At 38.1% G+C, this 144,179-nt stretch overlaps 2 protein-coding genes across 3 annotated transcripts; one reads left to right on the top strand and one right to left on the bottom strand.

Annotated features, from left to right (window-relative positions):
• The first annotated feature begins 52,932 nt into the window (after window positions 1-52,932).
• On the top strand, window positions 52,933-99,999 carry Zdhhc13 (zDHHC palmitoyltransferase 13). Of its 2 annotated transcripts, XM_078046357.1 has the most exons (17): window positions 52,968-53,127; window positions 66,526-66,671; window positions 67,620-67,742; window positions 69,193-69,270; window positions 70,371-70,515; window positions 71,918-71,982; window positions 73,963-74,125; window positions 74,353-74,478; window positions 80,361-80,494; window positions 82,528-82,632; window positions 87,216-87,336; window positions 88,206-88,268; window positions 88,937-89,030; window positions 90,629-90,712; window positions 94,785-94,942; window positions 97,047-97,144; window positions 99,411-99,999. In XM_078046357.1, exons 1-17 carry the CDS (start codon window positions 53,101-53,103, stop codon window positions 99,547-99,549), a joined length of 1,869 nt encoding a protein of 622 aa, XP_077902483.1. In that variant the 5' UTR covers window positions 52,968-53,100; the 3' UTR covers window positions 99,550-99,999. The 2 variants fall into 2 exon arrangements, 1 of the variants encoding a protein (XP_077902483.1); XR_013437713.1 differs by lacking the exon at window positions 94,785-94,942 and having other exon boundaries at window positions 52,933-53,127; window positions 99,411-99,551.
• Window positions 100,000-103,724: 3,725 nt separating this feature from the next.
• Window positions 103,725-122,339, bottom strand: Csrp3 (cysteine and glycine rich protein 3). The gene is made up of 6 exons (XM_005335945.5): window positions 122,248-122,339; window positions 113,155-113,294; window positions 108,936-109,104; window positions 106,951-107,083; window positions 105,456-105,549; window positions 103,725-104,061 (listed from the first exon to the last, which is right to left on the bottom strand). The coding sequence occupies exons 2-6, from the start codon at window positions 113,264-113,266 to the stop codon at window positions 103,985-103,987; spliced, it is 585 nt and encodes a 194-aa protein (XP_005336002.1). The 5' UTR covers window positions 113,267-113,294; window positions 122,248-122,339; the 3' UTR covers window positions 103,725-103,984.
• Between the last annotated feature and the right edge of the window lie 21,840 nt (window positions 122,340-144,179).

The following is a 144,179-nucleotide window of genomic DNA, read 5'->3' as shown; positions in this document are numbered from 1 at the left end:
TGTTCAAACCATTACATAGTTCTTGACATATCATATTTCACACTTTGATTCAAGTGGGTTATGAACTCCCATTTTTACCCCGTATACAGATTGCAGAATCACATCAGTTACACTTCCATTGATTTACACATTGCCATTCTAGTGTCTGTTGTAGTCTGCTGCCTTTCCTATCCTCTACTATCCCCCCTCCCCTCCCCTCCCCTCTTCTCTCTCTACCCCCTCTACCGTAATTCATTTCTCCCACTTGTATTATTTTTCCCTTTCCCCTCACTTCCTCTTGTATGTAATTTTGTATAACCCAAGGGTCTCCTTCCATTTCCATGCAATTTCCCTTCTCTCTCCCTTTCCCTCCCACCTCTCATCCCTGTTTAATGTTAATCTTCTTCCCATGCTCTTCGTCCCTACTCTGTCCTTAGTTCCTCCCCTTATATCAAAGAAGACATTTGGCATTTGTTTTTTAGGGATTGGCTAGCTTCACTTAGCATAATCTGCTCTAATGCCATCCATTTTCCTCCAAATTCTATGATTTTGTCATTTTTTAATGCAGAGTAATACTCCATTGTGTATAAATGCCACATTTTTTTTATCCATTCGTCTATTGAAGGGCATCTGGGTTGGTTCCACAGTCTTGCTATCGTGAATTGTGCTGCTATGAACATCGATGTAGCAGTGTCCCTGTAGCATGCTCAAAAAAGACAATTTTAAAAACTTAAAATATCAAGTAAATCTCAGTGAAATAATTTTTTAAAAAGCACCAGGTGGAAAAATATTCTACAAAACCTTTAGTTGGACAATAAAATTTTCTCCAAAGACAACGAAACAAAGAAGAAAATAAATAGTTTGCAGGCTCTATTTGAAATATAATATAATTCAGTCTAGGAGACTGAAAGTTTATGATAAGTTCATGCATCCATCTATCCACACACCCAGCTATCCAGCCACTTAATATGCATTTGTAAGCACCTATTTATTATGTACAAGCCGTGTGCTGGGAATATGTACCTGTATGAGACACAATTTTCGCTCTTGATTACATGAACTCTGCCACAGATGGGAAAGGAGCTCCAAGAGTGACCTGTATGAAGAAGAGGACACAGAAAAGGCAGGCAGCCTTTTTTGGCTGCAGATCCAAGAACCAATTGCATCGCTGTTCACTGAAGCTTCCTGGTGTGTCCCTATTTCATGACTCCAGGACCCAGCAGTGCAGCCTAGGAACTCAGACTCAGAGGAAGGGCAGATTCAATCTGAGCAGTTGGAGGGGAGGCTTTTTTCTGTTTGGTACATACAGAGAAATGTCACTTAGAAGCTGCTATTTGGGAGAGCAAAGGGAAAGTCAACAGAGCTATGGGTGTCCTGGGTCTGGTGAAGAGGTTGTCCACCCCTGGCCTGGTAGGTTAACAGGCATCCCTGAATAGGTAGAGCGGCTTTTAGGTCTGAGGGGAAATGCCAACAGCCAGTCTGGCTCTGGAGACAGTGAGGAACAGAGAGCTCAAGGTCAAAAACATCTGCTTGGAGTCAGAAAGGAATGAGTCAGGATACTACCAACAGTACCTATTACAATGAAATACTTAACTCCCACTATCATTCATTGGTTGATACTTTTTTCTATTGTACAGGTGAGGAAACTGAGTCTTCTGAAGGTGTGTTATCTGCATTTCCTTCCACACAGCTCTGCTTCCATTATTAGCTGACATATATTCTCTCTCTCTCTCTCTCTCTCTCTCTCTCTCTCTCTCTCTCTCTCTCTCTCTCATGTTCATGCACACACATACACACACACACACACACACACACACACACACACACACACACTGCCTAGGGACTAGGTTCAAGGGTATAAATCCTCTAGCTCTTTTAACCATCACTTCATCTCCAGTATTCCTACATGTGGTTGAACCACAATGGCTCTCTGTGGGACCTGGCTTAATACACCATCCTCTCTTGGCTTTCTTCTCCAAATCCCAGCCTTCTACTCTCCTGCTCATTTTCGTAGAGGAAAAAAACTGTTTTAAAAGTTGCTTTCAAAACTTTCCATAACCTAGTTCCAGTTTCTGGGGAATGTGTGTGTGTATTTTAGTTACTAAGGATCGAACCCAGAGCACTCTACCTCTGAGCTATCCCAATACTCCCTCTCCTTTTTAAATTCTGGTTCAGTAATTTTCCCAGGCCAGAAAAATTAGAACCCTTCTGCTTCAGCCTCCCAATTCACTGGGATTACAGGTAAGTGCTACTGCTACTATGCCTGGTAATCTTTTTATTTTTATTTTTTAATTTTAGCACATATGAAATTGGAATGCATCTTAATAATACAATGTCTTAAAACTTAATTTAAAGTATTGTTTTCTGGGCTGGGATTGTGACTCAGTGGTAGAGCACTCGCTTAGCATTGCCAGGACCCAGGTTCAATCCTCAGTACCACATAAAAATACAAGCATTGTGTTGTGTCCATCTACACCTAAAAAACAAATATTAAAAAAGTATTGTTTTCTTAGAGTACATCAAATAATGGTGTGTCCAGTGGTGAGCTGGAAATGTTTAAGGACTAGCTCTCCAAAACATATTTTGGTACATGTGCTGATTTTTATGATATAAATAATTGCATCGATTGTTAGCTATCATGATGATGTCAGTTGGCTTGCAAAGTTCTTGAAAATACAAAAATTGGTTCTTAGGAGCTGGTATACCCTAGCCCCAGTACACCACTGAGAATGCCTTTGATTATTTGTATTTTAGATATGACAAAATGCAGCAAATTACAGCATGTATGTGCAACATCTAGCGTAGTGCTTGTAAATGATTAACTGTCAATAAATGATAGTTAATGCTATAATGATAATGTTAATAAAGCCATCAAATTACTTACTCATGCAGCAAATATTTATTCAGCACCTATATACTGTTATCTATTTCTACATGACAAATTAAGACAATTTTAATGGTTTAAGATACATTAGAGATAATACATACACTTATTATCTCATGGTTTCTGTAGGTTAGGAATCTGCAAGTGGCTTCTTAAGCTGAGTCCAAGGACTCAGGGTTTCTAGTAAGGCTTCAATGATGGTGTTTGCTGGGACAGGTATTTCATCTTAAACTTCAACTCATATGACAAATTCATTTTCAAACTAGTTTACATGGATTCAATTCCATTTGTGCTGTTTGTTAGTCTAGGGGTCTCAGTTACTATTGGCTGTGGACTATAGTAGCTGTCAGTTCCTTGAGAAATGAATCTCCCCAAAACAGTGACTGAAATTGCAATCTCTTGTAAGCAAACTTGGAAGTTGCATCTTTTCAACATACATGTATAATATTGGTTAGGAGCAAGTTATTCAAAGGGAGAGAATCATACAAGGTGAATATGAAGAGGTAGAAATCACTAAAGGTCATTTTAGAAAATTATCGTCACTTAAAAGTGGCCTACAGGAGACTCAAAGACAAAAAATTTTCCTTTCATAATAACATATGTCTTAGAGGCTGATTACCAAAAATAGCTTCCAACTAAGTAGCAGGTTTTCAGAGACATTTGGGGAGGAAACATTAGGAAGAAACTGTGCATAATAGAGGTGATACCCATCAGTAGGTGTGTGACCCAGGCCATGCAGGAAGAACATGAGAGGGATTGGGTAGAATAAACATGGTGGGCTGTGTCTTGCATTGTGAGTTCTCCTGCTTCAGCCTAATAGGAAAAGTTGATGATATATAAGACGTCATGAGCAGTAGGGGTCACGGAGTTAAATAAATCTAGGTTTATAATGTTTCTGATTATTATTAGCCAAAATGTTTAGGCAATCTTTCTCATTTCAGTGAGGCTCTTTTCTTCTGGCTACAATATATGATGATCCCTAACTCTCAGTGCTTTGGAGGCTATAAGATAGTAGGTAGTGAATACCTACTCAGTAAATAGTCATCATTAATTTAAGGAATGAGTGAGTGATTCACCCCATATGCTCTCTAGATGAATATTTGTAGAGCAGATACAAACATGGATTAAAGCTTTTGTATAAAACAAAATCAAGAGAATTGTAGCTGAAAGGCATTGTGTTTTCAGTTGCAGGAGACAAAGTTATAAAAATAATTCCATGTTTTAAGTTCTTATTAAATACCCTAAATGTACTCTCCATAGTTCCATTGATAATCCAACAAAAGCATGTTATTACTTTGCCCACCTTACCAATGAGGGAAGCAAAGCTCAAGAAGACTCAGTCACTTGCTTTAGGCCACACAGGCATAGGCGGCCTGTGGCAGAGATCATTCTTGCAGCCCATATCATAATGAAAACCAATAGCCTGGCAGCTGCTGAAGGTAACAGAGCAGTTTTGTTAAAGCCTTATTCCCAGAAAGTCCTCCTAGTTTGACCTGTCTCATGGTTTCCTGAAATAGTTCACTTGCACAGCTATTTGTATTTAACCCAATGTGGAGATAATTTAGTGCAAAAAATCTTTTCCACAGGGAAGGGAAGGTTTTTAAAAAGGAATTCAAGATGATAAGTAGTTGATTAATATCTGGGCTTTCTGAGGCAGTGGATTATAGTTTGGACAATCTGCAAAATTAGTAAAGGAAAATCTAGGGAATAAGATGTCCACTGGGGCTTTTATAAATTATAGCATCTTCTTAAGAATCTTCTACCTGCAAGCATAAGGTTGTGTATACTCTGGACATATCTGAGAAGACCCTTAGCTGTCAATTCTGGCTTATCTTCAGGCTCTGCACAAGTGAGAGTGACTTCACCTTAGGAGTCATTAACCTTTTTTATTGGTTATTTAAAACATTACAAAATTCTTGACATATCATATTTCATACATTCGATTCAAGTGGGTTATGAACTCCCATTTTTACCCCAAATACAAATTGTAGAATCACATCAATTAACCTTCTGGCTGAGTATCAAGGTGTTCCCCAACCTACACAGAACCCCTCAGCAATGACTTGGAGGCTCGTGCATTTCAGGCTTTAGAGATCTCAGTCCAATCATTAACTAATCACTAAGTTAAATGAACAGAAACTTCTGAAACCACACACAACAAAAAATACAGAATTTATTGAATTAGTTCAGGAAATTAGATAAACAAAACTAATAACAAACACCATCAAAACAAAACCTGAGGAAGGGGATCTGATTGCCACACTGTACTACTAAAAATGTCATGTTTTCAACCTAAAATATTATTAACAATAAAAGAGAATAAAATCATGGCATTTTCAGGTTAAATGGATGAAGTTGGAGAATATAATGCTAAGTGAAGTTAGTCAATTCCAAAAAAACAATGGCAAATGTTTTCTCTTATATAAGGTGACTGACTCATAGTTGGGTAGGGATAGGGAACATTAGAGGAATAGAAGAACTCTAGATAGGGCAGAGGGGTGGGTGGGGAAGGGAGAGGGCAGGGGGTTAGCAATGATGGTGGAATGTGATAGACATCATTATCTAAAGTACATATATGAAGACATGAATTGGTGTGAACATACTTTACATACAGAGATATGAAAAATTGTGTTCTATATGTGTAATAGGAATTGGAGATGCATTCAGCTGTCATGTATTGAAAAAAATAAAAGCAATTTTTAAAAAGAGAAGAATGAGACAGAATCCCAAATCCTAGAAGCCTACAGGACACCGAATGTGCAAAATCATAAGAGATCCACACCTAGACACATTATAATGAAGATGTCCAACATACAGAATAAGGAGAGAATTTTAAAAGCTACAAGAGAAAGGAAGCAGATTACATTTAGGGGTAAATCAATCAGGATAACAGCTGATCTTTCAACGCAGACTCTGAAAGCTAGAAGATCCTGGAATAACATATTTCAAACACTGAAAGAAAATGGGTTCCAACCAAGAATCGTGTATCCAGCGAAATGAAGCTTCAGGATGAAAGATGAAATTGAAACCTTCCATGATAAACAAAAGTTAAAAGAATTTGCAGCTAGAAAACCATCTCTTCAAAACATCCTCGGCAAAACATTACAGGAAGAGGAAATGGAAAATAACAATGAAAACCAACAGTGGGAGGTAGGACAGTAAAGGGGGGAAAATAATCAAAGAGGAAAACAAACCATGTTTAGTAACATAAATAAACAAATGTGGCTGGAAGAACAAACCAGATCTCAATAATAGCACTAAATGTTAATGGCTTAAACTCACCAATTAAGAGACACAGGCTAGTAGAATGGATCACAAAACAAGACCCAACAATATGCTGCCTACAGGAGACACATTTGATAGGAAAAGATACATAGACTGAAGGTGAAAGGTTGGGAAAAATCATATCACTCATATAGACTTCTGAAACAAGCAAGAGTGTCCATACTCATATCAAATAAAATAGATTTCAAGCCAAAGTTAATCAAAAGGGATAAAGAGGGACACTACATACTGCTCAAGGGAACCATACACCAACAAGACATAACAATCACAAATATATATGCCCCAAACAATGGTGCAGCTATGTTCATCAGGCAAACTCTTCTCAAGTTCAAAAGTCTAATAGACCACCATACAATAATCATGGGAGACTTCAACACACCTCTCTCACCACTGGACAGAACTTCCAAACAAAAGTTGAATAAGGAAACTATAGAAATCAATAATACAATTAATAACCTAGACTTAATTGACATATATAGAATATACCACCCAACATCAAGCAGTTACACTTTTTTCTCAGCAGCACATGGATACTTCTCAAAAATAGACCATATATTATCTCACAGGGCAACTCTTAGACAATATAAAGGAGTAGAGATAATACCATGCATCTTATCTGATCATAATGGAATGAAACTGAAAATCAACGATAAAAGAAAGAAGGAAAAATCATGCATCACTTGGAGAATGAACAATAGGTTACTGAATGATCAATGGGTTATAGAAGACATCAAGGAGGAAATTAAAAAATTCTTAGAGATAAATGAAAACACAGACACAACATATCAAAATCTATGGGACACATTGAAAGCAGTTCTAAGAGGAAAATTCATTGCTTGGAGTTCATTCCTTAAAAAAAGAAAAAACCAACAAATAAATGATCTCATACTTCATCTCAAAATCCTAGAAAAAGAAGAGCAAAACAACAGCAAAAGAAGTAGAAGGCAAGAAATAATTAAAATCAGAGCTGAAATTAATGAAATCGAAACAAAAGAAACAATTGACAAAACTAAAAGTTTGAGATTTTGTAAAACTCCGCTGTATACCCATCCGGTCCTGGGCTTTTCTTAGTTGGTAGTCTTTTGATGGTTTCTTCTATTTCCTCAATTGATATTGGTCTGTTTAGGTTGTCTATATCCTCCTGACTCAATCTGGGCAGATCATATGACTTCTGGGAACCATACACTAACAAGACATAACAAAAAATAAATAAAATCGACTTTGAAAAAATAAATAAAATCAACAGACCCTTAGCCATGGTTCTTTGAAAAAATAAATAAAATCGACAGACCCTTAGCCATGCTAACGAAGAGAAGAAGAGAGAGAACTCAAATTACTAGCATACAGGATGAAAAACGCAACATCACAACAGACACTTCAGAAATACAGAAGATAATCAGAAATTACTTTGAATCCTTATACTCCAATAAAATAGAAGATAGTGAAGGCATCAAGAAATTTCTTAAGTCATATGATCTGCCCAGATTGAGTCAGGAGGATATAGACAACCTAAACAGACCAATATCAATTGAGGAAATAGAAGAAACCATCAAAAGACTACCAACTAAGAAAAGCCCAGGACCGGATGGGTATACAGTGGAGTTTTACAAAATCTTTAAAGAGGGACTAATACCAATACTTTTCAAGCTATTTCAGGAAATAGAAAAAGAGGGAGAACTTCCAGATTCATTCTATGAGACCAACATCACCCTGATTCCTAAACCAGACAAAGACACTTCAAAGAAACAAAACTACAGACCAATATCTCTAATGAACCTAGATGCAAAAATCCTCAATAAAATTCTGGCGAATCGGATTCAAAAACATATCAAAAAAATTGTGCACCATGATCAAGTAGGATTCATCCCTGGGATGCAAGGCTGGTTCAATATACGGAAATCAATAAATGTTATTCACCACATCAATAGACTTAAAAATAAGAACCATATGATCATCTCGATAGATGCAGAAAAAGCATTTGACAGAGTACAGCATCCCTTTATGTTCAAAACTCTAGAAAAACTAGGGATAACAGGAACATACCTCAACATTGTAAAAGCAATCTATGCTAAGCCTCACGCTAGCATCATTCTGAATGGAGAAAAATTGAAGGCATTCCCTCTAAAATCTGGAACAAGACAGGGATGCCCTCTCTCACCACTTCTGTTCAACATAGTTCTCAAAACACTGGCCAGAGCAATTAGACAGACAAAAGAAATTAAAGGCATAAAAATAGGAAAAGAAGAACTTAAATTATCACTATTTGCAGATGACATGATTCTATACCTAGCAGACACAAAAGGGTCTACAAAGAAACTATTAGAGCTAATAAATGAATTCAGCAAAGTGGCAGGATATAAAATCAACACACATAAATCAAAGACATTTCTGTATATCAGCGACAAATCCTCTGAAATGGAAATGAGGACAACCACTCCATTCACAATATCCTCAAAAGTTCTCTATAGGTTTGATGCAATGCCAATCAAAATCCCAACGGCATTTCTTGTAGAAATAGAGAAAGCAATCATGAAATTCATATGGAAAAATAAAAGACCCAGAATAGCAAAAACAATGCTAAGCAGGAAGTGTGAATCAGGCGGTATAGCGATACCAGACTTCAAACTATACTACAGAGCAATAGTAACAAAAACAGCATGGTACTGGTACCAAAACAGGCGGGTGGACCAATGGTACAGAATAGAGGACACAGAAACCAATCCACAAAACTACAACTTTCTTATATTTGATAAAGGGGCTAAAAGCATACAATGGAGGAAGGATAGCATCTTCAACAAATGGTGCTGGGAAAACTGGAAATCCATATGCATCAAAATGAAACTGAATCCCTTTCTCTCGCCATGCACAAAAGTTAACTCAAAATGGATCAAGGAGCTTGATATCAAATCAGAGACACGGCATCTGATAGAACAAAAAGTTGGCTATGATCTACATACTGTGGGGTCGGGCTCCAAATTCCTTAATAGGACACCCATAGCACAAGAGTTAATAACTAGAATCAACAAATGGGACTTACTCAAACTAAAAAGTTTTTTCTCAGCAAAAGAAACAATAAGAGAGGTAAATAGGGAGCCTATATCATGGGAACAAATCTTTACTCCTCACACTTCAGATAGAGCCCTAATATCCAGAGTATACAAAGAACTCAAAAAATTAGACAATAAGATAACAAATAACCCAATCAACAAATGGGCCAAGGACCTGAACAGACACTTCTCAGAGGAGGACATACAATCAATCAACAAGTACATGAAAAAATGCTCACCATCTCTAGCAGTCAGAGAAATGCAAATCAAAACCACCCTAAGATACCATCTCACTCCAGTAAGATTGGCAGCCATTATGAAGTCAAACAACAACAAGTGCTGGCGAGGATGTGGGGAAAAGGGTACACTTGTTCATTGTTGGTGGGACTGCAAATTGGTGCAGCCAATTTGGAAAGCAGTATGGAGATTTCTTGGAAAGCTGGGAATGGAACCACCATTTTACCCAGCTATTCCCCTTCTAGGTCTATTCCCTAAAGACCTAAAAAGAGCATGCTACAGGGACACTGCTACATCGATGTTCATAGCAGCACAATTCACGATAGCAAGACTGTGGAACCAACCTAGATGCCCTTCAATAGATGAATGGATAAAAAAAAATGTGGCATTTATACACAATGGAGTATTACTCTGCATTAAAAAATGACAAAATCATAGAATTTGGAGGGAAATGGATGGCATTAGAGCAGATTATGCTAAGTGAAGCCAGCCAATCCCTAAAAAACAAATGCCAAATGTCTTCTTTGATATAAGGAGAGTAACTAAGAACAGAGTAGGGACGATGAGCATGAGAAGAAGATTAACATTAAACAGGGATGAGAGGTGGGAGGGAAAGGGAGAGAGAAGGGAAATTGCATGGAAATGGAAGGAGACCCTCAGGATTATACAAAATTACATACAAGAGGAAGTGAGGGGTAAGGGAAAAATAATACAAGGGGGAGAAATGAATTACAGTAGAGGGGGTAGAGAGAGAAGAGGGGAGGGGAGGGGAGGGGAGGGGGGATAGTAGAGGATAGGAAAGGCAGCAGAATACAACAGACACCACCATGGCAATATGTAAATCAATGGAAGTGTAACTGATGTGATGCTGCAATCTGTATACAGGGTAAAAATGGGAGTTCATAACCCACTTGAATCAAAGTGTGAAATATGATATGTCAAGAACTATGTAATGTTTTGAACAACCAACAATTAAAAAAATAAATAAATAAATAAAAAGAGAAGAATTAAAAAGACATGTAGAAAACAAATAGCAAATTGGAAGACCTAAATCCTACCTTATCAATAATTACATTAAAAGTAAATGGGTTAAACACTACACTTATAAAGCAAACATCAGAAGAATAAACTTTTTAAAAACCCACAATACATAACTATATGCTATCTACTAGAGGCATCATTTAGATTTAAAGACACAGAGAACCTGAAAGTAAAAACATGAAAGAAGATACACCAGAGAACTAGTAAACCAGAAGAGAGTTAAAATAGCTGTACTATTATCAAAGTATATTTCAAGCAAAATTATTACTAGGGACAAAGAAGGATATTTTAAATGGTAAAACAGCCAATTTATCAAGAAGCTATAATAATTAAAAATCTATACACACCTGGCAACAGAGCACCAAAATACATAAAGCAAAAACTGAAAGAATTCAAGATGGAAATTGACAATTTAACAGAAATTGTTGGAGACTTCAATATTCCCTCTCAACAATTTATAGCATAGTTAGAAAGAAAATAAAATACTTAAGCAACACTATAAACTGACTACACAAAAAAGACATCTATTAGAACATTCTACCCCAAAACAGCATAATAAACATTCCTTTCAAGTGCACAAGAAGCATTCTCTAGTATAGACCATATATGTTCATATATTAGACCCAAAAATATGTCTCAACAAATTTAAAAGGATTGAAATTATACAAAATGTAAACTCTGGAATTTATTTAACACATTCCTAAATATCCAATGGAACAATAAAAAATCATATGAAATTAGAAAATACTTTCAGATGAATGAAAACAAAAACAATAGATCAAAACTTATGGACTATAATAAAGTCATTACTTAGAGGAATAATTTATAGCTGTAGATGCCTGTACTAAAAAAATCTCAAATCAATAACCTAATCTTTCACTATAAGAAGAACTAACTAATCCAACATAATGGGAAGGAAGGTAATACTAAATATTAGAGTGGAAATAAATGAAATAGAAATTGGAAAATATTGAGAAAAATCAACAAAACAAAAATCCATTCTTTTAAAAGATCAACAAACTGACAAGGCTTCACTAGACTGACCAAGAGAAGACTCAAGTGATTAATATCAGGAATATAAAAGAGGACATTATTGCCAATTTATAGAAATAAAAAAGACTATAAAGGAAAACCATTAATACTTGTATTTCAACAGATTAGATTACTCAGATGAGGTGAACAAATTCCTAGAAATATACAAACTACCAAGGATAACTCAAAAAATAAACAGAAAATTGTAACACACATATATTAAGTGAAGAGAATGAATTAGATTTTTTATTTGAAAAGTAGAAAACAACAAGAAAATAATCTTTCCAGAGAAGCCCACAAGCCTAAGTGACTTAATTCTACCAAACATTTTAAAAAAATAATTAATATCAATTCTTCCCAGACTCTTCCAAAACATATGAGGAGAACATTTTCCAGCACATTCTATGAAGCTTGACATCAAAACATCAAAAGAAAAGTTCAAACCAATACTTTATATAAGCCTAGACACAAAAGTTCTTAGCAAAATAATAGCCCACTGAATCCAGTGACATATGAAAAGAATCATACATCATGCCTATTTATCCCAGGAATGTCAGTTTGGTTCAACATACAAAAATCAACCAATTTAATACACATAATGATAAAATGAAGAATGAAAGCCACATTATTTCAATGGGCACAAATAAAACATTAACAAAATGCAATACATTTTCATAAAATAAAGTACTTTTTAAAACACTCAACAAACTATAATTATAAGGAAACTTTTTACCCAAAGGTAATATCATAATTACTAGTGAAAGATTCTGTGCCCTTCTCCCTAAGATCAGGAACAAGCCAAGGGTGCCTAATTTTGTTATTTATATTCAACATTGTACTGGAACTTTTGGTAAGATCAATTAAGAAAAATAAAAGGAAGACATTAAGATTAGAAAGAGAGTACAGCCATCTCTATTTATAGCAGACTGATCCTATGTATAGAAAACCCTAAGGAACCCACATAAACACCATCACCCCCTCCCAAAAAAAACAGAGCTAATAAACAAAGATATAGTTTACAATATGGGGAAAATCAATATACAAAAACCAGTTTACTATCTGTACAATAACAACGAGGAATTTAAAAATAAAATTAATAAAATAATTTATTTTGGTGTTATTATGACTGTACCACTTGGTGTTCAATGTTGATTTTTTTTTCACAGCTACTTATATACCACAAAATTCACCATCCCAAAGTGTATAATTCAGTAGCCTCTAGTATAGCCTCTAGTATAGTTGTCATACAACTATACTGTCTATCCAGGATATTTTCATCACCCCAGAAAGCATCCAGAAAGAAAGAGGAGCTGTTTACTTCCAGGGAAAAAATATGTATATATGTAAATATATATATATATATATATATATATATATATATATATACACACACACACATACATACTAAAAATTAAAATGTAAAATGGTTAAAGCTAGTCAAATATAGGAAAAAATATAAATATATGTATATATGTACACATATATATATAAATACTAAAAATTAAAATGTAAAATGGTTAGTCAAATATAGGAAAAACTCAATAAAATAAAATTAAATGTCATCTATAAGGCAGTTCAAAAAATAAAATAAAAGTGCTCATCAAAAAACTTCATAGAGATAGAAAAGATGGTGGAATGAGATAGACATCACCATTACCCTAAGTCACGAATGGTGTGACTATACATTGTGTGCAACCAGAGATGTGAAAAATTGTGTTCTATATGTGTACTATGAATTATAATGCATTCTGCTGTCGTATATAACAAATTAGAATAATAAATAAAACAATATATTTTGAGTTAAATATAAAACTATATATGGTTATGGTATATTAATTTAAATAAATTTTTTTTTTAAAGAGAGAGAGAGAGAAAGAATTTTAATACTTATTTTTTTAGTTTTCGGCGGACACAACATCTTTGTTTGTATGTGGTGCTGAGGATCGAACCCGGGCCACAGGCGAGCACGCTACTGCTTGAGCCACATCCCCAGCCCTGGTATATTAATTTAAAACAGAAAGATACAGAAAGATTAAAAGTAAAGAAACAAAAAAATTAACGAGGTAAATAATTCTTTTTAGTAAAATATTTCCAGCTTTAAGAAAAATACAATGAAACCTCAGTCTTGTGTTAAAACATCTTGCCACACTCTGGATAACAGATATGTTTTTAAATTTTAATTTTTGTGTTTTAGTCATTATTCAAGCACAAACTTACTTTACGATAAAAAGTATGTTTCCCTAATTTTATTATTAATACATAGGCAATAATTCATACATAGTAGTTAATAAATATCACTTGAAAATTCTGGTATATGTTAAACTATAAGACCTTTTTCTTTTTTATTTGTATATTTATTTATTTTGTTATATATGACAGCAGAATGCCTTACAATTCATGTTACACATATAGAGCACAGTTTTTCATATCTCTGGATATATACAAAGTAGAGTCACACCATTCGTATCTTCAAGTACTTAGGGTAATGATGTCCATCTCATTCCACAGTCTTTTCTACCTCTGTCCCCACCTTCCTCTCCCTCCCCTTTGCCCTATCTAGAGTTCTTCTATTCCTCCCATGCCCCCCTCCCAACCATATTATGAATCAGCATCCTTATATCAGTGAAAACATTCGGCATTTGGTTTTTTGGGATTGGCTAACTTTGCTTAGCATTATATTCTCCAACTGCACTCATTTACTTGAAAGATGCCATGATTTTATTCTCTTTTAATGCTGAATAATATTTCATTGTATATATATAACACATTTTCTTTATCCATTCATCTACTGAAGAGCATCTAGGTTGGTTCCACAGTTTAGCTATTGTGAATTGTGCTGCTATAAACATTGATGTGGCCATGTCCCTGTAGTATGCTGTTTTTAAGTCCTTTGGGTATAAACCGAGGAGTGGGATAGCCGGGTCAAATGGTGGTTCCATTCCAAGTTTTCCAAGAAATCTCCTTACTGCTTTCCATATGGACTTCACCAATTTGCAGTCCCACCAGCAATGTATAAGTGTGCCTTTTTCCCTACATCCTCACCAACACTTATTGTTGTTTGTATTCTTAATAGCTGCCATTTTGATAGGAGTGAGATGAAATATTAGAGTAGTTTTGATTTACATTTCTCTAATTGCTAGAGACATTGAACATTTTTTATATATTTGTTGATTGATCGTATATTTTCTTCTGAGAAGTGTCCAGTTCCTTGTCCCATTTATTAATTGGGTTATTTGTTTGGTGTTAAGATTTTTAAGTTCTTTATATATCTTAGAGATGAGTGCTCTATCTGATGTGTGTGCGATAAAAATTTGTTCCCAAATTGTAGGCTCATTCACCTGATTGTTTTTTTTTTAGTTTGAATTAATCCCATTTATTGATTCTTTTTTTATATTTATTTTTTAGTTGTAATTGAACACAATATCTTTTATTTATTTATGTTTATGTGGTGCTGAGGTTCAAACCCAGGGCCTCGCATGTGCAAGGCAAGGGCTATACCGCTGAGCCACAACCCCAACCCCCATTTATTAATTCTTGACTTTAATTCTTGTGCTATTAAGAAAGTCAGGAGCTAATCCAACATGATGGAGATTTGGACCTACTTTTTCTTCTATTAGACACAAGGTTTAATTCCTAGGCACTTGATCCACTTTGAGTTGAGTTTTGTGCATGGTGAGAGATAGGAGTGTAATTTTATTTTGTGCATATAGATTTCCAATTTTCCCAGCACCATTCATAGAAGATAACCAGCTAAATATTAACCAAAATAAATATAATGTAGTTTTATTCATATTACATGATTATAAGATGAATATAGAGTTATTTGTTATTTTTATTATAAAATGTTAATTATGTTTTCTGTATTAGAAAAATGTCAAAAACAATATTTAAAAAGAGGCACCACTTATAAAACCAAAAATGTACTTAGGAATAAATCTAAGAAGAAAAAAAACATGTATAACATCTTATGTATAAAAATGACCAAAAAATGGTGGCATTAAGGAATATCTAAATGAAGAAATAGCACATATTTATGGATAGAAAAGTTCAACATTGTGGGGCTGGAGATGTGGCTCAAGCGGTAGCACGCTCGCCTGGCATGCGTGCGGCCCGGGTTCGATCCTCAGCACCACATACCAACAAAGATGTTGTGTCCGCCGAGAACTAGAAAAATAAATATTAAAAAATTCTCTCTCTCTCTCTCTCCCCTCTCTCACTCTCTCTTTAAAAAAAAAAAGTTCAACATTGTAAAGATTTTAATTCTAATTTTCCCTTTATATATTTAATGTAGCTCCAGTAAAGTCTTAGCATGATTTATTTGCAACTTGGGCTAGTTGGTTTTAAATTTTAAAAGAAGCATCAAGGAAAGATAATAAGATTCTGAAAGATAAGCATGTGGAGAAAAACATGCACTTTTACCCTGAAACGATGGTATTAAGACTATCCATACCAACCTAGGAATATTCACATTGATCAGTAGATGAGAAAAGTTTCCAGAATTACCTAAACACCAAACTTTGACATGTGACAGAGTTAGCATGAAAGATAGGTGGATAAAGCTGGGGTTTTTATTAAACAAAAGCAACATAAAAGTGTCAATGTGGCAAAAGTGTTTAGCTATCCACAAACACCAAATAATAAAATAACTTAATCAAGGTCACACTTTCAGTAAATGATGCTCAGAATTCAAATACAAATTCTTGACTTGTTTGTAATACTCATTGTGTGAACTTTAAGAAGTTGCTTAACTTTCCTGGGTCTCTTTCCTTCATTCCTAAAATAAGACTAACTTGTATTTAGTTCACCAAGCATGTAGTAAGAATCATTGATACATTATACATGTTTCAAATTAAGAAATTGGTGAGCCATGAGTCTCTTGCATACTGTTTGACACTAAGTAAGTCATTTAGCTTCTGAGAGCCCCAGTTTTGAAATCTATTAAATATGTGTAACACATTCCTCATAGAGTTCTTGAATTAAAATGTAAAGCACCTGGTAACAATGGCTGACTAATAAATGCTCATAAGTTGTAGCTATTATTGTCTCAAATTTCACTGTTAACCTTCAAGCTAAATTTAGAGCCAATGCTGAAAATTTCACTAACATTTTGCTACTGTTATATACCTGAATGATGGACTTCTTATCATTTGGGTTTTTTAATTAACACATAAAAATAGTACATATTTCTGAGATACCATGTGATATTTGAAGACTGTGTCATCTTCAAAATAGTGCAAGTATGTCTATTTCCCCAATTATCATCTCTTTGTGGTAAAAACATTCAAGATATCTTATTCTAGCTTTTTTGAAATGCACAGTATACAACCAATATCTGTAGTCACCCTACTATGCAATAAATAACACACCAGAACTCACCTTTATCTGACTGTAACTTAGAACTCACTGGCCAGCATTTCACCAATCCCACCCTCCCTGCTACTATCCTGGACCCCTCCTAACCAACATTCTACTCTCAACTTCTGGGACATCAAACATTTTTAGATTCTACAGATGAGTGATATTGTGAAGTATTTATGTTCCTGTGCCTGACTTGTTTGAATGATGAATTTTTTGAGGGATACTGAAGCCAGGTGAAGCAAAGAGCATGCTTTTAACATGCTTTGAACTAGAGCACACTTCTAATTCTTGAAGTATCTGACTAAAGTACAGAAAAGAGATGTGACATGAACACATTATGCCACTAGGTGGCAGTCAATGACCCTTGCAAGAATTGTGTAACCCTTCACTGGCCAGCAGGGGGCCCATGTGTCACTGGAAAAAAATGTCACTGGAAATAAATCTGGTTTTCAAGTAGTGTGTGTGTGTGTGTGTGTGTGTGTGTGTGTGTGTGTGTAAGAAGATGAATCAAAGTAAGAAGAACGTATGTAAAGTCAAGGAAAAGAAACCCACTGCCCACCTACCCACTTAAATTTGAAGTAGAAGAGTGAAGGAGACCCCTATTATTTCTGCATGCATGGATTGCAGTGAGTACACCAGCTCCTTCCAGTGTAGGGCAGTGTCTCTGAAATTAACTATTGAAATTCTAGTCTCAAATCCTGGATCTACTAAATCTACAAGTCCTATTTTGAATTACTAACTTATTCTTACAGTTGAGCTACTTAACCTTAACCTTGCCTATTTCACAAGCTTCCCCACTTGAGAAATATTGTAAGGAAGTAGAGCAGCACAGGGGAGGGTTTAGTACATGCAAAAGCCACGTGATGTTAAGACCACTCTGCCCTTTTCCTCTTCATCATTTTAATTCTTGCATCCTTTTCCCAGGCAAGGCATCTGGAGCTGGAATAGAAATCTCCATGGCCAGCAAGGCTGAAGCCACTCAGCACAGGTCTGCCACCAATAGGATGGGAGGCACAGCAGCACACTGGCACCAGTAAATAAGATAAGGGCCATGGCTCTTCCACCTGCCTCTGAGTGGCTGGGGGAAGCCCGGGTTCCACCCCTGCTTCTATTCTCTCTAAGTGCAAACACCTCATATAGATGTGGACTGGAGGCAGCAAGGGCCTACAGAGTTGAAAAGGATAATTACAGCTGGTTTAATTTTCTCAACTCTTCTGGGACATTTGTTAGGGAGCAGAAAATGGAGACTTTCTGCCCCTTAAATCTCAGCAGACAGCAGCTCTCTTCTCCCTGTCTTCTGAATTTCAGGGAGTCCAAGTATCCCTCTGTGTTACCCTCTTTTCCCCATTTCCTGCAGATCTGGCTGCAACTAGGTGAGGCCTGCCAATATGGTTTTCCCCAGCTGCCCTTTGCCTCTGCCAGTGTTTGGCCAGGGTGGGACAGGGATAAGTGTCAAGGACTAGCTGCCAGGGAGTGGGTCTGAACTCCATGGCAGAGGGTGGGGCAACTAATCAGGAGAACAAAGGTACAGATGTAGACCTGGGCTCCACTTAGGCCTGTCATTCAGGAAGCTACGGACCTACTCCCTGAGGGCTGAGTGGATCCAGGATCTGCTTGTTGGGTAGAAAAGCCTATGGAGCCTCTGTGGCAAGCCAGCTCCTTGTGTCCTGCCCAACTTAGCAAACTAATATTGGGAAGCAAGACCATCCACTTACAGATAACTGTTCAGTTTGAAGTTATGCTTTGGAACAATGGAGGGCAAGGACTTACTGAGCAGACTATGGCCAGAACAGAAGGATCTCTACCATCTGGGCAATCTTCTCACACCCCTTTTAGATGCCAACCTGCCTTGCCTCTCCACCCCTGCTCAGAATGCCTCTGTCTTCCGTGTCCTTCCCTCTTCTTTTCCTCCTGGAATCCTCTTGCTCTTAGGCCCAATCTATGAGGAGATACCAGCCCTCTCCTCAGCTTCTGAGGCAGGAGGTACTGCTCTTCATTGATGTCTATGGGGCTGTCGACCTCCTCCTTTGACTGCCCTGGGAGCAGGGACAGTGCTCTTGCATTGGCTCACTAATCCATCTGTTCAACAAATCTCTATTGAAGACCCATTACAGGCGGCCTGTTTTGGTTGCTGGCTTTGACACAGAGAGCCAGACCTGAATCTAGCTCCCAGCTCTTACTCAGTGCTCTTTCCAACAGAACCCCCTGCCCTCCCACTTTACCCAGACCCCCACTGCATGTCAGGGGAGCAATGTACAGGGCCCTGCTCTGAGCTGTGACAGGTGACCACCTGCAGCATTTGGGGTGGGTACAGGGAGCTGGGAGGCACCTCTCTGCTGTCTGTCTCTTCCCACTGGACAGTAACAATCAGATAATGACCAGGGACATCATCTCCCCTTTCCCACCTCTGTAGTCTCCCAGGGTGGTTACAGGGACCAGGACCACCCTCACTGGGCCAGGTTGAAGCCCTGAATCATCCACCAACACAAATTTAGATAACTCCTGTAACTGCTCTAAGGCTTGACTTCTGCCTCTCTAAAGGGAGTTAGCAAGAGTATCTTCGTCCTGAGGTGTTGGGAGAATTCTAAGATTCTGTTCCATCAATGAGCAGTAGTTCCTGTCTTCCCTGCCCCAGCTGTTTTCCACAGATCTGAGGATGAACATGGACTCCCATCCAAAGCAAGTCAGGCTCTCACATAACAGTCTCTGATCTAGGAATCCTGGTCTCCCTCCTCTAGCACTCAGGCCTAGATAGAGTAAGAAGAATAATAACCACTCCTATAGTGATCATCATCAACACTATTGATCTTTTTTATATCATTGCTTTGTGCTGGGCACTGTTAGAGGTACTTTACATTTATTAACTCATATAATATTCAATACAATCACATGAAATGGGTGTCATTATCTTCCTCTTTTCAAGACAATGAAACTGAAACAGAAAGGTTAAGCAATTTGCCAAAGATCACACAGCTGAGTAGCCATCAGAAAGCAAGATATTCTATGCAGCTGTCAGGCTTCACTTATGCATAGCTGGTTGCTCCAGCAGTGGCCAAAGTGAAAAAGTGAACTGGAGCATGAAAGATGTCAACACACCTAAGAATCTTCCCAGAATGCTAGATGTGGGACCCCTGCTGACTCACCCTCCTCTGGTGCCCACTGGCTTCTTGTGTCAGGAGTGGCTGCAGCAATATGCTAGAGAAGGAAAGGGTCACATGGGAAGGGCTGGCTTGTCACTCACTGGACTTTGAAGTAAAAAAATAAAATTTAAAAATAGAGTTTATGCACACCCAGGAGTGAATCATCTGGTTCCCAAATACATTTTCTTGTGAAATTTTTCCCTAGTTCCCTACATTGTTCATGATGATGTAAATGCCATTCTCCATTCTACCTCTGTTCTATGGGTCAGAACAGGGCTGGGCTGAAGAATTCATGATAGATCAGTCACCTGGGAGTGCAGCTGGATTTCTAGCTGAAATGACAGCAACTCTGTGAAGTGAGCCCAGGTCCTGCTTGTGAGGCTGGCCACACTCCAGGGGTACAGTAGTGCTGGTCACGCAGTCGGTGGTGGTAGAATGGGGCACGATTGTAACTGCTACTAGCAAGGTAGCGTGAGACCAGTGTCCCCTGAAATGTGGAAGTGAAAGGGGAGCTGAGGAGTGTCTGAATGGATCACCCAAAGAAGGAAGAGAGCCCGAAGCCAGTGAGGGAGCTGGGAATCCAGGATCTGGGAGAAGTAGCACAAGAGAGGTTAGGTCAGGCAGAGGAGTGATTCTGGAAGAATATTTGTAATGACTATTTCCTGTTGTGCGAACAGTGCAGGCAGAGGCAGGTTGATTTTAATGGCCAGGAGTAAATCGAGCATTTTCTGAATTTCCTAATAGAAAGTATATCAGATTGAATAGAAAGCTAAAAAAATTATTCACCATTCATAGGTGCTTTGATTATTTTTCAAATCATCCTGGTCTTTTTTTTTTAAGAAAGAGAGAGAATTTTTTTTAATATTTATTTTTAGTTTTCGGCAGACACAACATCTTTGTTTGTATGTGGTGCTGAGGATAGAACCCAGGCCACACGCATGCCAGGCGAGCGCGCTACCGCTTGAGCCACATCCCCAGCCCTTCCTGGTCTTTTTTATAGTCTTTTGCTCTTTACTCATTCTTAATTCTCCATTTTATTTCTTTAAACATAATTGTTTTACAGTCGGTATATATCTCAGTATCTGAGTCTTTGCTGGCCTGGTTCTGTGGTTTGCTGTTTCTGTTGCCGCTTTACTCATGGCGGTCTGTTTCCTTATATGTATTGTGGGTTTTCATTATGAGCATATAGTTTAGGGGATCTACATGGTCTGGCTTAAAGGTATGTTCCTTCAGGGTGGGTTTGTGATTGCTCCTGTCAGGTATCAGGACATACTGATGAAAGACCAAAGACCTCTGTAATTTTTTTTTCAGAGACCACTGCAAATTCAATGGATCATTTTGGGATCTTTAGGCCATGCTTTAACAGAAGTTATGACATACTCTCTTATCATGAATGGTCATTCAGTAGCTCTGAAATCTCAGGAGACTAATTATTTCCTCGTCTACCCCAAATCAGGGATGTCACATATACTTTTCCTTGTTGCTTACCAGTGTTGTGCAGGGGTTTTCCTATGATCCCCTTTGTTATGAGGATATAACTCCTCCTGGGTCCTGGCTTTATTCAGAGGATTCTAATTTGACTCTCTACTCTGCCTCAATATGAGGATCAGTTCAGAGTATCTGGCCTCAATTCCCAGTTAGGTCCTAGGTCATGAGATGGTGTAGAATCCCAGAGTGGATCTTCACATTGTTTTTGCTTGGGTCTACCTTCATTCCTGCTCTTAATTTCCCTTTCCTTGAAGTCTCCCATGGATTGAAAAATGTGCTTTAAAAGGGTTTGTTGTTGTTGTTTTGTTTTGTTTTTATGTTTCTTATGTTCTGTAGGCAGAGAGTTTCAGGACAGCCTCAGCATCACCTGGAGCTTATTAAAAATGTAGAACCTTGGGCTCCACCCCCACCCCCAAGACCCACTGAATCAGAATCTGCATTTTTATAAGCAGATTCTTGTAAGTCAACTGGGCGACTTAGTTAGGTTGGTAAGCGCACATGATCTGAAGCAGGACAGGCATTTTACATGGGTATTCTGGTCTCAGAAAGAATTGTCTTAGAGTTGGCACCAATGGTTCTGCATGGCTCTGTGACTCCAGAGAACAGACCTCTGGGCAGTGGATAAGAATTACATGGAGATAGATGGTGGCTGGACTCACACAGCAACTTCCAGAAAGTGTCTGATGATGTGAGGGGGAGTCCACCATCACTGGAAATGTTAGATATTGATCTCTCCAGAAGGCCCAAAGAAATCCCTGCCTGGGATGAATGGTGAATGACCTCTTAGTCAACTTTGCTCTGACAGTCTTGAGCACTGTCATTCTCTTGGGCAGCCCTGGCTGTCTCTTAAAGGGTGACTCAACCACCCATTCTGAGCAAGTGATTCAGAAGCACACTCCCCTGGTTATTCCAGTTTCTAGGAGGTATTTGGGAAAGCCTTGGTTGAGGAGGAAATTGTAAGGGATTGATAAACAACTCTCGATCAGTTTCTTCCTCCTTTTCCAGCCTCACCCAGTGGCCTTTCCCAAGGGCCTGGTACCTTCCACTCACAGAGAAGTAGAGAATGTGACATGGCAGGTTCTGGCCTTTGGTTTCAGCTGGGGTAAAAAAAAAAACAAAACCTGAAACAAATGGAGTCCATTCCTGTTTTCAAATGAATTGCAAAGGGCTGGTCTCCTAAAATTACCTCTTCCAATTAAACCATCTGAGCTCAGAGCTATGACTGCTCTGGACTGTGCTTTGAAAAGAAATAATGTGTTTTGTCTCTGACCTGCTAAGCGTGTTGAGCAAGTTTCCCTAAAGTCCACCTGCCTAGGGCTTCCAGCCACCACCCTTTTCATATTGGAAACCTCAACTCCAAATGGTGACAGTAATGATTTACACTTATACAGAGTTGCAATTGACAGAATATCTCCAGCATCACTCCCTTTGAGCCTAGGAAAACCCTAGGTGAGGAATATATTTGGGAAAAGCATCCATCTTCTGCATTATGCACATGAGACAGAGGTCAAAGCACATGGTTTCTAAGAAACAGAACCAAGACCTGAAAATCCAGCCAGATTCTTGATTCCAAATTCAGTTATACATAGTGACCATCCTTCTGGGAGGAGGTCATTTAACTTCCTCCATCAGTGCAGCCATATAGAATAAGAGTTTCTCAGCAACTGAACAAGACCCTGTCTCAAAAAAATAAAAAGAACTGAGGATATGACTCAGTGGTAAAGCGCCCCTGGGTTCAATCTCCAGTACATATAATACGTGCTTAACAAATAGACTGACCACAGCTATACAAAGCAAGGACTGGAGAGCAAACTCTAGATCTGCCAAGACTCTTCATTCAAGCAGCATAGGCTGAACACATGATCCATGCCAATGCTTCTGTGTACATTACCCACTGATTCCTCACAACAACCAAGTGAGCAAATATTATTATGTCCATTTTCTACGGGAGGCAACTGAACTTTACTTGCCAATTACTGTCTTTCATACATGTCAGAGCTGGGAATTGAATTTAATAGAGTGCTCTCATACCAGCACTCTATTCTGTGGTTAAAGGTCACCAGTGTGCAGAGACTAGATAGCATGCATTATTGGTTAGGAAGGGTGGCCAGGGACCACAGCTTCAAAACTGTGGCTCTGCCACACTTACTGTGCAGCTTTGAGCTGTATAGCACATCACCTCTCTGGGCCTCAGTAGCTTCATCTGCCATCCACACAGTTTGGACAGATCATCTCAAAGGTCCTTTCCAGCTCTAACTTGCTGCAATGTTCTTCAATTTTCAGAAGAAAAACTCAGGAACAGGGAGATAGCTCAGGGTAGGACACCTACCTAGTATGCACAAGGCCATGAATCCCATCCTCAGCGTGGCAAAAAAAGAGCAGACCCATGACAGTGGAACGGAGGAAGCATAACAGTGACACCAAAATCTAAAATCCATTTTGCTTTTTGAACCCATGCATTTCTGCATGAATTCAGAATCTGACAGAAGAAAACTCTCTAATTATCCTACAAGGACTAGCCTGGCTAGTAATTACCCCTATTATTTTTAATTGTATTTTATAAGGTGCCTTTCATCCAAGATCTCAAAGGATTCTCAAACATTCATTAACTGAGCCCCACCCCCTCCCTGTGTGGATATGAAAGGCAGAGACGATTTTAATGCCAGAAAGAAGAGGTGGAAGGAGGGGATAGAGAAAGGAGTTGAGATCCTGGGAGTAATTTCACTTCTGAGTTCAATGGAGAGAAGAGCAGAAATATGCCAGGGGAATGTTCACCTTTGGAGGGAGTTCATGGGATGCTGAGGTTTTCAGATGAATCAGAAAATATTCCTACTTTTTAGAAAATCAACTGCTTTCTGTGCCTAGGAGAAAGACATTCAGTTTATCTCAGCTCAATTCCTTTAGCTTTACTTCACTGTAGACTTAATCATCAGCTGTCCTTTGAGGTAATCTCCATTGTAGGTGATGTAGGTAATGTTTTGGTTATAAGTGAAGCAAAGATTTTGGAGCATACCATTGCAGATGTGGGCACATTCATGTAGGCAGAAAGGAGATCCCTGATTGGCTGCCTTAAACACTAGCTGAAGCCAAGGCTAAGATGCTCCAGCAAGTGACCAGTGGTAGTAGGTGTAGGGAGAGTGTGTCTGATGCATACTCTTAAGTACAGGGAACTAACTGACAAATGGCATAGACCATTTTGAGCAGCTTATTATTAAGACCATCTTTCTCTTTCCCTCTTGACTTTTCTCCCAAAAGCACCTAGGTTACTGATACTAAGTAACCCTATCATCCCTTGTTTCAATGGATGGAGAGAGGGAATCACAGTGGAGCCTGAGAAGTTTCACTCCCTCAGGATTGGGGCCAACAGTCTTTCCTGCTGGTGTGTGAACTCCTAGAAGTGACCTGCCTAGTGACCATTCTTTCCCCAGCATATTTGCTGGACATAGGCTGTTGGATGCTCAGACCATATTTGTAGACTAACAAAGCAAATCACACCCTATTTCTAGACTTGTAAGATGATCTGAAGCAGACTCTTCCACATCCTGGAGACAGCTAGATCCAAAGGATGCCAGGACCATGCAGCACTGATAACAATAGCCAAAAACAGAAGTCTTTGCTAAGTTGTGACTGAGGGTACCAATGATGGGGTGACTAAGGGTCCCGGAGTGGGGTAGCATGGAAAAGCAAGACAGGTGCTGTAAGCTAGCAAAGAAAATGACTCCATCCTGACTTCAAGGTCTTTTAGCAAGGTGGGACCTATGGAGTAGGGCTTCCACCAATTTTACTAATAGGGGTTCCCAGAGCCCTGGTTCTCTTGATCAGTGTTTGCAGGATGAAACAGCCTGGAGATATATGGGTGACATGAAAGAAGGATGAGACATGGCCTTGCTGTTGAGGAGTCTGTAGTTTTGTTTTAGAGATTACACTTACTCTGAGAGCAATTAGAGAATAATGTAAGAAATATATTTGTCACTAATTGTGAGTTCCTTGTATAGAGAGAGAACGTCTTGTTTACTGCAATATTTCTTGTTGGTTCTGACAAAGTCTGGGCACTTGATGACTAGCTGTTAGGTTGGATGGTATTAAAGGCTAAGTAGCTTAGGTCAAAAAAAGGGAAGAACCTGGAGGCCAGATGATGGGGAGGAGACATGGTAGGTACTGAGTGAAGGATAAGTGAAAAGAAAAAAATAAAAGCTCTATCAAAGAGTTTTCACATCAGAAGAAGGCTAAGCATGATGGCATTCAGGGGAGGAATCAAGAGATTCCAATGGCAAAGGGACTGCCTTCTGGACAGTAAATGAGAGGACATCTGATGTTTTCTTCCCAGCATCTCCTTTCTCTTCTGGGAATGACACCCTGCTTCACTGAAGATGACATCACCTCTGGATTTTGTGGGCCGGGCCCAGCACCTAGCCGGTAAGTGCCCAGCATCCTCCTGGCCATGGGATTTGTTTAGGGATGAGCATGAGGCCCAAGCTGCATGATGAGAACTCTCTTAAGGACTTTTCTCTAGAACTCCTTAGGGAAAGGACATTGTCCTTCAGGGTTGCAAAACTAGAAGGACATAAGACTTGAGCTGCTGGTAGTGAACTTGGCCATTGGGTGGAGAAAGTCTGTCTAAGGATGAAGCTAACATGGAAGAAACTAGAGCGGTAGGAAAGGGAGTCTTTTGCAAACTTTCCATAATTTTTCCACTCTATTATTCAAGATGATTATTTTTCCCTCATAAGTCACTTTAAGTTTCTGCCACTCATTATTGAAAAAAGTCTGATGAGTGATGTGGTGGAACAGATCCTGAATCTCCTGATATCGTCAGGCTTCCTCCTTGATTTTCCTTGTCTGTCATCTCTCTATCCATCCATCATCCATCCACTCATGCATTTATCTACTCACCTACCCAACATATACCTTTAATGAATGTAAAAGTTGCTCCATGCACATTTTTGATAAATGAATAAATGGCTAATTTGTCATAATACATTCAATGACAAAGATACAGTCACCTTCCATTAATCCTATATGGAGGTTGTTTGACAAAGGGAAAACCAAGTTATGAATTCAGAACTTGGAACTCAGTCAGGAATTCAGTCCCTCAAGGCAATACTAAGTTTCATCAATGTCATCAGAACAAATTCGCACTTAAGCCTTACCTTGTGAAACGTGATTCAGACATAGTAATGCCACAGCCCAAGTGGGAGGGTCCAGAATGTCACTGGAAAGCATGTGAGATTTCCTGTTGGACCTGATACTAGTACTGTGAGCTCTCCAGTGACATGAATGAAGTCCTCCCAGGAAGACTTCCTTGCTTAACCTTTATGAGACCTATATTGCCCCTTGTACCTCAGTGACCACATTAATACAGAGCTGTCCCAAACCGGAAATGAATGCTGACTCTTTCAGATGACTCTGTAATGTTCAAGAATGAGAACATGTAGAAGAAACCAGTAACTGATTTCAAACTCTTCTTTGTCCAAGAAAAACTGTAACTCATAGAGAAGAAAAGATATGTCCACAGGCACAATAAGAATTATAACGAAAAAGATCTGAACTCCTGTCTCCCAAGCTGGTGCTTTTCCTGCAAGGTCTCTTTCCCACCTTGGGCCATATTTCAAAATAGGTGTAATTTTTTTCTCAAAAGGCCTATTTCCTCGTTTATCAACTTTAAGTGTTAATAAGATATGCTGAAGGCTCTAGACTGTTTAAAAGATATTCTTCAGGGCTGGGGTTGTAGCTCAGTGGTAGAATACTTGCCTAGCATGTATGAGGCACCACTGGGTTCAATTCTCAGCACCACATATAAATAAATAAAATAAATAAAGATCCATTGACAATTAAAAAAAAAAAGATGTTCTTCACATTTTCTGCCACCATCATCTGCTGGTGAACCATGTGACACAATAAGAATTCACAGACATGCTGGAGTGGTGGGAAAGAACCTGAAAAGTCAACTTTTCCCAACCAATCTTCTCTAATGTATATTTCCTCTACATGTTCTGCAATATACTTGTCATATTTGCAGTTGGCAGGACTTGGGGTGGGGGGAAGCTCTGTTCTTGACCCCCTTTCTCTCTTTACTCCTTCAGAACATTAATTCATCAATTGCTTCCTCTATCTGCCTACAAAATCTTCAGCCTTTTCACACTTTTTCTCCCTCTCTCTTTCCTCTTGGTTAACAAATGACTCTTTTTGTCATGTGACTAGAGACCTCCAATTTTCTGGAACCAACTTCAGTGGAACCAAGTTTCTTGAAAACTCATTTATGCCTACTGTCCACACGACTCCATGATGCACCCAAATTCTCAGCAGTCACTAGTCAATTAATTAGAAAGTCTGCTTTGTCTTTGGTCTTACATTTTCTGTTGCTTTTGCTTTGTTTGAGATGTTGGTCATCTGGTACTCGATCTCCCTTGGTGCATCTGATTATGTCTGTTTTTATTTCTTTGGCCTACTTTTTAAAAGTTTCTCCCCCAATACCTCATCCATGCGTTAATAACTCTGATCATTGAACTCTTAATTGATGAGAGTTACTGTGCTAGGAACTGGAGATTCAGAGATGGATCACACTTCATTCTTGACCTTAGAGGGCTTGACAGACACCACCAGGTTCGTTCTAGCACCATGTGATACTAAGTGCCTGACAAGTTATTTCATAGTTTCAAAAAAATGCAGAATAGAGAGCTGAAAAAACCTTACAGATTTACTGGTCCAATACTCACATTTTACAGAAGAGGAAACTGAAACACAGAGAAAGGAAGTCAGTTGCCTAGGGCCTACAGAGAGTTGACAGAATAGCTAATAGACCTGAAGTCTCTTCAACCCCCATTCTTCTTGGAAGAATGGCCAAAGATGACTTTTCTAGTGAAACAAGAAGGTGTTGTGATGCAAAAAGTATGAGGGGGATTGCTCTGAGATGCAAATGTATCTCCTTCTCAGACAAAAAGTCATCAGGGGGAATCCAAGTCTTCCTTCAGATATTCCAACAAGAAACCATGCTGTAGAGATCCTAGAACTGGCCTTCTTTATGGAAAGGGAGGGAAAAAAATCTTCTAAACACTTAATATGAACCAGAAAGCTAAGACCAAAAGTTAAATGATTTATATAACTTTTGAAGTAATTCCAGGATTAAAATTCAGAGTCCCTGTCCCTCGTCTATTGTTCTTTTCAGGATCTCTACACTAACTATATGAGCTGGAATTCTGAGTTTCCACCTGCCCAAGTCAGAGAGAGAGAAATGACTGGCTATAAGTCTTCAGGGTATGAGAGCCTCCTTCAGCTCCATTGCATATATTTGGTTAAGAACCTGTCCTCATCTTTACTCCCAGATGGCAATCATCAGAAGCATGCAACCAGTCCTATTGCATGGGCCCTATACTTGAAGGCTACTGTGCTTGGCTTAATGTTGCCATCTTGAAATTTTTAATAATTTGTGAATAAGAGGCCCTGAAAATTATGTAGTCAGTTTGCTTCCAGATTTCAGGTCTTATTATTGCTTCTCAAAACTCCTTTCAGGTTACTTATTTGAAAGACTTGCTCTTCTCTCTGTCAATGTACCCTAAGAGTGGCTGGCTACTGAGAGTGAGCTAAGGCTATACCCCACAGATGCCTCTCTGCATTCCCTGAACCACTTCCTAGAAGGGTTTTATCCTCCCTGGAAATTACAAAGCTCTGTTCTCCTGGGACCATCAGAGTATAGGATTGATTTCTCCAGGTTCACCAGACTCAGATACCACACCATCCACCATTATAATCATCTCCTTCTCAGGTTTGTGAGCACTTGGTGGCTCTCCAATCCTGTAGGAGAGTTCAGCCTCTATAATTGCTGCCTTTATAAGGTTCCAGTCTATCTTTGCAGCATTCTTCTTTAATATTCACCTACATAGAGTCTCTGCTGTGACCACAGTGTCTTCTTTTCCTTTCCTAGGTCTTCCTTAGATGCTCTGATCTCTTCATCTTCATTTTCCCATCCTTGTGCTCTGTTTTTATTTTTCTCATAAGCTGATGATTCCTCTGTTCTTCAAGGTCAAGTTGTGGCCCTATCTTCTATATAAAGGGCCTTCTCTGAATACCCCTTCTGTATCCTCTCTACCAATTAGGATGCATGCTTCTAGAAGACATCCAGTGTTCCCACTTTGTGCTCTGCTCCCCACCTCCACCCCAAGTCACATACCCAACAGTGGTCAATGAATAATTAATGATGCCTTGATTCTAACTGGAAGGGAAAATTCTGGAAATCCACTTCCTAGTGAGGCTGGGCCACATATTTCCAGATCCATCTTCCCTGCTATTGGGGACTGAGTCAGTGAGAGCTTCGTCAAACCTATTTCTTCAGCTGAGATTCTGGGCTCAGGCTGGTCTCCTGTGCTCAATGTGGCCACTGATCTCACTGGGGGGATGATGGCTGGCCCAAATATCCACAGAATGGAAGTAGTTTCCCTGTCGAGGGAAGAAATGTGTGTGGATGCTAGAAAGAGAATTCCAGGCTCCATATGGAGGGTCTTTCTGTTGTCTGACTAATCAGACATTATCCAAAGTTTGGGTACCACATGATTAAATTAAAAGTGATACGTGGAAAGGCTACTGGGAAGAACCAGGATCAGGAAGCATGCCAAAAGGAAAGTGGCTGTAGGAACTGAGGGTGAGTTAAGCTGGAGAAAAGGAAGCAAGAGAGAATGTGCCCCATGTCTTCAAGACTGTGGAAGGGACACTATGGACTAGCAGAGGTGTTCCCGTTCTGTGTGGTCTCTTCAGAACAAAATTGGACCAAAGTAGTAAAGTTACAGAGGCAGAGTTTCTCAACAGGAATGTCCAAGCAAGCATTCCAACCTCAACTGCTCCTCCTACACAGTCCTTCAGTTCCTCTATATGATTCTCCCCCTACCCCAGTTTCTCAAAACAATCTTGAAATCCTCACCCTCCCTCTTTAAACCTCAGGTGCAGCCCCAGTAAATGCATCAACTGTTCTCCATCCCATGGCCCATCTGATTTCATCATCTCTGGCAACTCTCAGCCTGATGTCTGGATCCCCACCATTCTGCCTCTGTGTTGCCAAAGTAGGATTTCTAAAATACAAATCTGGATCTGCTAGATTCCTACTCAAAGTTTTCCAGTGGATTCTTGGTGTCCTCATGAATGGAGGTCCTTCATGGCCTGACCCACCGGATCTCACCCCTCGTCCCTTACACACCAGCAATACCAGATGTTTAGGTTTCCATGTTCTATCCTGCTTGCTCTCACCCCTGGGCCTTTTCATATGTTGTTTTCCCCTAGAACTCCCACCCAGCCTTCTCCTCTACTTAGCTCTCTGTTGTTTATCTATGAGGTTTCCTGTTCAGTGTCACTTCTTCTAGGAAGATTTCTTGTATTTCCTAAGCCTGAGCTAGGCATCCCTATCATGTATTCCCTCCACATCCTATTACAGGCTTATGGGCAGATAGTACTGCATGTGTTTATGTAATGACTTGTACTCCACCTCCCTCTCCCACTGTTCTATTCACTTTCATCTATGTAGCCTAATTCCTGATGTGAAGAAACTATTCAGCATGTATTAGTTGAATCAAAGATTGTCCTTTGCAGAGAGACTATTGGTTGCTTTCTACCTCAAGGGCCATAATTATATAAGCATGCTCTTTCCTACCCTTAAATGATATGTTATCATGTATACAGGAATTTCCAATGTTCCATTTCTGCTTCAAACAGAAATCCCCTCAAGCTGTGATGCAAGGAGCAGCAGGAGTTTCCTTAGAACCCAGTACACACAGTATCTGGTTGCCACAATATGATTCCAGAAGAAAGACTCACTGGTCTGTTTGGTTTCTATAGCATCAAGGTGTACATGTAAGGACAATTAATTCCCTACAAGGGACTGTACAGACATCCTAGCTCCTGTGACTCCTGTAAAACTGATGCTATTCTCTCTCTTGCAGAAACAAAAGGATCAAATCAATGGAATGAATATTAACCTGCTCCTCGCATCTTGCACATGGACTCCAAATAGATCATATATCTAAATGTAAAAGGTAAACTTTAAAATACTTAGATGAAAACATAGGACACAATGTTTGTGATCTAAATTTAAGAGAAGAGTTTTTAGATATGGCAGCAAGACACAATCCAAAAAAAAAATTAATTAATTGGACTTCATTAAAATTAGAACTTTTGTTTATTCTGTGAAAGATACTAAATTAAGAAGATGAAATGAAAACTGCCAACAGAGAGAAAATATTTGCAAATGACATACCTGACAAAGGACTTGTTTTCAGAATTAAAAACTCCCTAGCCTCAACAAACACTGCAATTTAAAAAGGAGCAAAAGATTTATACACTTGACCAGAGAAAATATGTGCATAGCAAATAAACATGTGAAAATTTTCAACAATGCTAATTATTAGGGAAATGCAAATTAAAAAGGCACCACCACACACCTATTAAATGCCAATTTAAAATTACCAACAAAGCAAAGATGCAGAGAAACTGGATCTTATATACACTCTTGGTGGGCATGTAATATGGTAGAATCACTATGGAAATCTATCTGGCAATTTCTTTAAAAACTTTAAGGTAACTGGGCATAGTGGTGCTAGCTTGTAATCCTAGTCAGTGCCTTGGGAAGCTTGAGGCAGAAGGATCTCAGTGCAGGAAGGAGGTTCCTAAGTTCAAAGCCTTAGCAACTTAGGCAGGTCCTAAGCAACTTAGCAAGACTGTTTCAAAATAAAATATTGAGGCTAGGGTTGTGGCTCAGTGGGTAGAGTGCCCACCTAGCATGCAAGGGGCACTAGGTTCGATCCTCAGCACCACATAAATGTAAAACAAAGAGATTTTGTCCACCTAAAGCTAAAAAATAAACACTTGAAAGAAAGAAAGAAAGAAACAAACAAACAAACAAACATGGGCTTGGGATGTGGTTTCATGGTTGAACACCCCTGGGTCAAATCCCTGGTATCAAGGATATATTTACCATATGACCTATCAATCACAATCCTAGGCATTAACCTCAGAGAAAAGAAAACTGATGTTCACACAAGAACCTGTACCCAGGTGTTCATAGCCACTTTCTTTGAAATAGCCAAACATTGAAACAACCTGTATGTCCCTTGATGAGTACAGTTAAAACAAACTGTGGTACATGCACACCATAGAATACCACCCTCACCCAGCAATAAAAAGGAATCAATTTTTGGTACATGAAACAACTTGGATGCGTTTTAAGAGTTTTGTGATGAGTATTAAAAAAGAGAATGTCAAAAAGCTAAATACTGAGTGAATTCAATTATGAAACATTCTTGAAATGACAAGTTATAAATGTAGAAAAGAAATAAGTGGTTATCAGGGGTAAGGGAAGGGGGTGGATGTAAATATAAAGGGGCAACACTAGAGATCTCTTTTGTGGTGGTGTCTTGATTGTGGAGTGTGAGACCAACTTATACATATGTAAAGACATACACATGCAGAAGCTGATGAAACTATATTGCACCGATCAGTTGGTGATGCACTACAGATACATAGGATATCAGCATTGCAGATAGCTGGGTGATGGGTACAAAATTGATAAATTTTGAATTTTCCATACTATTTTTGTAATTTCTTGTGAGTATATACTTATTTCAAAATAAAATTTTAAAAAGGAGATTTTGGGGGGAAAAAAGACTAGTGTAGTGAACCTCATACTTATTAAACATCTATTTTGTACTAAGTGCCTTAAGTTCATTCCTTTATTCAATGCATTTATTGAATGTCTTCTGAATACCAAATACTCTGCCTAAGGAAACAAATGGTTACTGCCTTTTTAATATTAAAATCCTAGTTCAGAAAGTTTAAGTAAAATGCCCAAGATCACACACTAGTAAGTAACAAAATTGGATTCAAACCTGTGGTCCCTACCCTCACAAAGCTAATGCTGCCTCAAGGATATTTTAAGCATCATGTGGTCCCACAGCTCTCTTCCCCTTTGAGCTGCTGCTAACTCCAACTCCTGAGAATGACCTCAAACAATTAGTAATACTATTTCTAAGAGCAAGATTTCAACCCTCTCAGTAGTTTTGTTTTGATTTGTTTTTCTGCAAGATTGTCCCAAACTTCCCAGAGCTGAAGCAGAGGGTACCATAGAAAGGGACTGGAATAAGAACTGATTTTTGTTGCCATTTGTTTTTTTGTTTTATTTTATTTTTTGTAGTTGTTGATTGACCTTTATTTTATTCATTTATTTATTTGTGGTGCTAAGAATACAACCCAGTGCCTCACATATGTAAGGCAAGTGTTCTACCATTAAGCCACAACCCCAGCCTACCATTCATTTTTTATGCAAAACTTTCAATAATTTTATCAAAATTTTAGATTTACTGATTATAGTTAAAACTTGGTTGTCAACAGATATTTCAATTATTAAGTCAAAAATTAATGATTATTTTAAATTTTTATGGAAAGAAAATTATATTTATGAAAAATAAAGACCTCTCCAATCCACACACAATGACAGTAATTTGATGTATTCAGAATTGTTCCCCGAAGTTGTCCATCCTGATTGTGACTTATCCCTTAACTTGCATTGTCACCCCAGAATGTCCATCTCTCTTCCCTGGAGTCTTAACCTGCTGGAGTCCCTGCACTCTCTTCCCTTAGAAATTAAGTGTATTGAAATGTCTGCACACTAGCATCACCTGACCTCAGGATGAGGCAGAACCAAGGAGCCAAACTATCACTATTCAATTGTTAAAAAAAAAAAAAAAATGGCACCCTGATGGGGGAAGACAGACAGGTCTCCCAGAGCACTCTGAAAGTGTCAGCGTGTCATTCCCCTAATCATGAAGTTTCTCTTTCTGTTTTCCCTTCCCTTAATGGTGATGGTGTTGTGTGATATTTTCTTACTATTAAAGTAATAGACAACCTTATTTTAAAAAAAAGAAAAAAGATGTGGCTGTGTCCCTGTAGTGTGCTCTTTTTAGGTCTTTTGGGTATAGTTCGAGAAGGGAAATAGCTGGGTCAAGTGGTGGTTCCATTCCCAGCTTTCCAAGGAATCTCCATACTGCTTTCCAAATTGGCTCCACCAATTAGCAGTGTCACCAGCAATGTATGAGTGCACCTTTTCCCCCACATCCTCGACAGCACTTGTTATTGTTTGACTTCATAATGGCTGCCATTCTCACTGGAGTGAGATGGTATCTTAGGGTGGTTTTAATTTGCATTTCTCAGATTGCTAGAGATGGTGAGCATTTTTTCGTGTATTTGTAGATTTATTGTATGTCCTCCTCTGAGAAGTGTCTGTTCAGATCCTTGGCCCATTTGTTGATTGGGTTATTTTTTGTTTTGTTGTTTAACTTTTTGAGTTCTTTGTATACTCTAGAGATTAGAGCTCTATCTGAAGTGTGAGAGATAAAAATTTGTTCCCAGGATGCATGCTCCCTATTTACCTCACTTATTATTTCTCTTGCTGAGAAGAAACTTTTTAGTTTGAACATGTCTCATTTGTTGATTCTTGATTTTAACTCTTGTCCTATAGGTGTCCTATTAAGGAATCTGGAGCCTGACCCCACGAGATGGAGATTAGGGCCAACTTTTTCTTCTATTAGACGCAGAGTCTCTGGTTTCCAATGTTCATAGCAGCACAATTCACAATAGCTAGACTGTGGAACCAACCAAGATGCTCTTCAATAGATGAATGGATAAAAAAACATGTGGCATTTATACACAATGAAATATTACTCAGCACTAAAAAATAACAAAATAATGGCATTTGCAGGGAAATGGATGTCATTAAGCAAATTATGCTAAGTTAGCCAATCCCTAAAAAACAAATGCCAAATGTCTTCTCTGATATAAGGGGGGGTGACTCAAAATAGAGTAGGGAGGAAGAGCATGAGAAGAAGATTTCCACTAAACAGGGAAGAGAGGTGGAAGGGAATGAGAGGGAGAAGGGGAATTGCACGGAAGATGGAAGGAGACCCTCATCGTTATTCAAAATACATATATGATGGTGTGAGGGGGAAGGAAAAAAGAGAGAGAGAAATGTGTCACAGTAGATTGGGTAGAGAGAGGTGATGGGAGGGGATGGGAGGGGAGGCGGGGATAGGAAGGGCAGCAGAATACAATAGACACTAGTATTGCTGTATGTATATACGTGGCCATATAACCAATGTGATCCTGCAATCTGTACATGTGGAAAAATGAGAATTCATACCCCATTTGAATCAAATGTATGATATGTCAAGATCATTGTATTGTCATGAGCAACTAATTTAAAAAAAAAGAAAGGTATAAAAAAGAATAAAAATCAACCATAATTTTATTATATTCTCCTAGATAATCACTCTATCATTCCTTTTTCTAGACCTACATAATATCCTTTTTCTAGAACTATGTAATATTATTGAAACCAGTATTTAGAGGGTTAAGCAAAAAATTGACTGAAATATGAAATAATAATATATGTATATATGTATGTGTGTGCATATTTTAAGTCTTTTAACTTAATTTATATCAATGGTTTAATGTAGCCATTTTTGTGGTTGTCAGTCAGAGAATTCACCTTTGTCTTTCTTTATAAAGGCATAATATTTTGCTTTCAAAATTCAGCTTTTTTTCAGCTTCTTTGGAGAAAAAAAGAGAGAGTTTAAAAATATTTTGAAGAATTCTGAGAAGTTAATCTTGAATTTTAATGACTCCCCCCAACCCCCTTTAGAGCTGTCTTACCTACCTACCTGTAATAAAATATCTGTTGAGTTCTTTAAATCATTCAATTTCATTTTCTTTGTTTTTTTTTTGTTTTCAGTATTTTTCAATTTGTGCAATATCTAGCTATGAAATTACAATAAAAATAAATTGATATAAAGAGAAGTACACAGACAACTACAATAGTGATTATAGCTAAGTCTAATGGAGTGAGAATAGATGGGTCCGAAACTTAGCCCTTCCATCCAGAGCCTTTAGTAGCCTAAGCATCAGTCCTAAAGGCTTTCCAGACGGAAGGGGAAGGATTGACTCACTTGGTGAGTCAACTAAGTGGTTGGTAGTTGATTAGGAAATTTCACACTGTATACAAATACACACACACCCAAATATAATTCACTTACAAAAGACAGGATCATACTATTTTTTTGGTTTATCATATAACTTACTTATATATAATAAATACAGGTCCAGAAGGGGCTAAACCTGTGTCTATAACCCAGGACCTGTTGAGCTTCTAAGAACAAGTGCTTACTTGCTTTCATAGTTGGGGTCTCCACTTTATACTTAACAATCACATTGTCCATACTACCAATCAGGGTGGACCCAGAAACAGAGCTGGAGACCAGGATAAAGTGAGGGAAGAGTGGGGAGAAAATTCTTCCCTGAATGTGAAAGCACAATGACATCACTTTGAATGATTGCTTAATATTTCATATTGTAAGAATACACCATCTTTACCTAGTCCCTTATTAACATCTCTCAAATCTTTTTGTTTTTTGTACTTGTTCGAATATTTATAATGCTTGTTTGATTATTTCCTCCAAATAAATTCTAGTAGTGTAATTGCTGCATTAAAGCATATCCATGTTTTTAAGACTTTTTATATACATTGCTAGCAACTCTCCAGAAAATATGTCCCAATTTACATATTTCCTATTTGCCCCATATCTTCTTCCCTCCTAGCCCTGCCTTTGTGTGAGCAATAAAGACTCTTAAGAGGAAAAAGTTTGAAGGTAAGGTAAGGCTCCCCAGTAGAGATTGCAAATGAGATGAACAGTGGTACCAAAGTGGTTAATCCATTATAGACAGAATGCTGGTGGCCAGGGGGAGGGGTTGGAGTGAGACTACTTCCTTTTCTGGGATATCAGTGCAGCATGATGTGGTAGATACTACTTGGACGAGGCTCCAAAAGACCTGAACACAATGGATAGCTGTCACTTACAGGTTGTACAGCCTACAGGCAAGTTATTTAGCCTCTCTGAGCCTCAGTTTCTTCAGCTATATAATAGCATTATCCTCTATTAGAGCATTCTGTTTTGTATCACAGCTAGACATGTTCTAGCATGACTTACAGCTGATTCCCAGGGAATCACTACCTCAGTGTCCAGAAGGAGCTAAACCTGTGTCTATAACCCAGGACCTATTGAGCTTCTAGGAACAAGTGCTGGCTTGCTTTCATAGTTGGAGTCTCCACTTTATACTTGATAATCACATTGTCCATACTACCAATCACATTGTCCATACTAACAGAAATAGAGCTGGAGACCAGGATAAAGTGAGGCAAGAGTGGGGAGAAAATTCTTCCTTGAATGTGAAGGCATAATGTTGATGTGAGGGTGGTAAACACCATGATGGAAAGACATCCAAGGAAACCAGATAAAAACAGGAGCACTTTAAAATTGCATCTTCCTCTAAGAATTAAACTTCATTGACTATGCAGATTCAATTTGCATGCCCTTCTAGGTGCTAGATAGTTCTTCCCTGTATCAAGTGCTGGTACTCAATTATTTCACAAATCCCAATCTTATCTGTCCTTCTTGGTGTGTATCCATGAGTGGGAACCATTTTCCCTATCTCTCATAAAATTTGAGGGAGTGGTCCCTGACCCTTTTCGAGGACTTTCCCAGATCTCCCTAACATCCTTTTTCCAAATCTGATAACACTGGGGCAGACAAACAAGACTGGAACAAAGCAAGTGTTCACTAAGGGAATGGGATGCCATCAAATATTTCTATTGGTTCATTTGAGGTGGAACAGATATTATCCATTATCTGCCTAATAGCCTTTCCATTCCCTGTCTTCAATTCACATAAGTAGTGGCTAGTGACCATTATCTGGAAGGTGGACACTTACTCCAAGGGAATGAATCTTGGGGATGAATCTTGATTGGTCAAAGTCAGTTACAGTACTCTCATGCCTCTTGGCCACTGATTGGTCTATGAGCAAGAAGTGGCCCAATACTGGCCAATGAAACAAAAGAAGCAGAAGAGATAACCTCTCTTTTCAAGCCCTGCAATCTCTAGAGGTCATCTTGTCCTCATTCTCAGGGCTCCTATTTTCCATGTGTGGGGGTGGTGATGGCAGGATAGGGGATGATGCCAGTTCTGTTGCCTAGACCCTTTCAATCAACTCTGGAATGGAAGTGGGAAGTGGTTGACTTTGAACTTAGAATATGGGACAGCTGGAGTTTTTTACTCTCAATAAGGGTTTACTAGCTAATTACCAATAGCTGGCACAGCTTCACTTTTTGTTTCATCTCTTGATGAAAGATGACCAAACCATCATACTTTCAGCATGCTTATCATCTGCCATTCTGTGGAACATTCCTATCCCCAAGGTTATACCAGTGGCGCTCTTGCTTTTCCATCAGGGACAGGAAGTAACAAGTGATGGACACCTGTTCTCGGCCAGTACAGTGCTAGGAACCTTATACATGCATTTTTACCTCATAGGTAAGAGCAAGGACAATGAGAGCAGACAGACTTGGGTTCAAAGCCCTGATATCTTCTGTTACCTGGTTCAAGTCACTTGACTTCTTTGAGCCTCTTTTTTCTCACCTATAAATGAATATAATACTACTTAACCAATAAGGTTACTGAGGGGTTAAATAAGTTTGTATATGAAAATGCTAGAACAGTTCCATCATGTATGTCCATTATAATAATTATGATTATTCTAACACAGCCTGCCTGATCTTGAGCTTCAGACTGCAAAATCTCTGTTTCCTGGGACAACTGTCCAGACTTTACACATGCCTGCTCCTTGGCTCCCCACTTGGTGCAAGTTATTTCCTTAATGACCTAAAGGTGACATGACGATGGAATAGAGAGAGATGCATCCATAAGATGAGGAATGCTGATAGCCACCATAAGTTTGAAGAGCAAGGAATGAATTATCCCCTAGATTCTTTGGAGGACCTGCAGCCCAGCTGATGCCTTGATTTTGTCCCAACAATGACTGATTCCAGACATTTGCCCTCCAATAATATAAAAAATAAATTTCTGTTGTTTTGTGGTAATAAATTGGTTATAGCAGTCACAGGAAACTAATATACTCATTACTTTTACCTCTTTTCACAATATCTCAGAGCTCTGTAAACACACACACACAATATAACAATATGTACTTCATATTATATACACACATATATATGTGTGTGTGTGTATATACACACACACACACACACACACACACACACACACACACATACATACATATATATATATATATTCCATTGCCAACAGGAAAGATTTCTATTAGGAACAGATATGCTTTAAGAAGAATCTAAAGTTTATTAAAGCTGTGCTTTGATGCTTACTACATAAAGATATTTATTCTAAATGGATACTAATTGAGAATTAACCAGTCTCCTGCATTTCCTATCTGTAAGTTATTTGTCTGATATTTCCTTCAGCCCATTTCAACAGCCCCGAAATAGGATAATAGCATTTTGAGCAAACGTGAGCTTTTCTTTTTAACAGAAAGGTTTTTTGTTGTTTTTTGTTTTGAAGGTGTTAGGGCTGCAAATTTCTCCTCTGGAAGAAGCTGGTAAAGAAGCAGAAGTTTGGAGTGCCATAAAATTAGCACACAGGAAGAACAATTCAAGGCCAGAAAACTAAAAGCAATAAATCATGTAATCTCAGCTCTTGCCCTTGGAGCCTAAGTTAGAAAAGAAAATCCATTATAAGAAATGAAATTCTTAATAATGAAATCATCTCCATGGATGGATGTGTGTTAGGGAGGCTATGAAATATGACTCAGAGAGGTTTGGAATGTTAATATCTGAGGATTCAGAAGATGGCTGTCATAGATATTTACAATTCAGATATTAAACCGTGAGTTGATGTGCCACAATGTTTTTATTAATATTCCACACATGCCATGCTTCCTGCAACACCTGCTGCAAGTTGACACAGAGAACATGGAGCCTTCTAAAAAAACCATGTCAAAACAGCCTCAGTGAAGATTTCCAGCAGGCTAGACATTCTGGATGGCTGGTTGTTCTTACTGCAGCATTTGGTATGGAAGAGATTCCAGAAGGTATTTAACCCAATGCCTCCTCATCCCATTCACAGACTACAAGCTCCGACTTAAGTTTGGTGGTCTATAGTGAATTAATGTGTGATAGAAACCCTACTCCTAGGCCTGTGCCTATCCCATTCACACCCCACCCACATACACACACACACAGATGCACTAGGTTCCTTATCAGAGCCAGCATGGGCCTCATCTCCAGCCAACTACTGCACTGCTGAATTAAGTTCATCTATTACAGGTATTAACTGGGTGGAACTGAGAACTTGGCACTTTCCATTTGGCTAGGAAAATAAAAGTACTATTCAGGGTGGATTTATCTGGTTTATTAGGCCTTGTTGCTTACCCTTGGGAAACAAGGTTCGAGTTAGAGCACCAGAATGCTGAAGAATAAGCAGGACTTCCACAGTCCTTTAGTTGAGCCATACCCTTTCCAGCATAACATAACTTCAAATAACTATTGTCTTTATGTAAAGGACCCCTAGGGAACCTTACTTGAGCATCACACAACTTCATTACCATCCCAACGAGATCAAACTTTTCCATCCCAAGCAAATAAAATATTTTATTGAACAAACTAGTGAGCATTCTGTTTTTGAGACTGGATGAATTTCTGAAAACATCAACAACTACTTTGTCAATGTGGTTATGGCGAATTCTGGGGAAGGGCAGCTAATGAAGTCCAAGTCGGGTAGGTGCAAAGCAATTGCTTAGGAAGGTTCTCAGGTTGGCAACTGAGGGGGATCTTAGCACATAAACTCAATGCTGATGCTGTCGTCCATTGTCCTCTCTGGCCAGGCCTGATGATGATGGTGATAGTGGACACCCTCTACTCTGCGAACAGCTCCAGCCTCCACAATGAATGATCAAATGATAAAGAATGAGCAGCACTAACAATATTGATTCATTCATTCATTCACTCAGTCATTTCTGGAAGTTCTCCTTTCCCCTGACTTTGGGTTTTCTTATAGAAAGAAGTTGAAGTAACACTTTTCTCTCCTATCTACTTTTCCCTCCTCCGTTTACTACCCTTATTTCAGAGAAAGAGTGAATAGAGAATTCGAGAGACATGCTTTGAGCACTCAGCAGCCTCTTGCTCTCCGGGAACTGCCTGCCCACAGGGAGCACTGCTTTTGCTCCATTCCATATGTTCAGATACTCAGATTCCCACAGTCATCCAGAACTACTGAGAATTATGATTGGGCAAGCACCTAATTAAGGGAGTGGAGCTTTAGGACCACTTGCTAAAAGACCTAAGCCCCTTATTCAACAACAGTCTTCATCACTAGTAAAGTCAGCACTTTTCTCTCTGTGCATCTGGATTTTCTGTGTGTCCATCCTAATGCGTTCTGAAAAAAAAAAAAGAGGATATTATCTCTTGACCTCCACAATACTAAAAACATTGGAGCGTCTACTTTGTATAAGAACTGCTCATCAACAATTATCTTGCTGAGTAGGATGAAATCCCATATCTCCAAAGATCCATGGTTAGTAAAAGACAAAGAGAAGTAGGGTGACCAACTGTCTCAGTTTTTTCACTGAGAATACAGTGTCCCAGGAAGCCTCCTCAGTCCAAGAAAAACTGGGGTGTTTTTCCTAAAAGTGAAGAGTTTTTATTGGATTACTTAATAAAAAAGGGTCACTAAGAACTCTAAAGGAGCATATAGAAGGAAGTGTATCACTTCCCAGAGATCAGGGAAGCTTCCAGAGGAAGCACCACTTACCTGATCGTGAAGGTCAGGGATATGGGGGTGTTAGTGGGAGAACTGGTTTGAAAGGAACTAGCTACTGCCCTGGCTAGCCCTCTGATATACCCAGGAAGTCAAGTTCAAAGAAGGTAAGCACTTTTTTAAAGGTCACATGGTGAGTTAGCCAAGCTGGGTCCTAAAACCAGATCTCCTATATCCTTAAGCCAAGCTCCATATCCCTTGAGGCCTATAGCTAGTTTTCTAACTAAAGAAATACTTCCTAATTTGTCAATGGATGTTGAAGGTATTATACACTATTCCTATTATTCCTCCCTGGAGTATATGTGACCTTCTGGAATTAAAATATAATGGCCTTAAAACACACAAAGAAAAATATGTCAATCATGATAGTAAGTGTGTACACCCATAACCTTCTCTGGAGGATTGCCTGGGGACTAACTGATACACATCTATAAAGCCCAGTTCAAAGGTGAGTTTATACCCAGAGTTGCCAGAGGCATAAGGCTGAGATTAGACCTTGACTGAAATCACATCCTCCTTCACCTGCCTGTATTAATCAAGGTTCTCCAGAGAAACAGCCAGAAGAAAAGAGGGAGGAGGGGGGGGAGGGGGGGGGAGAGAGGGGGAGAGGGAAAGGGAGAGATAGAAAGAGAGAGACAGAAAGAGAAAGGCAGAGGGAGAGGGAGAAGGAGGAGACAGAGAGAGAGAGAGAGAGAGAGAGAGAGAGAGAGAGATTGATTTTTAAGAAACTGACTCATGCAACTGTTGGGGCTAGCAAGTTTGAAAGCTAGAAAACAAGTCAGTGAACCGGGGACTAGAGATCTGAGTAAGAAGTGATGTTGCAGTCTTGAATCAGAAGGTTGTAATTTCTGTGTGCTATCTGGAAACAGAATCTGTTAGATACTTCAGTCTTTTTCTTAAGGCCTTCAACTAATTGGGTGAGGCCTATCCATACCATTTAGGGTAAAATGCTAATCACATCTTTAAAAATACCTTCTAAAAACATCTACACCATGTTTGGCCAAGCAACTGGTTACCATAGTTTAACCAAGGTGATATAAAATTAACCCTTGTTTCCCTCACTTCCTAACATGTGTTTCTGAGATCACTCTCTTAAATCACTTATTAATCTGTAATTCATATTCAGCCTCCAGAAAATTGAGACCAAATGATAATTTGTGTCCTGCTGCATTACCTTCTTTTTTCATACACTTGCTTTTTTATTGTCTATCCTCCCCCCTTCCCCCAGAAATAAGTTGCCAGAGAGTGGATTTGTTTTTTTTAGAGAGAGTGAGAGAGAGAGAGAGAGAGAGAGAGAGAGAGAGAGAATTTTTAATATTTATTTTATTTTTTTTAGTTCTTGGCAGACACAACATCTTTGTTGGTATGTGGGGCTGAGGATCGAACCCTGGCCGCACGCATGCCAGGCGATTGCGCTATCGCTTGAGCCACATCCCCAGCCCCAAGAGAGTGGAAATTTTTTATTTGTCTGCTTATTGCTAGATGTAGAACAAAACCTAGCACATTGCACATTGGACCTCTTGATTGCTCTCCAATTTCAGGGAGGCTTGGACCCTGGAACTACATTCCCCAGACTTTCTTGTTAACTGGTTTTAAGAGAGGCTTTGCCAGAAAAGGTACTAATGGGAACATATAAAAGAACCAGGGATGTTTAATCAGGAGGACAACACACTTAGAGGTGTCATCATTCACTCAAGTACACAATGGACTATGATATGGAAAAGAGAATTCAATGGAATTACTGCAGCCCTGTGAGGCAGAAACAGGATCAATTATAAGGTAGAATTCTGTTCAATATGATGGAAATGATAGAAAGTACTGAGTATCCCATCACTTAGGGTATTCAAGGAGATAATGATAATAGCTGTTAAGGGATATGGGAGAGTGAAGGAACCCTGACATAAGAAACAGGTTGGATGGAGGATTTTTAAAGATCCATGACTATGAAATGACTACTTTCTCTTTCTTCCCACCCACTTCCTGAAGTTACAATCCTTGTATGTCTTGCCCACAGTTCTGGGTCAACTAACTCAAAATGGCAAATTGACTGAAGAAGGAGGGGGTGGGGAGGAGGAGGAGGAGAAATGATACATTATTTCAAAACAAAAAAGAACAAGCAACCATGTATTGACAATGTGGATATGCCTTAAGGATGTTTTGCAGACTTTTATGCACCTTTAAGTGTTTTAATCTAACATAGACATTCAAGTTCTTAGTTTCATATTTATCATCTAAATACTCCATTTCTATTTAGTTAAGATGACTCCTTCTTGTTTGAAAATATTTTCACTTATTATTATATTCTGCCTTAGAATTTAAGTGAATTACCTGAAAGAAAGGACCCAAGGGGGCATGAAGGCAGAATGTCACAGCTCTAAGAACATAACTCACAGATGCTTCCATCTGTGTCTCTCTGCCCTACTTACTGGTCCATTACTCAAGGCTCTGCTCTAATGAAACAATGTGGAACTGCTTCTTCCTTCCAGAGACAGCAGTCCAGTTTGTCCTATACTACGAAAACAATCTCCTATAGGTCTCCATAGATGTTTAGGACTGAGCAGACCAACTTGGTTTTGGAACTGAGGATTCCCTTCTGTCTCATCTGCAGCACATCACATGAAGAACTATACAGATGGTTTTTCTGTGGCACCACAGTGTCCAAAGTGCTACTCAGGTGTGCTATGTTTCAAGTTCCATTTTGCAGGTGAGGAAACTAAGACCCAGAGAGATGTACTGTTTGCCAGAGGCTATGAAGCTGTTAATAGGCTGTGTAAGGTTTTGAAGGCTCCTGAAGCACCAGCCCAGCACCCTTTTCACTCTTTCCACAGCTCCCTAGACCAGGCAACAGCTGCTGTATCCAGCTAATGGAGGAGGAAGCTGATCCAGGATTGTTGCCTCAGGCCCTCTGTGGGTCTGCTTCTAATCACATTTGGAAGCTTGGCCTCTGGTGTCTTATATTCAGGTCACCCAGCAATACCATGTTTTTTTTTAATATTTTACTTTTTTTAGTTGTAGTTGAACACAATAACCTTATCTCACTTATTTATTTTTATGTGGTGCTGAGAATCAAACCCAGGTCTTGCATGTGCAAGGAGATCACTCTATCGCTGAGCCACAACCACAGCCAGCAATACCATGTTTTGGTTCTTCTTTCTAATCAGCCCCACCCTGGGGACATGCCAGCTCTGTGAGATCTTTGTGGTTAGGTTATATGTACACTCCACAGCCTCAAGATGTTTGAGTTCCTGATATGGCTGGCGTTGGGCTCCACCTTGTTCCCCTCGTTCCCTAAAGCAAAGCGACTGGTGGGTTATTCTTCCCTTGACCCAAACTGGAGACAGGCAGGACACATGTGAAATTTGAAAATGAGTCATGAGTAGTTGGGAGCTAGTAGGCCTGGGTTAATCACCATATTTCTTCCCTGTTCTTTAACCATGTCTTTAGAATAGGATTCCTGATCATTTTACCCCCTCACCCAACAAACATTTCTTGCTTGCCTATTATGTGTAGGTTCTGTATTCTGATAATGCAGTAGTGAACAGAAAGGACTCTTGACTCACAAGTCACAGATTAGAGGAAGAGACATAAAAAAGAACAGGAAGTACAATGGAGTGAGACAAGCACTATGCCAGAGTGCTATAGGGTGCAGAGGACAGAAGTTACCTCAGCCCCAAGTATTGACAGATGACATCCAAATACTCCTCCTCCTCTTCTTCTCTTCTTCCTTCTTTCTTTCTCTCTCTCCCTCCTTCCCTCTCTCTATCTCTTGCCTCTCTCCCTCACCTGCTCTGAGTATTTATTATCTACCAAACACTGTCTTAGGTGATATGAGGTGTTTGCTCTGGATTCCTGTGACTCCACTCATTGAATTCTTGACAAGCTTCAAAATAAGTAAAATCTGTCTTCTCCCATTTCCTGATGTTTTTGTTTCCCAATCCAGGAATCCAGTACCCTTCACTTCTCCTGGTTATTCAAAATTCCTCATTGTTATACCATACTCTGTCCTTTCCCTCTAGAAAGTGCCTCTAGTCTCAGAATGACTTCTAGCCCCTGTCTCCCTACTCCCAAATCAAAACTGATATTTTCTTCATACCTCCTGGAGAGATACACTGGAATTAAGTGAATTCTCCTTTCTTCTAACCTTTACCCTCTAATGTGGGTTGAATCCTGTCCTCCAAAAATATATGTTGAAATCCTAACCCCTGGAACCTTACTTGGAAATAAGGTTTTGCAGAAATATCAAGTTAAAATTATTTCAGGCTGGATTAATACAGAACTTCATTCAATTACTTCTATCCAAACAAGAAGAGGGAAATGTGGGTATGGAGACAGACAAGAAGAATCTCATGAAAGGGGCAGAGACTGAATAATATGCCTAAAAAGCCCAGCATACAAGGATTGCCAATAGTCACCAGAAACTAAGAGGCAAGGAAGCATTCTCTCCTACAGTCTCAGAGTGATTGTGCCCTGTGACACTTTGATTTAGGATCCTTAGTCTCTATAACTATGGGGACATAAATTAATGTTGTTTCAAGCCATTAATTTTTCCATTTTACTTGGGCAGCCCTAGGAAACTAACACACCTTCCTGAATATGTCTACTGTAAAATCAAATGAATCTCTAATCCATGGAATTTCAGACAGTGTAGGCTCCCTTCTCCTAAAACTGTCCACCTACAAAACCTCACTAAAACTTTGGAGAGTGTGACAAAACCAAGATATTCCATCACAGCTGAGTGAACGAGTGGGGATCATCTAAATCATTGAATAAGGAACTACTAAATGGACTTTCTCTTTTAACAATATGAACAAAGATATAGTTCAGTGGTATAATGTTTGCCTAGGTAGGCCCAGGTTCCATCCCAGCACCACACTACAAAAAAAAAAAAAAAAAAGGAAGAATCCAAATGAAAGTACACAGCAATAGTAACAAGCAAGTAGTGGTCCTGGGGCTGCAAACTCCTATAGAGTCAGAGCTACTGCTAGCATCATATACAAGCAGAAGTTGTAGAAAAGCAAGAGCCATGAGGCCATGGGCCCCTCTCTACAGAAAGAACAGATGTTCAGAGGCAACAGAGGTTGAGAGATAGGGGAAGACAAAGAATGAGAAGAAGAACCAGTGAGTGTGGCTGCCTGGTTCCTGATGGTGTCTCAGTCCCACAAAGGAGTCGAGACTATGACAGGCAACAGGAAGTCACAGAAGATTTGGGGGAATGGCATGATTTCACTCTATTATTTTACTTAGTGTTCTGCCTGTCCTACCATCCCATCTATTTCCCTTGCTCACAACCCATGTATCCAGAAGTCAGATTCATCTGGGAGTCAGTGACCTTGGGAATGACTTTAATGCCTTCAATTTAGGAAATCCAGATTTTGTCATGTTCCACCATCTGTCCAATATAGAAGTATTGTATATAGAAACTGAAGTGGTAGTTAACCAACTGGGACTCAGATGATGCTGACTTCTATATTCCTGAACAACTCATACCATAGGCAGCCCTGTGGCAATTACTATGGACACAACTCTATATTTGGAGCAGCAGGTAACAAGACATTTAGCCAGTGCCTTGTCCTCCAGTAAAGACAGAGCTGAGAGGAATGCAGCTTTTCTCAGCCTCAAAATCATGCAATGTGTAGGTAGGGTGGTGATGGAAAAAGAAGAACAATTATTGTTATCAGAGGTCACCTGTAAAATTTAGGAATCTATCTGATTGTGTTTCTGCAGAAAATTCTAAAATCTGGCAATAGTGATGTCATGTTACAAGCTTTAAGGACAAATTGTAATAACACTGAGGAAGACTAGGAACCTAGTCTTTTAGCCAATAAAACCTTGGTCATTGTATTTCCTGTGAAGTGATGAATATTCTAGAGCTCAGTTCATGATCACTGTTAAGTTCAAGTTTTCCCTAAAATTTTAGTTTTTCTTGGCTGACTTTGTACCTAGCAACAGCCAAATTTATACAGAACTTACTGTATGCACATTAGATACATTCTTTCATTTAATCCTCATTTTACAGATGAGAGGATGGAGGCTCAAAGTGATGTCTTCCTAGGAGGATGAAGAAAGTGAGCTCTACAACACATATCCCACCTTGATTCCCCAAAAAGGTGTGAGATTGAAAATAGCTTTGAAAAAGCACCATTATGAAGGTTTTGTTTTTTTGAGTTTTGTTGGTTTGGTTTGGTTTTCTCTTTCATATATTTACATAAGTTCAAGTTTTAAAGACCCTGAACCTACAGCTAGTTCCTGGGCTCTGAACTTAGTTCTTGCCAGTGACTGTATTGACAAGGTCACAACAAGGAGGCAGCACTGACTTTATTATTGGATGTTCGTGGCCTCTGCTTTTTAACATTCACTGGCCTGATATACTCAAACAACTGCTTATGCTCCCTAAGCCACAATGAAGTGTGACACTCATCCCTGCTCTACCTAGATCACCAAGCAGTTATGAGTCTCAACAGTTATGAATCTCAAAGTGGAAGCTAAAGTGTTTTGCAAACTATGCAGAGCCATAAATGGGATCCTTTAATGTATTTGTGGATAGGCCATATTAGGAAATGTGCTAATGTTAGGAATATAAATAAAAATGAGTGACAATTGTTAATTCACTCAGCAACTGAATACTGAGGGGTCTCCCATGGGCCCCGTACTGTGATATGCATTGGGAATACATTTAGGTCTGAGAGAGGCACAGGTTCTGTGCTCACAGAACAGCTTATGGAATATGAAGAAAATAGATGCTCTAGGGGCTGGGGTTGTGGCTCAGCAGTAGAACGCTCATCTCGCATGTATGAGACCCTGGGTTTGATCCTAGCACCACATAAAAATAAATAAACAAAATAAAGATATTGTGTCCATGTGTAACTAAAAAAAATTTTTTAAATAGATGCTCTAAATGTGAATGTAAAAATGTTCCATAGGACCTGTAATAGAATTAGAGGGTGCTAAGGAATCAATTAACAGGGCATCCTAATCTGGTCCTACTAATACAACCCATATTAATGGTAGTTCTTAGAGTATCTCATGACTAGATCTTGATATTTTGTACAGGATTTTTAACATTTCTCAGTGTTTCTTTTTTATGAGTAGAAGACAAGAGATTGCACAAGACTTAAGAATTCCTGCTCTGTCTCCTAATTCAGCAGTTCTTTTCATCTATTTCTCTGCCTCCATCTTCTTCAAATTGAACTCCCAAAGAGCAGGGGCTGTGTTGTCCTCCACTTTACTCCCATGTCTTAATTGTAGCTAATACATATCAGGAGCTCAACAAACATTTTTTGCCTATAGGACAGCAAACACATATCCCATCCAGCCCTCCAGCTTGGTGCCACAGAATAGGGTGATTTCCTAAGTGGTGTTTCTGAGTAGCTCTATGTAGACAGATTTTTTTTAACTTGTTATGTATTTACTTATTTATTTGACATTCAAAAGGATCATTTTGGTGCACTATCAAAATAATTATATCCACAAACTTCAGTTCAAATAAATGCCACTGTCCTTTCCAGGCATGTGGAAGAAATGAGACCAGAATTAGAAGTTTAGTCAAAACAAATCAGTGGTCACACATATTATGACAGCTGGGATTATCAGACGCTAATATGGAATTTTTTAAATCAAATAATTGTTAGACATTGTAGAATCACTTCTTAGAATAATTTGTGGAATTGGGCCACCTTTAACATCACCTTACGGGCCATTTTTTTCATTTGTAATCATTTTATTTGGACATTTCTTTCTAAACTTCACCATGTGTCAGACATTGTGCATGATGGAGATAAAAGACCAATGTACACTAGTTGTCCATGGCCAAGAAGAAGAAAGAGAATCTACCCAAGAACTACAAAGCTGGCTATGAGAGGAAGGTACACAGGAGACCATTTGATTAAAAAGTCTAAGCCCCAGAAAGCCAGTTTCTCTGTGTTGCTCAAGATCCCAATACTGAACAGTGCCTGGTACATATCAGGAATATAATATATTTCTTGTAGAATGAGGATAGTGTTGCTTATAGGAAATCAAAAAGTACTGGGGGTACCAGAGAAGCAGAGCTTAGTCTCAGCTGGGAAAATTCCATGATCAAAGCCAAAAGGGACCATAGAGATTAGTGCTTCCAGCCTAATAATAATAAGAAAATGTTCACAGAGAGGGGAAGTGATTTGCCCAGGGTCACACAGTTATGGGCTGAATTCTCCCCCATGCCCCTGAAATTCATACATTGAAAGCCCAAACCCCCACTACTTCAGAATGTGACTATGTTTGGAGTTAGGGTCCTTAAAAAAAAAAAACACTTTAAAAATGAAATCATTGGATGGACTTTAATCTAATTTAAGTGGTGTCCTTATAAGAAGAGAAAGTTAGGATTCATATGTGCAAAAGGTGAGACCATGTGAAGAAACAGCGGGAAGACAACCCAAGACAAGCCAAGGAGGGAGGCCTCAGAAGAAACCAACCTTGCCAACATTTTGATCTCAGATTTTCTGGCTTCAGAACTACAAAACAATAACTTTCTGTTGTTTAGGCCACTTAGTCTGTGGTACTTTGGCAGGTTGCCCTAGGAAACTTATATACACAGAAAACGATAGCAAAGTTGGTCTAGAAGCCAGGTCTGCTGAATCCTTGGCCCTTCCCATGACAGCACTCAGCTAGGAGATTTAGTTCTCTCCTCCATACCCATTCCCGAGGAAGGCAATGACAATGAAAAGGAAAATAGTTAACCCATATACAGAGCCTAGAATGAACCAGGTTGTCCTCTACTCTTCATTTATTAGCTCACTTAATTCTCAAGATAGCACTGTTAAGTAAGTTCCATTATTGTCCCATTCTTACAGATGATGAAATTGAAGACCAAAGATATTTAGCAACTCTCCTAAGCACACAGAGCTACTAAGGCCTGGAGCTGGGATTCCAGGCATGGCAGGCAGCTTCAGGAATGCGCTCCTACAATCACACTATTTTACTGGGGTGGGTCTGTAAGGCAGATGAGAGTTAATGGGGACACGTAAAGGCATCACTGTGTTTATTTTCATATAACATTAGAAAAGGGTGTCCTTATTCTAATCTAAAATAGCTCATTGGAGGCATAAAAACAAAGGCAGAAAGGAATAAGCAATCTGAATAGGAAGTGGAATATTAGAATTTATTTGCACTAGAATCTTCCAATATGTTAGAATATCAATATAGAAGCATTGAAGTAGCAGCTTTCAAGCCTCCCTAAGTTCAATAATACCTTCAACATAAATCCTTGAAAATGAAAGAACTAAACTACTTTGACTAAGGCACAGTAAGAGAACTGGGTTGAATCCTCTCTCTCTCCTCCACCTATCTGCTGAGTGACTTTGGGTTTATGGAATCAGTCTAAATCTCTTTCCTCTTCTGAGAGAAGAGAAAAATAACATCCATCTCCTGGATTAGACATAATTCATGGAAAACTCCAGCACACATACTAAGTGATCAATAAACAGCTTTGATTAGGTAAAGGAAATGACCACACCCAAAGCTTCTGTTTTCTGTGAAACCTTGCCCAATGCTTGATCCTACTCAGTTCTAATTACTTGCTCTTTCTTCTGGCTCTTAAAGGAAGGTGTTGAACTTCTATTTGTCACTCAATTTGTCCTTCCTTGTATTATTAAAAGTTGATGACACATCTGTACATCCACCCATCCACTCAATACAATTGTGCTGAGTAGTTTTCAATGCCATGAGGGAACTGGGAGTTCATAGATGAAAAAATATGGTTCCCATTTTCAGTAAACTTGGGCTTTGAGGGTAACCCAGGCTTGTGTAACCAGTAGGCAGGTGCACTAAAATAATCATAAGAGTTTTATAATTTAATTGTATCATAGGAGTATTTTTCATGGGAAAATTCCGTACTTTGTTGGATTTCTAGACACTTATTTTAAGGTTTAACCTTATTTTTATAGAATAAGAGAGTCAAAATATTTTCAGTTCATCAGATTTTCAGTTCTTTAGCTTCTAAATGTCTTAATCCGGTTTGGTTTGGCACCAGACACATTAAGGAATAATTCAAAAAACTGTGCTAAGCGGATAAAAAGCCCCAACCTATTCTGGGTGCCCATGTAGAAGAGCTTCACGCCCCCATTGGTGCTCCCCGAAGACAGGAACGAAGACTTATTCTTACTTCGTCGTGGACCATTAAGCAGGAGAGGGCTTAAATGCCAGCTCCCCCCAGACTATGAAAGGGAATAGGGATGGGGACATTAATCAGGACAGAGTTTAAATGTCAGCTCTTGCAGTCCAATTCCCGTCTAGCAGTTGCGGAGGAACTCAAGGATATTTTCTGTTTTCTATGAGGAAACAAGAGTCCTCACAGAATGCGAAAGAAATGACTTGCCCAAGAACACACAAACGGACAGTGACAAATATGTTCGCAGCCAACACCTATTCCACCCATAATCACCTTATAAACTTTGGCTGGGAGCTTTACATGCTTTTTCTCATTTAATTCTCCAGACAATTGCCTGAAGTAGGTACTCTCGTCTTCCCCATTTTACAGACATGGAGACTTTCACAAGGACATCTGGAGTTAAGCAGCCCAGTCCAGGTTTGCTCTCCACAGACGGTAGTTGACGTTGGAGTAACTCACCGACTCTTGGGGCAGGTGGCGCAGTCCGGAGCGAGCGAAAGGAGCCGGGAAGAGAGCGGAGGGGCGGGCCGGGGGCGGGGCCTTCGACTGGCGGTTCAGGGCTAGACTCCCGGGCTCCAGCCGGGTGAGGGCTGGGATTGGCTCTCCGAGGCTGATTGATAGCGCCAGGCAGGAGCCTGGACCGCGGTGGCGGAGGCGGGGGCGCGAGCAGGAAGTGGGAGTAGAGGCGGCCTGGGGCGCGCTGGCCGGCGGGCTACGGCTGCCACTTTGCCGGGAAGTCACCGCGCTGCGGGTCCCTGAAGAGATGGAGGGGCCGGGGCTGGGCTCGCAGGTGAGTGTGGCCCTACTTGGCGGTCCGGTGGCGGTCCGGCTGCGGCTGAGAGAGGGAGGCGTGGATGTGAGGCAGCTTGGTGAGGGGCCTCCCGGGGGTGGCCGGGCCTGGGCTGGGGAGGCGGGAGCTTGGAAACGCCGAGAATGAGAATGATGCTGGGACTTCTCTCAGAGACGACAGGGAAAAGGTGGGGGCCCTAGCCGGCCCTCCCCACCTCCATCCCCGGGCCGTGGCGCCCCCCGGGACCGGTTCCCCTTGCCTGGCAGACCGCTGTGAGGCCTGGGACGGGGGTGGGGGTGGGGGTGGTGGGTGTCGTCTCGGGAGAGGTGTCAGGTGACAACTCCTGAGTTGGATCTACCTGTCTTGACCTTGGCCCGGAGTCTGAAGGTAGTTTCTGTTCTTCAGCCCTGGCGCCCCGGCACCCGCCTTCGCCCCACCCACTTCTGTTTAGCTCCGTTCCCGTGTGGTTGCTTACTCCTTGAAAGCAGTAAGACTGTTTAGGCTGGAGGAAGGGAGATATGTGATGGCTATCTGCAGAATTCCAGAGGACTCCCTTCTTTGCATGAGGTTCATATTACCAAAAGCCAGATGTAGTTCCAGAAAACGGAAGGGCCAGTAGAGGAAGTTACAGGAGGTAGTTAGCTCCAGGAGAACTAGAATTTCGACTTGCTTGCTTTGAGCCTTCCCCACCCATTAGATTACTGACTGACATATCGTAGATGCTTACTTAATGTTTGTTGAATAAACGAAGATTCCCAGATTCTGCCAGACAGTACTTATATAACAGATATTTTATATGCATTTTTCATTCCAGAATGGAAATATCCTTAGGAAGTTATCCCATTTACAGATGGAAAAAACAAACCTGCCCCTAATGAGAGTTAGGTGGTAGATTTTTCAAGCAGTTTGAAATTATTGGATTAGTTGGTTGGTAAAAAACCTCGTCCAATCCTGAGAGTGTTCTTCATGCTCTCCTTTCTTTTAACAGTCTGGTGTATGTTTAAGTGAAGAACATGTGTAGAAAAAATGTTAAGGTTCTTGCATTTTGAAAGAAGAAAAAAATGCTTTTCAATCCATCTAGATTTTCCAAAAGCATGTAGAATCTGCACATGGAAACTGTCTCATTCTTTTTCTCATACAGCCTCAAAGAAAAGTTGGTAAGGAGTAACTATTAGGTCTTAAATACTGCCACTTATTTATAAAAGTCTTCAAGTGCTTAAAGTTCACTCCTTTCTCCTGAAGGGAAGATCACCCTACCTCATTTCTGGGACATGGAGGGAAAGAATGATTTGGAGGTGGGAATTAGGAAAGATAGTGACTTTGGTTGGTTGTTAATAATAATTGCTGTTGTCATTTTTTTCAATTATAATGTAAAGACCTTACCCATAAATGGTGCTTTACAGTTTGCAAACTACTTCCCCATTTTTAAACCTCACTACCATTCTGTGAAGTGGGAAGGGATGATTATCCTAATTTTAGAGTTAAGAACAGAGGCTCAAAAAATTGAAGTCACTTGCTACAAGTCAAAAAGCAGCTAAGTGAGAGTTAAGACTTTGTTCATTCATTCATTCTATAAATGTGTCTTGAATTTCTGCTAAGAGTTAAGCACCATTCTAGGTGAACAAGACAAATAAAATCATTCCTACTGTGATTGAATTTGGTTCTCTTGAATCCAAGTTCATTGCTGCTGGGATTTTGCCAAAATTTGTGTATATAGTCTGGTCACCAGTTTCCTTTCTGACCCCTTCTTTTCCTATTTTCTTGCTCAATTAATGAACCCCAGCCACACTGCCTTAGGGCCTTTGTACTTACTATTTGCTCTGCCCTGATATGCTCTTTCCTTGTGTATCCACAAGGGTTATTGCTCCACTTCTTTCAGGTCTTGATACAAATGTCACCTCAATGTGACTTTTAATCATCACGTTTAAAATCCCAAGCCCTTCCCATCTTCACAACTACAAGCAGCACTCCCTGGCCTCCTTCATTGCTTTATATTTCTCCTTGGCATATAATATTTGGCATATTAATTGGTCCTTTCCAGTGGTCTATTTGCCCTCCACTAGATATAAATGCTACAAGGGCAGTGATTTATATGCTCCCTGCATCTAGAACAGGATCTAGTACCAGTATTTAATGAATGATCTTGTGCACTTGGAAACTTAATTCTGGTACTTTTGTTAAGAAATGTCATGAGAAATTTTAATGAATATCTGTCAGATCTCAATATCTTGCCTCCTCTGTTTTATTTGATAACCAGGCAGGATAGTGACCCTCATCCGAGTTTTGAGTGTGGTTTACACATGAGAAAGTATCCTTTTTTCTCTCTTGCTGTTCCATTCTCACTCTCACTCTCGCTCTTAGCCTAGATCTTGGTTTTCTCTTAATGTCAACTATTAACTCCAGCAGTACTTATTTACTCTTTAAAAACATAATTTGATTATGATTTTTTGTGCAGAAGATATTACATGATACCTTATAGCTTAAAGATGCAGTTACCCATTGTATAATCAACCACTTCAAAACAGTGGTGTAAAACAGCCATTGTCATGGTCATGAACTCTGTGCTTCAGGGATTCAGACAAGCTGGTACAGGGTTGGTATGTTTCTGTTCCACTGTGTCAAAAGCCTCACCTGGAAACACTCTTAAACTGAAGGTGGGGCTGGTATCTTCTAGGGGTGTCTACACTCACAGGTCTAGCAATTGATGCTGACTTTTAGCAGGGACAGCTACATGTGGCCTGAGCCTCAGCACAGCATGGTAGCTGGTTCTAAAAAAAAGCATCTCAAGAGACAGGAAGAGGAAGCTGCCAGTTTCCAAGACTTGCTAATTGGCATAGCATCACTTCTGCAATATTTCATTACTGAAGTAGTCACAGAGCTTAGACTCAAGATAAAGGAACCTAGACCCCTACCTCTTGAAGGAGAGTTTGAAGGAATTTGGGGATTGTGTTGTAAAAATCACCATGAAAGCTGCACACGGTGGTGCACTCCTGTGATTCCCAACAACTAGGGAGGCTGAGGCAGGAGGATTGTAAGTTCAAAGCCAGCCTCAGTAAAGTGAGGCACTAAGCAACCCAGTGAGACTCTGTCTCTAAATAAAATACAAAATAGGACTGGGGATGTGGCTCAGTGGTTAAATGCCACTGGGTTCAATTCCTGATACCATATTAAAAAAAAAATCACCATGGATATAGCCAAATGTCTCTTACATAATTTTCATATTCTCTTGTTTTATTCCCATCCCGTCTCGTAGAAGAGGCCTCTTTTTCGCTTGTTCTCACTCTCTTACTTTTTGTCTATATATTTTAATTAAAGCAACCGGAGGAACAAAACAAAACAAAATACTTGTATTATTTTGTATCTTGAGGCATTTATGAACTGAAATCCTGAGTGGACCAAAGGAGGTAAAAGGAAACAGAGTCATAGAATACTTGGAACTAGATGGCTTTTCAGTATATTAGGTAGTTCAGAGGTTCTTAAATATGTTTAGGAGAAGTTTTAGGGTGTCAGTGGATATCTTGAAGTTATAACCAGCCACCATGCTGTACTGAGGCTCAGGCCATGTGTAGCTGTCCCTAAATTATATTAGTTTGTGTAGTTCTGAATATTTCTCTGATTAGAGAGACCTTAGTTATAATAACCTTTTCAAAAGGACTATGACATTAGGAAGATTTAGGAACTATTGACCTAGTCCTATCCTTGTAACTTTTCTGTAAAGTTGAGACTCAAAAATATTAGTTTATTTCTCAAAGATCCACAGCAGAATAGTAGCAGAATCTAGATATCAGGACTTCTGATTCAGTACTTTTTTTCATCACTATTCAGGTGATCCAGTCATGATAGTGATCTTGTTTGATTGGTTGCTGTCACCTGGAGTCCAGCCATTCTTCAATCCAAGAGCTGAAAGTAGTCTTATTTGACTGTGTTCTGAGGTTAGGGAAGAGAATATGGGCTCCTTGAAACAGGGTTCTCGTCATTTGTGATCATTGCCTGTGCCTAGAATAGTGCCTAACAAATAGTAGGCATTCAGCAATTATCCAGTGAATGAAGGAAGTGTGGCAGAAATTATGTCTTACTCATCTTGTGCAATTGGCACTCAATGTTTTTATATTTCCCTGAATGAAGATTAATGAAAACTCTTGTGAACCTTCTTGCCATCATGAGCATTTGCTTAGACTCCTGTGTTACCTTAACATTGTAGGTGTCCATGTAGCAGTTAAGCTTCCGTATCCATAAGGGCAGTTTGCATGCAGCAAATTCTTCATCAGTGCACAAGTCAGTAGTGACAATTATAACAGCTTCTCTTATACTTTATAGGTATATTGATTTGCCCCTTCCATTTTGCAAATGTAGAAACTGGAACCAAAAATACCATAGAGGAAAAATACCATATCCACTACTATAGCCAACATGAGAGTATTAGGAGGCTTTAGTTAGTTGATACCTGTCTCATCAGCACAGTGAGGACAGATGAGGCTGAGAGAATACTGTAGAAGCAGGGATTCAGTCTCATCCCTGCCTTTTGAGACTATGGATTTTCTCTTTCTCTGCATGGCCTTATCCTCCTTTTTCCTAACTTGCCTTCAACTTCACAGAAAACAAAAATTTCTACTCCCCTCCTTTTGAACATGCAAACAGAAGCCAGTTGCCAAAATCATATTGTCCTGGGTCGTGTTACAATCTTACAAAGGCAGTCCAAATAAGATTTTACTTCGATCTGAATTGAACTTACAATAAGATTGGACAATATATTTCTAAATTATGTTCATTAATTTTAATTAAATAACTTATTAATAAGTTATATGCTTATCATATGCTCACTGATACTTTGAATTAAAGTTAATAAATATAAATCTGCTTCAAATTAGCCTTTTTTGATAATTTTAGATTGTTTTGGAAGGGTACTTATTTGTTAGGTTGGATTAGATAATCTAGACACATGAAATTCTCATTATAGATACTACTTGTGATATGCTGAATGTCTCACTGTCAGCCCCTTTAACTTTACTCTGTCCTAGGTTACCTTATAAACAGAATATAATGAGCGACCTGCTTGACACAGGTCAGTGAGACTTCCAGCCAGTGTTAAAAACTAATAAAGCTTAGAAAACTCAAATTGTTTTTATTGTTTTCCCTTTTGTTTTTAAGATAAACGTCATTTTTAACACTTTTTTTTTCTTTTTTTGGTAGTGTTGGTGATTAAATCCAGAGCTTTGTGCATGCTAGGCAAGCACTCTACCAACTAAGCTACATTCCCAGCCCAAAATAAAGGTCATTATGACAGAAATTTTAGCATTTTCACCCTTTACCTAATCCATCACTGCATATATTACCTTGAATACACTTGTCTACTTTGGAGACCATTGACTTCAAATAGAACAGGCTTTGATTTTATATAGTCATTTCTAGGTTTTACTTTGATCTTAATTGAATTTAGAAAATACACCGTGATCTCTGATATAAGGGAGGGATGACTCAAAGTGGGATAGGGAGGGAGAGCATGGGAGAAAGATTATTTCTAGATCGGGAAGAGGGGTGGGTGGGAAAGGGAGGGGGGAGGGGATTAGCAAGGATGGTGGAAAGTGATGGTCATCATTATACAAAATACATGTATGAAGATTTGAATTTGGGGTCAACATATCTTATATATAAACAGAGATATGAAAAATTGTATATATATGTATGAAGAATTGTAATGCAAAGAAAAGAAAATGTATAATGGCATAATTTGGCGTGAAGATACTTTATATATAGTTACGAAAAATCGTGCTGTATATGGGTAATAATGAGTGTAATGCATTTCACAATTGTTATGTATTTAAAAATAAATAAAATTTAAAAAAAGAAGATGTATAAAATATTCATGTTAAAATTCAAAAAAGAAAAAAAAGAAAGAAAATATACTATGAACAGAAAATATAGACTGTTCCATACTTTCTTTGGGGGGGATGTATTGGGGATTGAACTCAGGGGCGCTCGACCACTGGGCCATATCCCCACCCCTATTTTGTATTTTATTTAGAGACAGGGTCTCAGTGAGTTGCTTAGTTCCTTGCTTTTGCTTGAAGTTGGCTTTGAAATCACAGTCCTCCTACCCAAGACTCCCTAGCTGCTGGGATTACAGGCATGCTCCACAGGGCCCAGACTGCTCCATACTTTCTTATCACCCATTTTTGGCATTTAAATTATAGATTGCCTTCTATGTTTTAACTTTATATTTTCCCCATTGGACCTGAGCTCCTAAAGGATGAACATTGTCTTCTGTGCTCCTAGCACAATGCTTTGAACATCATTAACACACAATAATTAATTGCTCTTAATTATAAATTATCTATACATTGAAACATGTAGTCCTCTTCAACTTTATGCATGAGAAATGAAACTGATATCTTTAACACCTCAAGGGATTATAGAATCAACATATTTGTACCTATGAAAGGAGTCAGTTTTCTATGATTTCAATCCATACATAAAAAAAGGATTTATCTTCCTGACTACAAATAGAAACAGATATTCACGATCTACTAGGAAAACAAGTAAACTATGAAAAGACAGTCCAAATATGAAGAGCCATATACATAACAACAAAACAAAGCACTCAAATAGCAACTAGAAGTGTGCACATGAAAAACAGGATGCCATTTTTTAGCCATCAGATTGACAAGATTGTAAAATGATTGATGATTGGGAAGGTTTGTAGGGAAAAGACCATTTAACATGTCTTACTATTAGTGGTATAGATTGGGGAGGGCATTTGGTCAATATCTAGTTTAAGTGCATTTTTTTTTTAACTTAGTAGTCAGTCCTGCAGAAGTAGAATATGCTGGGTGTAAATTGTAGGATTATTTGTGGAACTGAAATCAAATTGCATCTCTTACTAGGAAAATGGTTGAATAAATTATGCTAGATATGTACAATGTAATAATTTAACTATTACCCACCAGCAAGGCTGTACATGATGTACTGTAAGTGAGAACAGTAAGTTGAAGAATAATGTGTATCCTATCCTTTTCAAAATAATTATAAAAAGGAAATTATTTAAAAATGTGCAAATGCAATGTAATGTCAGGTGTGCATGTGTGTGGGAGTTATATCTACATACAGTCCACAATTCATCTGTGAAAGAGCAAATATAAAGATATAAAGAAAATGAGGAAGTATACATCAGATTTAATAATGCTTATCTCTGGTGGCATAGCATCAGAAGGGAAAGAGTTCAGGTTATTGACCCTTTATTCACTTTTATATTATTAGAGTCTAAAATTAATATATATCATTTCATAATTTTAGAATTCCAGTAAAACAATTAAGTTTAATATAAAAAAATTGATTTTTCTATCCTTGGCTATTTTTGTTCCTTTCTTACTACACTAGAAATGCTGACTATAATTCAACCTTAAACCCTTTCCTTCTTCCATTTGAATATGATTATAATAATTGTGATATGAAAAGAACCCCAAAGAAATGTTCTTAATTACCTTTAAATTAGCTACATGTTTATTTTTAGCTGTGTGTTTGATTATTTATCAGATAAATCAGAATTTACCTATTCAAGAGAGCATTGTAGTTCTGCTTCTGGGTAAGATGGAGTAAGCACACTCCACCCTCTCTCACTTACTGAAAGCTGCTATGAAGCCTGGACAGAATGCACAGAGATGCTCTTTAAGGATTCTGAAAAGTAAATAGTAGCATTTAGATTGAAGAGGAAGATCAGAATTCAAAAACCACAGAACTAATTCACCTTTTTCTCTTGTTTGCCCCTAGTAGTGTGGACTTGAGCCCTTGAAGTGAGCATCAGTGCAGACAGAACTCCATGAAAAGTCATCTAACTCTGCTTAAGGAGCAGAAAAATGTCCAGGCAGTACAGGCACTGGAAACTCTGGGGGAGAACTTTCCTGGCTGAATAGAGGAATTGAGATCCCAAGGAAAGTAGTTCTTAGAAGTGACACCAGAAGCACAATTGAACAAATTGGTACATTGAATTTCATCAACATTTAAAACTTCTCTGTGAAAGACTTTTTTTTTAACAAACTTTTTTTAAAACTTTATTCTGTTTATTTATTTTTATGTGGTGCTGAGGATCGAACCTAGTGCATCACACATGCTATGCAAGCACTCTACCACTGAGCCACAACCCCAGCCCAAAGAGACTTTTTTTAAAAAAAGGAAAAACTATAGACTAGGGGGAAGTATTTGCAGGTTACATATCTTGCAAAAGACTTATATCTAGAATGTAAAACATAAGGAACTCAGAACCTAATTGTAAGAAATCAAACAACTTTGTTTGAAAATGGGCAAAGACAGGCTGGGGTTGTGGCTCAGTAGTTGGCCACATTTGTAAATAGTACTCTTAGTTTTATATCCTATGTGGTTTTCTGTTTACTCATACTTTTAGTTTCTGAGAAAAGGTTGAAATCCCCAAATATGATTGTCAATCTTTCTGTTTATCTTTTTAGTTCCATCAGTGTTTGCTTCATGAATTTTAAAGTTCCTTTGAGTGTACATACATTTAATGTTATGTCTTCTTAATGAATCAAGTGCTTTAATATTACGAAATGTCCTTTAACTCAGGCAATATTTCTTATTGTGATACGGACTTTCTTCATATAGCTACTGTGTTCTTTATGCTTAGTATTTTTGCAGGGCTTAGGTTAGTATGTTTCCATAGCCTATGTTTTTCTATTCTTACCAATCATGTATATTTTTATATTTAAATTGAGTTTCTCTAGACAGCATATAACTGGAGTTTTAAGACTATTTGCATTTCACATATTTGTCTGTGTGGTTAATATTGAGATCATCACTTTGTAATTTTTGCTGGTTTTCTTGTCTGTACTTTGTTCATTGGTTTTTACTTTTTAAATTAATCAAATATTTTATCTTTACAATCTGCTTATTATACTTCTTTATTTGAAAGTTGCTTTAATTTATCTATCTTCAAATACTATTATAGCATCTTTAACAACAATGTGCCTCCATATTCCTATCAGGCATTTTAAAAATGAGAAAATATCAGTTTACATTCAAAATATATCTTCACATAGTTCTGGAATACTATTCCTTTGTTTCAATCCTGATTTCCATCTGGTATTTTCCTTTAATCAAAAGAACTTCCTTCATCATTTCTTGTGGAATAGTATCTGCTGACATTTTTCTCACCTTTGTTCGTCTGAAAAAGTTATTTTACCTTCATCTTAAAAGGTTTTGTTTTTTTTTGTTTTGTTTTTTTGGTTTGTTTGTTTGTTTGTTTGTTTGTGTTGATTTTCAGTACCTGGCCTTTCACATGTCAGGTAGTGCTCTACCACTGAGCTACATCCCAGCCCTTTTATTTTGAGACAGGGTCTCTTTAAGTTGCACATACCAGCCTTGAATTTTTGATCCTCTTGCCTCAGCTTGCTAAGTAACTGAGATACAAGTGTGTGTCACCATGCCTCGCTTCAAAGAATAGTTTGGTTAAATTTTCTAGGTTTACATTTTTCCCCCCAGCTCTTTAGTTGTGCCATTTTCTTTTGGCTTCGTCGTTTCTAATGAGAAATCTGAGTTCATTTTTTTATTTCTTTCAATATAATATAACTTTTTTCTTCAGATCACTTTTAAGATTATCCCTTATCATTGGTTTTTAGTGATTTGGTTTTAATATGCTTTGGTATAGGATTTTTGGGCTACCCTGTTTTTTTCTTTCTATGCTTCATTTTGGATATTTTTTTTCACAATGTTTCCAAATTTTAGTCATCTTCTGTACAATCTGCTAATATTATCTGGTGTAATTTTCATTTCAGAAGTTATTTTATATCTTAGATGTTCCCACCAGATCTTTTCTTATATCTTAATTTTCTCTCTTCATTTGCTATTCTCCCTTAAATATTTGTGCATAGTTATAATAGCTGTTTAATGTTCTTCTTTTTTTTCTTCACTAATTCTATCATGGTTATAATTTCAAGGTCTGATTCTTCTGGTTATGAATCCCTATTTGTTTCCCGACATGTTTAATGAGTTTTGACTGGATGATGGACATTGTGAATATATGTTGTTGAATCTTGGGCTTTGTTACCTTTCTTTAAAGAGCATTATATTACTGCTGCTCCTGCTCCTCAGTTTGAGTTCTTTGAAGCTTAATCTTAAGTCTTACTAGAATACTCCTAGGATAACCTTACTTCAAGTACAGTTCAAACCTACTAGTAAGGTGTAGTCCTCTGAGGCCTCCATAGAATAACCCAGATCATTAAAGGCTTTCCATTTTGGCTGGTCAGAGTTGTACCATCTTCCTGCCATGTATACATTCTGGTAGTTCTTTTAATTTACAAATCCCCAATTTTTTGCCTCACTTTGTAGATTTTTTACTCTGTATATTACTGTCATATTTTAATACATTTTTTAGTTGTAGATGACTCAATACCTTTATTTATTTTATGTGGTGCTGAGGCAAGGCACTCCACCACTGAGCCACAACCTCAGCCCTACTGTCATATTTTTGAAGCCCATTTTTTTCCACTTAGCTCATTTCCCTTGAAATCACTTCTATACTTTCGAATTTCTAAATTCTGTCTCAATTTAATGAGGCTGCTGAGCTCTAAAAGCGTTTTCCTTGGAGTGCCCACAGGTCTGAAATTGCTAGGACAATCAATGGTAAAGCTCACCTTGTTTTTTTTTTTTTTTTTTCTTTTTTCTTAGGGGATCAAAGTCCTACTTTTCCTATTATCCAAAGTCTGAACAGTTTATTTTATATATTTTGCTAAGTTTTCTAGGTTGTTTTTTTTTTTTGTTTTTTTTTTTTTTTTTTTCTCCCCAGCAAGCAGCAGAAGGTTCATTTTGCTATTCTGGCTATACAGATTAGAACTAGTACAGTGTGTCTGTATTTATCAGATTGGCAAAAATTACCACATTTGATGACACCAAGTATTGGTAAGGATTAGAGTCACAAAAATTCCCATATCCTGGACTCTTTGAGAATTGTATATGGTGTGTGTGTGTGTATGTGTGTGTGTGTGTGTGTGTGTGTGTGTGTGTGTGTGTGTGTGTGTGTGTATACACTCATATATTGTATTTATACACACATATGTATTAATATATAACTTATATGTGTGTTTTTATATATTTAAATTATATATGTATATATTTGTGTGTGTGTGTCCAGAGATACATACAAGATGGCTCATAGCAGTATTGTTTATAATAACAAAAAATTGAGAATAATCCAGTTATCTAGCTATTTTATCTATTAAAATACAAATTAATTGATTATGGTATGCTAACATTTTTGGAACATTATACAGTGATGAAAATGAACTAATTGTAGCTTTTCACAACAACATGGATGAAGTTTGTAAGTCTAATATTAAGTAAAATATTATAAAGAATACATATATGATACCATTATATAAAAATTAAAACCATACTTTCTAGGGTTGCATATTTAAAGGATAAAACTATAAGGAAAAACAAAACCAAAAGTAGTTCCTTTAGTGTAAGAATTTGAGCATAGCACATTTTGGGGGCAGTCTTCCAGGTGCTAGCACCATTTTTCTTGAACCTTAGTGATAATTTCATAGGGTCCATTTTATATTTATTCTTTATGCTGTAGGAAAGAAGAAATCCATTTGTATACATATATGTTTCATGTACTCTTTTATATTGATATATCAATATTTTAAGTTTAAAAACATAGTGAGGTTTGGTTTTTTTTTTCCTCTGAGGACAGTTTCCTTAAGGAAAGTCTGAAAACATATCTAGGCAGTGTCATTGGAATAGCTAATAATTTCTCAAGGAAACTGTTTGGAAGATATCAATTTTGTTGTTTTATTTTGTTTTGTTCTTTTAATTAGCTTTTAATATTTTAGACCAGGTACCTGTTAATTTGCTTAATAATAATTCAAGAAAGTTGTGCCGTACCTCAAATTGTCATTTATTTAGAAAAAGCAATATATTTATTGACATTGAATAACTTAAATCTGTTCCTTTTGGGAATTTCCATATTTTGTTAAATTAATTAGATTGATTGCAATCAATAAATGGCATGAAGTACCATGATGGAGTCACACTTTATAGTCTGAATTGTAAATGATAAGTACGTTTGATATATTTGTACTTTTAGAAAACCTTAAATATCTCTTCATCTGGAAGTATCCCACTCTCAAGTAAAACTAGGTCTGTTTCAGGGGGTGAAAATGATTCAGTGAGCCTCATTTGTGATAATAATTGTCACCTCTCCTGTCTGCTTGTCCCCCCCAAATAGTTTAACAGAATTGTGGACTAATGTCAAAATTGCTGATCTAAATTGATTGTTTGCCCTAGAGGTAATAATGAACTCTAAAGGCAATGGTAATAAAAAGGAAAAACAAGACATTAACAATCTACAGAATAATTGTTCTTAAATTAGGATTTTGTGGGCTTTTTAAAGTAATATTAGAGCTGTTTTGGGTTTCTGCTAAGATCTAAGCTCAGTTTTTGATACGCTCAAGCTTTTTGATAAATAAGGTTGCTGTTTGCTCCTGTTTCTGTTATCTGAATGTAACATTTGCTGATTTAATTGATGGGGCTATCTTTTAACAATGACCCTTTTTACCCTCACAGAACTCTAGTCACTTCTATGTTAGATATCTATTGAAGCGTAATAAATTACTACATTTTAGTGATTTAAGACAACATCTATTTATTATCTTTTAGTTTCTATTTGTCAGAATATTTGGGTCCTGTGCTCATGGTCTCACAAAGCCACAGTCAAGGCTGTGTCCCATTTTGGAGTTCAGGATCCTCATCCAAGGTCATGTGGGTTATTGGCAGAATTCAACTCTTTATAGATGTATGATCAAGGTCTCTTATTTTCTTGCTGGGTGTCAGCTAGGAATACCTTTGTTCCTATAGGCTACCTGTAGTTCCTTGCCATGCAATCCTCTCAGGTTCCCTCATATCACAGCAGTGTACTTTTCTGAAACCAACAGAAGGATTTTCTAAGATAGTCTTAGATAACACTGTGGGATTAATTGTCCCATCACCTTTGCCATATTTCATTGGCTAGAAACAAGTCACACATTGTACACGGGAAGGGATAATGCAGGAGCTTGATTATTTGGCGAGTATCGTTATGAGTTTGTCTACTGCAACCTCCCAAAGTAGGGGCCTGCCAACATTCTTATGATGACATTAGCCATGATCCTTTACTCACAAGTAACAGGCCCATTTGTTCATTTTCATATGACTTTTGTTTTATGAGAAAATATGTCATTTAGATTTTTCTATTATAAATATCTTTTTTAGTGAATGAAATTAAGATAAAGAAAATATTCCCTAGGATATATCTATGATTCCAAGAATTTCCAATTTATTAGTATAGATATTGTTGATAGCAAATCCTTCATTATGTAATTGAATATGCTTTGTCACATTGTTCTTACTCTTCAGTGCAGGAATCACAGTCATGGCCCCCACCCTCCAGGATTTGGTCGACATGGAATCTCTGCTTATGAAAACAAAGACCTTGCCAAAGCAAGAGATGTTCTTCCTCTTATAGAGGACTCTAGTAACTGTGACATTGTCAAAGCTACTCAGTAAGTCTTCCAAATCCTTTCTTTTATTCTTATATTGTGTTGAATTATAATAATGTATGTGCATTTTATGGGTTTACCTTCTTCACTTCCTACTGGGTAGGTCACTAGTACCAGCTCGAAGATAAATGTTTGTCATACCAGCTTCAGAACCCATAGTACCTTAGCTGTTTATGTACCAGACTGTCCCCTTAGGTCACTAGCAGAATATATCTTGTCTTTGTAGCCCCAGGGCTTTTGCATGGTTCTGTCTCCTGTTACATGACTAATAAATGTTTGTTGAATGAATGATTTAGAATGACACTAAAACTGAAGTGAATATAAATTTAAAAGGTACTATAGCCTAAATATAGATGGGATGGAAAATATCAGCTCACATATATATTTTTAACTTTTTAATATTTATATTTTTCCCTTTCCCTCTCACTCCTCCACCCCATCTAGAATTCATCTATTCCTCCCATGCCCCACTCCCTATCCCACTATGAGTCAGCCTCCTTATATCAGAGAAAACATTTGGCATTTGTTTTTCTGGGATTACCTAACATCACTTAGCATTATCTTCTCCAACGCCTATATTTATGTATTTTTAATCTTCATTGAATATAGATGGGATGGAAAATACCTCACACATATATGGTGTTTATTTTTTCAATAAACACCTATTTATGTAGCATTTATAATAAATCTAGAGATGAAAAAACATGGCAGGATATGCATACTTACATATAAAAACTATTATTTTATATAAAGGACTTAAACATCAATGGATTTTGGTCTGAAAGGGATCCTGGAATCAATCCTCCGTGGATCCAGAGAGCAACTGTATTGTATTTCTGTGTTGTCATAAAAATGGTTTTAATAAAAAGAAGACATGGTAAAAGAAAGAAATTTTGATATTTGTTGATAATTTAATTATAATTAATTATGCCTTTCTTTTTCTTATTTGAGATACGGGATTTTTGAACGCTGTAAAGAGTTGGTAGAAGCAGGATATGATGTCAGGCAACCAGACAAAGAAAATGTATCACTTCTTCATTGGGCTGCTATTAACAACAGGCTGGATCTTGTAAAGTAAGATGCGTGATATGTGTGGTTTTTGTGTACTTGTAATTCTAGACCTTTTCTTCATTTGTCTTTTTTTTTTAAACCCAAGTATGAGTGTTGAGCCATCTGTAATCTTCAATTATAAATAAACACCTGAAACTTTGTGCCACACATTTCACTTCATTATAGGGTTGAAGTGGAACTTAGAGATCATCCAATCCAGTACCCTCATGGGTCCAGAAAGGAAAGTAGAGAAAGCTAAAGAGGCTCATCAAAAAGCTAAAGGTTCCAGTGGCTGGGGAGGTTGAATCAGAAGTTTAAAGCCAGCCTCAGCAAAAGCAAGGCACTAAGCAACTCAACGAGACCCTGTCTCTAAATAAAATAACAAAACAGGGCTGGGGATGTTGCTCAGTGGTGGAGTGCTCTGGAATTCAATCCCTGGTACCAAAAGTTAAAAGTAAAAAAAAAAAAAGAGAGAGAGAGAGAAAGCTTAGGAAGTAAAAGCGAACATTTTTGAAAACGGAAAAGTATAACATAAGGATAAAAGAAAGTTTCATCTAGTTTAGAAGACACATTGACTTATTTTATATTGTAATGTCAGGAGGAATAGATAGATAGGAAATTAAACCTTTTTAAAATTTAAATATGGGATAATTTTAGGTGAGCATGTATCAGATTGTATAAAATTTATCCCCTTCATAAAGCCCTACTACCTACCCTTTGTTTTTTGTTGTTTCAACTTTACAGTTTTCTTAACACATACTCACAGGCATACTCCTGGTATATTGTTTAGATAACATGAAGAGAGCAATTGTACTATATTTCTGTGTTGTCAGAAAGATGGTTTGAAAAAAGAAAAGACATGGTAAAAGTATAAAGCACAACTTTGAAGTAATGACTTAATTGTTTTAAACCATAGAAGAAAATCACTCATTGCATTAGAGGTTTGTTTGCTTTATACAGTGCATCATATCTACGTTCCCCAAATAGAGTGCAAAACATATAAAATGTCTAATTTTTCTGAAAGGATTTTAAATTAATTTTTTTTTACTACGTTTAGAATATTTCCACCTGGTAATTCTAATTTTGAACTGTTAAAATTGACCTAATTTTACCTTTCTCTGAGTTAAATAGAGTATATACTGTTCCCAAAACTTTTAAATGTGAACTGAAGAGTACTGTGGTAGTTTTAATCTGCAAAGAATAGTTATCATGTGTTTGGTATGTGAGTTATAAAAGAATACTAGTTACAACAGCAATGATTACTGACGTGAAGCTAAGAATATTTCACCATGGATTTGTAAGATGCTGTCTTTTAAATTTTTGAGACTTCTGTAGATTTGAGTTCTTTAGAGAGGGTTGTTATTATAATTTCTGTTTACTAATACATTTTCGCTAAGGAAAAAAATTATGTTTTCTGTCCCAATATGAATTTTAAGTTTCAAAACATATTCTCATTTGTGTCTGTTTTTAACAGGTTTTATATTTCAAAAGGTGCTGTTGTAGATCAGTTGGGTGGAGATTTAAATTCAACTCCTCTTCACTGGGCCATTCGGTGAGTTTTTTTTTTTTTTTTTTTTTTTAATCCTGAAACTAAATAGTCATCTGTGACTGGTAGCCACCATACTGTAAATCACAGATACAGGCAATTCAAAGGATTTTCTTTTTCCCCTTTGCTTAAAAAGAAATTACAAGAAGTTTCCAGAAAGGATAATTTTGGTGTTTAATTCAGGGCTCGATTATGATTATCAAACACAAATATGAGTGTTATACTTTATTTTTTAAAAATAGAACAAACATCTTTTATATTTTAGTCACCCTGAATAAAAGCAATAGTTCAGTGAACTGCAAACACAGTCATTTCAGTATTCAGTTTTATAACAGATGTCCATTTGGTAACTTATAGTTGTAATTTTATTTTAAAAAGATAAATTCCCTCTCAATATACAGAGAGGGAATTCTCTCTTTTAGTATCAAATGTGTCAATTCAGGACAAGAAATTTTGAGTGGGTCAACTTATTAGAACATTTCTATTGACCTGTCAAAATTCCTTTTTTCTCTGGTATATATTGGCCTTCTGAAACTGAAGGAATAAATCTGAATACTTGACAGCTTCCACTTTTATTTTATTTCTTCTCTGCTGGGAAGTTGACAAGAACCTGAAACTAAAGTGAGTAATTGTTTTTGTAAGGCAAGGAGTTGAGTCTTTTCTCCATAGACTGAGTACTGAAGAACCTGATGGTAATATTATCACAGTGTATCCACAGTCTCTGAATATTATACTTCCATATATCTGGCACATGATTTTTTTGCTTTTAAAACAGCAACAGTGACGTGTAAGGGCTTTTAAGGTTTTCTTTATTAGTATTAGTCATGTAAAATTATTTACACATGATTGTAACTTAAGGCTTAAGTTAGATTGGGAGGCTGTCAGGTTTATCACTTGCCCTTAGGAAGGAATATCCTTATAGTTTTAAGTTTGGGGCATCCAAATAAAAGACATTTGTACAATCTAGAGTGTTTTAAAAATCTCTTAGGAAATGTTCTTTATATATAACCATTATGTCTAGGTGATATTAGTTTCTTCCTGAATTTTTGTTGTGACTGAATTCTTTTTCAACAGAAAAACATAATTTTTTTATCTTATATTTATAGACAAGGGCATTTACCCATGGTCATATTATTACTCCAGCATGGTGCAGATCCTAGTCTCATTGATGGAGAGGGATTCAGCAGCATTCACTTAGCAGTATTATTTCAGCACATGCCTATTATAGCATATCTCATCTCAAAGGGACAGGTATGTTTTGAAATGGATCTCATACTACAGCTATTATAATCTGAAGAGATTATTAGTCATAGTCTGTTCTCATTTTTAAAGCAGAAGTTATTAGATATACTGATATTTAAAGATTAGCCTTGGTAAGTCTAACTATCAAGTACTGAGTTTTCAGCTTCATTGGAGGGTAAAGATCATATAATAGATAATTCTGAAACTTGTAAACCTGTAATAGTTTTTCTTATGAGCCCAGTAATTTGCAGAGTTTTTCAACATGGCTTTAAAGCCTATATTTTGTTTCTGGTTGAATGTGGAAATGGATCACTAAATTAACCCATCATTTGCTTTCATTATTTGATCCCAAATGGTAGCCAATTTGATTGTATGCCTCTTATTGTTCTCTAAAGTAATTCCATGAAAAATGATTCGACTTAAGAGACAGAGGTTAAATTATAGGTTATTGGCAGTGGAGAGTTTCATTATCAGCTGTACTTGCCTAGAATGTGCCTTTCTGGAAGCAAAGTAGTTTATGTATTAGCATTCTTGCCTGAAATAGGCAGGAAAACATGTTTGCACAAATGCTGTTGGAGCAATTGTGTTCCCTTTAAATAAGTACTTTCTTTCAGACTTAGCCAACTGAAGTAGAATAATTATAACCGTCTGATAAGCGTCTGAGTTTCATTTTGAAAAGACATATGAGGAGGAGTCTTTACTGCTTCTCTTCCAGCTCCTTCCAAGTTTTCGGGAACAGTCCCGAAAACCTCTAAGAAACTTCAGTAACTCAAATTCTTTTTTTGGTTTAGTTGGAACCATTATTGTACACCTCATACATGCACCTGTTTTACAAAAAGAAATTATTCTCATGGGGATATGATTTCTTTCTTCTCTCTTTAAAATAATAAAAAGAATTTTTCCTGTTACACTGTTTGAAACTTAAAATAAGTCAAATAATACAAGTGGCCTTAGAAGATAGGTTGAGCACTATTTCTGGGAGCATTTAAATAGAGACTGGATAACTTTGCTTAAGAAATGATAGCATGTATTCATATGTCAATTAAGATCTAAATTGGTTGACTTCCAGGGCATGTACATTTATTATATTTGATGATGGTTATCAACATTTTGCTTTTTTACCTAGCTATCGTATAATGCTCTACATCACATATTTAAATTTTACTTTTATTCATATCATATAATGCTCTATATCACATAATATTTAGATTTTACTTTTAAAAATATTTTGTAGAAATCCATGGATTTTACCCTATGGAAGTGAAGAAGAACATTTTTTATTTGATAAGACTTGAACTCTAAAGAAACAATGGTAGTTTCTGAATGTATAAAGGAAGTATTTCTATCAAGAGAGAAAAGAGGCTTTTGACTATGTTTACAGTTTTGTTAATAGTTTCTTCTTTTTGAATAGAGTGTGAATTTGACAGATGTAAATGGGCAAACACCTCTCATGTTATCAGCTCACAAAGTAATTGGGTGAGTTTAATTGAATTGCCTCAGTCTGATTCTTGGTTCCTACATTTTCTTTTCTGTGAAACTATGAGATGATAGTACAAGCTGATAAAGATACTTGCCTATCCAGGGGTTATGATATGGATTTTTGAGGTATTTATAGTTAGAAATGCACCACTGAAGTACATTTTCTCTTTTCTGAAAGCTTTGGTGAAAAATTTGAAAACTACTAAGAAAAAAGTTTCCTTATACAATAATAGAGATTCCTTAGCATATGCTTGTTGACATGACTGCTATTCTACAAGTTTAAATGTTTACACGTTTAAATGTTCTCATAATTTGAAATCTAAATGATCAATTTGCTTTCCAGAGAACAATAATTTGAAGTTCTCTGACATTATTGTTGAGTCTCTGAAAATAATAATTATAACTGACCTATGAAAAGAGTCTATTTACATTTCACATTAGACACATTTAACTTTTTCTGTATAATTTATAAACATACATAATTAATGACTAGATTGTAGTCCAGCTTCTGGTATTTATCTGTGCAAATGCATACTATAGTTTTCACTTTTTCAGTTTGTTTATGTCCTTGAAATGAATTGCCAGTTCTGCTTTTCCTTAGGATTTCTCTTGTAGGATCTGAGTTTCTTTTAATTATGTTTCCTTTTTTTCATGGAATGATGGGATTGAGGGTGAAATTTTGTTAGAAAGCATTTTCTCTCTGTGGTGGCACACACTTTTAATCCCAACTACTCTGGAAACTGAGGTAGGATTGCAAGTTTGAGGCTACTCTGGGCAATTTAGAAAGATCCCGTCTCACACTAAAAGTAAAAAAAGGCTCGGGAAGTAGCTCAGAGGTAGATTGCTGTTGGGTCAATCCTCAGTGTCAAAAAAAAAAATAGAAAGCATTTTCTCTTTACTGAGCTCTGAAGTCAGGTATAATATCTAAAGATCTTCATTGAATAATCATAGTAGAATATTATTTTTCTTGGGAAAAAAGTATATTCTTCATACTCTAACATATTTCATATACTTCTTTATACTCTTGAGTACAAAGGAAAGAAAGGCATTGATGTTTAACATGAAAATATTTTATTGAATTTAATCTTTCTAGTTTATACCTTCCTAACCTGTACAGATATTTTAGGGCACTTCAGTTTTGCATCCCTAATGTAAAAATCTGCAATATGGTGCAAAAATCTGAAAATTTTTTTTGAGCCTAAACATGTTGCCACAAGTGGAAAATTCCATATCATGAAACTTGGTTTCATGTACAAAATTATTAAAAATAGAACTTCAGGCTATGTGTATAAGGTATATATGAAATATCAATGAATTTCTTGTTTAGATGTGGGTCCCATCCTGAAAATCTCTATTATATATGTGTAAACAGTCCAAAATTAAAAAAAAAAAATTAGAAACATCCCAAGCATTTTGGATAAGGGGTACCCAACCTATATTTATACATGCTTTATTTAATAATTGATTAAAGGAAGAGTATAAAGTAACTTTTGGTTTATCTGCTCAGATAAAACATTTTACAGGACTAGCGTTGTAGCTCAGTGGTAGAGCACTTGCCTAGCACATGTGAGGCAATGGGTTTGATCCTCAGCACCACATAAAGTAAAATAAATAAAATAAAGGTATTGTGACCTTTTCCAACTAAAAAAAAATTGTTTTTAATTTTACATTTAGTTCTTAAATTGGATAAATAACATAACACTTAATATTGGCTAAAATTAAATCCACAATTTTAAAAAGTGTTAACCAGTAGAGCAGCAGTATGAAAGTAAAGTTTTTCTTATTCTACTATATTGATGTTTAAAATATGTGTATAGCAGATTATTATTTAAAATGTCTTTTTTTTTTTTAATCTCTCCTGTTAGTGTAAGAATAGAACTCTGAACAAAGCAGTTCCTCACTTGTTCAGAATACTTAATGATTCCTCAAATCATCATCCCTATTAATGCCTCTTGGTATTTTATTATTTTGAGACAGGCCAGAACCAACTGGATTTCTTTTAAAGTTTAATCCTTCTCTCAATGTTGTTGATAAAATACACCAAAACACTCCACTTCACTGGGCAGTTACAGCAGGAAATATTAATGCAGTCGATAAACTTTTGGAAGCTGGTTCTAGTCTGGATGTCCGAAATGTTAAGGTATGATCAGGTACTTATCTCCTTTCATTTATTATATTTTCAGTTTGAGGATTAGTCATTTTAGAAAAAGATAAGCTATATGTTTATTTTCAGTTACTGTGAAGATAAATATAAATAATAATAGCTAATTGCCCTTAGAGTTAATATGTTAAGTCTATGATTTTGATGAAAAAATCTTTAACACCCATAATATGTCAAAAATATAATAGATTTTATTTTTTTTTAAGGGACAAACTCCTCTTGATATGGCTCTTCAAAACAAAAACCAGCTCATTATTCATATGCTAAAAACAGAAGCCAAAATGAGAACTAACCAAAAGTTCCGACTTTGGAGATGGCTACAGAAAAGCGAGGTATTTTCATATGGCTCTGTTCTCTGGGATATAAGAATTTTTTTTGTTAATTTGTTTTTGATTTTTAGGGCAATAAGGAAAACCAGAGAGTTGGCTATCTTATGGATATTCTGTGGTATTCCACATTTACTTAATGAGTGAATTAAGATGAAAATGAAGCAAAATAAGAACAACAAATTGTAAAGAATTTTATAGAAACTTTTTTAATGAGATTGTTTCTTATTAATTTTTTTAAAGGAAAATAATAACATTCAATTCAAATTTTCAAAATGGGATATTGGATGATTCCATAGTTTGTTGTTTTCAAATATGATAACATTGTCAGATAAAAATTAGTAATTATACTTTCAGAGTGACTGAGAATTAACAAATACCAGATTTCTATGTAGAGGATCATTATGAATGCTACACCTATTTTGCATTTAGGTATGTGAAAGAGGACAGAAAGGCTACTACTCATTCTCCTTTGCTACTTTTTTCCCCTCACTTTTTATTGGTAGGATGCTCCAAGATCTTGTCCTTGAACCTCTTTTTTATCTATTCATTCTCTACGAGGCATCTGTATGTTGACAACTGCCAGGTTCATCTCTCTAATCTAGAACTTTCCAGATTTATAAGTCCAGTTATATACTTATTCAGTTTAGTGTCTAATAGACATCTCACAATAACATATCAAAAACTGAGCTCCCAAGATTACAACAAAAGTAGTTCAAAAAGGGAAATTTATTGCTATGGGTGCTTACATTAAAAATCAGATCTCAGGTAAATAATGTTAAGGTGTGTCTCAAGGTCTTAGAGAAACAAAACAAACACAAAATCAATAGAAGTAAAGAAATAATAAAGATCAGAGCTGAAAGTAATGAACTAGAGGCTACAAGAATAATACAAAGATTAATGAAAAGATAAAGAGAATTGATAAACCCTTAGCCAAATTAACTAAAAGAAAGAGAAGATTCAAATTAATAAATTAGAAAGTAAAAGATTATTATATCAGATACCCCTGAAATCTAGATAATCATTAAGGACTATTTTGAAGGCTTTTATTCCAATAAACTAGAAAATCTATATAAAATGAATATTTTTTGGCCTTCTAAAACTGAACAAGAGGATTAAAAAAAACCTAAACAGATGGATAAGAAACAGTGAAATTGAAACATTAATAAAAAATCCTGAAACAAGGAAAAGCGTCGGATCTGATGAATTTACCTCTGAATTTTACCAAATCTTTAAACAGGAACTAACATCAGTTGCTCAAACTATTCCATGAGACAGAAAGGGAAGGGATATTTCCAAACCAATTCTACCAAGCTAGTAATCCTGATACCAAAACAGATAAGGTTACAACAAAAAAATATCCTTGATGAACATAGACTCAAAAAATCCTCAGTAGAAGCTTGCAAACCAAATTCAACAGCACACTAAAAGATCACATACCATGATCGACCATGTTAGTTTTATTCCAGGGATGCAAGGATGGTTCAGCATATGTAAATCGGTAAATGTGATCTGTCACATAAATAGAATCATTTCACTAGATGGAGAAAATCTTCAACAGAATTCAAAATCCCTTCATGATAAAAAGCTCTAAAGGAACTAGGTATAGAAGAATCTTAGCCTCGATATAAAATAAAGACTGTATACAAAAAGCTTGTGGCCAACACTATACAAATGGGGAGAACATGGAAGCATCTCCTCTGAAATCAGAAATGAGACAAGGATATCTACTTTCACCTTCCTTTTTAATGTAACACTTGTTATTTTAGCCAGAGCAGTTAGGCAACAGAAAAAAATAAATGGGATATAAATGGAAAAGGACGAAATCAAATTGTCTCTATTTGTAGGTAATACAAAGCTAAAATTAGAAGACCCCGAAGACTCCACCAGAAGACTTTTAGATCTGATAAACAAATTCAGCAAAGTAGCAGAATACAAAATCAACATAAAAAAATCAATAGATTTTCTATATACAAATAATAAATCTGCTGAAAAAAAATCAGGAAAATAGTTTTACCAACCAAAACCAACATAAAAACTAAGAATAAACTGAACCAAAGGGATGAAGACATCTACAATGAAAATTGCAGAACACTGAAGAGAGAAATTGAAGAAGACAATTCCATATTCCATATTCATAGATTGGCAGAATTAATATTGTTAAAATGGCCATAGTACAAAAAGTGCAGCCACCGCAGTCCCCATCAAAGTACCAATGACATAATTCACAGAACTGAAAAAAAAATCCTAAAATTCATATGAAAGCTCAGAAGACATCGAATAACAACAACAAAAAAAATCCTGAGCAAAAGGAGTGATGCTGGAGGCATCACAATACCCAGTTTGAATTATACTATAAAGTTGCATAAACAAAGACGGCATATTACTGGTATAAAAACAGATACACAGACCAATGGAATAGAATAGAGGACACAGATAAACCCATGCAGCTACAGCCATCTGATCCTTGTCAAGGGTGCCGAAAATGTACATCGAAGAAAAGACACCTTTAACAGATGTTTCTGGGAAAACTGGATATCCATATATAGATTAAAACTAGATCCCTATCTGTCTTTTTGCATAAAAATCAACTCAAAATAGATAAAATGTGACCCTGGAACTTTAAAAAAAATACTGTTAGAAAAAAACATAGAGGAAACACTTCAAGTTATAGGCAACAACTTCCTGAAAAGGATTCCAAAAGCTCAGGAAATAATAGTCCAAGCCAGGTACGGTGATGCATGCATGTAATCCTAGTGACTGGAGTCTGCTTTAGCAATTTAGCAAGGCCCTAAGCAACTTAGCAAGATCCTGACTAAAAAATAAAATAAAGAAAGGGCTGAGAATCTGGCTCAGTGGTTAAGTGCCCCTGGGTTCAATCCCTGGTACCAAAAATTTAAAAATAAATGTTTTTAAAAGGAAATAATGGTAAGAAACAACTACAGAATGGGAGAAAAGCTTTGTCAGCTACTCTTCCAACAGTGGGTTAATATATAAAGAACTCAAAAAAACTTAACAGCAGAAAAAAAAAAATAAAAACAGAACCCAGAACACAATCAGTAAATGGGCAAATGAACTGTACAAATACTTCTAAAAAGAAGTACAAATTATATGAAAAAATCGTTCAACAGCTTTAGCCAACAGAGAAATGTAAATCCAAACTACACTGAGATTCTATCTCACCCCAATCAGAATGGCTACCATCAAGAATACAGAAAACACACGGAACTGGGATTGTGGCTCAGTGGTAGAGTGCTTGCTTACCATGCATGAGGCACTGGATTCAATCCTCAGCACCACATAAATGTGAAATAAAGATATTGTGTCCACCTAAAAATAATAAATATTTTTTAAAAAAGAATATAGCAAACAGTGCTGGCAAGAATGCAGAGGAAAAATGAACCTTATACATTATTGGTGGGAATGTAAATCACTATAACCACTATGGAAACCAGTAAGTTCCTAAAAAAACTAAAAATAGAACTACCATATGATCCAGCTATATCACTCCGTAGTATATACCTGAAGTAATTGAAGTCAGCATACCATAGAGCTAACCTGTGTACCCACTTTTACCTTGGTCACATTTACAGTAGGCAAGTTATAGAATCATCCTAGATGCCCATCAATGGATAAATAGTTAAGAAGAAGTGACGTATACAGACAGACACACACATACACACACAATACAGTATTATTCAGCCATAAATAATGAAATCATGTCATTTGTAAGAAAATGGATACAGAGATTATTATGTTAAAGTAAAATAAGTAAAGTAAAATAAGCCAGACTCAAAAAGACGTACATCTTGTTTTCTCCCATACATGGAATCTAGACACAGACAAATAAAAGTGAAAAAATATGACCTGAAAGCAGGAGAGAGAGAGACTATTAGAAAAGAAGAAGTGGGCCAGGGGAGGGGGAGGAGAGGATAAGGAAGGGTTTAGTAAGGGAGAATATGACCAAACTATGTCATATGCACAATGAAGCCCATTATTCTTTTTAATGAAAATGCACTAATTTAAACTGAATTCCAATCTGGGTGCTGTGATACATGCCTGTAACTCCAGCAACTTGGGTGGCTTAGGCAGAAGGATTACCAAGTTCAAGGCCAGCTGTAGCAACTTAGTGAACTTGGCAAGACCCTATCTCCAAATAAAAACTAAAAAAGGCTATGGATGTGGCTCAGTGGTAGAGTGTCTCCAGGTTCAATCCTCAATTTCAAACAAACAAACTGAACTCCTGATCTCTTCCTGATTCATGACTAAGCCTTCTGCATCTCAGTCGCAACTCTATAGTTTTCCAATCATGTCTTAGTTTGTGCTCTCATACCACATACCCACTCCATTAGAAAGATGTGTCTAATTCTTCCTTCAGTCTATATCCAGAATCTGATTCCTTCTTACCACTTCAGTAATGCCATGTTAGTATAACAGATGACTGTTGTAAAGTTTAAGATCTTATCATTCATCTACTCATATAACTATGATGTCTTCCCGTTTCACCCAGAGTAAAAAGAAAGTCATTTAATGGCTTCCAAGACTTGGGGATATAGCTTTTTATGTACTATAAAGTTAATAGATTTGTCTTCCCAGCTAGAGTTGAAGCTTTATAAGAGGAAAAACCTTAAATCCTTTTGGTTGTCTCAAATGCCTCAAACAGACCCTTACATTCAAATATTTATTAAATCAATGAATTATGTGACTCTTGAGCATTATATCTGAGATTTAGAATTGTAAAATCTTTACTTCTTATTTCTGTTCTGCTTGTAAATTCTGAATTTAACTGTTTTAAAAAATCTAAACTTGCTTACTTTATGTCACCAAACAAATTGGGATTGTTTTAAAGATTTGATGTCATTTGAAATTACCGATCCCTGGGTATGGCTTAGAGAAGTCAGAATAAAGAAGATAAGACAAAATACACTTTTCCTCTTTGCTGTTGCAAAAGCCATGCTTGCTTTCAAGATCTTCGTTAAGGGACTGCTTTGCACAAATGTGGAGCCTAACCTCAGTGCAGACAGTCAAACTGTTGTATAATGGAAGTTTCATTCTTTTGACTTTATCAAAATTAGCCTTAATCATTAGCATCCTAAAGATATATTTCAGTCTTTGATCTCCATATGCCCTTTGGCACTAAGAATCACTCCCTTGAAATTTTCTTTGCTATCTTTCAGCAAAGAAAAAAAATTTTTTTTCATTGGAAAAAAAAAAGGAAAAAAAATTTCTTTTCAGACTGTCTTTCTGGTCAGACTTTCTTGGTAACCTTTAGGATCTTAGCTTTGTTCCTTGCCTTCACTGTTTGTGTTGACCAAGATACTGCCCCTTTCTACCTTTCTTTGGTATGTTGTGCATTCATGGCTTTACAATCCATATACTTGCTTTTTTAACTGTCTCCTGGATATATCCAGGTATTTTTAAATTTCACATGTCCAAAACTGAGCTCAACTTTTTTGCAGACTTGTTTCTTCTAACCTTCTTGATTAGGGGATGGCACCACCTGGTGCCCAATTTGAAGCTCTTCTGTTCCCCTTATTTAGTCTTTATGCTTCCTAATAAAGAATGTGATTTGGAAGAAGTTATTTTTTAAAATATCAGCTTGTTACTACTTATGTAAAAAAACACAATTTATTGGAGGAAAGGGCAACACGTTAAAGCTACATTGAATGAAATGTAAGGCTTTTTAAAAGAATATTTCCAGCATATATATATAAACTGCTCAAATTTCAAGTTTATCAGTTAGCCAATTTTTAAGAAAAACTGTTAGTTCTGCTGTTGTATTGATTGTTATTATACACTTAGGATATAGCTCTTATACTGAACTAATTAAAATGACATTACAGGAGACAAAAATGCATAATGCTCTAAAATTCTTAATCTCTTAATAGATTTTCTTGCTGCTGATGCTTTCTGTGAGTACCATGTGGGCTGTTGGATACATATTGGATTTCAATTCAGATTCTTGGCTTTTAAAAGGATGTCTTCTGGTAACACTATTCTTTCTGACATCTTTGTTTCCAAGGTGTGTATATTAGTCTTTGCAAGGCTGGTTATTGCCTTTGCAATGTAATTGCTTATTTCTGTTGTGGATTAGCTGGAATCCCAGATTTATACTGAGCTATAACTATTACATATCTACATAACAACATTCTTGGGGTGGTGGGAGGAAAAGACTTTGGTGACATATTTTCTGGCTGAAAGCAAATGGCTCAACACAGTAATTTGTTTGTATTGACAATCATTGTAAAATAAATATCCTGGGGAATTGCTTGAGTTGTTAGTTTTAGTAAAAAATGGAGAGATTTTGGTAACTATTTTTTATCTAGAAGTATTTTTGCCCATTTTTCAGAATTTTTAGGGGATGGTGGTTTTCCTTTTTAAAATCTAAATTCATTGTAAGCTTCAAAACATCACCTTCTTATCAAGGCCATCCCTGATTAATTCTGCTGGATTACCTGTTTTACTTTCTTCGTATTTAATCACTTTCCTATAATATAAGGTCCATAAAAGCAAAAAGCTTGTCTTCACTATTGAACATTTTCATTCAGTGAATAAAAGAAAGATGTAATCACGATGATCCATAGAAAATAATCTAAAAGGAAATAAGCGGTGTTAGCTCTCTTCAGGGCATGATTATAAGTATTCCTGAATTCTTTTGCTTGCTAGCATATTCTGGAATAAGCATGCACTGCTTTTGTCTTAAAAGAAAACAGAATATTAGAGGAATCTTATTACTTGGTCACCCAAGAACAAGATAGTTGGCTGGAAATGAATTTAAATTTAAATGTGACATGAAAGCTCAAATGCTTAGTCTGCTGTTCAGAAAACTTGTAACTTCCTTTTCCACTAATTGATTTGACTTGATCTCTAAGTTAATTTTAGGCCAAATCATCAAGGTTCACAGTCTTTTTTTTTTTTTTTCAAAGAGAATTTAAGGGCCGGGAATATCTACTCACCCAGAATTGGAGCCTTTGTGATCTTGGTGGCTATTTGTTTTAGCTGAAATCTCACGAATAAAAAATTTTATGTGAAAACTTGTTTTGGGTGACTGCGAGTTAAGGGCTTTCATGTGCTATTCTTGGTATATGTATGTAATTCAAATTTAAGTCATATTTATATAGCAATTTTATCTTTACTGCCTTATTTTTCTCATCCTCATCAGTAGAGTTCCAATTTTATGGAAATAAGTAGCTGCAAACTTTTATTATTATTGGATTCCAGGAGCAGTGGCCTATTCATCCATGTTGCTATGTGATACATGTCAGAAATAGACAGGTAGAAGTAGCAGCCTTTTACAAATTAGGTAATTTACTACCTAATTAAATCAAATGTGATGTTTGCCACACATAGGCCATATCATGGAGTTTGTGTGGATTCCATTTGTCTTCTTCTGGCAGAATATTGGGTGCCTGAAGTTGGGCTCTTTAGGTCTTCTCAAATATAATTTTATCCTAATTAAGGTTATGGACCTGATGACTTTTTTAACCCTTTATATCCACCAACAACTACTGTTTATTTCTAGTAAAATTTTAATATATATCCAGTTAAACTCTATTCATGCATAAAAAGACTATATTGAGTATTTGGTGAAAGACAGATTTTTTCTTTTGAAACTGCAATGTTAAACATTTTGAGTTGATTATATGTGGACTTCAAGTTGCTTGTTGCCTGAAATTTTTAATGTTATGATTGTTAGTATCATTTTTAACCTTTGTATCTTCTCATATAGTGACTGTTTCTTGAGGTGGTTACAGAATGAAAATGCTTAAGGTTGTGAATGAAAGGATGTATAAATTAGAAGAACTAGAATATATACTTTTTCAGGATCATTATATTTCAGTTTTCTCACAATGAAATGGGGTGATGGTAGTGTATAACTCTGTGAGCACATGGAAAGTGCCAGATGACACTAGTAAACACTCAGAAAGTAAAGGGTATTGCTGTTGCTGCTGTTATTACTACTATCATTATTTGAAGGGTTTAGGACTAAAATTGACATGAATAATACTAATACTTGATTTCACTAATACCTTATCTTTGTCCTTTTTCTTTTAGGTTCTTGGTTGGGTATAAGAACCTTGTATACGTACCAGCAGTTTTTCTGCTAAGTTCCATTTTCTGGACATTTATGACTTGGTTCGTCTTATTCTTTCCTGATATCCTTCAAGCTTAAATTTAAATACATATTTAATTTTACCTTTCAAAAAGAATGCCTATTGTTATAAACTTAGATATTGGGAAATATTTAGGGAATGTAGCTAACATTTGCATTCATTTATTGATTCTGCTTGAATGTTTAATATTAAGAATGTCCTTGATTCTGAAAGTTATCTCAACATACTATGAAAATAATAGGTTTCCCATATTAATTACATATAGGAGGGGAGCAGTAGAGTGAATTATTGTTTTACTTGATCCTATAATAGTAAATTGGATTGTTTTTAGAGTTCTTCAAGGTCACATGGTTCTTTGAATTTAGTCAGCAGTAACAGTTGATGATTTAATCTTCAGGGTACCAAGATGACCTATATGAGAGGGATATTTAGGAAAATGTGGCTTTTAATGGTAAGCATCAGTTCTAGCTATTGTCTAAGGCATTGATTCTTAGTTCACAGAAAAAATGATATTTTTGCCTCCAAAATTAATGTAAAATGAACTTTGAAAAAAAATGCCTAATGTGTAATTCACCTTGTTTTACTTTATCCTGTGTTGTTATTGTTGTTGTTTAATTCTGGTCATAGCCCACTTAATTCTTTCATGACCTACTGATAAATGGATAGCCTGCAGTTTTAAAAGGGGAAAAAGAAATACTCAATGTGGGTTTATAACTTGAGAATCAGGGCCCGGGTCTAAGTCCAGCTTAAGGGTAAGTAGTCCTTTTAGATTGGTCAGGTCCAGTCATGTAGCAGTGCAGAGAGTGGCTACTTCTTGGTGTTAGAGCTGTTTATAATACCAATTAGATAAGGCACATTTTTCATCTTCCCACCTCTTTCTAGACTTCTTTTTCCTCTCCTAAGGACACTGCTTGAGAATCCATTATAACCTTGTTCTTCTTATAGGATAAGGAAAAAAGGAATGTAGTGGCTAGAGATAATACCTTTTAGCATATTCCTTTAATTTATATTTTTCCCAGGTATAAATATGAAATGAGATAGGCATATGAGTTTTCAGAGTGCATGCATCTACCTCTATTGCAGCATGTTTTTGCTTTAATGCTACTTTTATTTCTGAGCACTATCTAATGTTTTTCATTTCTTTAATCTAAATGAATGGCACAGCATACCATGGAAATGATTAGGCTTTTTTCAAAAGATTTAATTACGCCTACCCTTTGTCTCATAATTATTGATTTGGTAGCACCTTTGTAAGCACTGACCTTTTTGCCAGCACTTAATGAAAGCTTGGAAGATACAAGATTAAAAATTACTTAATAAGCAACTAGGAGTACATTTATAAACAACATGTACATTTAATAACAGCACAGTTTAAACCAACAGCACTCGCAGAAGACCCAAAGCTCATAAATCCTTGGGTAATGGACCTGATACTGAGAAGGGATGACTGATATTTTGTTTACCAATCAGTGTAGCAATGTAATAAGCCATTTTTAAAATTATGGCATTTTTTGATGAATTTTAATAATTTGAGCAACTTAGAATATTTCAAAATTTTCACAGATTATTTTTAATTCAATTTTACTGAATCAGACATTAAAAATGTAACAACTATAGTTCAAAACCTTAGTTACAGAAGTTAATATTTAGTTGAATGTAACTAGAAACTTATTTGTGAAGGAGCTATTATTACCTTAGAAGAACTGATTACCATAGTTGGAAGAATGTTAAGATGTTGGAATTGACAGGATGGAATGTTTTACTTACTTGTACAACATAAAACTATTTGATCCAGGTACTACTTGAAGTTGCTAGTGTTGAGAGCATGAGAATACTTCACTATGAGAACAGTGTTTTTCAAGCTAAATGTTAAAAGTGATTGGAACTGCCCTGTGGATGAAATGAGGTGTTGTCCTATATAGACCTATCCTAAGTATTTTGACTAATCTTGGCTCAGGTTGCCACAACAACTGAATGGGGGCTTCTGCTCCCATAGCCTCTGGTCTGCATTGGGAAGACAGTCTGGGACACTGAGGAAAACATAAAGTCTTTGAAATCAAACAGAATGATTCTAGATTTAACTTGTTTTTCTCACTAGTTATATACATCTGACTAGTTCATTTTACCCCATTTTTTTTTTTTCTGTAAATTGGGGACAGTGGTACCAAGCTTATGGGGTGGCTTCAAGGATCACTATGCTAAAAGATTCCCATTTAGTAATTGGCATTGTATAAATATACTTAATATTTTATTATTAATTACTGTTAGGAAGAAAATCTGTGGAAGGCTGAAACTAATTTTAAGAACAATTCTAGTTTTGCTCCTCAGATTATCAGTTTCTTTTGATGTCTGTTATATGTCAGAGAAGTAATGCATTTTTTTTGTCTTCTGTGAGGGAGTTTGAATGAAACAGACAGGAACCTTACTGACAAGTTTGGAGTTACAGCTAAGACTTGGGAAAGAAATGGTATACCACTGAATATATGTGATACTGGTTATAACTGAGTTAAGTTTAAGAGAACTCAACACATGTAAAGTCCTGTATGATCACTGCCTCCCAGTTTCACATGGAAATATATTATTTGAAGCTAATGTGTACTGTATGGAATGGGCACTCAATAAAAAGGATCATTGAACAAAGGAAGGAATAAGTCTATGTAGGGTAGATCTAAAAAATCCAATGAATGGAAACCGATTGGTCAAGTTATAGAAGGGCAAATTTTAGTTCTATATTGAGAGATTTTTTTAACTGCAAGAGATGCCAGTTTATAGGAGAGGCTGAGGCATCTATAAATAATTATAGTCCAAGTGCCATAGAAAAAGTTCTCCTAGGTTTCAAGATGGGAGAGAATCCTTCTTTCCATGGAAGTAGAAAAAACAAAGGGAAGGAAATGGTATATTAAGTATCAAAGGCAGTTAGGACTTGGACATCCTAAAATTGTGGCTGCAGAAGTCAGTGAGAGGAAGCAGAAAATGTTTGTGAACATAAAGCAAGGAATGTGTTTGCCTTTTATGTTTGGAGAAAGGGGATCCACTGATTTTTCTGTGATTTGTAAGTTAATTCAGAATAGGAGCTTCAAATTCAATCAGTTCACTATGCATGATCACCACATGATTCAACTGAATGAATTTTTGAGAATATGTTGTGTGTGTTGATCAGAACTTTGAAAAAAATTAGATGCAATTTTTTAATTTTAATTGTTGATGGACACTATATTTTTTATTTATTTATTTTTATGTGGTGCTGAGGATCAAACCCAGTGCCTCACACATGTGAGGCAAGCGCTCTGCCACTGAGCCACAACCCCAGCGCTAGATGCAATTTTTTAACAAAAGATCATGACCAGTGTATCCTTTAATAGTGTCCATCTTAATTCATTCTAACTAAACTTTGTTAAAAATTCATCTTATTATGACTTCTCTGGCTCCTCTTTCTTAAAACTATACCCACCTGCAAATAAACTGTATCAAACTAAGCCACCAAGATTTGTTCCTGCCTATCTGAACCAGATGTGGTTGTGCTGGTCATTGAGGGTTAGAGCAGTGCTTCTCAAACTTCAATGTGTGGTTGAAGCCCCAGAGATTGAGTCTGGTTCTATAGGTTTGGGGTAAGGCCTGAAGTTCTGCTTTTCCAAGAAGCTGTTGTTGCAGGTCTTTGGACCTCATTTTGAATACCAAGAGTTTATTTTACGGCTTTTCCACTCTTAAGTATGGCATAAGAAAGCTTGGCAATATCTTGTAAGGTAGATGTAGTTACTGTCTATAATATTTTAAATTGGATGAGGACACTGGATTTGCTAGAGGATTATTGAGTTATTACTGTACATTTATTTGTCTTTCTTTGGAGTAAAATTTGACTTTTTATATAAAGAAATTTTACAACCTTAATATATTTCAAAGAGGAACGTGGTCATTCTTGAAATACTTTTTTTCTTAATTTGTCAATAATATCAGTCTTTCCCAAATAGTATGTGATTTGTAATTATTTTGCAAGGAGAGCAATTTATTTAATTAACTCAGATTAAAACAATTACAAGAATCAGTTACTAAATTCTCCAGTAGGAAATTTTTGTAAGCATTTGTCTACCCTATAGGGCAATATTATAGTTGGAATCCCTGAACCAAGCTGCATTGTTGCCTTAAATGCTTTTTTTAAAATGATCAGAGAATTTTATATATATATATACACTCTCAGGAAAGCCATAGTTACACCATTAGATGTTAATTTATTTGGGTCTAAATGTTTTTTAATCTTCAGGGTGTTCATAAATGATATATAAGTATCAATTAATATAAGTATCAACTAATAATGGAGCATTAACTATTAGCCAACTAGGAGCAAATTCCTATTGGATTGGAACCTAAGATTGAGCCATGTTTGGGAATAACACTGTATATACATAGAGAAGTAAGATGCAGTGCAGAGAAGAGAGGTTCCTAGGTACAAAAGATAAACTTTGCTTACATCATAATTAGGCTTTTGTGTGTGTGTGTGTGGTGCTGCGGATTGAACCCAGGGCTTTGTGCATGCAAGGAAAGCATTCTACCAACTGAGCTATATCCCTAGCCCCATAACTATGCTGTTCTTAATGGAAGTTTCATATATTCCTTAACTTTGCTTTAACATATAGCAGGTACTCCTTTCTATTTTGCTTTCATTTTCAGTGTAATAGCCTTTCTGTACTTTTATTATAAGACTTGGGCAACTGATCCAGGCTTCACTAAAGCTTCTGAAGAAGAAAGAAAAGCGGTGAGCTCTCTTTGTAATGTTTTGTGTTTTTGTTTTAAATCAGAGGACATGTAAACTTGAGTATTTCATAGTCATATTGGTTTTTGCCATGAGTGTGTCTTTAGAGCTTGCCATAGATAACACAAATGTAAGGTAATTAATTCAGCAAAGTGAGATATCTTCACAATTACACTTTTTTTCAACTATGTATATGAAAATTTTAGAAAATACTTTTATTTTCTGTGACAGTAATACCCCACCAAAACTTTTTTAGGTGTGATTTTTGTTAGCAGAAATGATTACCTACTTCCTTTTAATAATATTTAGGTAAGGGTCATTTAGCTTAAATTTCCTCACTTACTATATAAAGGCAAGGGCCAAGGGGATTCCTTCTCTATAATGACTGAGGAGATATCCCTTCTCTTCCTCACATATGAAGTTGTCACATGACATGGCATGTTTTCCATGTACTCCTGTTTGGAACAAAGTTAGGGAGAATGTTGTTCATTGTTACCTAAAGCTAAAGCACCTGAAAGACTCAGTCCTTGGTGCTTGTAACCATTGATTTTGATGTATACTGATTTTTGTTTCTTTTTTAATAGATGTGTATGTATGAATTTTTATTTTTCTTTAGCATGTTATAACTGGGAGAAGATGGTGAGGGAGATCGCAGAGGGTGCAATTTTGTACAATCTAATTTCTTGGCTACTGGCTAAAAACATAGCCTTGAAAAGTCACTTTATTTCAAGCACAGAATGATTTGGTGGCTATATTTCAAATTGCTTTTCTAACTATTTCAGTTTGGAGTGAGTTGTAAGAATAGTACATAACCATGCATAATATTTTCTCCAATAAAAAGCAATCATAAGGTCAAACTTCATGTCTTGCAGAATATCATCACTCTTGCAGAAACTGGCTGTCTGGATTTCAGAACATTTTGTACATCATGTCTTGTGAGTCTTTTCTGTATAATTTTTTATTTTCTCTAGTAAAAGCAAATTCTTGGTAACATTATTCAAATAAGCATTTGTCATATCTTCATGGTATATTTACCTACCTTTGTTTTTACCCAGTTCAAATTTTGTATTAACTGCCAGAACAATTTTATGCCTTAAACATATGGAAGAATATTTATAATCCCATGAAAGTTGCCTCCGGTTGAATCTCTTTGTGAATTATCCACAGTGTGTTTTGTTTACTTTTCCTGTCAGAAAGTGTATATTAGAACCACCTTCAAGTCAGAGACTCATAATGACCTAGAAACTTCTTATATTGCAATTGAAGACTTACGACATAGAGGAGGAAGTAATTTCTCATGATTATGAGAAGAGCCAGAAAGGGAACTCAGCTTCCCTTTCTTTTAGTCCACTGCTTATTCTGTTATGTTGTACTTACTGCCTCAGTTCCCCTTAGCTAGAGTAAATAAGCTCTAGAATTCAAATCCATTTTAGTAGTGGCTTAATCAGAGTTGACATAACAGTAAATGTTAATAAGGCATTCTGAAGATCCTGTGCGAATTTAAAGATTATATATGCCTATCTCTTTACAACCTATTGCTTATGATTTGTTATCACTTTGAGACATTGTTTTTTGCTTAGGCCTTTCTTAATTATTCACTTAGATAAGGAAGCCATTAAGGTCACTCCATTGTCATGTGTGCAACTCTTGTGTGGCTCGATATGATCAACACTGCCTGTGGACTGGACGGTGCGTAGGTGAGAGATTTTATTTTTCGATTACTACTATGAAGTTAAACATGTTTAGTTGTGTATGTGATTCATTAAAAAAAAGGCTCCCATTTTTTAGCTCTTGTCTGTGAATCCTCTTTATGGTATGAAGTTTGGGGGAAATTTTTGAAGTTGATAATGATAATTATTGTCATTATACAGTATTTTGGAATTTAAAATATGGTATCCAATTTGATCATCAGAACACACGTGTGATTTCATATTATCATTTCTGTTTTGGAGCTGTAAAAGTATAAAAATATGAAATTATTTGCTTAAGGTCACTTTAGTACTATCCACCTTCTGCTGCAAATATCATGATGTTTTAATATGTTGAGACTTGTTTTATTCATATTCTCCATTTGTCTCCTTCGGTATTAGGTAAGACCAGGAATGGCAGAAATCTAGGGATTGCCTTCCACCCAGGAAATATTAATTTTCCTGACCTGCAGCTCTGAGTTTTCTCTGAGCCAACACAGTAAAGGCAGGAATTTATTGTGAGGAACTCTGATTGTATGTCTTCAGTACAGGATATATTTTTATAATCCTGATGAATAGAAGGCTGACTTTGACTTAGTTTAGTCAGGTTTCCTTGGTGCATTTTGACCATCTTTTCCTAAAGAAAGGTGGCTAGATTATTCTTAGAGTTCCAACCCTCATGGACTTCATCCCACCATAGAGATTAGATGATTGGCATTATGCCAGGCAGCATTTAATGGCAACTGAAAAACAATAGCAATGAGCTCATATATACTTATCACACTGCATTTAGAAGTTTTTTTCAAATGCATCATCCTGTTTATGTGTCATAGGCCTGAGAAGTAAAAGAGATATTGTTATCTGCATATTGTAAGTAAGAATGCTGGATCAAAGAAATTAAACAGCTTAACTTACAGTGACACAACTAATAATCAATAAATCTAGGTATCCTGATTCCAGTGGATAATGCTTTTTTTTTGAGCTTTGCTGCTTCAGGAGAAAATGGTACAATGACGTACCTGAAAAGCATTTATGTCATTACCTCTGAAATGCTCCCATCTCTATGATCAAGAAGGCAGGGATACAGCATATACATACATACACAGGCTGCCTGGCACCCCTCACACTTTCTTCTCCCTGCATTTATTAGTACACTGTGGGTTTCCCCTCTGTGCTATGGCTAATCTCCTGCAATATGTATGTATTGCTGCTCCTCAGATTTATTTTTTTCCATCCCCCTGATCAAATCAGTCTTTGATATTCAGAAAATATAATTATATAAACATGTTTCATGGAAGAAAGTAAAAAAAAAAAAAAGATAATATGATTTGCCCCCAAATCTGCCTACTTTCCTCCCTCAACAGAGTATAGGCCAGCCTAGAGCTGTTTTGGCTTAGTTAATTTTATTCAAACACATTATTTTCTTTTAGGTAAGTAGAGAATAAATATATAAGTTGACCATGACATATCAGACTATTTGGGTTTGATATAATAGTATTTAAAAAATAAAGCAACAACTTTATTTCTGTTAAATTTTGATAAAGTCTTTTGACTGGAAATTTAAAAGGTCTTATTTGGAAACTGAGTGTTTTACTTTTTTGATTTAGGTTTTGGCAACCATCACTATTACCTCTTCTTCTTATTTTTCCTTTCCGTGGTGTGTGACTGGATTATATATGGATCTTTCACCTGTAAGTATAACTTTTTCTTACAATGCACCCATACCAAAATGTACTTTTTCCTATAAATTCTCATATATCACAAGTGGTCGGATGATTGTACCTTAGCCATAATAAAATCGAAGTAGATGCCTCTAAGACCCTTTAACAGTGGTAAGCTAAAAGAAATGTTAGGTTAGTTCTCAGTACTTTGGAAGAGAACCTTCATATGTTTGAAAAGTGCTCAAAAATAGAAGTTCATGCAGTCAAGTTTAGAGGTTTGGGGGTGGTGGTCACAGTAAATTGAGGAACAGATCTTTGAAAGCACATGCCATGTAGTATCAAGTTGAAATTGAGAAATGGAAGTTCTCAAAAATGAACAATTGAAAGATTGGAAATACTAACTAGGAAGAAGACATTATTGCTTATTCTGCAGCTCTGAGAAAGGAAAATGGCTTTTAGTAGCAGTTTAATAAGGTATTCTAGGTGTATCATATGTGGAATAATAGCCAGCTGTTCTGAAGTGATTGATGAAGAACAGGGTTTAAATTGAAGCAAGAAGAATTTTGGTTAACTCTTAAGAATTGCAAGTGCCTTGTAATCCCAGCTATTCAGTTTAAAGTTTAAAGCAGTAGGATTGCAAGTTCAAAGCCAGCCTGAGCAACTCAAGAAGACCCTATCTAAATCTTGAAAAAAGGAGCACAGCTGGGAATGTAGCTCTGTGATAGAGGACTCATCTAGCATGTGCAGGAACCTGGATTCCATCTCTAGTACCACCAAAAAAACAAAATACATGACTGAACTTTTCACACATTGGAATAGGTTATCAAACTGGAAAAACCAATATAGTGCCAGTAATTTATTTTTATTTATTTGGACTTTACTGTTTGGTTTTTATTTATTCAAGGGCTTTGGGAAAACAGTCTCCATATCTAATCTGTGCCCATAAACCTTTCTTTTATGTTGTTATTGCTTGAGCTGAAATCTACCGAAAACTTTAGGAATGATTTTCCCTACATTGTTTTCTTTTTCCCTGAGCATGCCAAGCCATAGTACTCTTGTGGGCTTATGTTTTCTCTCCTTGTCCCCTGCCCTACACTTTCCTCAAAAGAGAATTTCTTTTATGCTTGCCCCCCAGCCTCCCAGTCCTCTTCCTTAGGATTATCTAGTATTGCAACTTTTCTTTAGTTTGGGGTTTCATGTTTAGAGATTGTTAGTATCTACGTGAAATGGATTTTTTTTTCCCCTGACATAGGCATGACAAGGCCTTCAATTACCTTGTCAGACCATTTCTCATTGACATCTTCAGTGTCTGATCTCCAGGGAATGCTTTGTAGCTAAATATAACTGTCACCTTCCCAAATAGGACTAATAGAAGTTTAAAATTCCTTCACTCAGAGCCAGACATGGTGGCACACGACTATAATTCAGGCTGCTTGAAAGGCTGAGACAGTAGGTTCACAATTTGATGCCAGCTTGGGCAATTTAGTGAGGCCCTATTTCAAAATAAAAAATTGGAAAGGCCCAGGGATGCACCTTAATGGTAGAGCACTTGCCTAGCTTGTGTGATGCCATGGGTTCATGCTCTAGTACAACTTCTTGTTCAAGGTTCCCAGTAACCCTGAACACTGAAATTTTAAAACCCTACTAGATTATGTCTTGTGACATAAGAAATAAAAGATTTCTTGTCGGTGCCTTATAGAGGGTTGCCCTTTTAAGGCTTGCCAATAAAGCATATTCTTGGAAAACCTTTCTAGGTTGGCCTGAAGACCAGTTTCTGTCTTGGACTTGATTCTAGGGGAGAGGAGCCAGATTTTACCACTCTTGTCTCTTCTCTCTTCCCTCTCCTCACTAAAAATAGTCGTGTATGTGTGTATGTGTGTGTGTGTATGTGTGTGTGTGTCCAGCATAAGACTATTGATAAGGAGAGAAGTGATTTTCTATCACATTCATTCTTTCCTTGGTGGTTTTTTTTTATTACATAAATTGAGTCTTCCCTCCTTTTTATCTTTTTTCTCTGGCTCTGAACTATTGTTTATATTATATTTTGTTGGTAATGAACAATCCCACCTTTTGCTGACTTAAAACTCTGTGTACTAACCAAGCATACTTGGTTACTTTATTGCATTCATATTCTGACAATATTTCTTTACATTGAATGAGGGAATTTTATCATTTATCATTATTTCACAAACAGGAAACATGAACCTATGTTCCATTCCTCTAATGAGGTGTCACTGTCATTCAGGCTCCTTTGTTTATCATTAATGCTCTTGCCAGTAGAGTTCTGCTATATACTCTCCTCCTATACACTTGTCATGTGATCCAGTAGCAGATACTTTTGCCTCTGCACACCTTGATCAATTCCATCTTTCTTGGAGGTCTATTTTCAGAGCGGACAGTAAGTGAATCAGAAAGTGTCAGCATCATAAAAATGACAGGGAAAAGGGTATTAGATCAATATCAGGAAGAACTATGTAACAGTCAGAGCTATCTAATGATGAAATGATAGACTTGAAATAATGTGAATTCCCTACTATTAACCAGTGACTGCCTGATAAGAATGTATTAGCACAAATTAAAGTGTTATATTGCATAAAATAATGTTGGTGGTCATTTGTATCTTGGACACTAAATCTTAAATCAGTGCTTCAGTGTGAGAACTTCAATATAAGATCATGTTGTATTATCAGAAAGTTCCCACAAGGGAGCAGTAGAAATCCATTAACTAAAAGAAAGTAGATAATCTTTCCCATCCTTTCTCCCTCTGCTGTTGGAAATTATTTATTGATTTATTCAATTATTTTTTTTTGTAGTATTAGGGACATAGGATGCATGGATGCATCTTTTCTTGCAGTCCTAATGTGTACTTCTAAACAGAGTATAACTTGCCTTAACCCTGATTTTCACTCTATAATGATTGCTCTTAGAAAGCTTTTGGCATATATTTATGAAAGATGGTTGAGAATCAAATGAGTGAGTCTCAAAAAACTGGGAGAAAAAAGATGTTAGGACTAAAACAGTTGACAGTAAAGTCATAGATTCATTTTCTTCCTGCCTCAGGAGTTCTTCTGTACGTATGGGGAAATGCTAGAAACTACTTACCAAATTTGTCAGAGGCCTTTATGAAACCTCAGGAGGCAAGCTTAGAGAATTCTCATTTTAGAAATAATTCACACTTTATGTGTAGTTATGGTGCCTGTAAAAGTCATAACCTTGAAGATCTATTTCCCTTGTTTCTGCCACTTCCTACCTGTATTGTTCCTTACTGCTGCTTTTTAGTTGCATAGATTAGGTTGTCAATAACATGAAGGCCCTAGTGAAATCCTCCTTTAATTGGCATATAGATGCCCTGGGGGAGAAACTGAGATGTGACCTCTGAATCATGCTCTGTGTCTTTTCCTGGATGTGTCTGTTTTGTGAAGTCACTTCACCTGGCCTTTCTTCCTCTGCAGAATGAGTTACAGTGCCATTGCCAAGGTGCACCCATACCCATTCCCCTGTATGCTATATGTGTTCTAATTTAATCTAGGCACTTATAGGACCTCTTGTGCTCACAGCAATCACTTGTTCATCTGAACCATAAGTAAGAGAAACCCATAACTTGGTGTAACATGCATAATAGAGGTAATTTTCCTGGACTAGTATTTTATTAAATATAATCATTCTCCATTGTCAAGTCCTTAAGCAGTTCTGGCCAGTGTGTTTTATGCCGAATAAGCTGATTTGAATGAAGGTTTTATGAACCACTTTCATACCTTCACTATCAACTACTAACATGGTGTTATCTAAACCTTCACCAACACCGAGGTACCATGTTCTCACCTTTGGTGGTTGAACTAGCATTTGAAAAGTAAACTCGTGAAGTTGAATTCCTAGGGTTTTGTCTATTTAATGCTAGAAATTGAACCCCATTCCTTGAAAACATGCTAAGCATGTGCTCTGCCCCTAAGCTATACCTCCAGCCCCTAAAGGTGAATTATGATCTCTGCCACCATGTTTTGCTTTCTTTGCTCCCTAAATAGAACATTAGTTTGTGTCTTTGAAAAATAGTCACTAGTTTCTTGCCATTTTTAATAATGAGTTCTTTTTTGTGAATTCATAGATTGGTCAAATCATTGTGCTACAACATTCAAGGAAGATGGCCTATGGACCTACCTCAATCAGATTGTGGCCTGTTCCCCTTGGGCTTTATATATCTTCGGGGTAGCAATTTTCCATTTCTCATGGTCAACATTTTTATTAATAAATCAACTCTTTCAGGTATTTATTTCTCATAAATCCTTTGAGTAAAATTTCTAGTAGCCTAAAGTGAAATAAAAATACTTGAATTTAAAATCAGCAAATTTAGATCTAAATCTGTTACTCCCTCTGTGGATCTAGGCATGTCATTTGACCTCTCTTGAATTTCAGTTTCCTTATCTGTATAATGAGGGTAATAATGTCTATCTACTTTCACAAGATGGTTTAAGGGTTAGATTAATAAATAATTTATTGGAGCTGGACCTAAGGGTAATCTAATTTTATCTCCTGATTTTACAAGTAGTAGAGGTTCAGAGAGATGAATCAAGTTGTTCAAGATCACTCAATGACTGGCAAAAATTAGAATGTAAACTTAGTTCTTCTGACCACCCTCATTCCAGGGCTCTTTCCATCATACAGTTAAACCATATGATGTGTGAAAAGATGACATAAACTCTACAGCATTGTACAAATGTGTGACGATTAATTTCCCTCAGTTTTTCAACCCTTGCCATATGTAGTGCTTAGGTGGATAAGAATGGGAAGAAATGGAAGATATACCACTGACCAACAGACGTGATAATTATATTTTCAGAGAAGGTCATGGCTATTAAAAAGTTCAAGCTCCAGGGCAGTAGTCATCTTCAGCTTTATATGATGTATCTATCCCTTCCCTGTCGCCTTCCTCTCCCATGAGCCTAACCTAATTATCATTGTTGCCATGACCTGCCCACATGGAATGGGCAGCAGTAATCAGTCCAAACCAATTACTGCAAGACCTCAGATAATTAGAACATTATTCAACAAAAGCAGAATGAATTCCCCTTTATGCAGAAGTAACCAATTCCAAAATAATAAAGATAATAGAAAGGAAAAAAAAGACAAGGGGAAAGGAGAGAGGAAGGAAGGAAGAAAAAATGCTAAGGAAGGAGTTCAAACTTATTAAACTGAGGTTTCTGAGTACTCACTCTATCCCTTTGATATTAACAGTTCAGGTAGTAAGAATGGGTGATTACTAATATTAATTACTGTCATTTATAATATTTATAATAATTATAATATTTATAATAATTATAATATTTATAATAATATTTATATATGCTTTACATTTTCCAAAGCACTTACCCATTTATGTCCTCATAAGCATTTGAGACCATGCCAAAATAGTTTATGTATTTTATGGACAAGAAAACTAACCCTAAGGTATATTGACTGCCTTGCTTACAGCCATGGTAAGAGATGGAATTAAAAGCAGAACGTAAGGATTCAGACATCAATTTTTATTTTCTTGCTTCTTTTCTCAACTCTTAGAACAAGTACTTGAGGTTATGATATTCTTAATTTTTAAAAGGAAGGCTTATATATTTGAATAAGAATTTTGAACAAACTTATCTTCTTAATGAGCCAAATAATCTAGTTCTTTGAAAATGTTCGTTTCCTGAGTGCACTGGTTAAACAGGATTTTGACTTGAGTCTCCAAACTGCTGGTTAGGAGCAGGGGCAGCTGTACCCTTGCTCTGAATCGTGTCAGTCCCAACTCTACCACTCTCTCAGTTGTATGGCCTTGGGTCAGTTATTATTATGATAAGGTCCATATTACAGATGAGAAAATTGCCATTGAGTTTTTTTGAGGATTAAACAACAGTTAAATAACCCTCTTAATGGTTTTTACTAATTTGGGAATTTTTGAGTCATCTTCATTCTTCAAATGTATAGGCTTTAATGTTTTTTATTAACTTTTTTCTTTGGCACCTTTTCAAAGAAGTTTCAAGAATAACACACAAATTGCAATAACTACATTGAAATTGACCTTTTATTGTTTTATTCACCCAAAAGTTGTATCCTGGATGTGTTGAAAATCTAAACATGGACATAAGCCATGCTTTGATTAATGAAGCAGTTACTTCATTACTCTGAGTCACTGCCCAGTGTTTTTTTGAAGATTAATAAAAATCAGACAATGAGAAAATGGTTTAGGACTGCTGAATCTTTGCCTTCATCATGATCTTGGTTAGAAGGTTAGAGAGGGAATGCTAAATATTTACCAGTGTCCTGTAATGTACTGCTAGGAGCAGTGGAGCCACAATGTGGTATTTTTCATGTATCTTCCAACCTTCTTTTTCAGATTGCTTTTCTGGGCCTGACCTCCCATGAGAGAATCAGCCTGCTAAAGCAGAGCAGGCATATGAAACAGACCTTGTCCCTTAGGAAGACACCTTACAAGTAAGTGAGTTCTCTTCTCACCATTTGAAGATTCCCTAGCCACTGATTTCTTAACTTAGTGCCACTACCCATGGCCACTCTGCTATTCTTTAACTTGAGCCCTTCTTTATTGGAAGCCTCAGTGACAAGGGGTAGGTGGTAAGGTCATAAGCCCTGAGGTGGCAAGGAATTTAATCTGCTGGACTTAGCACAAATAGTAAGTAACTTTGAAGTTTTGCCAAGTTGAGGAATCTCTCCAATCAAGCCACATGGTCACAAGGTTGTATGTTGCTGGCGAGGAATTGGTGTGAGATAATTAACCATGTGGCTGGCCCAGCCACAATGTTGTCTGTAGAAAGTATTAGGTTGTGTGCTTTGCCAGGAATTTTAACCTGACTTTCTATTACCAGTCTTTTTTTTTTTTTAGTCCTCTGTTTAATGATGTGCCCATCTGTGTTAGGGAGAAGCTGGTTTTTTGGGTTTGTTTTTTTTTTTTTTTTTTTTTCAGATTTGAGGTGTTTTCTTTAGAGAAGTGGTTGTATAAAACCTGTCCTCAATAGAAAATATGAGTGTTTATAGGAAGGCTGTCATCTTGTGATACGAAAGATCAGGCTTTGAAGCTTATCTTCCTACCACCTACATCATCAGGGTCTTGGAGGCTCAGAGTGCTGCAGAGATGACCCAGAGCCCTCAAGGGATTTGAGCACTCACTGCATATCTCATGAGCAGTCTATTTTAAAGCCTACTCTTGGTACAAGATGAAACTGTTAGGTTGTTAGACAAGGAAATCAGAGACTGGGATGTGACTACAATGTGTATTTAGGGAGGAGAGAAGTTGACTTAATTGGGAAGACATGGCTACAGCAATGATAAATGGAGAACTATGCAAATCTTGTGATTATTTCAGTCCAGCAGTGATAATAAAGTCACAGTGATTTAACCAGAGGAATAAATATTTACTCCACTAAAGTATAGAAACCTTATAATAGAGGTGGAATTTTAAGCTGAACCTTGAGAGATCTGAAGCAAGGTGTGATGGGAATGGGAGGAAGGTTATTCCAAGTCCTGTAGAAGAATCTAGAAGGAGAGAGGGAGATGAGAGCTGGTGCACTTTTGCTGAATAATGGCAGCATAAACTCGAACATTCCTTGAGAACTAAGGTAAAACCTTGCAATAGCTTTGAATCTTACTTCCAAATCCTGCCCATATGAAACATTCTGCTTTCTTACCCTCCTCTAAGTTACTTATACTTACAAACTAGGTCATGAGCCAGATCCTGTACTTCTCAGACATGTCTCCCTACTGCCACTTAATCAATCCCATGTAGTCTTTCTAGGAAGCTACTTTTAGAGTAATGTTGGTCTTTTTACTCACAGCAGCACAGTCATGATTGTGCATACATGAGGATTGAGTTAGGCACTGAAAAGATTGGGCATATGCTTTAAAATAAGCATTTCTTATACTGGAATAAGGCAGTAGTAATCATAAATAAGGCAGCAAATCAGGAATTTATGGGAAAAAATGGGATGCTGAGATAGTTGTAGTCAGTAAAGCTCTAGTGGGAATGTGAGCCTTGAATGGGTCCTTGAGAGCTGGTAAGACTTAAAAGGATGGAGGTATTACCTGAGATAAATTGGGGGAATGTGATTTCCAGGCCAACACAGTTATAATCATGGGAAAATCGAGCCAGGTAGGACTGGGAGGTCTATGGAGACGAGCTGGGCAGTTAAAACTTGAGTTCATTGTATAAGGCCTTGAATACAAAGTTGAGGATTTTGGATTTGAGCCTCTGGGCAAATGTGTATCTTGAAAGGGTTGTAATTGAGAAGTTAGTTCAGGGGTTTTGGAGGACTAGAAGTCTCTATTATGTAAAATGAACTGGAAGGAACTGAGAAAGACATCATTAGAGCTGTGAGAAGGCTTAGGGGAGAAAAACCCATCTTGTTGATTATAGTTCTTCTGACCTATAGGCCTTTGAGATACTCAAAAGTCTGAATTAGGGCAGTGGGAATTGAAAGATACTTTATGATGACAGTGACCAATACAGTGAGGAGGAACCCAAAATGAAACAATGAAGAAAAATACAGTTGAATTGCTGGACAGAATCAGGGAGTTTCAAAGTAGGGATTCAGGTGCAGAAATGGAACTAGGTTTCAGTTTTAAGGTTTTGTAAGTCCAAGAACAGTCTGATTACCTTTGATTCTCAGTGAATGTATGCTTTGAATGAATGTTTTTCAAGAACTACACAGGAAGTATAGTGAGATGTGTTCTCTTCTCTTATTGGCAGCCTTGGATTCACACAGAACCTGGCAGATTTCTTTCAGTGTGGCTGCTTTGGCTTGGTGAAGCCCTGCGTAGTAGATTGGACATCCCAGTACACCATGGTCTTTCACCCAGCTAAAGAGAAAGTTCTTCGCTCCGTTTGAAGAAAAGCAACTCAAAACTCGGACTCAGATTTGTTTCTGTTTACGTCAGTGCCCTGTGGTCTGAAAGTGAAGTGGAATTTAGAATTCACCTAAGCCCAAGGAAAATAACAAGTAGTTTTAAAGCCATTTGGCAAAACAGTTCCCAATAAATGCATATAGTCTTTCAAACTTAGAAAAATGGACTGTTCCAGAACAATTTTGGAAGACATCTTTAAAAAACATATTTTTCACAAGAAAATTAAAGTTAACTTTTTTGGAGATAATATTCACTAATTATGGATAAAATAGAGTATTTTCAGATACTATATTGGCTGTTTCAAAATAGTACTATTCTTTAAACTTGTAATTTTTGATAAGTTATTGTCTTTGTTCTATCTATTAATGTGTAAAGAATATTTAAATATACCTGTTTTGCTTTCATGTATAATAAATTTTTTTTTTGTAATTTGAGACATAGTTTCTGACACTAAACACTTTCAGAATCTTAAGTTGAGAAAAGATGTTTATATGATATAAAGAAAGTAATTCACAGTCCCAGGAATGAGATTACTGTTAACACCAATAAGCAAGAATTAATTGAGTTTCCCATCTGATTTAGAAAATCAAATATAGGAAATCTTAAAGATATTACTGCTTTTACTAGCTACCATCAAAATATTAGACTAGTGTGATTGTTACTACTATTTTTTCTTTGTTCTGGAGGAAATGCTGGTTCAACTTCAATTCTTGGTATAGTATATGCTCCCCTGGGCATAGCACTTTCTTGCTATAAATCCTTTCATATGTTCCCATTGCTCTTGGTAAAAGTTAAATTCTCATCATGACCAGCAAGGCCCCAAGTGATACAACCATGTTTTGTTTAACTAGTATTACTCTGCACCACATTTTGTACCTTAATCCCTTTGAACTTTCAGTTCTTCAAGAATCCATTCACCTGTCTTCTACAGAATCTTTGCAGAAACTAAGCCAAAAGAAATTTGTGTCTTTTCCAAGGTCCCATAGATACTTAGTGGGATTGCCACTCTACAGTACCAGTCACCTAGAATATGGCCCATAGCATTCATTCAATAAATATTTGAATTAATTTGTTGAATGAAATAAAGGTTTTTTTGTTTTTTTTAAGGAACACATGGTATAATCAAAATTGTATTTTAAGAATCTGATTCTCATCTGATGGATGGAAGGATTTTTCTCAGGGTTTATTCTCTTCTTAAGTATTTTCAAGTTGTGGTCTATTGACCATTTAGATCAGAATCACAGGGACTAGGTGGGAATCCAGATCTTACTTTTTTAAAACTTCAAATTCCCCACCTCAGACCTTCTAAATTAATTCAAAACACTATGTATATTCCACTGCTTCTAACTGATATCTGCCAGAAAAGATGGATTTAATTTTTGGTTATTCTACAAATATTTATTGAGCACATGGTAAGTCTTTCAGGCCATTAAACACTTATTCGGGTATATTAATCATGGAGCTTGCAGTCTAGAGGGAAAACTAAAATAAATGAAAGCTATAGTATAAGGTAGAAAATATTAAAAGCCATTAAGAGGGTGCAAATAAAATATTGTTGGAATTTAGAGGTTTAGAAGAGCCTCAGTAGATGTAATCAAGAAAGTGTTTGTGAAAGATTTTTAAAAGGAAAGGATGGTGGACTGGGGATATAGCTCAGTAGTAGAGTGCTCTCCTAGCACACTCAAGACTGGATTTAATCCCGCCACCACACATGCACACACATACACACCTGTTTAGAACAAGATAGCCCCTAAATCAGTGGAAATTGGAATAATTTGGTTGTGGCACATTGGATATTTTAGATGTATATTAATCAAGTATTAATTATTATTAATAAGTATCCCCTCAGGATGGGGATATAGCTCAGTGGCAGAGTTGTTGCCTAGCATGTTTGAGGCCCTGAGTTTAATCCTCAACACCAAAAAAACCCCAAAATCAAAAAACTCCCCTTAATGACTAAACATTCTCTATCTCAGTGGCTACACACAAAAGAAAGCTATTTTTTTTTCTTTGTGTCACAGTCTATTTAGCTGTTAGCAGGTGTCCTTCCATGCAGAGACCCAAGCTTCTTCCCAGCTACTGGCTCCACCATTTCCTAGGGCCTCAGGGTCTACTGAATCCTCTCTTGAGACTAATAGAGAGAATGTAGACTTCCAGAGATTTTGGCCAAACCTAGTTGCATGGCTGAGACTAAGAAAAGTAATAGATCAGTGTGTTCAGGAAAAATTCTAATATTATTGGTCACAGGTTTTTCCTTGCTATTGTTTACTTTTGAAGTTTCTTCATTGTAGTATATAATCTTTTCTTTAAAATTTTGGCAGAATTTGTGTTTAGTCTGGCTTATGTTCTCCCACTTCATTCACTCAACAAATGTTTATTAAGTGCCCACTATTTGTTGAGCATTGTGAATGCACCTCTGTCACATTCTAGTAAGGAGACAGATGGAATTAAAAATTCAGTGCCGTGAGACAGGCTGTTATATACCAGCTGTGGAAGTACACAGTGAACTCTTTCTCAGGTACTACAGAAATGATTTGGTGAAAGAGATGATATTTGATCTGTAACCTGCTTAACAGTAGTTTATCAAGCTAAGGAGTTGAGTTACATATGAAGATGAAGGAATTCATCTTTCAGGAATTCCAAGCCAAAAAAAAAAAACAACATTAGCAAAAGAATGATGTCATAAGGGTACTAGGAGTATTAAGAAAGCTTCAAGTCTTTTGAGTGTAGCTGGAGCTTATAGAGAAGAGATTTGTCTGAAACTAAGTTGAAGGGGTGAGGCTTAAGTAAATTTATGAAAGTCCTGGTACGTACTGTTACGGACTGAATTGGTGTCTCCACATAATACACAATGTGAAGTCCTAACTATCCCCCACCCCGCACACACACACACACACACACACACATACCTCAGAATGTGACTATTTGAAGGTAGGGCCTTTAAAGAGGCAATTAAAGTTAAAGGAGGTTATGGAAGGGCCTTAATCCAAAATGACTATTGTCCTTATTAAAAGAGGAATTTAGTACACAGACGCACAAAGGGAAGACCATGTGAACAAAGAAGACGGACATCTATCTAAGCTACCCAATATGAGGTTCTTTGTTATATCACCCCTGACAAACTAATATACATACCAAAGAGTGGAAATTGAGAGGATGCATTCTAGAGGTAATTTGGAGTCAGAATCAAGGAGGCTTGGGGAGTGAAGCCAGGGGGGAGGGCAAAGTTAAGGATAACTGAAAGTTTTAGCTTCTCGTGTGTCTTACCCCCTCAGCAAGCTGGAAATCCCTAGCATAGAACCAAGGTAGTATATGGCTTTTAAAATCCACACAGGGCATTGTCCAAGATACCACATAAGCAAAACTGAATAAATGCTTATTTTGAAAACAGGCTTTCTTGGCATTTGGAGCATAGAAAAACCCATGGTTTAGCCTAGATTTTTTTTTCTTTGTGGTTCTAGGGATCCAACCCATGGTCTTGTGCATGCTAGGCAAGTGCTTTACCACTGAACTACACCCCCAGCCTATAAATGAATTTTTATTTACTCCAAATAATTCAGAATTACATGGAAGCAGGAGAAATAGTGTGACTATTAAAAGAAGGGGCCCAAGAGATACAAATGCTGGAGCTGCTGAAATTCGCTGAAGAGGCAGAGATAGACATCTCTAATTGGCTGTGCTTCATTTGTGAGGCTGGCAATTTGATGAAGGAGAAGTTTTAAGAAAATTGCTAAACCCCAGGGAATTGTCCTAGAATAAAAGAAAATCATCTTCATGTTGTTTATAATACAGAAGCAAATGCCATGCTTTGTTGTCACTTTTTAGTTTTCACAAGTGTGTAATATTGCAAAGCCCAGGATAGGACAAAAGGATCAACTCTTCAGCAATTTCATTAGTTTTGATTTTCCTTTTAGAATATGTTATCCTGTTCTCTATTTCCTCCCCAACCACCTATTTCTTCTTCACTAGCAGTAACTAGAAAACACTCAGCTGACAAGTTCTGGAAGACTGTCTTCCTTGGCCCTTTGTTTCTTCTTTCTCAGTCTTTTCCCAGTTGACATCCAGATTCATTTGCTGCAGCTAGTTTTTTGAACTAGCTCTTAGCTCTGTCCTTTTGAAAATTCCCCTCTATCCAAATAAATAAATAAATCCAAAGACATACAAGGTACCACTAAAATGTTTATTTATTGTATTTTCCCCATCCCAAGAATCGTAAATAATAAAGCATTTATTGCAAATTAAATTTTACATAATTTTTTTCCAGAGGTCCTTTCTCACTTTGGGTAAAGCCTATGTTTATTTCAGAAGAGACACACTGTCCAGCTTCAAATGAGGCTGTCCAGGAAAAGCTTTCTAACCCTGCAGAATTGCTTGGCAATGCTTTCTGCCGATGAAAGATCTGAGAAAGAGTGCATCTTTTCATTCTTTCTTTTCCACTTGTTGTGTAAGGCCTCCAAACCCAATGCCTGTGGGGCCAAAATTTTTGGCATAGCAAACTGTGAATGAGAAAGGGATGAGGGAAGAGAGTGCATTAGTTACCAACATTATTCGAGGTCCTGCTGTCTGGGCAGTGTTTTTACTTGAGACAACCTTTTGATAAATTTGTGCATGAGTTAACTTGTAAATACACTACACTTTTATCTGCTAATAAAAAAACTTGTTAGACCTTTTTGCACATTGTATTCATGGATATATTCTTATTGGAATTGGCATAATCTGTCTCTGATTGCCTGCCCAGCCTTGAGCCCTGTCACTTCCTGCCTCTGCCTTCTTCCCTAAACTCCAGGTGCATAGCACTACTTGCAATCCCTGGGTTATACCATGATGTCCAGGCTTAAGTCTCAATACTCCCTGTTTCTGGAATGCCCCTTCCCAAACCCACATTCACCCTTCAGGCCCCAGAGAAACATGTCTTTCAAGAAGTCTTTCCCATTACCCTAAACTGATTGCTTTTCTCTATATAGGCTACTACACTATGAAGATTTTAGGGGGCTATGGCCTATAAATGTTGAAGACCCTCTGTCTCCTACAACCCAGAAAAGCAACTACCTATAGTTCCCAACCTGTCTCATTGTGGGAAAAGCTTGGGTAACCTAAGGTCTTGGATAACAATGCCCCCTTGACCCCCTACCCATCAATCCTCCCACTCCCAAAACATGTGGAGATTATTAAGACATTGTTAAGTGATGATGTACCACTGAGCAACACAAGAGACCTTGGAGAGGCTCTGAGGTTGAAAACACATTGTCCTGGCCCTAGGGCATCTCCTTATAGTGTCAGGAAGGGCTGAGCCTCTCTATCCCCTACAGAAGACCAAAGGTTGTGGAGGAAGCTAAAGGCAGAGCTGCAAGGACCAGGAGGAAAGCCAGTTCTATCCCTGTAATCACTAAGTGACATGCAGCATCAGAAATGTCAGAAGGGAGGTGGGAGAGAGGAAGAAAAAGGACAGAAGGTAATGATGGAAGAAAGGAAGGAGGGAGGCTTATAGGAAGGAGAGAGATGTCTTGATAAATTCAAGTGAGACCAGACTGAGTTTCTTCTTCCCCAGTCACCCCTATGTGCCACTCAGGTAGACAGTATTTTTAGAAGAGATTGAAACTGTCCAGGCCTGAGGCCTCTTCCAAGTCCAGACAAAGGACACAGTTTCCTCCTCTTTCTCTCTCCTCACAGGTACCAGCTGTCCTGAATCACTGAGCATCTACAAGCCAGTGCTTCAATGGAGAGGACCAGAGATGAATACATTTTACTCTCCATTCTGAAAGCCCAAAACCTGACAAACCTGAGCTTCTCTGCTCCTGACAGACACAGGCAGGCCTCTACTCATGAGCACAGTTCCCTCCCAAGGGCCCTTAGGAAGACAAGTCTAAAGTAAGTCTCCAGGACCACTCACCTTTGCAATAAAGTTCCCCGTCTTTGTCAGTGACATTTGTAGACTCTAGACTCTTCCCACAGATGGCACAGCGGAAACAGGTCTTGTGCCAAGGCTGAGGGGCACAGAAGAGTTGCATATGAGGAAAGTGAGAAATGCAGTTTATTCCATTTTGAGTCCCCTGGTCAGCAACATACAGAGGAATGCCCTTTCCCCTCCTGAATGAAGCCCCAGAATAATCTTTCCAGAGGTTTGAAAAAAATTAGATGCAATGGCCATAGCTAGCAGTTCTCAGAATCCTGTAAATGGATTTATCATGAGGATTTGCATGTATTCCTTAAGAATAGAGTGTTGTTCTAGGGTAAAAAAAAAAAATCCAGGGAACAAACTGGACAAGAAAGGACTCAGGCTTGGGGCAGTAGGTAATGTTTATATTTAATATAAAATTAGAGAAGAAAATGGGTGAAGAAATTGGCAATTATCCAGGCCATTCAATCCTTTTCCTTTTGTTTGTTTGTTTTGTTTTGTTGCAGATGGACAGAATATTTTATTTATTTATTTATATGCGGTGCTGAAGATCGAACCCAGTGTCTCACGCTTGTTAGGCAAGTGCTCTACAACTGAGCCACAACCCCAGCCCTCATTCAACCTTTTTTTTTTTTTTTTAGTTTTAGGTAGACACAATATCCTTATTTTCTTTTATGTGGTGCTAAGTATCGAACCCAGTGCCTCACGCATGCCAGGTGAGTGTGCTACTATTTGAGCCACATCCCGAGCCCTCTGCCTTTTTTTTTTAACTCTATAAATCTGATGGCAGAGAGCAGCAGTCTGTACATTGCTTGTCTACCAGGTATCACCCATTGGTCCTCATATGTCTCTGTAAAGGGCTGGTCTTTTTGTGGAGACAGCCCCTATGTTTGAAGCCAGATTCTCTCCATATCCCTTCTTCTCTGCATTTAGTATTAACAGGATTTTTTTCTTAGGTCTGCCTCCTTTGGTGAATAACTTGGATTTGGGCCTGAAACTAGAGCTTATAGAACAGTGTGCATTACTGTCTTGTATATTTAATGACTTTCCTGAGAGCCAGGACATTAGTAAGTGAGGATGCTTTTCACCAATGTGAGGCAGTGGTTGTGTGATGGCAGCAGCAGGTTGAGTTACATGGTGATTACAGGTTCTCAGGGCTCACAACTTTCTGGAAGGATTGTGAACACTGATGGGCAGGGGCTTGTGTGCCTTTGTATTCCCCAGATCTTTTAACTGGGTGCCTTCTCCTTAGTAGGGTAATTCTTGTCGTAGCAAACTGCACCAGTTCTAGCTTTCCAAGGCAACTGTCAGGTGACAGTCATAGCCCCATACAGTGGGCAAGGATGTGTAGCATCTAAAGAGGTTGTGGGATCTAAGGAATGAAGAGTCTGGCCCCCACCTTCCCAAAGTTCCCACTCTGTCTCTCATTCCCCACAACTGATCTGATGGAGATGAACAAAACCCATGTGCCTCACACAGAAGGCCTTACCTTGCCACCTCCCATGACCTTCTCAGCAGCATAGACTGACTTTCCACAGCGAGGGCACTTCTCGGACTCCCCAAACTTTGCAGTGAACTTGGAAGGATTGCTGGTGGTAGCTGAGCGTGCTGGCTTTGGGGATCTAGTAGAAATAACAAATGAATGAAATATAAACATCCCTTGGCACACAGCATATGCCATGTGATCTTGAGTGAATTGCCTCCTCTCTGAGCCTCTGTCTCCTCATCTGGAAAGTGGCACCTTACTCATAGAGTTGTTACGAGAGTTAAATGACCTGTAAAAGGACTGATAACAGTACCTACCTGGAGTGTATGGACTAATAAATGTTAGCTATACTGGGTTTAAATCCATCCTTTCTGTTGTAAAGCACTTAGCAAGTGTTCCGTGTATGTTTGTGTATGCTATTAAAATTGTTGTTATTATTACTGTGATTATGTGTAACAGATTATTAACTGTGCTTGTTTAAGTTTTTCTGTACATTCTAGAAATCCACCAATCTCCTCTCTACCCGAGCTGTGACAATTCTAGGTCAAGGACTCAGGTGTAGCTCAGTGGCAGAGTGCTTGCCTGGTATGCACAAAGCCTTGGGTCAATCCTCAGCATCGCAAAAGAAAAGGAGAAAGAGAAAGTCAAATGGGGTCTTGACTGTTGGTGCTGATTCATACAAACACATTCCATGGACTGTTGAGTCATTCCTTATTACCATTCAAGCTGTAGGCCTGCATCCAAAGGGTACCTGTCCCCATGAGGACAATGTCCAAATTAGAGGCACAATAATAGCCCCTTGTGTTTTGCTTCTGTTTTTGTTGTTGTTGTAGTAATTGTTGTTGTTATTGTTTTAATATTTTAGTGTTCCCTTGTATATTATGTCACTTGAGCCTCACCACAGCCCTCTAAAAAGATAAAGCTATCTGCAGGAGAGCAAGGATCAGAGGGAAACTTCCCAACTGGTGGGGCTGGGATGACCCCTGGTCTTTAGATTCTTGTCATTCTTTGGGCAGCATTGCAAGAAAGCCCTAATGTCAAAAAGTGAGCTGTAGATAACCCATGGCAGAGAATGCCCTTAGTTTCATCTTCTTTAAGAACAATCTCTAGCTGGGATAGAGTAATAACGTTAGAATGAGTAATCACACATTCCCACACTTTTCCTGGCTCTATGGGTGGTTACTTTCTTCTAAAGGGACCAACCACTCCTCAGATGGCTTACCTGCTTTCTGGGTGAGCCTTCCAGAGAACATTTCCTCTTTGGATGTTCTGGGTCTTTTGGGACCACCCACCACCCCACACTACCACCACAGAACTGAGCAGGGACACCAGCTGACTGGAGAGCAACAGTTCTGGGCCAGGGGATCAGTGTGATCATTAAGAACGTAGACCCAGAGGAGTAGACTCGTAGATGAAGATGGCCCTTGTTAGACTGACTTGGGAGAAAATCAGGCAGTATATGGACAATCAGCAGCCAGGCAGACCCACAAACAGTTGTAATAGGTTATTTATTTCTGAAAGGCTCATCCCATCTCTGTTGACCCCTCCTCCTACGGTTGACATTAGTCATCTTACACCCAAAGGAAAGAAATCTTTTTAGTGACAAGCACACAGAGAATGGCCATTGGCTTCCTTGCCATATTTATGTGATTTACACAGAAACTCTCAAAGGGGAAGAAAAGAGACTCCATGCAGTTTTTCAAAGGTCAAACAATCGAACATCTGTACATTCTGGTTTTTCTCTTGACATGCAAACCAAGAGCCATGGTGTAAAACTAATTGCCCTTTCGAAAGGCAGATAATTTAAAGAAAGTCTTTGGAGAGATGACACATTGTTAGAACTTGGTCAGACTGAGTATTCCTATTGTTGGCAAGTCAACAATAGAGTCCATTCTCCCACGTCCAGAAAACGTTGCCATGGGAACAGAATGAACTGTCCTGGTAATTGGAGTCTCTAAGGGGCGGGAGGAAACTGGGCAGTAACTCACTGTTGGAACTGCAGGCCGAGGTGCTCGCCCGTGTCAGTGCTGAGACAGCCGGCGCCTTGTCCATAACCGATTCCTTTGGGGCCATACCTGCGCCCATAGCAGACCTTACAATAGATCTCCGACTCATGAGCTGCTACTGTGGTGCTGTCCAGAGCCTTCCTGCAGGCCACTGCCAAAGAAAGGGAGGATCAGAGAAGGATCTAGAGTTGAGATCCTTCTCTCCTTTCCTGTACCCACAGTCCAAGAACACAACTTTGATTCCTGACCAGAGCATCTGTCCTAAACTGTAGACTTCAAGAGGGTCCCAGTTTCACAGATGAGGAAATTATTGGTACACAGAAAAGGGAAGTGACATGTGCTTAATCTACTAGGTAGAAATAGGCAGAGGCTAGCAGTGAAGGCAGATGTGTGGTCTTAAACCGGCTAAGAAAATGTCCCAGGACAAGAAATCATGTTAGATGATACCAAGAAGTGAGTGAGCTTGTGGGGATGGGAGAAGTTTGGGGCAGAAGAAGAACTTATTTTTCCCTAATCATGTAGGAATCAGGACTGAGCAGTTTCTGTACTTACCCTGGCCTATGAAAGGTACTGTGAGATTCAAGGAGATAGTCAACATTGAGATCACTTTAGGTCCAATTCTAGAAGCCGGGGAGGGGCAGAAAGAACAGATCTGGTCCACAGACTCCTTAGTTTTACATTGGCTCAAGTCTACTGGTCACTATATATTACCTCCTATGAAGTGTCCCCAAATTACAAGGCCACCAGTCCCCTTTTTATCCAAGGAGAAGATTTATAGATCTTTTTTTAAACAAATCTGAAGGCAAAAACTTCTAAAGATTTGAATTAAAATGTCAAATATCTTATTTAATTTACATTGTTCATCAATAATACATTGATTTGGAAATGTTACTTTTTTTCTCGTCTCACACAAATTCAGGAAATAGTTGCATCCAGTTCTTTCTCTGCATCCTACTTACAGCCAGAGTCACTTTGGGGGCAGCTGCCCTAGTGTCCCTGAGCAGCTCCCCTTCACTTCTGTCTGCTTCCTTTGCAAGGCAGTCCTATTTTGTACCTAACTAGGAGCTGTCACCTGGAAATTGTATCTTACAAAGGCCTATTAGCATAACATTCTGGCAATTTTAAAATAAATGAAGGATTTCTCAGCTTAACAATTTTATGTATTGCTCTGCAACAATGATCCTTAAAGTACTTATAATAAGAAGGTTATATCCCCAGTAACGATAAAACGTGCATTAAATTTGTTTTTTTTTAACCTTTTTCCATTGAGTAATATCTGTAATAAATCCAGTAGGAATGAGGTTATTTCAGGCTAACAGGCCTTCCTCAAATGCCATTTTGTTGTTTAAAAAAGATAAAGTAATTGAATGCAGACATAGAAGAAGTGAGATAGGATTGGCCGGGAGTTGATTGAGGGTCTAGGAAGACAGGCAGTTGATGGGAGGGAGTTCATCCAACTAGTCTGTCAATATTGTGTAGGTTAAATTTTCTCAGTTAAAATAAAAAGGTTTTAAATATATAAGGCTTTGAATATAAGGCAAATCTTTTTATAAAGAATAATTTTGCGGGGAGAAAATGCTGTATATTGGGGCATAGAAGACCTGTCTCTGCCTTTCTTGCTGTCAGTTACCACCCTCCATGGCAAAAACTGCTCACATGTTTGCTGAAATTCTAGCTACTGAGGTCTTGGAGGGCAAAGCTGTTTTACCTTAATATCTCCAGAACATGGCTGAGGGCTTGGGCCAGAGTTAATCCTGTGTATGTATTTTGAATGAATGAATGAATGAATGCATGTGTCAGTGAAGATCAGCCACTTATCTACAACTATACAAGAGTAAATTGCAGAACCATAGCTGACCTCAAATTCTTTGATTCCTAGTGCTGTGCTTTTTCCCAGTCTATACCCTATGTGACCTGGCCACTTCTGTAGTGGCTTCTTAGTATCCAACTAGCTTTTGTACACAGATAGAGGAGAGCTGTACTGTCCAGTACCATAGCCACATGGTATGCTGTAAGCAAAAGATGCATACCTGATTTCAAACACTTGGTACAAATACAGAAAGAATGTAAAACACCCCATTAATAACTCATATGATTAGAATTATAGTATTTTCAATATATTAGATGAAATGAAATGTTTCAAAATTAATTTTACCTTTTTTGTATACTTTCAAAATAATGGTTATTAGAACATTTATATATTAGTTACAGTATATCTCTTTTGGACAGCACTGGTATAGAAGATTAGTCTGGAAACTAATTATGAAGATTTATCTAGAAGTCAGGAGAACACTGGCCAAGGTGCAAGATAAAGTAGACTCTGCCTCTTTCAATTCTATTTTCAGCAACTGGAGGTTTGCCTGTGGACAGGTAAGTCTTATGAAGATAGAAAAGTATGTCCCTCTCTGGAGTCCTTCTGTTCACCACTACTGAAACTTACACTTCTCAGACCCCCATTCCCCCTATTAATTCCAAAGAAGCCACAAAGGGTTAAAAAGGGATGTACAGCAAATGCTCAAGTCCATCCTTCCATGGCTCTATTTAACAGGGTACCTTCCTGCTACCTGGTTAAGATAAGATACCCCTACCACAGATAGCTTCCCAATTATTTCCTATTCTCACCCAGATATAATGAAAGGTTGGAAAACTTATATTTCCAGATCAAGAACCCCAGTTTCCTGTTCATAATAAACTATGCAGTAGAGATGAACAACCTCCTCTAGACGGGGGAAATGCAGGCTCACAATGGTGAAATGACTTGCCCAAGTAATACATAATGAAGCCCAGGCTCAAACATATATAAGTATTTCTTAAATATCTATATACATCTTTATATAGATAGATAGATACACACACACACACACACACACACACACACACACACACACACTCACATTCCTTTCTTACTCCAATTCAGTGTTCTTTCTAAAATTTCTCACTTCCACTCTTTTTAATAACAATAGCCATTTTTAAGCAGAGGGTTCTGGAATGAACTCTCTTGATAATGAATGGATCCTGGATAATTGTAATAATAATAATGAATAATAATGATGAATCTGAGGAATGTGTAAGATGAATTAAAAATAATTAACCATCATTAAAACCCAAAGTATCAATCAGTAATTCCTCCAACCCAAACACTCAGAGAAGTGCTTCCCCTTTTGCTTCCATGGTAATTATATTTGCTGTGGGAGCTAAGTGATCATAAAACTCCTATATCTGATAAAATGTTACTATTTCTAGCAATTTGAGATTGGAGTATCTCCCCCCTAACAGATGCTACCCAGCCCTTGAAGTTCTGTTTCAAACTGTATGGACAATTTGCAGCCACTGGGCTGAGGTATGGGGGTGAGATGGGGATGGGGGATGATGTAGGGAGGGAATCTGCCAAATATGTAGCAAAGCCACCTCTTAAGCCAGACCTACAGGAGGAAAGCAGAGAAGATAAGTGGCCATTTCAAAGCCTTGGTTGTTTTCTCACAGAACAGGACTACCTACTAGGAAACTGTAGAATGCAATGGTGTCAGAGAGCACTGGCTCTGTGGCAAATGTGTGTGACCAAATATGTGTTACAGATGGGAAATGACTTGTCCAAAGTCACAAGAGTCTGGCCGTGGACCTCAGGGGCTCGAAGCTACCCCTGGTTTTGACATTGTGTATCTATGCCGGATTCCCTTCATGAAGTCACTGGTTCCCAGGCCCTGAATTTACAGAAATAGCATGTGTTGCCTCCTACCTTACATAGGTTCTTTCTTAGGAAAAACTAGTCACAGTTGGCTTCAGTGACAGCTGGCTGGAGGTGGTGGGGGTGTGGGGGGAGGGGAGCAGGGGTAACAAAACAGAAAGCCAAATCCACCCTGGCTTTAGATAAGTGCTGGCTTCCTATCTCTGCCAAGTCACATTTTGTAAATGCCACCACTGGGTCAAGGGTTTTGCCACAGAGAGCAGAGGCAGGCCAGCTTGTCCTGACTGTGAGCTGCAGGAAAACGACCTCTGAGTTGGGAGCGTGGTTGGAGAGAGGGTGCTGGGTACTCAGGAGAGCACTGTTCCTTCTAGGTGGGACCCATAGGTTATATTCCTCACATGTTCCTGGGCCAGACTCCTACATACTGACATCAACCTACAGTACCAGTGGTTTAGGGAGAACTTTGAAATGCCCTCTGGATGTGGAAGGCCCTCTCAAGGTATCCACCCAACTCACTGCAGTGGAAACAGGTCTTATGGAAACTCCTTCCATTGCACTGGATTTCTTCCGCATGGTAGACAGTCTTTTCACAGGCTCCGCATTTTGCTCCTCCACCCCAGTTTGGCATCTTGAAGACTCTCTGATCAAGGACAAGTCTAAAGAGGTTATAAAACAAATACTATTAATTTAGGAGGCCCCCAAAGTGAATCAATCCCAGGTAATGCAGTGATCTGAGAACCAGGATCCAGCCCCATTTGTTTGGTGGTTCATTCATTCATTAAGCAAATAGCTAGTATGTGCGAGTCTTTGAATAAGCTCAGATACCCAGGAGGCTTTGAGTGGTCATTTTATCACTTTGGGACTCAGTTTCCTCTTCTTTTAAATTTCAATAGCATCTTTCCCTATTTGTCTCACAGTGTTCCTAGAAGGGATGGATGCTAATTTTGATTATATAAAATATGTACTAATGTAAATACTATTTTCCATATAAAATGTTTTTTTTTAAAGTTATTCCATCAAGAAAGAGAGTTACCTATGAAAATAGTATTATTTTCTTGTCTAGCTCAGCTCTTCCCCTGTCAAGCTCCCCATATTGGGGATTAAACCCAGGAACACTCTACCACTGAGCTATATCCCCAGTCCTTTTTAAAATTATTTTTAAAAAATTTTGAGACAGTCTCTCACTAACTTGTCCAGGCTGGCCTCAACTGCCAATCCTCCTGCTTCAGTTTCCCAAGGGACTAGGATTATAGGCATGCACCATCACACTGAGTTTAGCTCAGGGTTCCTTTAATTACCCCGAATCTTGCTAAAATGCAGATTGTAATTTGGTGAGTCTAGTAACAGGCAAAATTGATGCTGCTAATAGTGAACTACCCTTTGGATAACCAGGCCTTACTTAGCTTATTTTGCTGATAAAAATACATGTTTTATTCAGATTTATTCCATATATTACATATACACTATATTTATTCCATACACACACAAACACACATCCCTTTTTAAGAATATCATTTCCCAGACAAGGAAATGATGTCAGTGGTCTGGAATCTACCTTATGTTTTCAGGTCCCCTTAACTAGCTGTGTGTATATGGAAGAACTATAAAGCTTCTCTTTACCTCCTCCTACCTGCATAGTAAAGATAGCCATGCTTTTCCCTGCTGCTTCAGTGTTGTTTTAAGGAACAAATGACACCATACACGAGAAGGGATGTGACAGAGTTCATAGCACTTGACAGGAGCCTGACAACGATACTGACTTGCCCCCTGCACCCTTGAAGCTCATTATGTTGCGAGAAGCTGCTTATAGGCATAGCCAAGGCTGTCCTTGTCTTCTCTCCAGAGGATTATGTTTATGAGACATTAACCAAAGAAGAGGATTTTAAAAAATAATTTTCATATATCATATGAAAAAAAAACTTGTATGACTCCAAGTTTTCAGTTCTCCAAAAGCAGAACTGAAATAAGCTGTCAATATTTAATGAAATTTCTGAAATCCTGCCAGTCACCCAGAGGGCTGAATTTTTACTGGGATCCTTTGGTTTCTAAGAAGGCAGGTGTGTCATCTTGTCATTGTCACTAAGCACTATCAGGTCATTCCAAGTGGCTTCTCTGACCTTCACTTTCCCTTCTGGGAATCCAGTCACCTTCTTATAATAGTTGGCGATTAATGCTAAGCCCTCCTGGGTCAACTGCTTGGGATTGTATCTCACAGTCTCCCAACAAAGACAGTTTTTGCTAAGAAACAGAAAGTAAATAGAAAACAGACTACTGAACCTGACACTAGGACTGAAGGGAATTTTCCTGTCTAAATATCCTTCTGAAGAGCTTTTCCTGCTCAGAATAACTGAGGTAAGCTGGGAACATCCTATCTTTCCTCTGATACAAGCAAGATCTTCTGTTTAGTTAGTAAAATTTTAGAAAATAATGTTAAAAACAGGAAATGGGGGCTGGGGTTGTAGCTCAGTGGTAGAGTTCTTGCCTAGAACAGGTGAGGCCCTGGGTTCAATCCTTAGCGCCACATAAAAACAAGTAAATGACAACAAATAAATAAAATAAAGGTTAAATTCTTAAAAAATAAAAACAGGAAATGTGGTATTCCTATTTCTTTACAGCAGTTTGTTTAATATAAGAGAAAGAGTAATGGATTTTGAATGGAAAAGCTTGGAATCGAGCCTATAGTGCTTCCCTCCCTCCCTCCCTTCTCCATACATTTGCTACCTGCCTATCATGTGTCAAGCATTGTACTAGGTCTTGAGTAGCAGATCAAGGCGGTGAAGAACTTGTAAAAATGAGTATTTTACCAGGCATACTAGCACATGCCTGTAAACCCAGCTACTCAGGAGACTGAGGCCGGAGGATCACAATTTCAAGACTTTCTTGGCAACTTAGTGAGACCCTGACTCAAAATAAGTCTTTAAAAAGGGCTGAGTATATCTCAGTGGTAGAGCACTTGTTTTGTATGTGCAATAACCTGGCTTTAATTCCCAGTATAGAGAGGAAGGAAGGGAGGAAAGGATGGAGGAAGGAGGGAGGGAAGGAGGAACAAGAAGTAATTTGTGTCCTTTGGCATTGAGAAGCTCATGTTCTAGTGACAAACATAGGCAGGAGCCATTTTACTCTGGACCAGAGAAGAGTCTTTTGAGATCATAGAGGAGATTACATTTAATTAGGGGTTTGAAGGTTGAATAGGAATTCAGCAGATAGAGAAAGGGGGAAGGAAATTTCAGGGAAAGAAAAAAATCTTGATATATTTAAAAGAGCCTAAATAGTTTACTTTAGATTCCATTTTAACCATGGACTTTCAGAGTTGGAATAGATTTTTAAGATTGTCTCATCTCCTCATTTTTTAATTAATTTTTTTATTTATATATGACAGCAGAATGCATTACAATTCTTATTACACATATAGAGCACAACTTTTCATATTTCTGGTTGTATGCAAAGTGCATTCACACCAATTCATGTCTTCATACATGTACTTTGGATAATAATGTCCATCACATTCCACCATCATTTCTAATCTCATGCCCCCTATAACCAAGGGTGTGACAAAAAAGTAAACATTTGGAGGTATTTTCTTAACTAATTTATTTTTTCCCAGATGCCTCCTCTCAAGAAAGATAATATATGTTCTAAAAAGAACAGAATCAAATAGAGGATAAAGTTAATATATGTCATCCAGGAACATGACAGTGACACTTATAAAATTAAGGATGTAGAAATTTTCAGTGAAAACAATTCTAGGTCAAATTTCTCATTCCATATCTTCAGAAATATCATTGGTATGTCCTACAAGTTAATGGGAGACATATTTGCCTTTTGGGATATATAATTTTTTCAGTAATTGCTTAGGCATACTTTTCAAAATGAGGGTAAGATTACAGATAATACCTTCTTCACAAGCTAATGTGTCTTTGCAAGCTTGTTTTTAAGTGATCATAAATATCTGACATACACACATCAGAACTGGAAACCCAAAATAGAAATCTGTGAGTATTCTATTAACAGATGCTATTAGCAGTTCCATTTCTAAAGATGGGAGCGAAGCAATGCAGGCTAAACACAGAAAATGTCACATTTCTTCTCCCAGTGTTCACAGGGCAAAAGTCAGAGGCTGTTTTAAAGAATCCTAAATCCAAAGATGTGGATTCTAACCATGACCTTATGACCTTTAACTTGAGTGGAAAATGTGGATAATATTATCTCTTGCACAGGATTGTTGTGAAGATCATGGAAAAGGATGAAATCAAAATCAGTATTGAGAAGCCAAAACAGCAAGGCACCATTACCCACTTTATTTCAGGTTATTCAAACAGCACCAATGTGCTAATTAAGTCCCAATGATTTGAAAGTACATTTAGGTCCTGGCTCACAAACATAACCTTTTCATCTTCCACATTGCTTTGGAATTCCTGTGTCTCAACACTCTCCTAGCCAGGCTTGGAATGTAAATGTATCCTGGCAAGGTACCAAGAGATGGGCCATTTGTTTACCAGTGTTGCCTGGAACTGATGAGGGTCATTGAAGGTGGGACACCAAATATAGGTTTGCCGTCACTCAGCCCCATTTGTCACCTGTGTCACAATCTCCATCACACCACCTGGCACTACCCTTGGGGCCCACCCTGAGATAGCTGTTTGGTCACAGACAAGCCATGGGTCAGAAATGAAATGAGGCAGTTGTATTTTTATGAGGATGACAAAGCAGGGTCCCTGTGTCAGCTTGGGACAGGCTGGAGTACAGTCTTGGATACCTAGGGCTCAGTGAGAGACAGCCTTGTGTAGACTTCTTAGCCGGTAATGAGGTGGAAGAGAGTGCCTGGAAATGTGCAGTAGTGGGGGTGAGGGACAGGCGTAGGCCAGAGTTCTGTGCCTTCTTGCTGCTTCAAAGCTGTATGATCTGGGAAAACCGTTCAACCTCTCTGAACTGGAACAGTAGTTCGAAGACAGGACAATAGTCCTTGCCATCACTATTATTTGGAGAATTGCTTCAGTTCTGTCAAATCACTTTGTAAACTGTATTATAAAATGTAAGGGCTAATGAGTTCTGCTACAATGTGAAATTGACATGTATTGATCTGAAAAAAAATATTTTATGCTAGGGTTTAAACTCAGGGGTATTTAACCCCTGAGCCACTCCTCAACCCCTTTTTAGTTTTTATTTTGAGACAGGGTCTTGCTAAATTGCTTAGGGCCTCATTAAGTTGCTGAGGATGGTTTTGAGCTTCAGATCCTCCTGCCGCAGTCTCCCAAGTCTCTGGGATCATAGGTATGCACCACTGTACTCATCTCCATCTGAATTTTTGAAAGAATAGCCAAACTTGAGCACATTCTTCCTAATCCAACTTCTTCCTTCCCTTCTCCAACTAGGAACTGAAAGATATCTTAAGTCAAAAGTGGAAATGGTACATAAAATGGCCACTTGGTGATTCAGTTTCTTCTTCTAAGGATTTATTGAAGAATTTTGGAGGGAACCTTAGACTAAGATTTTGAGCAGAGATCTCAAATGACAGTGCCACGATGTTTTCAGCTCAGGATTGGCTCTCTTGGTCACCCTATTGACTCTACACAGTGTGTTTTGTTTGTTTACACTGGCTGAGATAAAGATCTTGGATCATAGGAATGCATATCTGGAATTTAGGAGATACTCATATCATTACTAATGTGCTCACATTACTGAAGCTGACAGGTCTGGATCACAGCCCTTGGGCCAGACACTAAGCACATCTCATGAGCTGCCACGTATTATTGAAACATAGACTTCTCAGAGAAAATAAATGGGGTCTTAGGGAAATTAGATCACATGACTGGGATGTATTTCAAGACTAGATTGGAACTCAGATCTCTTGACTCCAAAGCTGTATTCCCACATTAACATTAGCTACTATTTGTTTACTACTCATAAGTTGCTTCACATATATTATCTTTGGTACTTAAAACAGCTCCACACAGCCAATTTTGTTATCCCCATTTTGCAACTGAACACTGAGCTGCAATTCAAACACCAGTTAGGCTGGTTCAGTATCCAACAAACTGGAGAGGGGAAAGAGCTGGCATCTCCATTAACCAAACTTCTAGTTGATTGGAATTGAGTCCTGACAAACCATCCTCTCACTATGGGACACAGCACTCATGGGAGAAGTAGCAGAGAGTTTGACTCAATAAAGGACTTTCTAAGAGTCAGTGCTATTCAAACATGGAAAGGGCTCCTTTGGGATTGGAGAGGTCTTTCTAGCTATTGATTTTCAGCTCTTTAGGTAATAGATGTCCAAGTGGCCGTGATGCCGTGAGGCCCTTTCAAAGGTTCTTGACAGCTCTGAGACAGATTTAAGGATCTGAACAGTGAATGAAGCCTTTCCCTGTAGAAATCCTGCCCAGTGGTGTCCCCTCTCAAACATTCCCTCTTAGTTCAGGTAACAAAGATGACATAGTGTCATGGTGGACCTTAGCAACTTACTCAAATTCTTGAGCCCTGTCCTCATGCACGTAAAGGCAGGATGAGGGAGCGTGTATGGGAAGACTGTTTTCAGGTTGAATAAGATAACATTATCTAAGATGCTATATATAAATTCTTAATACCCAATAGGTATTTGATCATTTTAGTCACTTTCATTATTTCTACTGTTGATGGTGGTATTATTATTTGATCTCCAGCTTTCAAACCTATTTTAATAAAGCAAGCAAATCTCTCTCTGCTTTTTCTCCATGGCCCTTCTGGTGCAGATCATGAACCAACTATTTCTCAGCCCCCGGAGTGTGTCACACACATGTGGCCAGACCAGAAGTGAGGCAGTCCCCTCAGGGTAGAGCAGGTTGCCTGACACCATTGGCTATAAGTCAGACAAGGTCCTGAGTCTCTGCCCTAGACAGCCCCTGCCTCTTTGGCAGCTCTGGTTGAGCTCACCTTGCTGGTGATCTGCAATTTGAAGGGAAGCAATGTGCCTGTCCCACACAGTGGCCTTGTGGCCCAGGGGAAATACACTCATCTGCCCTGGAGTAGGACATTCAAGGTCAACGGCTTCCTCCTAAGCTGCTGAACCCAGATACATATACAAATTCTCCCAGCATTGGCCCTTTCACAAAGCCTAAGAAGCATGAATTGCATTATTTCCCAGCATGGAAATAACCCGAAACACAGGCTCTCACTCAGTTAAAATGCAGGCAAGGTAGTCACACCCTCAGACTAAGGTGGCAACACATGGTCATGTTACACCTTTTCTGAAATTACCTCCAAGTCATGACCCACTGTTACTGTCAGAAACTCCCTCTTTGTTCTAAGTTGACCTTGATGCTTTATTTTTAAAGATAACATTGTATCCTATTTTATATCCTGGCTCTGTTGCTTTGTGGACATGTGACCCTTATCCATTACTATGCTTTGAACTTTAGTTTCTTCCTTGAGAGGATGACATTTTCAGGACTTTGCATGATAGTTAAATAAGTTAATACTTGTTCTGAGACTTCCTAGTGCAATTAACCAAGCGCCAAAGTATGATTAGCCCTTGCCCAGGAAGACGTTGCTCATGGAGGCTCAGAAATAGCTTCCATCCTTCCTGACCCTTCAGAATATTGCTGTTTCCCTTTCTGCTTTCCTTCCCTGGGAAACATATCACATTTTTTTCACATTTGCAGGCATCACATCTCCCTCTGATTGTGAAGCCTAACAGACAAATCCTATTCTCAGATATCTGAGCAGCAAACTTGTAATTAGAAGGCTGTACGCCTAGTTGTGCTTCCTGTGTTATATCCCTAGACCTGTGTCCTTCCTCTTGTAAACAAATTAATCATCTTCCGATGCCTAATCAGTGTCTTACCCACTCTAACCCCTGGACTTTTATCTTCTCCCTTGTACTAAGCAGGAAACCCTCCACACCCCATCAGGCGTGGCCCTGGGCCGTTTCTAAAAGACCTTGGGTATTTGTATAATTTAATTAAATGTTCCAAAGTACTGTCTGTACTTTATCTCGTTCAATTCTGACAAATTCTGTAAAGATAGGTGGCCTTACCTTAATTTTACTGTTCAGACAATGGAAACCGAGAAGCTAAATGATATTCAGAGTTAGAATTCAAACTAACTCTTTGATGGTGCTCTTGTTCTCTTCCCTTCTCAAAGTTTCTAGGATTTCTGAATTTGTTTTCTACCTTTTTTGAGAGGATTTTCATTAATTGCCTGTTGAAGGCTGCTGATCACCAGCTCTCCTTCTTCCCCACCCTTTCTCTCACTCTGTGTCCTGCCTCCCCATCTCTGATGGATGGCTTGTACGTGGGGTTATAGAATATTTGTCCTTCCAGGCCCTGGGGAGCACTCACCAAACCCTGGGTCGCTGTACCTCCTGCCTAACAGCCAGGGCTTATTTCCATTGACCATAGATGACTAGGTTGTTCAGAAAGGAACCAAAGCCACATCAGAAAAATCTCCCACATTTTCTGGGTCATAAAGCATTTTCACATACATTGGATATACCCAATCCAAAAAGTAAGCTGAGGGTACCAGCTGTCTTCATTTCCCTTCCTTCTTGCTGTTCTTGCCTTCCTTCTGTGACTAGTGCTGCCTCTACCTGTCCCAACCTTGAAACAGGAGGTGGTTAAAACCTGCTCATTCAATTGCTTTCAGTTGCATTTAGACAAAGCTTTCTTGCTGGTCACAAATTCCTCCTTCTTGGAGGAGTCATTGCCCTGGCTCAGGGAAGGAGCAGAAATTAGAAGCAGCAGCTTTGATCTTTTGGCAGCATTTCCACTGAGGCCATTAGTTAAAACCACTTCTCAATCACAGCTATGCCTGTCACTCACATATTAAAAAGAAATTCTTGACAAAACCTAGAGGAAACACTGGGAATCACCCCTTGCCCCTAGCTGGGAATTATCATCTGATTAAATAAGAGCTTTTAATGGATTTTCAACTTGGCAGTTTCTTTTTTGGGATCAGTTTTGATTAATTTTAAATGATTAAAAGTAAGCTGAACATCCTTGAGATATAAAAGCTATTTTTAAGCTAACAAACCTGAAATCTCAGTCATTCACTCCCACCTTTTGAATAGCATAATTCAACGTACTTTGAGCATGGAAAATCTGTATTCAATGATGCTGCATCTATTAAAACTGCCTTGGAACTCTAGAGTACTTCATAGTTTAGAAAATGTCACCACATTTCTATGGATCTTTGAAGAAGAGGAAACCAAGACCAGGAGTGGGAACTTCCTTAGAGTTCATCCACTAGTTATGTGGTTAGTTTGGGACTAGAATGCAGATCTATTTTCTTCTGCTTCCTGCCACCCCAACTAAGACAATTGGAAAAATTCCTCCATGAAAGTGGTTTTAGAAAAAATAATTCCTTACTCATTTCTTTGTGTTAAACATTTCTTTGTCTTAAACACCCTTTGTGTTTTAGTGCATGTGTGGTAGTGCTGAGGATTCAACCCAGGGCCTTCTGCATGCTAGGCAAATGCTCTATCACTGAGGTATCTCTTCAGTGCCTGAACCGAATATTAATCTTGCTTCTTGAATTTTTAACAACTGTACAATCTGAATGTCCCTGTACACAATCAGAGTCCCAACCGCCACCCAGCCAGCCCACCCCCAGATCAAATGCCAGCTTCACTCCACTTACCTGCCCGTGTGGTCTCTGTCAGTTCAACTGAGTGAGGGGGGCTCTCGTCCTCTTTAAATACATGGAGGCTGTCACCAGCTTGGCCTGTGGAGGGAAGAGTAGGAGGGAGGCCGAGGGGAGAGGATGAATGAGACATGAGTAACACAACTGCTATCAGAGGCTGAAAATAGCCTGTGACCACAGCCCTGAGTTTTGTTCCCCTCACGCCAGCTGGGAGGCTCTTGGAGAACAATATCACTTGGGGTCTGTTTCAATTGTCAGTTGCCTATGGTACCAAGAGATCAATTTGTGGAATGTTTATCTTCTGATCAATTGGTTAGAATGGAAAGAGCTAAGAATTTAGATATAAAGTCGTTTCGCCAGGCCCCACACCACTGAATGTCCTGGAAATGGACACAAAGTACCTGCAATGACTCATGAGCCATGTCTGTGAATCCTCTGGAATTCTGAGATACAGGTCACTGTGCTCGTGAGGAGAACTCAGAGCTAAAAATAAGTGTGATGGGGGTCTGAAGCGACACTGAGCTAATCACTTCAAGGAAGCATGGTGGGGAAAGCCAGCTGATCATCAGAGGCCTGTCACTCTGTCTTAGAAAGAAAAGTTCTCTCTCAGGTTTTGAGCTACTTTGTTCATCATCTTTTTCTGTTTAAGAATTTGATCCAGCAGTTGATCATTTTTATCATCAAAACATTGTATTTATGACAAGTTAGAGATAGACCCACATTTTCCTTGGAGGTTGAATTTCTCTTTGTCTGGAATGCACAGTTTGGTTTTGGCCAAGCATCATGGATCCACATGAATCATAGAATTTAACAGCTGGCAAGAAGATCAGAGACTTAAAGACGAATTTTTTATATTACGGATGGGGAAACTGAGGCACCTAACCCAGAGCATGGCAGGGTCTAGATTGGAATTCAGGTCATTTGTTCCTTATCACTTTTTACTCATGTTGACTTGGATGTCAAGGTTGGGTATAGCTGGACTCAAACAGGAGGTTTCTGAAATGTAGCCCTTTAATCATCTTAGCTCTTCAGTTACCTCTCCACAAAGCAATTGGTTGAGGGATGGGAGATTTCACTGTCAGGAGGGTTGTGATTTCACAAAGATAGCATCCATGGCACTCTTCACATGAGCCATCCTTGGTCAGTGTTCTCATAGAACAGCATGTGTCCATCTTAGAAATGAGGCAATGATAATTACCTTGTAAAGTTAAGGCTAAAAAGGACTTCAAAAGTCTTCTCGAATAGTGGCTTTCAAAATTGTGCACGTGTATGTTTATGTTATCAACATTTTATCCATAGGTAAATAAACATCAATGTTTAAAAAGTTAAAAGACAGAGGAGCCCGTAGTTGGCATCATCATTGCCATGTTCCCTTCCCACACCCTGACTTGCCTTTATACCCCTGCCCACAGCAAGACGTGTAGATCATCTGGGTTTCAGTTTCAGATTGTAATTAGCTGTGGTCATCATACATTAGTAGCTATTTAAATATAATAAATTTTACTATTTTCTTCATTCAAGTGCTTCTTGTATATTTTTTGTATCTTACATTTTAAATTCTCTGTGTATGATAGAATGCATTATTGATGAACTCGTTGAGTCTGTTAGAAACTTACTAACGTCTCTCATAATTGAAAAGGTCTTAGTATTGGTTTTCTAAAGTTGCTTAAACTAATATCACAGACTGAGTGGCTTAAATACAGAAATTTATTCTAGACAGGGTGGTACATATCTGTAATCTCAGCTCTTTGGGAAACCAAGCAAGAGGTTTGCAAGTTTGAGACAAACCGAGACCAAGTCTCAAAATAAAAAGGGCTAGTCATGCAGCTCAGTAGTAGAGCTTGCCTAGCATGTGTGAGGCCCGGAATTTTTTCCCTGGTACCAAAAATTTAAAGCATTTTTAAAATAAAGATTTATTTTCTCACAATTCTGAAGGCTAAAAGTCTAAGATCAAGGGGCTATTGGTGTTATTTTCTTCTGCTTGGCTTATAGATATTCTCCTTGTGTCTTTATGTGGTCTTCACTCTATGTGTCTATGTCCTAATCAATCTGTCTCTATCACTGGGGAATGACCCAGGACACTCCACCACTGAGTCACCCTTTTTATTTTGAAATAGAATAAAATTTAGGTTCTTGCTAAACTGCTGAGGCTGGCCTCAAATTTTCAATCCCCCTGCCTCAGCCTCTTGAACAGCTGGGATTGCAGGTATGGGTCACTGCAACTAGCTCCTAATCTCTTCTTATGAAGACACCATTCATACAGGTTCAGGACCCACCCACATGATTTCATTTAATCTTAATTACTTCTTTGAAAGCCATTTCTCCAAATACAGTATCATATTTTGAGGTACTTGGGGTTCGGACCTAATGTGAATTTGAAGGAGACTCAATTCAGTTTTAATTTTGTCTTCCATTTGAATGCTAATAAGGTTAAATTTAGAAGTTGTCCTTGATATTTATCCAAAGAACTCAAATCAGCATACTATGTTGATACAGCCACGTTAATATTTATAGCAGTGCAATTCACAATAGCCAGGATATGGAACCATCCTAGGTGCCCATTAGTAGTTGAATGAATTAAGAAAATGTGGTATACAGACACAGTGGAGTTTTACTCATTCATAAGGAATGAAATCGTGGTATTTGCTGGTAAATGGATAGAACCAGAGAACATTATGTTAAGTGAAATAAGCCAGAATCAGAAAATCAAGAATCAAATGTTCTGTTTCATATGAGCAAGCTAGAACAAATAAGGGTGTAAGGGTGGGGGTTAGATATTATAAAGACAGAGGAAGACCGGCAGAGTAGAGGAGATTGATGGGGAGGGAAAAGGGGGGAAATACAGAATAAATTGACAAAAAATTACACTGTGTACATGTACAATAGTGAGTTCCACTTTTATGTATATGTATAAAGCACAGTTTAAAATAAACAAATGAGTGAAAGGTAGAACAGTAGAGTAGGAAAAGGAGGATAGGGGAGGAAGAAGGGGAGAAAAAGGGAGAGGAAGGGCACCTGGGACTGAAATGGAGTAAATTAAATTACATGCATGAATGATTTGGTCAAAATGAACCCAACTATTATGTGCAACTATAATGCACCAGTGATAGCAAAAAGAAAAATTAAGAATATCACACACACACACACACACACACACACACACACAAATTGAGGAGTGTAGATTCAAAATAATTTTGGTTAAGAACTTGGAAGAACTGTTTTTATTTCTTCTAGTAATGTAGATAACGGTTCTAGTTCCAGTCTTGTTCATGTTCCTATTCCATTTTACAATCTTCTGTCTTAGGGTTTTTTTCTTAAATTTCACGAAAATTTTCTCAGGGTCTTTGAGATTTATTTTGCTTAAAATTTAGTGGGTCATTTCAACTTGAAAACTTGTATTTTTTTGAGTTTGGAAAATCTTTTTGGTTAATTCTCTCAGTCATTCCTGTATTTAACTCCTATTAAAAGTTAGAATTTCTTTTTCCTTTTATGTGTATTCAAGAATTTCTACTGGGTGCAGTGGTACATGCCTGTAATCCCAGTAACTTGGGAGACTGAGGCACGGGGATCGCAAGTCCAAGGCCAGCCTCAACAGTTTTGCAAGACACTGCCTCAAAAATATAAAAATAAAAAAAGAACTGGGATGTAGCTCAGTGGTGAAGAAACTTTGGGTTCAATCTCCAGTATCAAAACATAATTCCTTAGATCAATCTTACAAAGAACTAATTTGCATTTCATCCAACTGTATTCTTCTACTCAAATTCACCTTTTAATTTTTAAATAATTCCACTTATAATTTCAAAGTTTTTTTTCATAAGGTGATCCTTGTTTTATGAATGATATATTATCTTGAGTCTCTTTGAGGATATTAATTATATGAATTCAGGAAAAGTCTTGTTTGCTATATTAATTCTGTTTTCTTGGAGTTGGTTCTTTCATTTAATTTGGTGTTTCTCTTTTGGGGTGCTTGCTTGTCAAATATATTTCAGATTCTTAGTTATATGATTATCATTTTATTTGAGAATTCCTGTTCATCTCTTGGTGGGTTACAGGAGCTTTCCCACAGTGATTGTGGGGTGGATAGAGAATGCTGTCAAGTGTTCTGCTGTGGTGGATTGTCATCTCCAGTGGAATCTTTCAGTCCCTCTGGAGGTCACTGGTTCTCCCAAAAGCTTCACAGGCTTTTCAGTGCCTTAGCCTGGACCACACTGGGAAGAGAGGGAGGCTAATAGCCCAGGATCCATTTTTTTATGCATCATTTGGTGATTGCCCAGAGCCCTCTCCCACGTATGTCCTCCAATTTCAAGTTTGGAATGTCACAGAAACAGCTCTAAGCTCACCACAGTGCTCTGCTGCATGTGATCAGAGCTCTTTCTGGTAATCTGTGTCTTTCTGCTTTCTCTCTGGAATCCTTCAAAGTTTCTCACTTGTTGATGGGCAGTCTTCTTTTGTTCTTCAGTGTTATTTCCAGTTTATTTTCTATTAAAGTTATTTCTGGATTCCTGTGGTCTGCTGGCAATTTCTAGGTTACGTTATTCAACACAGTAGCCAATAGCCACATGAGGCTATTCAAATTGAAATTGAATAAAATTAGATAAAACTTGCCTCAGTCACCCCATTCCAAGTGCTTCATGACCATATGTGGCTAGTGCCTGCCCAGTGGACAGCACAGAGAAAAGTGTGTTGTACAGAAAGTTCTATTGGACAGCACTGCTCTTTAGTTTCTTCCTCCGAAAAAATGGGAAGAAGTCCCCAAATTCATTTTGGAATGATAAAAGAATAGCGTATACTAAGCATGCTTTGAACACATAGCAGGGGTCTCACTTGATACTAGCTGATCATTCATCCTATAGTAAGTGAATGGATGCTAAGATTCAACTGACTGCTCCTGCCTCACTCCCCTAGGAAAGCCAGAAATGAGTAAAGCATTGAGGAACAGGTCACAAAGGAGACCAGGCAAGAGAATAAGGGGGCACAGTGAGGAAAATCGAAACATACATGCCTTGAAACATTGCCTTTATATCCAAAATCAGAGAGAAGTGGCACCTAAACTATAAACCGTGTTTATTTAATCCTCACAATAATTTTGTCAAGAAAACATTATTATTCTTCCCCCCATTTTGCACTCATTGCATCAGTGAGTAATGAAATAAGTGGAACTCATGAAAACCAAGTAAATGCCACAAGGCCACATAGTTGAGTCCACAGCAAGTCAGTGGCAATGTTAGATTAGAATCCACTCCTCCTCTTCTTCATTCCCCTAGAATAACTAATGATTAGAAAGTCTTTGGGAAGTACACATCACAAAGGTGAGAAAGAAATGTAAACCCAGATTTAACTCCAAAGCTCTTCTACAACATTGGTTGTAAATTTGATCACAGTCCTCATGGTAAACATTTTTGGGCAACACACACACACACATGTTTGCATGTATATATTTATATATGTACTTACTTATAAATTATAAGGATATTTCTGTAGTTTTATGTACATTATGAAACATTCTAAACTGTGCACTAAAAAGGTTAAAAATAAATATACTAAAAGTCCTGATTTTTTCCCTTATGCTTTATTATCTTGCATATTCCCTAAGATGCTGCCCACCCTCTCCCCAACTTTGGAAACCACTGCTCTAAGTCATGCTGAATAAAAGAAGGAATATTTTATAGAAGAACTTGCAGGCTGAGGAAGCTCAGCTTCCATCTGCTCATCCAAACCACTCTTAAAAGAAACATAATTGGACTATAATATATTCAATGCCGGCCACATTCTCAGAGTTACTAGGGCCTTTCACTGTTTCTATGCACCAGTGGTCTGACATTTGTCATTGGTTCTTATTTCAAAAAGAGAACTAACTCTACCCTACCATTCAAAGGTTGCTCCTGGCTATGTGTCTCATCTGGGAAAGGCACAGAAATGGGCAAAGCTACTCCTAAGCCCATCAAGATACTTCTTTTATTTATTTATTTATTCACAAGAAATAAAAACAAATATCATCATCTTTACTGAAATAAAGTGAGGCTTAATGAACCAAATATCTTACCTATTCACATCAGCCAGATTTTTAAAATTGGTGTTCTTGTTTCTGTGGCCATTTGTCACTTTCTAGGATAATAGCATTCCTTACATAATGCTTCTCAGCTTAACTGTCCCAGGTTTAATTCTCTCTTGGGTTTGAGATCTCGCTTCTCTTTTAGTCCCTTTATCTCAGTTTTTCTCTCTCTCCTGACCAGAGAGAGGAGAAAGATAAAGAACCTGGCTCAAGAGGGTTGGTCACACAACTAGTAAATGATAAAGTCAGGACGTGAACCCAGGTTCTGTACTCCAGAGCCTATGCTTTGATGGAAATTTTAGCTCATCTAGTGTTATTATGTAAATGGCAAAGAGAATGCTTTGGTCTGAGCATCTGCACAGCCAAAGCACCAACTCAACTTCATCTTGCTCTGAGAGATTAGCAGGGCTTTACAGAAATAGTCCCTTGGGTTCAGGAGAGGCTGTTCTTTTGCTACTCAAATCAGTAAAAACATTTAGAAGCCCAGAGCAGTACAAGCTCCTGAGGTGGCTATCATAGGCCAACCAAGTAATAAATGCAAATCAACTCACAGAGGCTTGGAGGTGAACCAGCAGGACCAACTTAGGAGATACTTCCATGGTGGAGTAGAGACTTTATACTGGTCACCTGTGTCAACAACAGATGTTAAACATCTTTTGAGTTCAGCCCTTTTTATTCCTGCTCCTCCTCTTGCCTTGGTTCAAATGTCTTGCTAGACTTCCAGAAGCCCCCTACCCAGTTTCCCTACTTCTCTCTAATCTGGCACCACTACCAGAATCTTTTGAAACAGCTGACGACCTTTGTTGGTACCCATTAGATTGATGTTGTGCTCAAATTTTGACGTGGCATTCAAGTTTCTTCATCTTACTCCAAATTAACTTTCCAACTTCTTCTCCCCCTCTCCTTTCCTTTATCCTATCTTCCAAGCTCTTCAGTCTAATCTCTCTTCTCCAAAAATAGCCAGCACTTTCATGCCTCTCTGCTTTGCTCATGTTCCGTCCTCTGCCTGGAATGTTCTCCACCTCCTTGACCTCCTCCCTCTCGTGAAATCTTCCTCATCCTTCAATAAGCAGCTCACATGCTGCCTCTTCAGTGAGGGCCTCCACCCCTGCTCTTTCCAGGTAGGATGCGCCACTCTCTGCCTGGGTTCCCAAAACATTCTCTTTACATTTATTATAGGGAACTTCAGCTGGTTGTTCACAGGTATCTTGGGCTCATTAAATGATAAATTACCTAGAGACAATGAGAATCTTATTTATGTGTGAGTCCTCTGGTTTGACACCTGATGGCATTTGAAATTTTTTGTTTGAACTTATTTTCATATGTGAGTAATTTGGGGAGAGCAAAATTCCTATTATATATAAGATAGAGTATCAGGAGATAAAGCACAACCTCAGTAAAAAAATAACATTATTGATTTAAAAATATAGTCATTTCATTTTTAAAATAAAGATAGATGCCTTTTTATTATGGTTGGAAGTCTTTTATTAACTTTATCAAGAAGTCCATTCTGTGCTGATAGTAGAAATAATACTGGATTAGAATGGACAGTGAGAGGTATCTGGTCTTAGCTTTGCTATTAACTACCTGTGTGTCTTTTCTAGTTTCTTATGGAATAGTCATGCTATGTGAAATGACTTCTAAGGTGTCTTCTAATTTCATAATTTCATGATTCTTATTTTCCAATTAGGCATACTAAATTTTTATTACCCTTTGAGTGTGAATAGCCCTTTTTCAACAAGAGCAGATAGTCTATTACAAAAATACTTGTGGCCCATTATGGCCCTATTACATAAAATTTGGGCATAGGAAGGGTACAAGATACATTAGGAAATAAGAGCTCTTGACACATGGAAAACAAAAACAAACAAAACAGCCAACCAACAAACCTCTCCTTAATGATAAAACCTCAGGGCTCTGCTCCTTTGAAGTTGGAAAGCCACAGACCAGGAGAAAAGGTTTCAGAAAGATTAGTTGATCTACTGGGTTCATGAAGATGGAAAAGAGAGTAAAGTGGTCAGGTCACACCTGAAGATAGTTTCAATAGTAAGAAGATGATGCTTGGATGTTGAATTTAAAACTGGTCTGGTACAGTGGTGCATGCCTGTAATCTCACAAATGGGGAGACTGAGGTAGGAGGATCACCAGTTTGAGGCCAGCTTCAGCAACTTAGTGAGGCCCTAAGCAACTTTGTGAGATTCTGTCTCAAAAATAAAATCAAACGGCCTGGATATGTGACTCAGTAGTAATTGAGTTCCCAGCACTGAATGAATGAATAAATGCCAGGTCTTTAGGAAAAGCAGAATCCAAACTGACATGGGTCCAAAGAGTATTAGAATCTTCAAAGTAATGTGTGCCACTGTGTCACTGACTCCTACCAGATACCATGACAATCTCCTTCATATAAGAAGAAAACAGAAATCTCTCCAACATTCCAAAATGATGTTCTCTTTTCTTAAAGATAGTCTCTTTTTTTTTCAGGAAAATTTTAGATTCACAGCAAAATTGAGTGGAAGATATAGATTTCTTATGTATCCCTTACCCTCTCCCACACACACACATATCCTCCCTCAGTATCAGCATTCAGTGCCAGAGGGGTCCATTTGTTACAGTCAGTGAACCCACAGTGATACATCATCACCACCCAAAGTTCATAGTTTATATTAGACTCCACCCATTTTCTCTTCCCACCCTTGTATGGAGGATGGAACCAGGGCCTCATATATGCTAAGCAAGCATCTACCACTGAAGTGTATCCTCAGCCCTTTTTGTTTTATTTTTAAAACAAGAGTCTTGCTAAGTTGCGAAGATTGGGCTTGACTTGTGGTTCTCCTGTCTCAGCTTCCCAAGTAACTGAGATTGCAGACATGTGCCTCTGCACCTGGTTTAGAGTTCACTCTTTCTGTTGTTTATTCTGTGGGTTTGGACAAGCATATAAGAACACGTATCCACCACTGCAATATCATACAGACTAGTTTCTTTGACTTAAAAAATCCTTTGTGCTCTATCTATTCATTTCTTCCTCCCCACTAACCCCTGGCAAACATTCATCTTTTTACCTTCTTCAAAAATATTGTTCCTTTTCCAGAATGTCTTGTAGTTGGAGTCATATAGTATGTAGCCATTCCAGATTGCCTTCCCCTACTTAGTAGGTCTTCTCCTGGCTTGATAGTTCATTTCTTTTTAGTGCTTAAAATTATTCCATTGTCTGGATGTGCCAGAAATCATTTGTCCATTCCACTATTGAAGGACATCTTAGTTGCTTTCAGGCTTGGGAAATTAGAAATAAAACTGCTATAAATATTTATGTACACATTTTATTTGGACATAACTCACTTGTGTAAATACAAAATAGCTCAAATATGGGATCCTATGGTAAGAGTAGACTAATTTTGCAAGAAACTGTCTTCCTGTTGGCAATACCATTTTGTATTTCTGTCATCAGTAAATGAAACTTTTTGTTGCACTATATCCTCATCAGCTTTTGATGTTGTCAGTGTTTTAGATTTTGTCCATTTTAATGCATTTGTAGTGGTATCTCCTTGCTATTTGAATTTGCAGTTTCCTAATGACATATAATATTGAGCATCTTTTCATATTCTAATTTGTTATCTGTATATCTTTGGTGAACTATTTGGTCAGATGTCTTTTTAAAAATATTTTTTAGTTGTACATAGACACATTGCCTTTATTTTTATTTATTTTATTTTTATGTGGTGCTGAGAATCAAACCCAGTGCCTCACCTGCACTAGGCAAGCACTCTACCACTGAGCAACAACCCCAGCCCCCAGTCAGGTGTCTTTTGTCCACTTTTTTAACTGGGTTTTTTGTTTTATGATTGTTAAGTTTGAAGGGTTGTGTATTTTGAATCACAGATGTTTACCAGATAGGTGTTCTACAAACATTTTATCCAATTTCTGGGTTGACTTAGCATTCTCTTGACTGTTGTTTTTCTCTTTATTATGTTTTTATTAGTAAATTATAGTTATATATAATTGTGGAATTCATTTTGACATAATCATACATGCATGGAATATAATTTGTTCCATCTGAGTCCCTAGTACTTCCTCTTTCCCTCCCCTTCTCCCAGCTCCTGAACCCCTCCCTCTAATCTGCTATTCTTCTTTCTATGTATTCCTTGCCTTTTTTTATTTTGTCCTGAAGATTGAACCCAGAAGCACTTTACCATTGAGCTACATCCCCAACAGGATCTTGCTAAGTTGTTTAGGGCCTCATTAAGTTGCCAAGGGTGGCCTCAAACTTGTGAACTTTCTGCATCAGCCTCCCAAATCGTGGGATATTTATTCTTTTTAAAGTGGTGCATTATAAAGACACATAGAGGCAGAATTCACCATGGTATATTCATACGTGTACATAGCATAATTTGGTCAGTTTCATTCCTCAGTTCCTCCCTTTTTTCATTCCTCCTCCTTTTCCCTCAGTTCCCTTCCTCTATACCACTGATATCCCTTCTATTTTCATGGGATTACCCCCACACCGCCTTTTGTTCTCTTATTTTGTTCTAGCTTCTGCATATGAGAGAAAACATTCAATCCTTGACTTTCTGAGTCTGGCTTATTTTACTTAGCATGAAGTTCTCCAGTTCCTTCCATTTACCAGCAACCATAATTTCATTCTTCTTTATGGCTGAGAAAAAAAATTCCATTGTGTATATATACCATATTTTCTTTTTCCATTCATTTGTTGATGGGAACCTGGACTTGTTTCATAACTTGACTCTTCTGAATTGCATTTCTATAAACATTAATGTGCCTATTAAGGAGCCTTGGTTAAGAAAGCCAATATGTTGGAGTATCAGCTCTGTGTTTTTTTCTAGAAGTTACATAGTTTCTGGTCTAATTCCTAGGTCTTTGATGGATTTGAAGTTGACTTTTGCACAAGATGAAAGATAAGGTTCTCTTTTCATTCTTCTGCATATGGACATCCAGTTTTCCTGCTTCATTTATTTAAAAGGCTATCTTTTCTTCAACATATTTTTGACATCTTTGTTGAGTATCAGATTACTGTTAACTATGTGTGTTTTTCTCTCTATTCCATTGGTTTATATGTTATTTATTTATTTTTTGTTGTTTGTTTGTTTGTTTATATGCCAGGATCATGCTGGTTTCTCTACTATAGCTCTGTAGTACAATTTGGGGTCCTATATTGTGATGCTTTCAGCATTGATCTTCTTGCTCAATATTGCTTTGGCTATTCTGATCTTTTTTTGTTGTTCTAAATAAATTTTAGGACTGTTTTAGTTTTGTATAGAATGTCATTGGTATTTTAATTGAATATGTGCAATACTTTTGATAAAATGATCATTTTGACAGTATTGATTCTGCCTATTCAAGAACATGGGAGGTCTTTTCATCTTTTAAAGTCCTCTTCATTTTCTTCCTTGAAGTGTTCTATAGTTTTCATTTACTCCTTTAGTTAGAGATTCCCAAATATTTTTTTTTCTTTGAGATTACAATGAAGTTTTCCTGATTTCTTTGTCAGCAGGTTGATTATTGGTATATAGAAAAGCTATTGATTATTGTATGTTGATCCTATATTCTGTTACTTTACTGAAATATTTTATCAGTGCTTAAAGTCTTCTTGTGGTGGTTTTGGATCTAGATATAGGATCATGTCATTAACAAACAGACTAGTTTAACTCTTTTCCTGTTTATGTTCTTTTAATTTTCTTCTCTTGTCTAATTAACTCTGGCTAGTTTCAAGAGTGCTAAGAGTAGACATCTTTGTCTAGTTCCTGATTTTGAAAAAGGAAATGCTTTCAAGTTTTCTCCCTAATTCAGTATGAAGTTGGCTCTAGGTTTTTTTTTGTATACAGCTTTGTAATGTTGGCTTAAGTTTCTGCTATACCTAGTTTCTCCATCATAAATATATATATATATATATATATATATATATATATATATATATATATAGAGAGAGAGAGAGAGAGAGAGAGAGAGAGAGATAGATAGATAGATAGATAGATATAGATATAGATATAGATATAGATATAGATATAGATATAGATATAGATATAGATAGCTGGGAATTAACACAGGGCCTTGTGCATGCAAGGGAAGCACTTTATCAACTGAGCTATATCCCTGGCCCTTCTCCAGCATTTTTATCATGCATAGGTGCTGAAGTTTTTCAAAGGATTTTTCTGATAATTTGGAAAGTGTCTGCTGATAGGTCCTCAAGTTCACTGATTGTTTTCTCAGCTGTATCCAGTCTACTAAGGGGCCATCAAATGATTCTTATCCTTAGTTCTATTTATGTGGTAAATTACATTTATTGATTTGCATATGTTGAATCAACCTTTCATCCATGGGATGAAAACCACTTGATCATGGTATACCATCTTTTTAATGTGTTTTGAGTGTAGTTTGATAATATTTTATTAAGGATTTTTGCACCAACATTTATCAGGGATATTGGTCTTTTTCCTTGATGTGTCTTTGTCTGGTTCATGTATCAGAGTGATACTAGCTTCATAAAATAAATTTGGGAATGTTCCTTCTCTATTTTATTAAATAATTTAAGAAAGATTGGCATTAATTATTTTTTAAAAGTTTGGTAGAACTCAGCTGAGAATCCTTCTGATCCTGGACTTTTCTTTGTCGGAAGGCTTTTAATTGCTGTTTCAATCTTTCATTGCTTGAAAGTGGTCTTTTTAGATTTTCAATTAGGGTAGGTCCTGTGTGTCTATAAGTTTGTCTTATATTCTATAAGAATATACTGTCTATCAGTATATTCTAGATGTTTCTGCTTTTTGAAGTATAAATTTAAAAACAGGTTCTGTTGGGAGTCGCCCCGGCTCCAAAGACTAAGTTCCCCATCCCCGCCAGAAGAGCCATCCAATGGTGAGCTCTTCTGGCTCCATGATCCCTACCCACCAATCAGACTATCCCTGCTGACTCACATGATCCTTACCCACCAATCAGAAAGCACCCCATGCCAACTGTCAAACCCTTCAACCATTAAACTATCATAACTGTCAAACCACCCCCGGCTCTATAAATATGCAGAGCTGTTCCTCAATAAATGGGCATTTTCTCCGATGACGATGAGCCTTGTTAGTTCTTTCAGGTACAGTGATGTCACCTGCTTCACTCTTCTTGCTAAGGATTGCTTTAGCTATTTGGGTCTCTTAGATCCTGCAATTCTCAGAGATCTGTTTAACTTCTTCCAGTGCTCAAAAAAGTGGAAGGAGATCCCCTATGCTGAGGCTTTCTTTCTTCTTTGTTCTCACCCCGACCTATCCAGAAGAAGAATTCCCTCTCTACCCACCTCCCCCGTCAGCTCCATCTAGCCCCTCAGGTGCTCCCTCTGACTCAGCCAACACCTTTGGTCTCCCCCAAACTAGGTCCTGAGAGTTTAAATGGGTCCTCCAGGCTTATAGCCTCACTTATATGTTATTGGCTAACATTCTCCTTCTTCTTCTTTTTTTTTTAAGAGAGAGAGAGAGAGAGAGAGAGAGAATTTTTTAATATTTATTTATTTATTTATTTATTTTCCTTTTTTATTGGTTGTTCAAAACATTACAAAGCTTTTGACATATCATATTTTATACATTAGATTCAAGTGGGTTATGAACTCCCATTTTTACCCCAAATACAGATTGCAGAATCACATCGGATACACATCCACAATTTTACATAATGCCCTATTAGTAACTGTTGTATTCTGCTACCTTATTTTTTTTAGTTATCGGTGGACACAACATCTTTGTTTGTATGTGGTGCTGAGGATCGAACCTGGGCCGCAAGCATGCCAGGCAAGCGCACTACCACTTGAGCCACATCCCCAGCCCCAAACACTCTCCTTCTTGAGGAATGTACCAGAGTCTGGGAACTTGCCAGAGCCCATGCAGATGAAACTCACCGAGGTAATCCCAGTCACCCTCTGGGGCCACATGCTGTCCCAGATCAAACTCCCAACTGGGATTATACACAAGCTGGCATACAGAGAAGGGACCAATTCTCCACAAGTATTATTGCTGGGCTCAAAAAAGCAGCACATAAGGCGATCAATTTCCAAAAATTATAAGAGATCCCATCAGAATTTCTGAATCGGCTTACGAAAGCCCTTCAGCAGTAATCTAGATCCCGAAACCCCAGATGGTCATCATGTCCTTATGACATATTTTCTCTCGCAGAGCTACCCTGACATCCGGGCCAAACTAAAAAAGCTCAAACAAGGCCCTGCCACCCCCCCCCCCACCAGACTGGGATCTTGGCAGTAGCCATTAAGGTTTTTATGCTCCCCCAGGTTCTGCAGGATGCTTCCTCGGGTCGCTGCCCAGATCGCAGGTCAAAACCCCCCTGGGCGCCTGCCTCAAGTGTGGCAAGGAGGGACATTGGGCCAGGGCATGCCCTGCACCACGCACTCTGCATACCCTATGCCCTAAATGTCAACAACAAGGTCATTGGGGCTCTGACTGTCCTAGATCCCGTAGGAGGCCTATGGCCTTCTGACCTTCTGGGCATGGTAATCAATTGACGGAGCCTTGGGTCTTTGTCCCTGGCCATAATGAGACAGGAACCCAGGGTGCGGATTCAGGTGGATAGATGCAAGGTTGATTTTCTCCTTAACACCGGGGCTACCTTCTCAGTCCTGACAGAATTCTGGAGGCAAACAGTGCCATCCACCTCTCCTATTGTCAGGGTAGGAGAAAAGACCATCTATCCAAGAAAGACTCCCCTATTACTCTGTTCCATAGACAACTTCCCATTCTTTCAGACATTCTTAGTTATGCCCCAATGTCCAGTTCCTTTGCTCCCCCGAGATATTCTTTCTAAATTCAATACGACAATCAACATCTGGGCTCCTGGCATTAGTCAGGCCCCAGAATCGGCCTGTTCATCTTTTCTGGCCCTTTTGGCAGAAGACTGGCCATTCTGCTCCACTTGTGAGGCTGACATGAAACATCATACTAAAAAGGACCCCTTACCTACGAACCTGGTTGACCCAATTGTATGGGATACCCACAACCCCTCCACTGTTTCCTGCTCACCAGTTAACATTCATCTCAAAGATCCTAATACCTTCCCCAATCAGGCTCAATACTCCCTGTCCACAAAAGCTCTTCTGAGCCTACAACCTATTATTCAGGACCTTCTTAGCAAGGGGTACCTCCTTTCTGCTCATTCCCCTTACTCCCATACTAGCAGTAAAAAAGCCCAATGGGTCTTATCGCCTAGCTCAGGATCTATGACTCATCAACACCTCCATTAGGCCCATATATCCTTTGGTTCCCAACCCATACACCCTGCTGTCTCAGATCCCCCATACTGCCACCCACTTCTCGGTCATAGATTTAAAGGATATCTTTTTGCCTTTAACCTGGACTGTCCTTCTTCAGGGATCTTGAGATAGTCCACACCTCTTTGGACAAACCTTGGCCTTCAATCTCCAATCTTTTCACCCCCAGTGCCCCGAATCCACCCTCTTGCAATATGTTGATTATCGTCTGGCAAATATCTTTGCCCACCTGCAGGGAGGAAAACACCCCACCACAGCCTTTAAGGCTATGGTGGCCCTCAGAGACTCCTTCCTTGGTCAGATTCGAAAGTCCTAGTCCTCTCACCTTTAAGACTCAGCCGCTAGAGGGAGACGCTTACCCTCCCCTTCCTCTCTCTTGCCCTGCCTCTCCCCTCTTTCTGGCCCTGGGAGTATCCGGCCTCTCCAGGAGGGATCCCGAAAAGCCTTGGCCAAGGTCTCCCGTGGCTCAGGCTCCGTCCAGGACGAGAGCTTCGACTGTCAGGATTTGGTGATGACCAATCTCTGCAGCTCGAATCTGCCACTTAGGCACTCCTGATTTTTTGATTCTAGTGGGGACGCTCCTTTTGCCAATAAATCAGTTTCCTCCTTCTCTCTTACCACATTTGCGTCCTCTTTCCTCCTCCTTACATGGGTAATGTGTCCTCTCTGCTGGTCAACTCTCCCCTATAATGTCTCTTGGATCAAATATAGCATCCAGGCCTGGCTCACTTATCCCTTAGACAACCAAAGCAGATGGCCCCTTTTTGGGTCCCTGGATCCCTCCATTCTAAGGGATCTCTTCCAGGCTTTCTTCTTGCTCTAATCCAATCCTGCTCTCTGCACCTCTTGCAAACCTCTACAAATTCTTCTAGCCCGTCAAAGGGTGCTCAACAGATGGCACAGTTCCCCTACTTAATTTCTTGGCCTTAAAGGGATATTGGGCCTCTCCACAAAAGGCCCAAATAACATGTAAAGAGGTCACATATCTAGGGTTCTCTATCTCTCAAGGGGAAAAGGCCATTACAGTAGACGGAAAACAGCTTATCCTTCTTGGGTTTGGTACTTCAGGGCCTGGAATTTCTCCCTCCTTGCCAGGCCACTATATAATCTGGCCAAGGGCCCCCAAGATGAACCCCTACCCTCAGCAGCAGGGAAGCTCTTTACAAATCTTAAAAAGGCCCTCCTCCAGGTACCCACCCTGCATCTCCCTGACCTCTCCTGACCCTTCACCCTCTATGTAAAAACAGGGACAAAGTCTGGATGTTCTGGGTCAGGATGGCCCCACATTTGCACCAGTGGCCTACCTATCCAACCCCACCCTCAGGGGCTGGCCCCCATGCCTCAGAGCCCTAGCAGCATCCCATGACCTCCAGAAAGAAGCATGCAAGCTTACCTTTGGCTCCCCGCTAACCATCTCATCTCCTCACCATCTAAAGGATTTCCTCACTTATAAGGGGCTATAGTCACTTCCTCCTTCCAGGGTTCTATCCCTCCTTGTCTCTCCTTGAAAATCCCTCCATCTCTTTTCAGCCCTCCATTAAACCTCTCCATTAAACCCTGCCTCTCTCCTCCCATCTTCTCCCTCACAAGATCCCATTCACAAATTCCTGGAGGTATTAGAGATGATTTTACCCTGCCCTACCACCATTTCTGAGGGACCCTTGCCCTCTTATACTTGAAGGGGTTAAAGTGGCGGGGTATGCTGTCATTTCCCTCTCATCCATCATAGAGGCAAAACCTCTCCCACCCAATACCACCAACCAACAAGCTGAACTCATAGCTGCCACAAGGGCATGTGAACTAGTGGAGGAAAAATCCCTCTCCCTATATAATACATCTTCCATATCCTGATCCATGCAGCTATTTGGAAAGAAAGGGGGCTATTGACCACTAGAGGGACGGCAGTCATTATTTATTTCTGGCCTACTATGAGCCTCCAGGCTGCCTTCCCAACTGGAAATAATCCATTGCAAGGCCCACCAAACTGACTCCTCCCTTACTACTATGGGGAATTCCAAGGCCAATCAAGTGGCTCAATCAGCCACCCTACAGAGCTTTACCTCCTCTCTGCTACTCTTCATTACCACCGGGGATCGACCCAAAGATTCCCCAAAACTCTTCCAGTTTCTTCACTACTTTCCTTCACTCCTTTTTCACCCTTTCCCCATGCAATAAGACCCTCCTACAACAGATCACTTCCGCTTGTCAGATCTGCCAGAGAACCAATACCAATACTCCATTAAAACCTAAACCTTTCCCTTCTCATCAGGCCCAAGGTCATACCTGGCTGCAGACTGGCAGATTGATTTCACTAACATGCCCCGAGTAAAAAACATAAAATGCCTTTCCCACTTCTAACAAGTGGGACTCTAGGGTAGTTGATTTGTTGCTTACAATGGCCCAGAATTCACCTCACAGATAACTCAGAGACTGGCTCACGCGCGCTCACTCCCTTGGCATTTCCATTGCCCTTACCGCCCACCCCCAGGCTTCTGGAAAGGTTGAAAGGACCAATCATTCCCTTAAAGAGACCCTCACCAAGCTCACCATGGAATTAAGCCTGGACTGGGTAAAGGTGCTCCCCTTGGTTTTATTGCGCATTAGGGCCTTACCAAAGAAGCCTTCTAATCTCTCACCTTTCAAAGTCATGTATGGCCATCCCCTTGTTCCTCCTGGATTGCCTACAGAACCTCTACCCATCTCTGGAACCTATGCCCTGCCCCTCCTCTTCCATCTAAGCTCTGAACTCTGGCGCTACCAAGACTGGCTCCTTCCTGACCACAGGTTTCTTTCAAAACCCTACCTCCTTAACACCTGGTCAACTTGTTTACTATTACCCACCAGGGGAAAAGCCCCCTTTAAAACCAAAATGGAAGGGCTCTGTTCATGTAATTATGTGCACACCCTTAGTGGCCAAACTCAAACTACCTAATAACCAACTTAACCCATGGATGCATATTTCCAGGCTTAAGCCTGGCGCTCCTACACCTTCATCAGAAGAGCCAATGATCAGAGTACTGTCATTAAGTACTCTTGTCATCCCTCCCTACAAGATCCCCTCAAGCTCCACCTCTCCCATGTCTCCGTTCTTAGCCCAATACCTGAGGATGTTTCATAAATGGGTTCTCCTAATGCTCCCCCTCATTTCTGGCCCCTCTAGGGTCCTCTCTTTGCCCCATACCTGGAGATTCAAAGAAAGTGACCCTAAGGGCCCCCTCCAGCCAGACCCCCTTCTCCTCCTTACAGACCCCCTACTTGCTTGGATCTGGCTGGTAGTGGAACCATTGTGTGTTGTCCTTCTGACAAACCACTTAGGTGTCTGGAGCATGGTCACCCCTGAATAAGTGTGAACTACCTTTATCATAAGAGAGCACTTTACCAGTTGCCTTCTGGGCCTAAGGAGGAACATGTGTGTTTTGTTTACCCTCCCAGTTTTGTAAGAATTTCAAGTATCAGTATTTAAGGTTGAGGTGTTTCACATAAAACCTGGAGAGATCTGACTGCTTTCAAAGGGAAATCTGGTAACAATGGGCCGCCGTCCTCCCTTGGCCGTCTTCCGTGGGAGAAGCTGCCTTCTTTATTACAAAGCCTGTGCTTTCTTGGTGTGACTAGGGAAAGCTGGGAACAGTGATAAATGAGAGAAGCAAGCTGGTTTGGAAAGCTAGGATATTTCGAGAAAGGTAAAGAGAGATGCAAGCTGGTTTCTGAGACACCCAGGTAGAAGAGGGTTTGAAGAGCAGCCTTAATAGAGAGGGGAGGGAGCTAGATTGGACTAGGAATAAAGAGTGGAATTGAGGGCGTTAGGTGCGAGATAGGCTGGTCTGCAGAGTATGCCAAACAAAGTTAGATGCTGGATGACCTGACTTCTCAAACCCTTGTCTGGTTCTTGTTTGCTTCAAGCCCAAATGCCCAAGCCCCCGCTCAAGGCTGAACACTTAACCCCCCTTGTGCCAACAAGGCAGCTTGCAGACCCAGAGACCCCATTAGATTTGGACTATAAAAATTCCCTGTGCCTGTTACTTCCCTTTATCATAAAGTTTATTCAGACTCAGGTGGGTAAAAAATTTCTAATCAAGCTTTTAACCAGCTTCTCCTCAGAAATTACCAACTCCTGGCTACTGATGATACCTCTGTTGAGACCTATGCCGAATGGACTGACATCATCATGGATCTGTGTTGGCAAAGAACCTTCCTTGATCTGGTTTCTGAAGTTATACCAGTCCTCTCTGCCCTCCTGTGGGGGGTCCCTACTTCCCTCCTATTCTCCCACGATGCCCCATCTCAACAGGAAGCAGCCAGAATGAGTCACCACTCTCATTTAATAACAAGGAGCGGGGAATGTTGGGAGTCGCCCCGGCTCCAAAGACTAACTTCCCCATCCTCCCGAGAAGAGCCATCTAATGGTGAGCCCTGCTGGCTCACATGATCCTTACCTACCAATTAGACTAGCCCTGCTGGCTCACATGATCCTTACCCACCAATCAGACTAGCCCTGCTGGTTCACATGATCCTTACCCACCAATCAGACTAGTTCTGCTGACTCACATGATCCTTACCCACCAATCAGAAAGCACCCCATGCCAACTGTCAAATCCTTCAACCATTAAACTGTCATAACTGTCAAACCACCCCTGGCTCTATAAATATGCAGAGCTGTTCCTCAATAAATGTCCATTTTCTCTGACAAAGACAAGCTTTGTTAGTTCTTTCAGTTCCCACCTTGGATTTTGCTGAGGGCCATTGCCAAGTAGGAATGATGCATCGAGATTTCCTTGCCAGCGTACCCCATGCTGCTTAGAGGACATTCAATGGGACATTGCATGTATGCTTTAGTAAAGTGACCTTGCTCAAAGACCAGGGCAGATCCGGGTTTAGAGCTGATCAGGTTTGAGGAAGTTTTCCGCTCCTTGAGTTTAAGGCGTTCCCGGTTTAAGACAAGTTTAGGGGCATTCCCAGTTTAAGACAATAGGGGTTTTAGGGAAGTTGGAGGTTGAAGATTATTGCTGCTGGGATTAGGGTATTCCTGCTGCTTGTTCCTGTTGAGTTCTCATGAGATTCAAAGGGGATTTGGAAAAAGCCTCGTGGGGTAGGTGAATTGGCGGCAGAACTTGGATGTCCCTAGAACGTGTTTGTACAGGGCCGGTGTGAGTTCGGGAATAAAGGATTGCTGTTTGAATCTACAAGGTGTGTGGTGGCTCGTGATTCTGTGCCAAGCTGAGACTTTGGCAGGATTTCAGAAGTATTGGTGGTGATATATTCCTTTTCATGTCTAATTTTGTTAATTTGGGTCTTTTCTCTCTTTTGGTTAGTTTGACTATGTGGTTATCAATCTTGCTTTTATCTTTACAAAGAACCAAATCTTTGTTATATCGATCCTTTGTATTTTTTTATTCTAAATTTCATTAATTTTACCTTTGATCATAATTATTTCCTGTCTTCTACTAATTTTGGAATTAGTTTGTTCTTTTCTAGGACCTTGAAATGTAATTATATTATTTATTTAGGATCTTTCTATTTTTTTAAATGTTACGCAATGCTATAAACTTTCCTCCTACAACTGCCTTCATACTGTCCTAGAGATTTTGGTATGTTGTATCTCTGTTCTCATTTATTTCTAATAATTTTATTTTTCCCCAATTTTATCTCTAACCCATTACTCATTCAAGAATGTATTTTAATCTCCAGGTTTAATATTATTTCTGTTTTTATCTTATTGATTTCTAATTTTATTCTATTATGATCTAAGAGAATACAAGGAATTATCTCTATGTTTTTAATTTGCTAAGACTTTTTTTGTGTCCTAAAATATGGTCTATTTTAGAGAAGGTTCCATGTGCAGCTGAGTAGAGAGTGAATTCTGTTGTTAATGAATTAGATATCCTATAGGTATTTGTTAGGTCCATATGATTAAGAGTATTTTTTAGTTTTTTACTTAGTTTATGTCTGGATGATCTATCTATTGGTGAGAGATGTGTTAAAATCACCCTGTGTTACTGTATTGGTGTCTATTTAATTCTTTACATTTAGCAGAGTTTGTTTTATGTACCTAGGCACACCAAGATTAGGGTCATAAATATTTACTATCTACAATTATTATATCTTGTTGGATAATTCCTTTAACCAGTATTGTCTCTTCTGATTAATTTTGGTTTTACTCTACTTTGTCAGATATTAGAATGACTACTCTTACTTGTTTTAAGCCTCCATTTGCATGTTATTTTTTTTATTTTTTCACCTTCAGTCTGGGGATGTCTATACCTGTAAGGAGAGTCTCGTAATCAGCATATGTTTGGGCCCTATTTTTTAGTCCATTTGCCAATCTTTTTTTTTTTTTGATTAAAGAGTTTGAACCATTTACATTTCATGTTGTTATAGATATGATTTTTGTTTCCTGTCATTTTGGCATATTTTCAATGCTTACTTCAGATGTGATTCTCCTTTATTTGACTATTATTCTAGTTAGATTCATCTATATATGAACTCTGACATCTATTTTTGACAGTTTCTTTTGAAGAAATTTTACAGTTTCTTTTTCAGAACACTATATAGCAGTTCTTCCAATTTTTAGTCGACCTGCTCAAATAAAATTCTACTTTTCTGTTGCTTTTGTGG

The sequence above is a fragment of the Ictidomys tridecemlineatus genome, chromosome 4, assembly GCF_052094955.1.
Source record: "Ictidomys tridecemlineatus isolate mIctTri1 chromosome 4, mIctTri1.hap1, whole genome shotgun sequence".
Classification (NCBI taxonomy): Eukaryota; Metazoa; Chordata; class Mammalia; order Rodentia; family Sciuridae; genus Ictidomys; species Ictidomys tridecemlineatus.
This window is presented reverse-complemented; position numbering and strand designations above follow the sequence as displayed.

What these genes read in the sequence shown, in the direction of transcription:
- Zdhhc13 (XM_078046357.1), top strand. Translation starts at nt 53,101, where the DNA reads ATGGAGGGGCCGGGGCTGGGCTCGCAG. An exon ending in GACATTGTCAAAGCTACTCA is followed by an intron (nt 66,672 to 67,619) that starts GTAAGTCTTCCA and finishes TTCTTATTTGAG; the next exon opens with ATACGGGATTTTTGAACGCT. An exon ending in ATCTCATCTCAAAGGGACAG is followed by an intron (nt 70,516 to 71,917) that starts GTATGTTTTGAA and finishes CTTTTTGAATAG; the next exon opens with AGTGTGAATTTGACAGATGT.
- Csrp3 (XM_005335945.5), bottom strand. Translation starts at nt 113,266, where the DNA reads ATGCCAAACTGGGGTGGAGGAGCAAAATGCGGAGCCTGTGAAAAGACT. An exon ending in TAAGACCTGTTTCCACTGCA is followed by an intron (nt 109,105 to 113,154) that starts GTGAGTTGGGTG and finishes TTTCTTTGGCAG; the next exon opens with TGGCCTGCAGGAAGGCTCTG. An exon ending in CTCGGCCTGCAGTTCCAACA is followed by an intron (nt 107,084 to 108,935) that starts GTGAGTTACTGC and finishes TATTTCTACTAG; the next exon opens with ATCCCCAAAGCCAGCACGCT.